This window comes from Equus asinus, chromosome 5 (genome assembly GCF_041296235.1).
Source record: "Equus asinus isolate D_3611 breed Donkey chromosome 5, EquAss-T2T_v2, whole genome shotgun sequence".
NCBI lineage: Eukaryota > Metazoa > Chordata > Mammalia > Perissodactyla > Equidae > Equus > Equus asinus.
In genome coordinates this window covers 66,286,011-66,430,189 of record NC_091794.1, presented here as the reverse complement: position 1 = coordinate 66,430,189, position 144,179 = coordinate 66,286,011, and the positions used below count along the sequence as shown (strand labels likewise).

Here is a 144,179-nt window from a genome sequence, read left to right as displayed (position 1 = left end):
TAATTCCTGTCACATAGCAGAATGGCAACACCAGCTTTTCTGGACTTCTTTCTTCCCCTCTAAAATGGAGATAATAGTGTCTCTCTATTTCATAAGTCATTCTAAGAATCAAATCTAAATAGATGAGTAGTAGGTGCCACAACTTTTTAAACTGTAAGACACTAAAAATGTCAGGCTGCATTTTTAGTTTTTAAGTATCCTATTTTGTCACATTTCCAGCTACTGACTAGGTAGCCACAACCCTCTACAAGTGGCAGAGGCAGCCGCTTGCTTTTCTAGTGGGTCCCGGGCTGGCAAGAGGACAGCTGCTGGGGAAAGGTTCTTGGGCCGAGGAGCGTGTGTGGCGGTGTCTGACGGCTCAGTGAGGACAGCCGCGAACGGCTGGGCCGTCCCTGGGCCAGTGCTCTGAAGTCTGCAAACGTCTGCCGCCCCGTCCATGTGACGTGTGGCAGGAAGGGGATCAAAGGAGCCAGTCCTCGGTATCCTCTGTGGAAGATGGGGAGAAGCAGAGATGACCCCCCACACCCTTCGATTCTGTGGTTCTGCCAGGCTTTCCCCAACGGGCACACAAACACCACGATGAGTTTTGAAGTGAGCACAACCCCCACTCTGATTCTCCCCCCTCCCTTGGTCCGTTTCCTGCCTAGGTCTGCAAAATATCACGTGTTAGCTTTATCTCTATATTTTTTTACTTTTAATCTTTAGATATTTACAAGAGCATTCCATGGACCCAGGCTTGTCAAGTGTACCTCAGGGGCAGGAGCCACCTGAGCACTGTAGCCCAGCACCATCCTGCACTCAGCAGGGTTTATCGGGGTCATTAACATGCGGCTGTGCCCAGAGTGTCACAGGATGAGTGCACTCTCTGAGTGTTCATGTCGATCCAGTACTTCTCTCCTAATCCACTTCCCATTACCTACCCCAGTGCTCACCTCTATCCCCACCCTACCACCTCCAAACACCCAGTTTCAAGGAAGACTGGCTAATGATACCCTGAGTGTGATTTTTGCTTTCATACATGATCCCTAACTTCTCTCAGCCCTACGGCTGTAGGGAGGAGAGATTTGGTCTGATGAGGCCAAGAGCCCATAGAGGCTCTGGAGACGAGCAGTGCTGGGTGGTTGAAAGAAAATGGACAGGGCCCTGCCCACGGCCAGTGGTTAAGTTCGCACGATCCGCTTCGGCAGCCCAGGGTTTCGCCAGTTCAGATCCTGGGCGCGGACGCGGCACCGCTCACCAAGCCACGCTGAGGCAGCGCCCACATGCCACAACTAGAAGGACCCACAACTAAAAATATACAACTATGAACCGGGAGGCTTTGGGGAGAAAAAGCAGAGAAAAAAAAAAAAGACTGGCAACAGTTGTTAGCTCAGGTGCCAATCTTAAAAAGAAAGAAAGAAAGAAAAAAGAAAGAAAATGGACTTGGGATCTAGTGAGACTTTGCCTCAAATTCTGGTTTTTCATCACTCACTCACCGTGTGGTTTTGAGCAAGTTACTTCATCACTCTGTGCCTCAATTTCTTTAATTATAAAATGAAGTAATAATGCCAACATTTCCCCAATGTCTGCAAAAAGGATGATTTCCCGCCTTGTTATTAAGAACGTGCTTTTCCCCCATTGAACTTTATATTTCGTCTATTCTTGTACTCTGTTTTCTAAGCTGGTGTTGATTATCTGCTTTTCCTTGGTATAAGACCAATACCAACACAGTGGTTTTATGTTTAAAGGTGTGATTTATAAAAACAAAACACAAAAATAAAACTGTGTTTCATTAATGAGAAAAAATACTTACCATCAATAATTATTTTAATAAATTCAAGATAAAGAATATAAAATACACAACACAGTGTTTGGCATACACGGAGAATTAATCTTCGCCGTTGTTACAGCTGTCTCAGGAATGTGCCGATGCTTTGAGACCATTGAAGACTTCTGCACAAAGCTAGTGAGCATGGGGATTGCTGAAGCTCAGGCCTAAGGAGATGGGCGGTGAGGCGGGGGGGCTGCCTTAGGCCCTTATCATCCTGCCCCCGGAGGCAGAATACGGAGATTATCTACAAACAGATAGTACTTCAGCATTTCCACGCCCCTCACCTGCAGGAATCCCTGCTCCACCCACGGGGAGCAGGCAGGGAAGATATCATCATCCCTACTTCACAGATGTGGAAACAGAGGCCTTGGGAGGAGAGCAGGACTCGCTCATGGTCACATGTTTACAGGTCACGAGGCCGGGGGGGAGAATCCAGGTCCGCTGACTGCAGATGTGCTTGCAGATTAGCAAAGATGGAAGAGGCCTGAAGGGGTGAAGAGGTTACATGCCCTCTCACCTTCCTAGGGGTTTCTTTTATTTTTCTTTCTTTCCCTTAATTGTACAAATGGAATAGACAAGGGGTATACAACTGTATCTTCAATATTTCATTTCTTTAAAAATGTGACCCAAGTATTGCAAAATATTAGAATTCGAAAGAGCCAGGGGGTAGGTATGCTCTCTGTATTTTCTTTTTTGCTGTTATTAAAATGTTTATAACAAAATTCTAAAACAAGTCAATCCCTCAAGTTTTGGAGGAAGTACTTGGGGTAAAGTTTCTGCTTTTGCTTCTACTTGTCTTTTGTTCCATTGGCCATAGTTTCTATTATTTATTTGAACTGTCATTTATATTGATCACTGACATATGTGCCATGCTCTTCATAAATAAATTCCCTATAATGCTCTCAGCAACCCTGCAAAACAATTCCTCTTGTCCCCATTCACCTGATGAGGAAACTGAGGCTTAAGGTCACACAGATAGAAATCAGTATAGAGGGAGTTGAGCCCAGGTCTGGTGACACGAACACCCACACTTTCCATGACACAGTTTAGTCTCTTGCTGGAGTCCTGAGTGAGCGAGAGTAGGTCACAGACGTGGGGTTGGTAAATGGGGTGGGGTTTGGGTCCCGGCTGCCTAGGGAATGGAATGTCTGATCTTTTCACTCTTCTGGAAAGACAATATGTTTCTCTGTTTGCTCTTGCTCATTTGGGTGGAGGCTAGGTACTTTAGGAGAGGTTGGCTGTGACGTCTGTGGTTCTGCTTGGTTTTTGTAGTTCATCAGGATTTGAAGTGACTGCCATTTCCCCTAAAGTGGGTCATGGTTTCATTTCAGGGTCTCCTGTCTGTGACCTTCTCTTCCTCATCTTCTTGGCCTGATCTCCTCATCACAAACTGCAGACCAAGACAGGCTCCTCATCTGCTCTCTTCCTCTACAGGTAGGTGGCTTCTTTTTTGGTTTTTTTTTTTTTTTTTTTTTTTGAGGAAGATTAGCCCTGAGCTAACAGCTGCCGCCAATCCTCCTCTTTTTGCTGAGGAAGACTGGCCCTGAGCTAACATCCATACCCATCTTCCTCTACTTTATATGTGGGACGCCTACCACAGCATGGCTTGCTGAGCGCTGCCATGTCCGCACCCGGGATCGGAACCGGCGATTCCTGGGCCACCGAAGCAGACCATGCAAACTTAACCACTGCGCCACTGGGCCGACCCCAGATGGCTTCTTTTAAGGGCTTTACGGTAAAGGAAAAGCCAATAACACCCCCAACAACTTCGTAGCTACTTTGTAGTTAATCTCACTGGCTCTTGGGCCCATCAGTGTCCAGAGAGATTTGGCCACAAATGAGGAGAGAGCGGGGAATCTTGTCACATTTCTGAGGCAGCCGCATTTCTCACCCTCTTTACGAGTCCCGTCCCGGTGCCTCCTCTCCCAGAGCTGGCCAGGCAGTGCGTGACACCCACCGGGTGGAGGGGCGTGAAGGTGTTTGCTGTTTCTAAACCCTTCCAGCTATTCCAGAGGTGAGGGCAGGTAGTGAGAGGTCTCAAGTCCCTGCTGCCACTCCCACAGTGGCCTACCTTTCTGCGCAGTCCTGGTCCAAGTGGTGCTTGCTGGAATGATCGAAAAGGATCTTAGAGGCCATTTATTCCAGTCTCCCACCCAAAGAGAGGAATCCCTTCTCCAAATCCTAAACAGGTGCTTATGCACTACCTGGGATGACCGAACATCCCTCCTGACCCACGAGACAACCCGTTCCAGTCCCAGCTAACTTTACGAGGATGTTCGTCGTCATATTTAGGGCAATCCTGTGCCTCTGTAAATGTTACAAACTTACCCGAATTTCCATCCTTGGAGAAGTAAGGAGTAGGTGCTTCTCTCCTGCCACTCAGTGGTCCCTCAGGCGTAGGTGGGAAGCCAGCTCGCCTGTCCCGGGGTCTCCTCCTCTCTCCCTGCCAGCTCTTTGCCTTTCTCCAGGGGAAGCATGCCTAGGCCCCATCCTTGCTCCTGTGCCAGCCTCACTCCTGAGCTGTGGCACTGTTTCTGCCAGTGGCCCCATTCAACAAATGACATCATGTGAGGGCGATCTCAGGAGATGCCAGGAGAGGGGCCCTGGGAAGCTGTGAAGGAGGGCTTGCTCCTGTCCCCTCGCCTCTCTAACCCTTTGCCTGGGAAGGTGTGCGTAACCCAAACTGTCCCTAACCTACTAATTCCTCTTTCCTAGAAAGAGATGGTTTCTGGGCAATACTTGTCTATAGCTTAGTGAGAGCTTATTATAGGCCACCTGCTCAATATGTGTTATCTCTGTCCTTGCAACATCTAAATGGGATAGCTTCTGCTATTCTCACTTTATAAATAAGGAAACTCAGGAAAAAGGCCACTTGCCCCAGACACATAGACAGCGAATGGCAGAGCTGGAATTCACATTCATTTTGTCTGCTCCTGAGATTATGCTCTTTCTGTTGCACCATGCTGCTACAGACATGTGAATTTCCTGACCGCAAATGTTTTAAACTCCACCACACTTTTGTACAAGTTCACTAGTGTACAAGCTCAAGCCACATCTCAATCTCTTTTTCTTCTCCAGCTGCCGAATCAAAGCATCAAAATAGTCTCTCAACAGAATCCAAGTAATGATAGAGATTCTATTTCATCCAACAACGTAGTCTTGGTTGAACTCACCCTTTTAGGGCAGCGGACAAGGCAGTATCAGCCCTGGGCAGGTGAAGGAAGTCCAGCCTAGTACAAGTTAGTGGCTGGTCCAAGCTGGAGAGGACAGAACCTGCCGCTCTTCCCAGCAGGAGATTCTCTCCCCAGCTCCGGTGCCGCCCTTCCCACGGGCACACATACCCCCGCACTGTCCTCCGCTGTGGTTGCCCTTCTGCTCTTCCCTGCCTCTGTGGCTGTTCATCTCCTGCTGCTCCCAGGCCCATCACTCTGGGATCGAACGAGCTCAGGATCTTGCACTCCACTCCCACTCTCAGCAGTTGAGTCACTAGCTGTCAGTGGGACGGAAGTCGAGGGGAGGAGGAGGGGGAGAGAGGAAAAGTTCAAGAGTCCAGGGAGAATGAGCAGGCATCAGAGAGGAGACTTCATTGTTCTCTAACGTAGGGAGGTTGGGGTCTGGACAAAGTGCCAGAAAACCCCCATTGTTCCTCTGGCCTAAGTGGGATGCAAGAAATTGGACTCATGTCTTTGGATTCATGTGGGAAGTCCTGGCTCTGTCAGCTGAACTTCAGCTATAACCTTTCACACCAGCACTGATGGGAAAATGAGGACGGCCCTCAAATCTCTAGGATCACGGGCCGGTGTCAATTGGGAGGCAACCAGGAGCCAATGGAACTCACCTGCTCAGCCCCCGGCGGCCCCATTCCCCACCCACACTGCTGATTTCTCATACGTCCATCTCTCCAGCCTGCCGGGCATCAGTGATGCATTTCAAACCCTTACTGAGTGCCCACCAAGGGCCAGGCCTGTGCCAGGCTGAGGGGGTAAAAGGCAAATAACGCCTAACCCCAACTCTGAGGAGCTCATGGTCTATGCAGCAAGGACCGCCTGGTGGGGGCTCAGTACAGATTTGTTGAATAAATAGCGTAGAATCCTATGAATAATTACAATAAGGGATTATAAAGCACAGTTCCTGTTCTTCTCACTAACATGGATTATTCACCCAGAATTGAAGAATACATCAATAGAAAAACCCAACTTGCTCTTAAGCATGCCTGTTTTTTCTCATTTTTCTCAATGATGAGTGTGTGGAACTTTGAGGGTGCAGAGCGGAACATAATAGATAACATTTACATAAAAAAGAAAACTGGAATAAATAACATTTGGGCACAACCTAGGGATAACATTGGAGAGACAAAAATGACAACCCAAATCAATAACATCAAGGAGTGTTAAAGCTGGAGCCGCCTTTCCAGAAAAGCTAGTGCAGTGGTTCTAATCTGTTTTGCGTCATGGAATCCATTTCTGAGGAAGATGATGGCTTCTCTCCTCAAATAAATGGAACTGTGCACAAACCCAGACCTTTGCACGGTCTGCAGAAAAGCCATCACAGGTTTCCTGCAGTCCGCTGATTTCAAAGCCCGCCTACCCCAAGTCAGAACTCTGACAGGGGTTGGTGCCTTTTTAACCTCATTTAACAGAGGCAGAGAAATGACTTCTTCAAGGTCACACAGCCAGTTAGTGAAAACAGCAAGCAGTTTGGTGTTAAGAAGGAACTCAGAAGCCAGCAGCCTGGGTTCAAGTCCTGACTTCGCCATTTACCAGCCATTTGACTTTCAATAAACCGCTTAACTTCTCTGTGCCTCTGTTTCCTCATCGGTAAAATGGGAGGAATAGTAACTTACTTATTCGTAAGGTTATTGTGAGGATTAGGAGTTCATCCATGTTAAAACTTTGAGCAGGGATTAGAAACTGTTTTTTTAAAAGGCTAGATAGTAAATATTTCAGACTTGTGGGCTGAGGAGCAAAATTCAAGGCTATTATGGAGGTATTTAAAGAATTATTTAAAATGGAGAATACATTCTTAGCTCACGGACCCTGCAAACAGGGGCTCATACAAACGTAGGACTCACCCCGGGTGTGTAGCCTGCCTGCCACGCCCTGGCTCAGAGCAGCACCTGGCACACGGGAAGACTCAGCAAGTGCCAGCTTTCCTGTCCAAACCAGGGCTCTTCCACGGCAGGATCACCTCCAAAGAGCACAAGTGACAACAGGAAGCAAGGTGCTGGCAGGCCACCTCAGCCAACCTGTTTGTCATGATAAGCTGAGGTTACCAAGAATAGGGAGCGTCCCTGCTGCTCCCCGCTGCCAGGCCTGTCCATCCGCGTCCAGTGCCAGGAGGCGAAGTGGGCAAAGCGCAAATCGTTTTCAGGGAAGCCTCAAGTCAGGTGCCAGCGTCATGGCACAGAGGCAGGTGGGAGGAGATGCAATGGGCCCACAGGCCCTGGTTTCTGGGCGGGGGTAGTGACACGGGAAGGACAAAGGACCTGTCCCACAACTACCAGTGTTCTGGACTCTGGAGCCCTCTGCCATCTGCCACTTATGGGGGTTGGGAACACCCTGACTCCTGTACCTATAGGAAGCCAGTTCCGCCAGGTCCGCCAACTTCTGCCCACACCTGTCCTACCTTACGGCAGCCCTGCCCGGGGCAGCTCCAGACACAGACTCAACCACAGTTTGTGAATTAGAGGGGCCCCGCCATCTATTCCCAACTGCTTCATTTTACCCACAGGGAGACTGAGGGGCAGGTTGGGGAGAGACTTGCCCAAGATCAGATAGCACATGCAGCTGCCCGGGGATCCGCGCCCTGCGCTCCCGCCGCCCAGGTGAGCGCCTTTTCCCTGATGGTCTTGTACTTGTTTCTGTCTTTGGCACATGATGGAAAATACTGGAGGAGGTGTCCAGTCCAGTTTTTTGATGCTCATCAGGGTGCAGCTGGATCTGACCTGAATACAGCCCTTTGCAGAGTGTGTTTATTTGTTTATAAACATTTCCTGAGCTCCTTCTATGGACCAGGCTCTGTGGTAGGTGCAAAAGATGAAAAAAGAGCCAATTTTTGCTTTCATGGATCTCAACACACAATTCGGTGTAATTATTGTTACTCATTAGATGGTTTGCATGTTTATTCATTCATTCAACAAACGTTATTGATTACGCACTTTGTGTCAGGGACCGCCCTACATGCTGGGAATACAGAATTAACAAATCTCTACCTTTATGGAAATTCTAATCTAGTGGAGGAGATCATCAATAAACAAACACATATACACAGGAGTATACAGGGAGGTGTTTAACAACTGGTTCTCCGGAAAAAATAGAGAATACCATAATTTGTAGCATTTGGTGCTTTTCTTTGTGTCAATACTCTCCCCATGGCTAATTTCAAGCTTCCAACTTGGCATCACTGAACACTGATTTGGGAGAGATGCAAGCAATTGGCTCTCGCAAGCTGGTGCGGGGCAGCTGCAGCACAGCATTGCGTAGACACTGAGACAGATGGCAGGCACCTTGAAAGGCAAGAAGCGAGTCAAGAGGATGGAGAGGGATGGAGGGTGTGCTATTTGGATAGGCGAGTCAGGGCAGGCTTTTCTGAGCAGGTGAGATCCGAGCAAGACCTGAATGAGTGAGGAAGCCAGTTATGTAGTGCACATTTAGGAAACAATCATCACAGGCAAAGGGAACAGCACATGCGAAGGCCCTGAGTCAGGAACATGCTTGACATGCTTGGGGAATGGCAAGAAGGCCAGTCTGCAGTGAGGACTGGATTTATGGGAGCACATAGAGGGGTACTTGAATCCAACAGGTATGTGGAGCAGTGGTGGAAAGGGAGAGTGGACGGTCTTCTCGGTGAAGACGTTTGAGGGGAATCTTAAAACATGAGTAAGGGTTACTAGAAAAGTGGGAGTTTGGGCAAAGGCAGAAGGAGACGGGAGTTGTGGGGAGAAAGAATGGTGTGAGCAAAGACACTGAAGGACTACCGGGTGGAACAGAATAATACGGTGAGGGTGTTGGGAGTATGTGGCCATCAAGGCTGCACAGGTGAGCGAGGCCACATCACAAAGGGCCTTGGCACTAATGCTGGTTTTCCATTAGAGGACACACGCACGTGCACTTTCAGTTTAGAAAGATCACTGAGGCAGGTATTTATGAAGGATACACTCAATGGGGTGACAGCGGAGTCAGAGAAACAACTCTGGAGGCCACTAGTACGGGAGAGAGAGGATGAGGGCCTGATTTAGGGAGAGAGGAAGGACGCATCTGGAACGCTAACCGCATGTCTCTTTAATGATCTCGCCAAGGACCTTCCCACGTCTTTCCTCACATTCACAGTAGCCCTGTGAGGGATGCGGGCTGTGTGGTGTAGCGCTTTAAAGGTGGCTGCAAATCCTGACCCTCCTCCCTTGAATCTGGGCTGGCTGAGTGTCACCTGTAACCAGAAGATTGCAGCGAAATGGACACAAAGACCTGCAAGGCTGAGTGAGAAGCTGCCCCGTGAGAAATCTGGCTGCCCTGAGCCCACATGTGTGCAGAAGCCCCAGGCAGCACATGGAGAGGCCACGCGGTGAGAGAGGTGCCCTGCCAGCGCTCCCAGTTCAACTGCTGGACAGGCGAGTGGAAAAGCCACCTTGGATGTCCAGCCCCGCTGAGCCTTCAGATGACTCCAGCCCCAGCCAGCCAACTGCAATGGCCTGAGACCACAAGCAGCAGCCCCCAGCCGAGCCCAGGCAGCACAGAACCCTGAGACGGGATCATTGTTGTCAGCCATTACATTTGGGGATGGTTTGTCTTACAACGATAGACACCAGAACACATGACAGTATCCCCATTTTGGGTGGGGAATCGAGGCTCAGAGAGATTAGGATTACTTGTCCAAAGTCACGTGGCTGATAAGTGGCAAAGCCAGAGCTAACCCCAGGTGTGCTGACCTTCACATCTGCTGTTTGAACTCTTTCCTGCTGTATCATTACCATCCCTTCTCAGGTCCTGGGCCCAGAAAGGTAGGGGATGGAGCCAGCTGGCATCTGAATCTTTTTGCCAGTCCAACGGGGAAGTCCACTCATGGTGTTAATAGCAGCCCACTTCTCAGGGAGTAAGAGAAGTGTGTCCCCTCCAGAATCCTCATGCCCTGGGGTCCCCTTCCTGGCATATCCCCATGTTTTCCCCCTCTCCATTCAAGCCCAGCTCTCAACCAGGGGCTCTCGTGGGAATAAAGCACATTAACTAAGCATCATCTGGCTAAGTGTTTTTACACAGTGTTCGCTTGTATAACCTGCACAGCAAGCCTACCAGACAGGAATTGCCACAACTGCTGGGGAACTGAGGCCCCAAGAGGGGAAGGGCATTGCCCTGACTTACATGGCAAGTGAGTTTCAGAACCTGGATTCCAATCCAGGTTTGTCGACTCTACTATCTACATCCCTTCCACTGGAAAACAGGGCTGATGTTCACTCAACAACACGCGGTTGTCATGTGGTTTGGGGGAGACAAGTCTTGCAGATATGTCAGTGCGGCACCTGGTACATCATAGGTGCTCAATATGTGCCAATTCCCCTCCCCCCTTTCTCCCTCCATCACTGCTCCATCCCAGAGAAATTCATGACCTGCCAAAGGGCAAGAGAAGTTCTTGAATAGAAAAGTAATGCTCAACATTTATGAAGCTCTCTCTGGTGTAGGCTCATGGATTATTTAATTTGATCCTCACAAATACGTTATGAATTAGGCCCTTTTGTTGGTTCCACTTTACAGATAATGAAGTCAAGGCTCAGAGAGATAAGAAACTTGCCCAAGACCACACCACTAGTGAGTGATGGATTCAGGCTCCAAACCCTGGTCTACTTAACTCCAAAGTCCACGCTCTTAAACAGTAAAGGCTGCCTTGGCCCTGAACTGGGACTCCTATGCCAAGTGCATGCCTGGCAGGCTGCCTGATGGAGCAGGATGGGCAGGCTGCTTAATGAGTGGACCCAGCGGGGGAAGGAATGAGGTCATATTCCAAGAGGTTGAGACAAGGCAGTCCATACTTCACTTCAGAAGATTCGCTCTCATGGAAAAAAACTAGCAGGGTTGGATACCTGTGCCAAAAGAGAAAACTGGATGCACGAAAGGGATATGAGGACTGAGCACAGGACTCAACCCCCTAGAGCCACAGGCTTAAAGGTCACCAATTACCCAGACTCCCATGAGCCCAGGGCCCCGAATCAGAAGCCACTGGCATCGCCCTCCAAGGACTCGTTCATGTCCTGCCCTCTTCCCATTCCCATTTCTAAACTCCAGTGAGGCAGCTGGCCTGTCCTTCAGGCTTTCCCTGCTCTGTGTCTATGCCACGAGCCCTTATCATATTATTAATTCATTTATTTCAGAAATTGTTCGAGCACCTACTTTGTGGCAGGCGCTGGGCTAGGAGTAGGGAACTGGGTGTGCTCATCGCCCCCTCGGAACTTACAGTCTACTGAGGAAGCCAGGCCTTAAACTAGAAATGAACATTATGAGTAGAAGCAGCACAGGGCGCTGTAGGAACTAACATCCTTCATTTCTCCCTTCCCTCCTCTGACTTTCTCTTCCTCCCACAAATACTTCTTAAGCACCTTCTGTGTGTCAGGTCTGGTCTCAGTGAGGGTGATAAAGCAATGAACAAGAGAGACAGCATTCCTGTCTCCTTGCAACTTATATTCCAGTAATAATCAGGGTATTTGATCCAGGACAAGAACAACTTATAAAAGAACTTGTAAGCCATACTCAAGAGTGAATTTTATCTGGTTGGTAAAAGAGAACCCCATAGTGACTTTAGACAAGGGAATGGTCTGAGCAGATTTGTTTCAGAAAAATCACACTGGAAAACATGTAGAGGATGAGTGGAAGGGGGTGAGACTGGTGGCCAGAGGGTCAGCTGGAGGCTACTGGGATAGCATGGGAGACGTGATGATGCCCTAGACCAAGCAGGGGTGATGGGAAGGAAAGATAACCCCACAGTCATACCATACAGGGTGAGCCAGCGACGCCGGCACCCTGGACAGTATGGCAAAGCAGCATCTCTTCAAACAGATATTTTTTAAATGGACACATCTATTTAGGGGGCATGGAGAAAAACAAAGCATCTATTATTAAAATTGAATGCCCGTTTCTTTTTGTTTATTATGGACAGTGGAGATGACATGTCAAATCATTGGGAATCATCTTGTATTTCACAATTTCTCTGTCACTTGCAGCTGTGTAGCAAACTGAGCCACCACGTGAGAAGTCCAGCTCCTCTGCTGGAGAGACCACATGGAGAGGGCCCACACAACGAGGGAGAGGCGCCCACCTGAGCCCAGCCCCCAGTATCGCCAGGGTGCCAATCATGTGAGTGATGACATCCTAGGACCCTCGGACCAGCCTGGCTGCCAGCCAAATACCGCTGAGTGACCCCAGCCCAAGCCATGTGATGCTGAAGCATCTCTCAGCTGGGTCCTGCCTGAATTCACGACCCGTAAATTGGGAGATATAATAAAATGACTGTATCTTCAAGCCACTAAGTTTGGGGTCATTTGTTGTATAGCAATAGACAAACAGAACAGCCCCATTAGTTGACACTCAAAGAACATGAAAGTGGGGAAGCCCCAGCACAGCTGAAACCTCTTCGTGTGATCCTAGAGGCTATATCCACTCCGCGCCAGCAGATGGGTCTTCGCAAGCCTGAGACCACCATCTCCTCTCTGGGAGGCCCCTGAGTCATGAGGAGAGGCTCCTGGGGACGCCAGGGAAGAATCTGTCATGGGTATCTAGCCTCTTCTTCTCCCTCCCTGGGTGGGAAAGAAAACACGTGTCCCGACTGCCATTGGCAGCCACCATTCGAACACAAGGGAACCAGACTTAGCATGAGGCGGTGCTATGGAGGACAGCGAGGAGAGACAGAATGGAACCGAGGAACAGAATGACGCCCTCAAGCCTCTGAATCCACCCACCCTGAAGCCCACCCTGCTGTTGACACCTTCTACGTGAACTAATTCGTTTGCTTCCAGCTTAAGCCAGTTTGTGCCCGATCTGTTTCTTACTGCCCAGGGCAACTGATCAATGGTAAAGTTCTTTTCTCTGAAATATGGACATTTGGTTTCTAATTTCGATTTCTTCCGTTCCAGTTCATCTTGAGATCAACCCATGCTCACTTGCTGTCTTTAAAGTCCTAGAATGGAGAAGGGGGGAGATAATTTTAATGCAGCTGTCATTTAAACCATAAATTTGACTAACTACATAAAATCCATGAAAGCGATGTCTCTAAACAGTAAAAGAATGCTACAAGTGAATATTAATAACAATAATTATAAGAAGGATAGTGAATACCATTGAGGAGTTATAATATGCCAAGCACAGTTTTAAATGCTATATGGATTACCTCCTTTAATTCCCACAGGAATTCCACATGGTTATATTTTAGTCTCCACTTTACAGAGTAGAAGCTGAGACAGGGAGAAATTAGGTCAATTTTCCTAGGTCACACAGCAGCATGTGGTGGATTTGGAATTTAAACTGAGAAAGTCTGACTCCAGAGCTCTATTCTGAATGATTTATCTAAACCAAGAAAGTAGTACCAAAGAAAGTAGCAGCACTGAGAGAAAAAATAAAAGGTTTCATAGATTTGTTAATTACTAAGGAGGATTCATGGGAGGGGTGAATTTGGGGGTGAATGGATCAATCATGAGATCAAGCAAGAATGAGATACAAGTGGACCTTTAGCATCTTACATGCCACAACCACTGTTTATTGATGTTTTATAAATAGCTATGTTACAGATTTACATATATATATATACACACATATATATGTACACATACATATTATGAATTTCTTATGAATACCTCTTTTCCATGTGACCTTGATCTTGACCACAGTAGTGTATCTTTTGGAGAAGTGTGACCCTAGACAACAGATGTTAAAACCAAGCTCTGTGGCAGGTGGCTCCCCCTTGACCAGCCCCAGTTTCTCCCCTGGGCTTTGATCCCCCGTCACTGACCTCACTGTTAACAACTTCAATGGTAAAGCCAGTTCTTTGGAGCCAGAGGCAGAGGGGCTGGAAATCCTGAAGTGGGCTCTACAGTCATTTGAGACAAGACTTTAGTCCATCCAGTGTCACTGGTCCATCTATCCAGAGGAAAGGAGCTTCTGACAGACTGATTTTGTGCCAGAGCCTTAGCATTACTGTGCCAAACATGTAGCTGCCTTTCAGTCCCTTTCTTCAGAAAAGTAAAACTTTTCAGTATTAGGGCTAGGCTTCCACACAGATCCAACCCTCACAGGCGAACAAGTTGTCAGGTCAAATCCTCGGAGAAGTAAGTCTGTTTTCAAAACACATCCATCCAAGAGCTGTAAGGGAAATGTTCCTTCTCTGAGATTCAGTCTGTTCTGAGAACTGGGCAGTGGGCAACCTCTGAACAAAGACCATTCCTGCATCTTTTAGGCTTCTGAGCATCTCATTCATCTCCAGCCTCCTCAAAGTCAAGTACCTGGGAATGATGCTCCTTATTGGAGTCAGTGAATGGGAAGTGTCATTCTCTCAGGAGAATTTGGTTCCATTAAAGGCTGCTGAAGAAAATGTGATGGACATTTCCAGAAGGTATGCAGGCCTGCCATACTTCAAACTTAACATTGTATCCACTCCTGCAAAACAAATCAGAGACTGTCACTCCCTCCCATGTCAGAGGAACTTTTCTCCAATTGATGTCTGTACTTGTCTTACTTCAAGCTGTTCTATAATACTCCCATCCTTTCCTGCATGCATTTATTTATTTATTCATTCAGCACACTCATTTATTTTATATAAAGAGACTATAATGTGCCGTGCGCTAGGCAAGCTATTGAGGATACAAAGAGTAATCAGGATAGATAAAATCTCTGCCGTCATGAAGCTTAGCAGGGAGACGGACACGTTCTCAGAGTAGGAGGATGGTGACTGTGTAATTTGTAATGGGAATCACAGAGTGGTATGGATATTTCCAGCAAGGAGTGGGATGAGATGGGGCATCTAAATAGACTGGGGGTCAGGGCATGCCTTCTTAAGCAGGTGAAGTCTGACTCCAGACCTGAAGGATGAGTAATACTCGGCCAGGGGAAGAACAGAGTGTTCCCGGCTACGGCAGACGTGGTCTTTTGGCACTCAATATCACCTCCAACCTCCTTCCAGCGTGTGTAGACTGGAAAGCTAAAAAACACATTCCCAGGTTTCCATGTAGGACAGGTTCTGGACGTGAATTCGCTCCATCAGTCAGAGGCACTCGTTCAGGATTCAGAAGACGGAAGTGATCAAGTGGCTTCGCCTCCCTCCTTCTGTGACTTTTACTGGTGAATAAACAGGAGATCTGCCTTTCCTGAGGCACCTCTTGACCGTGGTGACTTCCTGGTCATTTAGCTTCTAGATTGTGGCTGTTTGCCAATTTGAGTGGTTTCCGAATCCTGGAAGACAGCAGCTGCAGGGGCAGCTTCCCAGTTTGGCTGCCAGCGCCCTGATGGCAGAAGAGGCAAAAATTCCTCCGGTGGCCAAGCCGCCGCGGCTCTCGAGGTTCTCTTTAGTCTTCTTTTCCAGGCCTGACACTGCTTCCAGAGCTGTGCAATATCCTTAATAAGTCCCCTTCTGCTTAAGCTAACTGGAGCGAATTCTGATTCCTGCAGCTGAGCCCTAAACACCTCACAGACCATAGGAACCACATCCATGAATGTCTGCTAGGAGGAAAGCTGATGGCATTCTGAGGGTGGCCAGTGTGGCTGGGGTAAAGCCATTCAAGGGCAGGAGGACTAGAGGGGCAAGAAAATGCTAGATCATGGAATGCCCTATGAATTAGGCTGAAAATCTTTATCGAAGGGCAACTGAAATGTTTCAAGCAGTTTAACCCCCAGACCAGATTTGTAGTTTTCAAAGACACTGCCTACTAAGTGGAGAACTGACTGAGGGCCAGGAGTGAACACAGCAACAAGGGTTGGAATCCATTGCGTCAGTCCTGGATGTAAAATATACCTCACCTGTCAGTTCCATGCTGAAATACTGGCAGCTAAAATAAGAGATTCTTAAATTTATTTTTGTAAGAATTAAATCTTTCTTCCTCCCTTTTCTATTTTATTCCAAATAGAGTGTAACCATTATTCTGACCATCAGTGTACAATATTTCTTGGCTATGTTGTTGTGTCTTTCAACTGAAGGTCACAGTCCTTGTCATGAGACCGTCTTCACATAGTTTGTTCTCTCTGCCTCCTTCCCTTCCCTCTCTCTTGCTCTCTCCATGTACCCCTTTTACAGTATCTGCTCCCTTTCCTGTCCCTTCATCCACAGAGTGGTAATGTCTCTGGAGCTGTGATTAGCTCTGGGTCCCATGCTACCCCTTGTTCCCTCCTAGTTTCCCAACATCCTGCTGAAATCTTTGTAAATAGTCCTTTGATTAAGCTCTCTTCAAGTTACCTAATTTGAGTATGCCATCTGTTTCCTGCTGGGACCTGAATGAATACACCGGGTCATTTGTCTTGTAGAATTTTCCTACATTCTGGGTTCGGGTGATCATCTCTTTGTGATGTCATCCTCCACATTTCCTGTCACCTGGTAGACCTAGAGCCTTGATGAGATTCAGATTCAAGTTTTTTGGGGGGGTGGGCAACACAGTTTCGTAGGTGGCTGCTGAATACTTCCTATAGCATCACATTAGGAGCCACATAATGTCTGGTTATCCAAATTTTGCTGCAGTTAAGATTGACCTGTGAGTTCAGGTGTTTTCCATTGATCCATTATAAAGTTCCCCATCAATTTTTCACTTAATGATGTTTTGCAGCCATTGGTGATTGTTGACTAGATCCATTATTTTATTAGGGAGCTGCAAAATGGTGATTTTCCAATACTACCCTTCTTTCTGCAGTTATTAGCTGAGATTCTTCAATAAAGAAGAACTTTCCCTCATCAACCAAGGGATTACTTTCAAGAGGCTCTCTCTTCGGCTTTCTGCAGTTTCATTACCACGTGACTAGATACGACTGGATACAAGGACCTCAGAACGCTTTCACTCTATGGTCCACTCAAACATAGATGCTGTTGTCATCGGGTATTTTTATTCTCTATATTATTGTTTTCATTTCAACGTTCATTTAAATAGTTTGCGAAAGATATTACCTACAAACGTGTCTTTTTCTTTACTCTTCATCCTTCTCTACATCTCTGGCTTATAATCTAGGATTAGATCACCCTTTACAATTTCTAATCCTAAATTTCTTGGCTACAGTGTGGACAAATGCTATTTTCCCATGGAGGGCAAAAATATGTCTGATCAGGCTCCAAGACTCCATTGATTTTCCTCATTCTTTTATTTGCCTTTTAGTGGCTTTATCCAAGCCACCTTAAATGGGATTTCCTTCGTCTCCCTTCTGTAACAACCAGAGAATTCTGAAAACGCCCAGGCTGGCATTTTCAGAGCACTGTAGGTGTTCAGTAAGTACTTCCTGTTTATTTTGTTTACCATCCTTCCTCAGCGGACTGTCTCTGGGATCTTAGGCTCAGGTACAAGCCTGTGTGCCTTTGACCATTGTATCAGTTAAGACTTATGTTAACTGCAAAGAGCAAAAGAACTCAACCAAGTTTTACAATTAACAGACGAGAAGTAGAAGGAATAAAAAAAGAGGAAGTGGCAGCACCATTTCAGGAATGTCATCTTTGCTGAGAAATCACCGTTAGTCTTTGGTTTACATCTTATTCGCTGCAGCTGTCAAATGGCCGCCTCAATCTGAATGAGAGGCCGGCAAGTGTGCATCTATTTCTCAGTTGTGCACTTTGCTACTCTAAACAAATTGCAGTTCTGGTACCGTTGACTTTGGGTTGGCAACCTCTTCCATGTTTTTCCAGGTTATCTCAAAAGAAATTCTAATTCTTCAGTTTAATAAGCAATTTCTTGGATGCCTAGTAAAAACACTTCAAAATGGTAGAAGAGGCAAATTTTATCTTATATATATTTTGACACACACACACATACCAGACTCAGAAACCAAAAGTGTAAACACCGTGTGGCAAACGCAAAGACAGAAGGAGGGACAGGGTGTTGCGGTGCACAGAGAATCATCTACAGTGCCTAGGCATTGGATCCTGGCTCGGCCACCATCTCTGTTGGGGCTACTGGGAAGCAGACAATGAGACACAGTGAGGACCAAGAGGGTTTATGGAGGAAAGGAGTGAGCAGGACTGGGCAGAGGAAACTGCTAACTGTGAAACAGGTTGATGAAGTCTCTTAGCCCAAAGGGCAGCTGGAGGAGAGAGCCCATTGGAGGAGTCCCACTCTGGGTGGAGATGCCGAGGCCCTTGTGCCATCACCTTGCTAGGTCATTGTCTGGGACTGCACTGAGAAGGCTGAGGGCGCCTGAAAGAATGAACCGGAGGCTGTCAGCCCATCACCTCCACTCAGCTGGGCGAGGAGTCCTTTCAAGAGGGATAAATGCAGCACATCTCTGTGTCTGCCACAAGCACTGTTAGCTGTGTGATCTTGTGGATTTATAACTCCTGTGTTTCAGTTTTCTCATTTGCAAAATAAATATTATAACAATAATAGCAACCTGGTTGTTGGGACAATTATATGAGCCAATTAATGCGTAGTGCTTAGAAGAGGGGCCGGTTCATGGTAGGTGCTCATTAAGTGTTGGCTATTATCAGTTGCCATACTAACATGGAATGTGCATCATGAAATAAACACAAAAAATAAGTTACAAAGCCTATGCTACAATAAATATAAGTAGAAGGTCTGGTATTTTCTGGACCTCAACTGATTATCTTCTGCATTCCATTCTTAGACTGCTGGTTTGAGCAAGCAATGACAGTGACCGTGGCTAAGGTGATGGCAGGGGGTCTAGTAAGTTGTGAACAGATTCAAATGCATTTTAAAATGTTAGGACTTGCAATGGAGTGGTCACAGGATGGAAGGAATGGATGGAAGGAGGAGTCAAGGCCACTCCCAGGCATCTGGCTTGATGGGTTGTATGAACGGTACTGTCGCTAAGGTGGAAAGACAGGATGGGAGGGGGAGCTGGGGGCCAATCAAGACTTTTCTTTGAACCCGCAGGATATCTGTGAGGCAGTGGAGAAGCCAAGGAGGCGGCGGGCAGTGAGGCCTGAGGTGAGATTGGGCTGGAGATGTAAGTTTGGGAGTCACTATCATAAGGATGGTGTTCAAGTCCACAGGAATGGCACGGTCACTGGGAGGGAGAAGAGAACCAGCCTCCTCCTTCTCCCTCACCTCTCAAACCCAGCCAAGCTCCGGCTCTCCCTCACTGTCTTTTGCTTCCACTTCTCTTCTTCACCCTCAGCCTGGCTGCAACTACTCAGTCATCAGCTCTCACCTAGATGATGACTCCAGCCTCTTTGGTTGGTTTTCCATGCTCTTATTTTGTTTTCCAGCTTACCTCTCTGGCTCATTCCTTTATGATCTCTACTGTGTACTTTACAGTCTAATATCAAATTCTTTGTAAGTCCCCAAATGCTCCCTACCATCTCATGCCTTGAAACCTCAATGGCTTCTCTTCACATTCAGAACAAAATCCAGACTTCTAATCATGGCCTGCAAGGTTCTGTCTGATTTGGCCCTGGATACCTTTCCAACCTAATTTCCTGCCTTCCTTTCCCTCCCCTTCCAGCTCCGGCCACTTGGACTTCCTGGCTGCTCCTTGAACTTGTCAAGGAAACTCCAGACTGAGGACTTTTGCCCTTGCTCTTCCCTCTGCCTCAAATGTTGTTCCTCCAGATGGTCACATGATTAAGGCTCTCATTTCCAATGATCTCCATTCAAATCTCACCTCATCAGAGGCCTCCCCTCTCACCCTATTCCAAATAGCCTCTGGCCCCTTTCTCACCTCCCACTCTGGCCTCCCTCTATCTCCTTACTCAGCTTTATTTTTTCTTCATTGCCTTTATCACTATCTGATATTATATTACATATTTATCCTGCTGTATTTTTACCATCTCTTTTTCTCCTATTAGAATTTACATTCCATAAAGGCAGGGCTCTCATTCACTGCTGCATTTCCATTGCTTAGATCAGTTTTTGAATTTAGTAGGTACCCAAAAAGTATTAGTTAAACGAATGAATGAATAAATAAACACAGGAAGGAATGCCACAATTCCTGTCTGTCCTTTGCCACCTGGTCAGCTCCCACTCATCCTAAAGAGTCAGGTCAGGCACCAGTTCCTCTGGCAAATCTTCCCTGACTGTCTGCCCAGGCTGGGCAAGTGCCCTTTGCTCCTCCCCTGGGCTGGCCTCTGTCACAGCCCTGCTAACCTCACTCTGGGATCCGGGGCAGCACCTCCACCCCAATCTCTCGGCTTCTTGAGGGCAGGAAAATCTTCTTCATCTACCTCTCCAGGGCCTGACAGAAAGAAGGCATTCAGTAAATGTTTGTGGAATGAGTAAAAGAGTGAACAAACAAAAGAATAATAGCAGAAAATTAAAAATTTCCACACAACTCTGACATGGAAAATAACATAATTTTCTTTGGCAATAACTGATCTTGCTTTGCTCTTGCATCCGCATTCCTACTGATGGTGGAAAATAATCCTTAAACTTGCCACTTAAAGGCAACTCAGTTTGTTTTGGACTCATGCAGTCTTTTTCTGCCAAATTCAGTTGCCTCAGGGTTGATAATTTAAACCCAAGCCCTCTATCAATACTGTTTCTCTCTTCATTCAAAAGGCTCTCCCTTGCCGTCTTTCCCAAGATGGCGGCTGGGTGCAGGCATGAGTTTCATGCATCCACATGGTGATGGAGGTGGCAGGGAAAAGAGTACGAATGTGGATAGACCCTGGTCCAAGAGCTCCACAGTTCTCAGTGTACTCCAGCGGGCTGGCAGGTTTAGCTCGGTCGCTGGGTCCTCTGAGGATGTCTATGAGGCGTTCATAATACTTGTGGTCTTCCAGGTGTCATCCATCCATCCATGGTCCCTGATGCTAAAGGCTTTTTCCTCTAGTTGCGAGGTGCCTGTAACTTTTAGCTCTTGACCCCACAGCTGGGGCTTCCAGGAATGCTCTGTTTCTCGATCTAGCCCAAGCTGGTGTGCAGCCTTTGTGACATTGCCCTTATACCCCTCCTTAGCTATTACCACGCTGTGTTGGACATGGTGCCATAATGAACCTAGGACTTGAAATATCCCAGAGCCAGACCCTGAGAAACAAGAAGCAAACTATTATGACTGTTGTCCCCAAACCTCTCTCACAAAACAGCTCCTGCTACAGAGAGCGCAGCCCTCTGTGTCCACTGCCCCGCACTCTGAGGCCAGAAGAGCTTTCTATTACCCATTTCTGACTGGATAGATAGGCTTTTATTTCTTATCTTCTTTCTTTTGTATTCTATAGCTTTTTCCGTTCCAGGTGTTTTCCTCTCTTATCTTACTTGGGCAATAAGTAGCACAGCCCAAGCATACGGTGTAGGGATGGGGGAGACTCAGGAGAAAGGAAACAACACTGGAGATATTCTATTCAGATGTTGGATGGAGGGACGGGTAAACCTACAGTATGTGTACTAGATGACTTGTCGCATGTCATCAGGTCCCTAGACAGAGTTCAGGACTCCAAGCCCGAACTTCTGACCACTCTTCTTTCCATTATGTCTTCAAAATCCAGTTCCCCAACTTCCCAACTTTCCCAAATGCTATTCACTCTGAAAAGCTTTCTCAGAGGGTAATGTCGACGAAAGTAATCCATAACCAATCTATGAAGGAAAATTTGGGTGAGTTTATTCTGAGCTTAAATCTGAGGATTATAACCCGGGAGAGTCTTTCCACAAAGGAACAGAGCACTCCAAAGAAGTGGGGGTATAAGGGTGCTTATATACCCTCAAAGAGGATGTTTCACACATGATTGAAATGTCCCTTTTACAATAGTCACGAGGCTGCTCTGTCAGCACAGTGATTGATGGAAACAGCAGATAGGCCTGCTGTCTCAGTGAACCCCTCAGGCTGGCAGGTCTGTTGCCTTGAGCTGGGCTGTCACAGATGAGCGCTGCAATCAGTTCCCAGCCTAAAGAAAGATGCTTAATCTTTAAGGAGATGCCAATGTTGGGAGGGGGAGGGAAGTTGCACCTTTATCTCAAAATGTCTAAGCAGATATACAATGCATGCTCAATGGCCACAGTCAGCCCCTTTTGGAAAAACAAAGGCCGAATTAGGTTTATACCAAATGGCTTCCTCATATACTCCAATATATCCTATTGCTTGCCATTTTTATTTGTCAGTAACTATGTGCCTTGGAATCTGAGCTGTTCAGACGTCAGGATTCACTCTCCAAGGTGCACAAAGCCGTAATTTGTCCTGTGGGTTTCCCAGTGCCGAGGGGTCTGTAGACATGGCTAATTAAAAGCCATATTACAACCACAGAAAATGACAAGGCAGCAGCTTGATCAGATTCTCACTGTGAAATTCTACTTTTTTCCCTACGTTTTTGCCCAAGAGGTCTGTTTTTATACATAAGTCAATTCTCTCTTCTCTTAAATCTTTTTTTTGGTGAGGAAGATTGGCCCTAAGCTAACATCTGTTGCTATTCTTCCTCTTTTTGCTTGAGGAAGATTGTTGCTAAGCTAACATCTGTGCTAACATTTCTCTATTTTGTATGTGGGACGCCACCACAGCATGGCTTGATAAGAAGGTCTGCCCCCAGGATCCAAACCCATGAACCCCAGGACGCTGAAGTGGAGCACACGAACTTAACACTACACTACCAGACCGGTCCTGCTTCCCTTAAATCTTGACATCTGTATCCAAATGCTTAATCAACATTGGATGTCTACTCGGCATTTCAAACTTAACGTGTCCCCAAATGAAATCCTGATTTGCAACCTCAGGCACTCTCCTCCCCTAATCCTCTCCATCTGGCAAGAGATTCTTCCAAATCTTGGAATCGTCCACGACTCTACTCTTTTCCTAATACCTCACATTCACTCCATCAGCAAATATCATCACCTGTATCTTGGCCATATCTTCAGAACCGGAGCTTCTCATCACCTCCAAAGCTACCGCCTTCGCCCAAACCACCACCAGCTTTGCCTGGGCTATTTCGAAAGCTTCTAACCGGTCTCTCTGGTCCCACTCGTGCCCACTCTGTTACTGCATGTGTGTGAGGATATATACATATTCATTTACTCTAACAGAGACCCAAATAAACATTGCCTTAAACAAGACAGGGTTTGTTTCTCACTCATGTAGCCGCAGGGCGGAAGGAGCTCAGGACTTGTGGGGCAGTCCCATGGCATCAGGCTCCTTGTTTTCATGGCCCCACCCTCCCTAGGGTGTTTCCTTTGCTCGCATGACCCCATTGCTCACCGCTCAGTCTGCATTCTGTCCAGTTGGCAGGAAGAAATGGAGAAGGGGAAGGCATGCCCTCTTACTCCAACTGCACAGCCCACAAACTGTACCCACCATTCCATTTATACCCCCTGGTCAAAATACAGCCAAACAGCCACATCCAGCTACCTGGGGGATTGCGAAATGCAGGTTTGTTCTGTGCAGCCAGGTATCCAGCTGAAACTCAGGGCTCTGCTGCTACAGAGAAAGGACTAGGGTTTCTGTCATACACATGCTCCCATGGCCCGTTTCCCCGACAGCAAAACAGTGATCAGGTCCTGTCACTCAGTAAACAACTTCACGGCACTCAATAAATACTTGTTTAGTGTCTCAATGAATAAATCCCAAGACATGAAAATCAGGCCTGGATCACAGCCTGTCCTAACTGTAAGGACCGCAGAGATTATTCAGCACAAGGATTTTTGGAGACTATTCAGCATAAGGATTTTCAAAATTATTTTATATATATATATATACATTTACAGAAGGTCTCGTGAGGAAGCTTGTGTGTGCAATGGATAAAAGGTTGGCTGCTCTGTTGAAATCAGGGCAGCACAGGCATCGGTTTGCTTTCTCTTTCCTGTTGACTGGGGATACCTAAGGTTACTGTGAATATTCAACAGGATGACCTTTCCACCTGCTGTGAAAAGAAGTTAATCTTGTCAATTTGCTGTTTTCCTAACCTGAGGGGTAACTCAAGGGTCACTAGGATTTATGAGCCTATTTTACAGAAGAAAGAAAAGGCCTTCAGGACCACCAGGGAACCAGCCCCCGGCTGCCAGGGAGTGAGACTGCCCAGGGGCTTATTGGGAGTGACCCCTTTGTTTCTCTCAAACTCCTCCTGCCACACCCTATAGCTCTGTGAAACCCCGTGCCTTCTTCCCTTGTTAAGGCAGATTTGAGAGAACCCCTGCTCCGCCTTCTCATCTTGGCCAATTAAATAAACCTTTCTCCATCTCCAAGCATGGAGGTCTCGGTGTTTGGCCTGCTGTGCAGTGGGCACACGGACTCGAGCCTAGGAGGTTCGGTACCACCGTCTCAGCCCGAATCCAGCACAGACGCAGACTGACAGCCCCAAAACTCTTTGGACTGCACTGTGAAACAACTGATTCTAGCAGAACATCTTCACTTTCCAGAGGGGGAAACTGAGGCCCAGGGACAATAGGAATCGCCACTTACTGAGGGCCTCCTTTGTGTAGGGTGCTGAGGTAAGCGGTACTTCACACACACAAGCTAACCTTCCCAAAGTGGCACTGCAAGTGAGTCCAGCTGAGGCTGGAGGCCAAGGCTGCCGTCTCCGGCTCAGTGCCCTCCGCTGGAGTGCTGAGCTCCCGCCAGCAGAGGAAAGCCCCCTGGGCTGGCCGCTCGCCCCGGGGTGTGTACAGGCCAGCAGGGGCTCCAGATGACTGAGTCTTGTAACAGCCGCAAGCCCTCTTTAAAGAAAGTACTGTACCCGGGTCTCAGCACCTCCAGACTGGCAGTGAGGTTTTCAATTTGGGGGAAGAGGTGGAGAAAGAGAGCATTGCGAGGAGCCCTTCCCCTGAACTAAACTAGTTCTGAAAACTTGGGCAAGTCTCTCAGTTACGTGGGTAGTAATATCTACTTTGAGGGGTCGTGTGAAGATCAGAATGAGACAAGGTCTGCCGACTGCAGCAGAGGGAGGGGAGGGGGCTTTCTGAGTGGACAGCAGGCTGTGCCGCACTCTCGTACCCTAGGGACTCAGCAGCTGGGGTGGAGACAGGGCAAGAAGGAGCCGAGAATCCCAGGTGCTGGGCAAAGAACCGGAGGGGCGATGCAAGTTGTGCGTGCCCAGGAGGCCCCAGAGCTCAGGCAGCAGGAGAGGCCTCCCGCAGGAGGTCACAGTGACGCCCACCAGTGACGGAATCCAGAGAGGCTGGGTGTCCTTAGGAGGAACTCTGGGATAACCTAGACACAGTGAAGGACAGGGCTTCGCAGGTGTAAATGGGCATTTGAATCAGCTGGGGATCTTGCTGCGAGGCAGATTCTGGCCGGGAAGCCTGAGGCAGGGCCCGAGTGCTCCTTTTTAACACACTTCCAGGTGATGCTGAAGCTGCTGGTTCTGGTAACACTTTAAGTGACAAGTATATGGGAAAGAGAGGCCCCGCTGATGCAGGAGTCAGGCTGGCCTGAAGTCCAGCCTCTCCTCACCCCCTCCCCCAGCAGGGACCTCAGGCAGGACCTGCGCCCTTCATCAAGGGGCATAACATCGCCAACTTGGCACCCAGACCTCTGACATCCAGGATTCACCCCTGCCCCGGGACACAGTTGGTGTAGGATGGGGCGCCTCAGAGCAGGGGAAGGGACCCGCTTCTCTCTACTCCTCCACCTGTCCAGATCCCACTCACTTCCTCCTACTGCCTGTTTGTTCCGCTTCATTATCCTCGCTTCACGGCTCTGAAAACAGACGTAATGCTGCCTTTCAGGTTTGTTAAGGGGATTAAGCGAGATACCAGCGTTCTCAGAAGCGGTTAGACCCCGCCCCCAGCTGCCCTTTCGACCCGCCCCGCCCCCGCCTGGGGTTTGCTCTTTGCTCTCTCATGGGACCCCAGTGCCACCCACTAAGAGAGGGGCTCTAGGCATCCCTTCAGGGCTCGGACAGGGCAGGGCACCGGGCGCAGCCTCGCTGGGCACACCAGAGAGGACACGAAGCTCGGCTGGCGTCGCCCGGTCCTCACCCGCTGCAGGGCTTGGCCGCGGGCCGCAGCCCACTTCCCTCGGGTCTGTCCATCTCTGCGACCCGGGAGTCACCAGGGGCCAAGGCTCAGGATCACACGGCTGACAAGGGGCACGATTCAAACCCAGCCCCAGAGGTCGTCTCCGTGTTGCAGCAGTGAGCCCTCCGGCTCGGGGTAGGGGGGAGCCGTGGTCCTGTGGTTTGGGGGGGTCTGTCGATCCTCTCACTGGACTGACGGGCGAGCCTGGAGGCAAACCAGGCTGCGCAGGGCTGCCCCGGGCGTGGCCTGGGCCTCAGTGACCTCACCTAGGAAACGGCGTCTAAAGCTACCTGCCACACAGGGTTGTCGTGGGGAGAGGTGCCAACGCGCTTCTCCCGGGCCCAGCGCACAGGCGCCGGAAGAGACCTCGGTCTAATTACCCATCACAGTCGAACCCGCTCTCTCTCCCACCTCCTCGACGCGCAGCCTCCGAGGAGGGTCTTAGCTATGACGAACCTTGTCTTCCTCCTCTGTAGATGGGGGGACACCTCCATCGGCTTTTGTAAAGAGTGAACAAACATAGGAGAAAGGGTGGAGCTGGTCACAGGGAACATTTCTTGCTGACATCTGTCTGGTGTTTCCTTCCCGTAAAGGGCAAATTAGCGCGGCCTCTGTGTTCCGGACCTCTCTCCCCCATCAGCACCTTCGGCCCCTGGGAGCGGGGCCCTTTCTCTCAGGGTCGATCTGGGAGGCTGGCTGGACAAGCGAGGAACAACCCCTCCCCGCCCCCCCCCCCCAACCAGGGAGCACGCTACGCTGCGCTCCACCCACCCCCTCCCGGCCCCTAGGGCCCCTCACCTGGGTGGGCATCTGCCTACTGCTGTGGCTCCCTGGCAGCCCCATTTGGTCCTCAGCTAAGCTACATCCTCCAACAGAGCCTCCAGCGCTCCTAAAGGTCGTATTCGGCCTGTGTCTTTACTCCTGAATTATTTCTTAAATCGTTCAGAAGTGACATTTATTGGGACCCTCCTTGGAAAGACCCAATAAAGAAAATGTTTCTTCAGTCAGCCTTTTACTTCGCATTTATTGGACTCTATTATGTACCAGGAACTGAGCTAGGGATTAAGAAGGAAATGAGACAATCCTGGCGCCTCTGAAGCCCGCCATTTACTGCGGGGAAGGTGGAAGACAGCCTCATCTACAGTGGCAGCACAGTGTGTGAAATGCTAGGACAGAGACATTTATAGAATGCCAGCAGGGCACATAGGACGGTGTCTAATGCAACCAGGAGAATCTGGAGAGACTGCCTGGAGGAGATGATGTCTAAACTGAATTTAAAAGATGAGTATCCGTGTGTGTACAATGTATAATGCAGCATCACAGTTCAGCATCATTACGTACTTAGCACCTGTTTTCCCTGCTGGACTGTGAGCTCCATCATGGCAGAAACATGTCTGCTGTTCACCACTTCAAGCAAGGGGCTGACCCAAAGTAGGCACTCGATAAACGTTGTTGAGCAAATAAGTGAATAGATCAATAAATGAACAAGATATAATGCAATTAGAAATCCGAGGGGTACTAGAGGTTAAGTTGGGGGGAGATTGCTGCCCCCCAGCCCTCGTTCCGAGTCCCTGAGAGGTATGGAAGATGGGCTCAGAGATAATATTGGCGGGGGGCGGGGGGGGGGTTGGTGGTCTTTTCAGGCAGGAGAGAGTGGAGGATGAAGAGAGAATCTAGGCATCAGAGGAATGCGTGATGTCACCAATGACGGGAGGGGCAGAAGATGCGGTCCCAGCTCCAAAGGGAGCGCAAGTGCCCTGAAGATGCACTCAGGAGTGAGCCCCTTGACAGCAGGGCATCGTAGGTCCCCACGTGTCCCCCTCCGGCCTCTGGAGGAGAACTTTGAACCTGAGTGAAGATTGAGGTTTAAAATGAAGAGGATTTCTCTAGTTTTATACATGTTAGAAAATTTCCACTAAATTTTTTTTCAAATGAAAGGTATGCCTTTTGCAAAAACTTTGTTTTTAGATAAACAGAATTAAGTTTTTAAAAACAGATTTAGACTGTGCTGTTAGTCAAAAGTTGTTGAAAATTGAGTAACCTGGCAAAAATGCCATTAAGGGAGCCGGGACCCAGTGGGAGAAGGGACTCGACAGAGCACAGTGTGGAAGCAACGCTTGGAAAAAATGAAACCATTCTGTTTACACCCAACAATAAGAAAGACTTCCAAATACCTCAGTGTTCAAAGAAATAGAAGTTGATTTAAATCCTCTATTAAAAGAAGCAGCGTTGGATACAGTGACCATTTTCACTTTCTTAGAATGCTTTCTTTCCGTGGCTCCCACACCCCCTCCTGGTGTTCCTCCCACCTCGCTGGCTGCTCCTTCTCATCTCGTCTGGACGCTTCTCCTCCTCTAGTTCTGGCCTTGTTGTAGTTGCCCCATGGTTAATCCTCCCATCTCTTCTATCTCATCTGTACCCTGTCTAGTCCCCTGGCTTTAAATAACGTCTGCTAACTCCAGACTCACCTCTCCAGCCCATACCTCTCCCTTGAGCTTCAGACTTATTTACCCAGCATTTTACTTGATATGTGTACTTGGTTATCCAATAAGCCTGTCAAAACTGGTGGAAACAGCACTCTTGAAAATTTGCACCCATCCACGTTTTCCCCAAGTCCTCCTCATCGGGTAGATAGCACCGCCATTTTCTCAGCTGCTCAGGCAGAAGTCATGCAGTCAGCCTTGACGTCTCTCTTTTTCTCACGTGATTCTGACCCCTGCCTACCCTTTAAGTCCATCTTCTAGGAGTCCCCCCCTTACTCACCCCATTCCAGTCCCATCGGTCTCCGTTTGTTATTCCCAGAACCCACTACGCTTGTCTACACCTCAGGACGCTTGCACGAATTTCCTCCTCTACTTAGAATGGAATTCTGCCTGGTCTTCACATGGCCCACTGCTTCCCTCCACTCCCACATCAGATTCCTACTAAATACTTCCTCCCCAGATGGCTCTTGCCTGACTCCCCTAAATAAAATAGAGCTCTCCTTGCACGCTTTATTCCTTCACCCAACTTTAGTTCTCTTAATAACACTTTCCATTACTTCAAATGAGATTTCATATGTATTTGTTAACCAGTTTTTTGATCCTCTCCCCTGACTACAACGTAGGCTTCCTGAAGGCAGGGACTTGTGTTGTTCAACACCAGGTCCTCAGTCACTGGAACAATGCCTGCCACAGAGAAGATGCTTAATGTTTTTTAGATGAATGAATGAATGGATGGATGGATGAATAACTTAATGAATGGAAGGAGGCAGACCTGTTTAGGAGCCGGAGAAACATTCCAGGTGAGAAATAACGAGGGGCTGAAGCAGGCGGTGTGGTGGGGATGGGGGGTGGTGGGAAGATGGGGAATTAGGATGACCTGGAGGGATCACCAGATCAGGGTACAGTCAGGCGTCGCTTAACCACGGGGATGCGTGCTGAGAACTGCATCATTAGGCGATTTCAGTGTTGTGCAAACATCACAGAGCACACTCACGCAAACCTAGAAGATGTGGCCTGCTACACACTTAGGCTTTATGGTACTGATCTCATGGGGCCACCGTCGAATGTGTGGTCTGTCGTTGACCAAGACGTCGTGATGCGGTGCGTGACTGCATCTGGCTTGGGTGACTGGGTGTTTGTTCCAAGACAAAAACAGACGTGCCCAGCAGGGGTCTTGCACGCAGTTGGGTTCATTCCTTTATTCGTTTATACATTCATCTGGTCCAACATATGTGGTACCTGAGAGCCAAGGGGGCGGGAGGATTCTCCTAGATTCACACAGCAAGTCGGTTAAATTGGAGAGTTCACTTTTTTTCTTTACACGTCTGCTAGAGAATCCAGTTTTCTTGACTTTGCCGTTGCCACAATAGTTGATGTGTTCAAAGGATTCAGCATGTGACTGTGAGTTAAGAAGCTGCCCAGAAGTCGTCCAGTTCCTGCTTGTGGCCTTTCCTTGTGACTTTCTGGAGACTCAACCCTCGTCGCCCGTGGAGGCGAGGCCAGCTTTGTCCTCCTGCCTTCGCCGCCCGTGGAGGTGAGGCCAGCTTTGTCCTCCTGCCTTCGCCGCTGCTGCCTGGGCTCCGCTCTTCCCCAGCCGCTAATGGGCCGGTAAGGGCGGCTATGTGCGACGTGAATCTAAATACCGACGGCTGGAACTCTGGAGAAGCAAGGGCTCTGTGAATTGCTGTAATTAGTCCCTCTTCAGACGTGTGGGGAGGGCTCCTGGCTCACTGCGGAAGTGTGGGCTGCGCCAGGCAGGTCGTCCGAGGGGATGAGGCAAGTCCCGCACAGAACAGAGGGAAAGTCTAACATTTCTTTACTGTGCAGTTTGCAAAGTGTTTTAAAATAGATTGTGCACTGGAGCCCACAGCTACACTTTGAAGCAGATGTTTTTCTGACTCCAAATTTACAGAAAAAGAAACGGAAAATCAGAGATATTAAATGACTTCCCCAAGTGCCACACCCAATAATTGAGAGAGCAGAATTCTAACATGTCTTCTGATTTCTAATCTTGGGCACTTTTCTCTAGATCAGCAGGTCCAGACATCAGAGCTGGGCTGTCTTACATAGGAATCACTTGTGGAGTTTATTAAAAATAGAGATTTCTTGGCTCCACCCCCAAAAGGTTCTGATTCAATAGGTTTTTGAAGCCCTAAAATCAATGTTTGTAAAACACCTGTCTCAGTTAGCTTCAGCTGCTGCAACAAAATCCCACAGACTGGGCGGCTTACACAGCAGATGTTTATTTCTCACAGCTCAGGTGCTGGCAGATGGCGTTTCTGGAGAGGGACGCTCCCTGGCTCAGAGACGCGGCCCTTCTCTGTGTCTGTGCACCGAGAGAGAGCTCTTTGTTTGCCTCCTCTTAGGAGGGACCAATCCCTTTATGGAGAGCCTACCAGCACGACCTCCTCTAAACCCGATTGCTTCCCAGTGGCCGGACCTCCAAGTGCCATCACACTAGGGGTGAGGGCTTCAACAGGAATTTCAGGGGGACACATATTCAGCCCATAACGATACCCTGTGCAGCCAGGATGTTAACTAAGGCCTTTTACAAATGGCACCAATGAAACTTCCCTGGAAGGGTGTAGGTGGGCACAGGAAGCCACCCTGGATATAAGAGCTGTAGTAAGGGGACTAAATTATAGACAGCAATTTTTTTTCTTTTTTGGCCCATCTACGCCAGTGAGGTTTAGGCCTCAGAGCCCGCATCCTGTGGGAGAGGCCGTGAAGGGGCCTGGCTGCCTGTGCCCATCCTCAGAGCTGCTGGAGTGACTGTCCTCTAGGGGCAGAGAAGGTTGTGATACTCCAGGAGAGAAGGTGGCTTGGAGGCTGGGAAGGGGAGAGTCCTGCAAGATTCAGGATCAGGAGGCCGCAGCTGGGTGCCGCCCCCCCAACTCCCCTCCATCAGCAACAGTAGGAACACAACTGGCAGCTTCCGCTTTCAGGAAATCTGTAATCTCTCAAGTGAGATGAACGTATGCATTAATCACAAAAATAAACTGATATTTTAAAATTGATAAACGTAGGGAAGGAATAAAAGGAGATGATTAGAAATTTGAAATACCTGATTTAGATAGGGGCAAGAGGGACATTTTTTGTAAGAAAATGACATTTAAAAAGAGACACAAAAGGGTGAGATGGGTTAGCTAGGCCAAGGGGGAGGCAGGGATTGTTCAAGGCAGAGCGAAGGCATGTGCCCATGGCCTGAGATAGAAAGAAAGGTGTGTGTTGCAGAAATTGGAAGAAGGCCAGCGCTGCTGAAGCCTGATGAGCAGAGGCAATGAGACAAGGCAGGCGCAGTGGGTGGGGCCAGGTGATCCAGGGCCTGTGGACCACGGTAGAAGATGAGGGTTTTACATACGTACAAAGGGAAGCTAATTGAGGATTTCATGTAGAAAAATATCAACTGAATTTACATTTTCAAAAGATTTGGCTGAAGAATGAGCCAGGGAAGAAGGATAAGAGAGGTTTGGGGGGAGCTTGCTGGCAGTTACAGCAGAAGTCCAGGTGAGGGACCCTGATGGTTCAGACCAGTGTAGTTAAGGTGGAGGTGGAAGGAAGGGGATGGATTTAAGAAATATTTCAATGGGAGAATGAACACGGCTTGGGCAGTAAGTGAGGGGAGTTATCAAGGACAGCCCTGGGTTTTTTTTTTCCGGATTGGCACCTGAGCTAACAACTGTTGCCAATCTTTTTTTTTCTGCTTTATTTTCTTCCCAAATCCCCCCAGTACATAGTTGTATATTTTAGTTGTGGGTCCTTCTAGTTGTGGCATGTGGGACACCGCCTCAGCGTGGCCTGATGAGCAGTGCCATGTCCGCGCCCAGGATCCGAACTGGCGAAACCCTGGGCTGCTGCAGCAGAGCGCACGAACCTAACCACTTGGCCGACCCCAGCCCTGGGTTTTTGTCATGATTAACTGAGTGGGTTGAGGGCTATTTGTTGAGCTAGGCCAATGTGGAGAAAGAGTTTGTTTAGGGACATAGAAAAGTGAAGAGTGTAGTTTCTGTCACACTAAGTCTGAGATATCTTTTAGACATTTCAATGGATGTGTCGGGTGTTGGCTAGAGATAAAATTTCTGGAGTTGGCAGCACAGAGATGGCCTTCATGGCCATAGAAGTGGATGAGATCACTGAAAAAGAGTTCACGGCAAGAGCAGAGGAGCTTCGAGAGAGCCCTGAGGAATGGGACTAACAGAGGAGGCCAACATGCCGCTCCCCCAACTGTGTCCCATTGCTTCTTGGTCGGCAAGAGGCCAAAGCGAAAGGAACTGTGACAGCACTTGTCACCCTATACACAGTTAAGTGTCTGTTTATTTGCCTAAATTGCCTGATACACTATGTTCTTCAAGGGTGTAGGGTGGCATCATACCTCATTAATCCTGAAAACATCAACACCCAGCGAACTGGGCACCTAAGATAAACCATGCACTCTGCCTAGAGCTTTACATTCGCCATATCATTTAATGCTCCAAAATGACATTATCTTCATTCTACAGAAGAGGAAACTTGACCTCAGAGAAGATCATTTGTCCAAGCTCACATAACCAGTAAATGGCAAAGTCATGTCTAGAATCAAAATCTATTGGACTAACAAATACGACCTTCAAAGTCCAGTGGAAGAGGAATTCTCGACAATACCCTGGGATAAGTATCTTTTGGTGTCTCTTGTTGTGCAGAAATTTTGCATTTGATAGTGTCCATGTTATCAATCTTTACGTTGTGATTTATGCACTGTCCTAGTTAAGTAATCTTTCTCTGCTCTGATGTCGTAAAGATATTCTTTTGTACTGTCTTCAAAAAGTTTTAAAGATTTTTTGTCTTCAGTCCATCTGGAATTTATTTTTGTAAGTGAATTAAAGCAAGGAACTAATTTTATTATTTTCTCGTGTGTGTTAATAGTAAGCTGCCCAAGGTCATTTACTAAACGTTCTTTTGGAAGAACTCACTCCTTCCGCTGATTTATAATGCTGCTTCTGGCATTCATTCATTCAACAACCATGTATCGGGCACTATTTGAGTGCCTGGAAAAAAATGCTGAAACCCAGAAGCCCAGAGAGGTCTAGACATAGTTGTGGAAGGTGGAAGGACTTCAGTGGTAAGTATACCAGACAGTTATAAGCATTTTGTAAAATATCTTAGATCCATTTTTTAACGCTATACATTTATATACCATATAAATAAATAAACAGGAATTCTCATTTTTTAGGCTCAATTTAGGCAGTCCCAATTCTAGGAAGCCTTCTATGAGCTCCCCAAGCTAGGTCAAGTCCCTTTTCGGGGGGAGGGTGCACTCTTTTAGCACCTTATGAAGTTTCTACCGTAATATTGATCACACTATGTTATTGCCTGTTTACGTATTTTCCCCAATGAAATAGCATCTTGAGAGCGGGGTCTCTGCCTTGTTGATTTCAGATCCTTGGACAGGCCCTGGTTCCCGCCCATATTTGTTAAACAAATGCATTAGTGTGTAACGCTTTGATTACACCTGTTTAACTTCAGGGCTGTGAAGTTCCTTGCAGGAAGAAAACCGTCCTACTATTGGCCAACTGCAAATACATGGGGAATCCAGAGGATGATGTAAGGAGAAACCTTACACCGCTCCCCACCAAGTTTGTTTTTTAAGGATGTGCTCCAGCGAAACTAGGGAAAGAAGAAGATGTGAAACCCAGGCGACCCAGGATTCCACCCCAGACAACAACAAAGAGAGTCCCCGATGGCAGCTGTGCAGGAGACCTAGAGGCTGCCCATCTAGTCTGAGCAGGAGGACAGAGGCTCCTAGAGAAATGTCCCCACGTTGAAACAGAAAGAGGAGGTAATGAGATAAATAAAGTATCCAATATGAGGATGTTTGAAAACAATAATCAAAGAATAGGTAAATGGGTGATCTGATGAGGAGTTTGAAAAAAATTAAAGAGTTGTATTTACACAGTCATTATAATATAAACCCTGATTTTCAATTTAACTAAAACTATGGGGCAGATGGGGGATGAGAGAGTGGTATAAGAACGCTAAATGCTTGGATCATAATAGAAAGACAATAGATGATGTTTCAATTTGAAAAAACGGGAAACAGTAAAGTAAGCATGTTACTTAGAAATACAGAGGTAACTGATAAGCTCAATGAGTTAAATGAGCTCCAATTGCCTTTGGAATCTGAATCAAGGGTTGGAGAAGGACTTGCTGTGTTTCATTAGAAGGCTTATTGTACTCTTTTTTTGCTTTTTTAACCATGTGCACTATAGTTTGATGAAAAATTTTAAAACTAAGTGAACTGCTGATTTACAAGGAGAGGAATTTTAGATGAATCAGCTTTCCATCTAGCAAGGTGGAAGCACACAGCAGGAGAGTTCGCTCCTGGGAGAGCTGGTTCATCCCGGAGGGTTATCTTGCCTCTGGGGAAGCCGTCCTTCAGATCCTCGCTCCTCGTGCAGAAGTGGAGGGAATGTCAGGTGACCACTTTGTGCTGATGACAGTGGCCTCTGTGACTGAGTGTCTGAGGCAATCGTGTCTAATCTTGACAACAGCTCTTCGAGGTAGGTATTATTATCCCCATTTTACAGATAAAGAAACTGAGATTCAGGGACGTTGCTTTGCCCAAGATTAATCAGCTGGTTAGTGGTGGAGTCGGGACTTGAACTTAGGTTTGCTGACTTCAGAGCACAAGCAAGTCTGGACGGCAAGTTATCTCTAAAGTCCCATCCAAGTTTGTTTTCTGCACTGCCATACACCCCTCACATCTGCCTGCATCTCCTCTGTGCTGCCTCCTCCCATCTAAGTGCGGCCAGCTCCAGCCCGTCTCTGTTCCAGCTCTGCCTCGCCCCATCCCCATGGCTGACTCCTGCACTCAGTCAACGCTTTGATGGATAGCCTTCCATTTGTCTTTCTATATAGATACAAATAGATGTCTTTTGAAAATACATGGTATCATATGATACGTATTGTCATATTCCTTTTTGTTTTTCTCATGTCTTGTCTCTCCACATCGGCTTGTTTCCGGATCGTTTATTTTTCACACATCATCTGTGCTATTCCACAGTATAGATGACCTTAATTCATTTAATCTCTGTTATATTTCTATAGGGTCATTTATCACCATTTTATCATTCTAATCCCTATAGCAACTCTTTTGGCAGATGTGTTATTATTCTGGCCTGTAAAGATGAAGAACAGAGGCTTAGGTAGTTAATTCTTTGGCATCAGCCAACAACCTTACAAGAGAGGCTTGAGGGGCCAGCCTGGTGGCGCAGCAGTTAGATGGTTAAGTTCGCACATTCTGCTTCGGTGGCCTGGGGTTTGCCAGTTTGGATCTCGGGTACAGACATACAAACTGCTTACCTAAGCCAAGCCATGGCAGGCATCCCACATATAAAATACAGGAAGATGGGCACGGATGTTAGCTCAGGGCCAATCTTTGTTGGCAAAAGAGGAGGATTGGCGGCAGATGTTAGCTCAGGGCTAATCTTCCTCAAAAAAAAAAAAAAAAGAAAGAAAAAGAAAGAAGTTTGGGGCCGGCCCCGTGGCCAAGTGGTTAAGTTCGAGTGCTCCGCTTCGGCGGCCCAGGGTTTCACCTGTTCGGATCCTGGGCGTGGACAAGGCACCACTCGTCAGGCCACGCTGAGGTGGCATCCCACATGCCACAACTAGAAGGACCCACAACTAAAAATATACAACTATGTACTGGGGGGCTTTGGGGAGAAAAAGGAAAAATAAAATCTTAAAAAAAAAAAGAGAGAGAGTCTTGAGGGAAATACCCACTGTCCAGAAACAACACCCAAGACTCCAAAAAGTGCTCCTCACTAGCCCTTGTCCTCGGCTGCAGGAGAGGCTTCAGTCCCTCCCCACGATAGCCAGGAGACGATGCCTGCCCGATGGGGGACACAAAAGCCTGGCCCCCTTTGCATCGATTTAGACAACCCTGCAGAGTCCTCTCAATTGCGAGCTCACTGTAGTGTCAGCTGAGGGTTCGGATGCAGTCCCATCCTGGTTCAGCTTCTCCTCTGCCCAGTCCTGCTCCCCTCGTTTCCTTACAGGTGTATTTCCTGAGGGTGCTTCCCAATCAATCTGCGTGCATCTCAGGCTCAGAGTGTTCTCCAGAGAACTTAGCCGAAGATGCTGTTGTTTTGGAAGTTAGATGCATCTGTTCTTTTTTTTTTTTTTAAAGATTTTATTTTTTCCTTTTTCTCCCCAAAGCCCCCCAGTACATAGTTGTGTAATTTTCGTTGTGGGTCCTTCTAGTTGTGGCATGTGGGACGCTGCCTCAACATGGCCTGATGAGCGGTGCCACGTCCACGCCCGGGATCCGAACCAGCGAAATCCTGGGCTGCCGAAGCAGAGCGCGCAAACTTAACCACTCGGCCACGGGGCTGGCCCCTCATCTGTTCTTTAAGTAGCTCTCCCTACGCACTCTCTTTACCTTTGTTCATAGCGTCTACCATAGCCGACATAGGATAATTTATTCCATTGTTTGCCTCCTTCTGTCCCCAGAGCATATATTCCGTGCAAACAGAGACTTCTGTTTCCTATTGTATCTCCAGCACCTGAAACAGTGCCTAGCACTACTTAACAATAAAGAATTTCTAGGGGCCGGCCCCGTGGCCGAGTGTTAAGTTCTGGCATTCCGTTTCGGCGGGCCAGGGTTTTGCCAGTTTGGATTCTGGGCGCAGACATGGCACCGCTCATCAAGTCATGCTGAGGCGGAGTCCCACATGCCACAGCTAGAAGGACCCACAACTAAAATATACAACTATGTACCAGGGAGCTTTGGGGAGAAAAAGGAATGATAAAAAATCTTTGAAAAAAAAGAATTTCTAAATTAACTGAATAAGTGAATCCTTTGAGAATCATGGAGGCAGCGCAGGGAAGTGGGTAAGATCACTGTCTTTGATAGCAGACAGACTCTTCTAGTTCACCCTGTTGCCAGGACAACTTTGGGCAAGATTCTTAACCCATCTTAGCCTTAGTTTCCTCATCTGTAAAATAAGACAACTAGGACCTATCTCATAGGGTCTTCGAGATAACCAAATAAGATAACGCGGACAAAGCCCTTAGAAGAGTGCCTAAGCCAGAGTTAGCTCTCAACCCTGTTAGATGATAGTGACAATTCTGAAGAGTCCTCTCAAAAAAGGTAATTATAAAAGTCACAAGTCTAAATTATTTTTCTAGACCATTGGGTTAAAATACGGGGGGAAAATACAATTAGGCGGTAATTATCTCTCCAACCTGCCCCAGGAATATTTTCCCTAATTACAATGTAGATTTTATTAGCTGGTTCAGCAGCATTCAGTCCAGGACACAAAAAGCCCATTGGACAAATTACCACCTTGTACTCACTGGGCATGGAGCCCTTCATCTGAGCAACTGCAGCTCTCAGGGCGTAGCATCATCATTTGTAGCAGCCTGCAATGGGAGGTGTAATTTGGAGAACTGGTTTTAAAGATAGGTAGTACAAAAGTAAGAACATGGAAACAAGGTTTGGCTTTGAGTCCTTGTCTCTCCCTCTGCTGGCCATGCCATCTTGAACAGGATGCACCTATCCCTCCCTCCATCCATCCATCTACCCATTCAACGTTTACTGAGCACTTAGTATGTGACAGGCAATGTGCTAGACCCTGGAGATAGGAATGAGCAATTTCAGCCCTCGAGGAGTACGCCCTCTAGTGGAATAGAGAGAAAACAACCATGTCATATCCAAGCAGTGAGTATCAGAGTTAAGTCAGATGTGCCATGAGATTCAGTCCTGTGTTCGCACCAGGGAAGTCAGGTGAAACTTGCTGGAGACGTTGATCCTAAGTCAGTCAGGTGGAAAGAGCAGGAACAAAATGCAGGCAGAGAGAACCACATGTGAATAGGGGTGGAGTCTTGAGAGATGGGGCACATTAGTGAACTATGAACAGCTGAGTAAGATTGGGAGTAAGGAGTGATGAATCCAGAAAGGAAAGCTGAGTTGAAGACACAAGGGGCCAAATAAGTTAAGGAATTTGGAATCTGTCCTAATAATAATGGGACATTCAACTGTTTACAGGAGAACAAAGACTCCATCAAGTTGGTGTTTATAAAGACTGTGCTGTCAGCACCGGGACGTGTGGTCTAGAAGGGAGGGGAACTGGAGCTGCGGTGGGGTGAAAGTTGAGTTTGCAAGAAAGGAGTTTGAAACGGAACCCAGGCTAACACATTAGCCCAGGAGAGGTGATCAGGGCCTGAGCTAATACAGGAAAAGCGGTTTGGAGAAGAGGGGCTGAGACATAAGGCATTGAGAGGTAAACTTCACAGACTGAGGGCATGTGGGAAGGGAGGGAGAGGAGGAGAGAGGGCAGTTTCGCAAACTGCTGGCTGGGTGACTCGGTAGGTGGCGGTGCCATGAACTTACGTGGACAGTTCCGGAGCGTGAACAGGTTCTGGTCTGGGTCAGTGGGGAACGGGGGCTCAGTGAGTGCTTTTCTGGATACGTGTGTTTGCTGTGCACGTGGGCCAGTTGGGCGAGACATTCTATACCTATCTGGAATATGGTCTGGACTGCAGAAGAGCAGTTTGGACTGGAAATGTTTCCTCGTCTACAAAGAAGAAAAACAACACTTTCCTTTGGGTCACTGTGAGGATTAAATAGCACAATGGATGTGAAGGTACATTGTGAAGTTAAAAGCACTTTGCCATTGTGTGAGACTGGATGGTCACTCATGGGCAACTCAGTCTTAAGATTCCCAGCTTTATATTTATTGAAAAGACATTAACTGTGTGCCTGCCATGTACTAGGCACTGGGGGGTGGGGACCACAAAATATATATTTTTCTTGTACCTAGGACCTCTCATAGTCTAGAGGAAGTTATGAATAGAATCAACTGTAAGGTGAAATAGACGGAAAGCTGGTTACCAAGGAGGTGTAAGAGGGTGTGTTTACCAGTTCCAGGGGACTTTCCAGCAGGCTATCATTGCACACCAAAACACGAGTGCAAAGGCTCTCCTGCTCACCTCCTCCCTGATGAGTGTCTAGGATCCCACCCTAGGTCTTTGGAGCTTATATTTCTCCTCACAGGAAATCCTTGTGTGCCCACAAAAGATATACAATCAATCCTCATTATTCATGGATTCCATATTTATGAATTCACCTACTTGCTAAAATGTACTTGTAACCCCAAAAGCAATACTCAGGTACTTTCACGGTCATTTGCAGACATGCGCAGAGCAGCAAAAAATTTACGCCACCCAAACCTCACACTCTCCGCTGAAGCTCAACAAGGTGCTGTTCTGCCTTCTTGCTTCAGCTCCTACTGTAAACGTGTCCTTTTCATAGTCTACTTAGTGCCATGTTTTTCACTTTTTTCTGCTTTTTGTTGGTGATTTTGCTGTTTAACATGGCCCCAAGCATAGAGCTGAGGCGCCAAGTGCCTAAGTGCAAGAAGGCTCAGTGTGCTTCATGGAGAAAGCACATGTGCTAGATACGTGTAGACAGGTTCAAGCTCCAGTGCTGTAGGCTGTGAGTTCACAGTCAAAGACGCAATAGTATATATTCAATAAGGTGTCTTTAAACAGAAACGCACATCAGACAGCGTTATGTATTGATTGGTTGGTGAAGATTTTGTGACCAGAAGTTAGTAGGAACCTAACCCTGTATTTCCCCTAGGAGCACTGGTTCAGTTTTTGCTAATTCAGTGTTCTCAGACTTTCTAGATCATAACTACCACGAATAACAAGAGTCAGCTGTACTACTGATCCTCCACAAGGTGGAAACCCAGTCCCTGTCCCTAGTCTCTGTCCGGGGAGAGAAATGAGCACATGTGAAGCAGTATGTAACTGGGTGGTGACACTTTCTCAGGTGCTCTGAAAGTCCGAGTGAGCCAAGACGCATGGGTTTCTTGCTTTCTTTATCCAGTGTTGGTCTTTCCCTTCCCCAGGCCTCCCCCTAAGTTGCCTCCTTGTCTACCTCCTACCACTTGCGGTTTATAGGGTTACAAGTGGGTATTGAGACTACGACACTGGGGAGTTCTGCCTCTCAAGACTGCCATCTCCCACGTGCCCACTCTCACCCCCTGCTCTACTTCCCTCCGTGCTCCAAGTCAGTTAGAATGATGGTTCTCACCTTATGCTTGGCGATGTTCAGCTTTGTCAGGCACTATCTGCAGCCCATCACACGAGGGTCCTTTCACCTGCATGTTCTCCTATGGGCATTTGGCCATTTTTGGATCACCTCAGCTCCTCTTGCCCCACTGCCCTCCAAAGGCACGGACCCCAGTGTGGCCTCTCTCCCCCCTCATGTGAAGTGCGTGCTCAGCTATCAACCCCTCACCTGGTGGCCACCAGTTTTACATTGAGTGCTTTCCTTTCAAGGAGGCAATCTTGGCTTCCTCCTTTTCCCATTTCTTATTGAGCTTAAACAATGGAAATAAATTGGGCTTCTGTATGATTAAGCTTATATTAGAGGGTTTCACAAAGAGTAGCCATTGGCCACACCTGGTCCCAGAGGCACTCATTCTCATTTCCTGGGTCTTGCATCCTTGACCAGTGCTCTCTGTAGCAAGGATGCCAATAATCTCAATGTTTAATATCAGTTACCCTCAGTAGTTGGAGGGTACTGCTTATGGGAACCTTAGAGACGAGGTTCTCTTCCAGGCAGGTCAGGAAAACTTTCTGACTCTGACTACCACGTTTCCTACCACCCAGTTTGTCAGTCAAAGCTAGTCTAGATTTCTCCCCAGTTACCTGCATTACCAAGGTTGTGATGGATTCATAGAAAGCTTTCCTTTGTCCCATCTCCAGCTGCCTTAGGAACAATATCCTGACATACGTCACATATTTCTGTGTTTCTCTAAAGATTAAGACGGGAGGCCAGGAAAGTTTCAATAGCTGCAGAAAACAGATATTTAATCAAGTTCAACAGCCATTCATGACAAAAGAAAGAAATCTTATAAAGCCAGAAAGAGAAGGGAACTTTCTTAACTTGATAAAAATATCCATAAACAAACAAATCCCTACAATAAATATAATACTTTATAGCGGAACGTTAAGAACAAATCTTTTAATAAAATCAGTTCATCTATTACTCTTTTCCCCCCAGAATTTTATTGAAAGTCCTAGCCAGCATGGTAAGATAAATAAAACAAATATGAGGTATAAGGATTAGAAAGAAAGAGTCACTATTTCAAGATGATATTATTTTCTAAAACCTGAGAAAATCTATAAATTATTAGAATTTATAACTTATCAAGATTTATATGTATAAATCCATACATGAAAGTAAACTGCATTTCTATACACCAGCATCAAACAATTGACTATAAATTTCTTAAATGATATAATTTACAAAAATGTCAAAAATTAAGATACTGAAGAATAAATCTTTTTTTTTTTTTTTAAGATTGGCGCCTAAGCTAACAACTGTTGCCAATCTTCTTTTCTTTTTCCTGCGTTTTTCTCCCCAAATCCCCCCAGCACATAGTTGTGTACTTTTAGTTGTGGGTCCTTCTAGTTGTGGCGTGTGGGACGCTGCCTCAATGTGGCCTGACGAGCAGTGCCATATCCGTGCCCAGGATCCAAACCAGCGAAACCCTGGGCCGCCGCAGCGGAGCACGCGAACTTAACCACTCGGCCACGTGGCCAGCCCTGAAGAATAAATCTTAACACTTTAAGAATAAAATGTGTGTGTAAACAAAAGTATAAAGTTTAACTGCAAGATATTAACAAAGTTTACATTAAAGTTGATATAATACAGATAAGGACATATACTATCTTCATGGATAAGAATACTTAATATTTTAAAGATGTGAGTTCTCCTCAACATTCTCTGTAGACTCAATGCAATTCCAATCAAACTCCCAAAAGGTGGTTGTAGTTTTGGTGAAACTGTTGAGCTGATTCTAGAAGTCACATGGTTGATTAGAGGATTAAGTTTAGCCAAGACAATTCTGAAAAAAAAAAAAAAATGAGGATTTGCTGCATCAAACAAGGACTTATTATAATGCTCTAGAAATTAAAGTGGGAAGGAACTGTCACAAGGACAGACAGACTTGTGGAGCAGAATCGTGAGCCCCAAACAGCGCCCAGGGTAGATGAGAGTTTGCTACGTGAGCAAGGTGCATCATAAATCAGTGAGAGAAGAATGGCCTCTTCAATAAGTGGGTGAGACAATTAGCTATACACATAAGAAACCATACACAAAAATAACTTGTTGTAGAAAATATAAGAATATATTCTTATGGCCCTAGGAAATCATCTCTTTCACCTAAAATCATATAAGTCATAAAGTAAATAATAAAAAGATTTTCAACTATTTCAAAATTTAAGAGTTGTATGTGTAAAGAAGTCTAAGAAAATTAATGGAGAAACTAGAGGGGGTGGTAGTTTTGCCAAGCATGTAACCAACAGATGATCTCTGTTTGCCCAAATATAAAGAATTGCTACAAATTAATAAGAAAAGCCCAATGACCCAATATAAGAATGGGCAGAAGATATGAACAAGTAATTCCAAGAGGGGAATAGGCCACCGCCCTCCACAAAGACAAAAAGATCCTCAAGCTCACTAATCACCTGGGAAATTACAATGAAAACAGCAATGAAATGGTATTTCCCTTCCAGCTGACTGGCACCATTTAGAAGGCTGACAACACCTAGTCAGTGCGGAGAGGCAGGCTCTCTGACGCAAGGCGGGCAGGAGTGTCGATGGGTAACGCGACCTCCGAGAGGAATTTGGCCATCTCCACACTTGGAGCTGCAGATAGCTTTTGACTCTGCGGTGCCATTTCCAGGTGCGCGTCCCCGGGAAACTCCCATGTGTGCTCACAGAGATGCGTGAGAAGATAACAATGGAAGCACTGTTTATAGAAGAAAAAAAGTGGGAAATGACCTACATGTCCGTAACGAGGGAGGAATAACTAAATTGTGGTATGTTTGTACAATGAGAGGCTGTTAAGGTGGATGGACTAAATCAACAGATGTCACCATGGGAAAATCTATAAACCACCAACAGGAGAGTGTCACAGCTCAGATTCCCAGGAAAAGAGACTCCAGTACTCAGATTTGTGTGGGGGAGGGTTACTGGGTAGTGCTCTCTGGACCAACGCTTGAAAGGGGTGAGGGAGGCGGAGTTGGTTGGATATAGAAATCTGAACAGAGGCCCTGGCCAGTCCACGGGCATCTCTGGAGCTGGCTGCTGAACTGTCCTAATTGTCCAAGGGCTCTGGGCATTTGCACTCCTGTGTCCCCCAGTCTTGGATGCAGGCTGCCCCCAGGGAAGTGGTCTAACCTTGGGCAGGGTAGCTTCTTTCTGGAGTGGGAATCCCCTGAACAAGATTCAATTGTCCTGGTAGCTGGGAATACTGGTACCTCCATTCTGAAGGGCAATCTGGCCATGCACCATAACATCCACCACAGAGGCAGCGTCACTTAATGAGTCAGGGAGATTAGGATGGTATATGGCCTTCGGATATCAATAGGGGTTTTCCAGGTGGGGGAGGGAAAAGGCTCTTCTGACAGAGGATGGAGTACACACAGCCCCCAAGCTGTGAGGAGCATCAGGTGACCTGCTCCAGGGGAATGCTTCACTCCTCGTGTCTTAAAGGAGCTTCTGATATAGCATGGCTATTAACTGTTTGTATTAATTGCTTGTATTTTCATTTTAGAGTTTTTATCTAGTTAAATATGTCCATCTTTTTTCTCGTGGCTTCTGGTGTTGGTGCTTTGCCCGAAAGGCAAGCGTTATGAGAGTATTCTGTGTTTTCCTAGGTGATACATTTCTGCTCATGACATAGACTCAACTTCATGGCGAAGGCCAGGACAGTTAGATTGCCTCTCTGCTTGTGCCTGAGTCCCTTCTCTATGCTCGTCTCGTTTGCTGCAAGAAGTTGGGACGACCTGCTCCTCTAGGTGAGGTCTGCCCTCTAGACAGAGGGTGCTTCCTGCTCAGGAGGGCCTGCCCACGTGGCTGCCTGCGTCGGACTGTGCGCATTCTCTCTCTCCACCTCTCTTCCAGTTCCTTCCTAGTTGGAAAAACTGTAAAGCTAAAAACTTTGCTTCCCAGACTCTCAGAGTTCTGCATGCTAATTGGGTTCTGCCATTTAGATGTTCTTTCAGGAGACCTGGCAGGTGGAGGTGAGAGGAAAGCCGTCTTCCTGCTTCTTTTAGGATAGTTTTGCTGCAAGTGGGATGTGGAGATGAGTTTTCTGCGTATCTTTCTTCCAGTGTCCATCCATTGGTGACGAGGGCTCCTTCATTGGCTTCTCGATTCCCGAGTGGTCACTGCCCGGCTTCTCAGCATTCAGAGGCAGCAGCAGCAGCAGTGGTCACTGCAGCCATGGTGGGATCTCAATTCCAGCAGGCTCCAGTGTGGCCTCTAAGGTCCTAGCAACCTCGCCTGGGCAGTGGGAACCACCCAGTGACAGTTCCTGGAGGCCTTGACTGGAGCCCACAGCCTCACCCCTTTCCAGTGGTTTTGTAAGCATCTAATTTCTGGTGTTAAATCTCCTCCTGCATAAAACACCTATAGTGGCTTCTGTTTCCCACACTGAAGCTTCACTGAGCCTGTGTTTAAATAACAACGCTGACAACATCACTAATGACGGTAGTAAGAATGGTAAAAGCAACAGTGACGAGAGCTAACGTTTATTGAGTGCCTGCTTCGTTCTAGGCATTGTCCTAAGTGTGTTGCATGCATTAACTCATTTATTCCTTGCAACAACCTTATGATTTAGGCACTATTAGTAACCCCATTTTACATATGAAGAAACTGAGATGCAGAATGATTGCCCAAGGTCACACACCTACTGAGTGGTGGCAGTGGATTTAAAACGGGGCCGTGCCAGCATTAATACCACAAGGATAATAACAGCCAGGAAGATGTCTTTCTTAGCTGTCTGCTCTGTTTCTCTCACCTGACCCTAGGGCTCCCTGGCCCCTCACCGTCTTTAACCTTCTAAAAGCAGTTTATTAATTAATAGCAGAGAAGCAGTAAGATCTGATTATGGATAATGCAATCTCATTATTGCGGCTCATATCCAGTCTCTCCTCCAAATTTGTGTTGCAAAACTGGCTCAGCGAGCTCTAGAGTGGGCCTTTCCAAAGTCAGGTCTAAATGGGGCAACAGGGAAATTTGTCTACTGACATTGGGAAGAAATCATCAAGCTTTCAAGAGCCCCAGAAAGACAGGCCAGGCCTGGGCTTAACCTGGGGGGTGAGATCCATCTGAGGGCAGACCTGGGGCAGCTGCCTCAGGTGAGGCATGCTTGTCTCTGCTGCTCCTCACTCAGGACGCTGACCCGGGTGGGGCCATGGCATCGGCTGCTGTAACTGCCTCCTTGGTCGTGAACATGTGGGGTGAGAGCACTCCGGTTCTGGAGGGCGGGGGGAGGGGTGTCTTGAGAAACATCAAAGGGCATGCTGGGGACGGGTGGCAGCAGGCAACCGGGATCCAGCTACAAGGTGTGCGTTCTGGCTTGGATTTCAAGCCCTGGTGGAAGGCCCGACAACACGGGACTTAGAAGTGTGTCGGTGGGCTGGTGCTAGAACTGGAGTTGAAGGCAGGGCCTTTTCCACTGGGTTGTTATTAGGGTTGGGATGTGAGTCAGAGGGGAATTTGTGGCTGGACTTATTTGGATGCTAATCACTCCAGCGCCTGAGATGTCCTATACTCACCCCACCCTCACTAGAGTCACAACTGGTCCCAGAACAGAGAGAAGGGCTGAGTCTGGAGAGCAGGTGGAGGAGGGCGTCAAGTGGCTCCGGCTTCCAAGCTCAGGGGCACCCGGGGCCGTGGGCCAGGCCCCTGCTTACACTGCACACCCAAGTGGTCACTCTAGAAAGCTGGTCTTTCCGTGTGCCTACGATCAGAGCTTGCAGACAAATCCTCCCGCGAGAACGGAGCAACGTAAACTCTGGCTGAGCACCATCAGACCACTTCTGGTCTTTGATCCCGTCTCCCTGCCGGCAGCGCCCCCGCCCTCCCGCGACGTGCCAGGCTCCTGCCGAGCTCTCACACCTGTCTGCAGTTTCCAAGTTCTTTCAAATCGACCTCCAAAATGTCCACCTTTCTCCTTCTCGCTTTTTTCTGATTATAGAAACGTATGCTAATTGAAGGGAATCTAAGGAACATGGAAAAGCATGGTGGACTCCGGGTTAGAGAGGAAAGACTGAATATTCACGGTTAACCTCCGTGCCCCCCTGGAACCTCAGGAAAGCACACCAAGGTGGTGGTGGTTGATTTGTACTAACAGATGTGACGACAGAAGACAAACAGGAGAGGCCTGACTTAGCAGACCTGGGACCGTGCGGGGAGAAGACCCCCGCAGTGGGGGTCGGCAAGAAGGAACCTGTTTGCCCTGTGGAGCCTCTCCGATCCCTCAAGTTTACAGCACCAAGCACATCTGGATTGGGGATGAAGATGGGACTAAAAAGACGTGGACTGCCAGGAAGGATGTTTAAGAAGCAGGTCCCCCTCAGTGTCCTCCTGCTTCCTCAGCAGGCAGTGACCCTCCAAGCCCACCAGGTCGCTGCCCGTTCAGTCTCTGGGGAGGGCAAAGCACAGCTTTTCTGGATTGGGAGTGAACAGGGGAATTAAGTGAAAGTTTACATGCTCAGTTTTAAGACTCCCACTTTTTCTCCTACTCGGCTCCTTAGGGCTCTGGAAGCCCGGTGTAAAACCTCTGGCTGGGAGACTGGAAGGGACGCTGGAAATGATAGGGGCAGCTATGAGGGTGACGTTGCCCCAGCGTGCCGCCCTGCACTAGCCCTGTGCTGCTTTGTCTGTTTTGGCTTCTGGGGTTTTTTTTTTTGAAACAAAATTCCCAGACCATAAAAATCACCATTTTAAAGCATGGTTTTCAGTACATTCAGTGGTTCTTAGTATATTCACAAGGTCGTACAACCATCATCACCATCACTACCTAATTCCAGATCATTTTCATCTCTCCAAAAAGCAGCCCTGTCTGCATTAGCAGTCGCTCCTCATTCCTTCCTCCACACCCCGAGCGACCGCGACTCTACTTTCTGTCTCTGTGATTTGCCTGTTCTGGACATTTCAGATAAATGGAATCACACAATATGTGGTCCTTTGTGTCTGGCTTTTTTCACTGGGCATAACGTTTCAAGGTTCCTCCATGTTGCAGCATGTGTCAGTACCTCACCCCTTTTTATGGCTGAATAGTATTCCACTGCATGGATATGCTACACACTGTTATCCATTTTTCAGTTGATGGCCAATTGCTTGTTTCTACTTTTTGGCTATTATCTGTTCTATATGCATAGTTTTTATGCAAGTTCTTCTTTAAACAGAGATGTCTAGCTGAATAAAAGCCTGGATACTACTGGCTCAGGGGAGCCCTGCATTTTAGGATTCAAAGATGGTGGCTGTGGACTGCCTGAATCTCTTTTCATGAGGCTCATGAATATTCCCCTCTCTAAATGGCATCTGACACCCTTGAGCATCTGACCCATCGACACTTATGTCGTGACCCCTGACTTCCAGTCACACACAGTGCACACCAGTCCTGTGCAAATCTTCACTCCACACGGGCTCTGTTTGCTCTTGTCACTGTGCCACTGCTCGCCTGGTACCGTTTGCCCAGCATGCCTTTTCTCCCTTCTCTGACTGTCCAAATCTGGCTCTCCGTTTCGCAGAGAAATCTTTTGAGTGGAAGTCCACGGCTCCTACTGCGTGGCCCTGCCTCTGCGAAACCAGAAGAAACAGCTGCCCACGTGGAGCCTTGCAAGACGCACGGTTGGGTTTTGCGTCCCTGGTCGGGAGGAAGGACTGTCAGGTACTGAACCACGGGGCACGGCATAGTCCCCTTTTCTCCCTCTGCAGCGATGAGAAGAGCCCTCCAGTCCTGCGAAAGCCTGTTTTTCGTTTTGTTGTTCTAGTCTTTGTTGCTGTCTCTCCGAAGGAGGAGCGGGTGACTCCACTCTGGGTCCAGAGAGCCAGGCCTGCCCTCCTTCGGCCCTTGGCAGAGAAGCAGGGCTGTGTGACTCCCTGGGTGGAAAGGTCGCACAGCTCCCGGGCATCTTTCAAAGTGGCGAAGGGGCTTGGAGGTGAGGGGAGCTGCCCCTCCTGCTCCACTCTGTCAGGTCTGAGGATAATGCTCTCGTGGTCCCCACGTCCTGACAGAGAAACACCACCTGCCCAAAGATCGCAGAGCCCATTCCCCAGCCTGACCTCAAATTACCAAGGCACTCTTGTCGTCTGAAACTGGATGCCACCTCACTGCCTGCGTTTTCATTTCAAGTTGTTTTCACCACATGTACGGAAAAGAACACGAGCTGATGGATCAAAGTGGTCCAGCCCCCGCCCCCGGCTTTCAGTGATAAAAAGTCTCAGGAAGTGGAGTAGTAAAGCCACTGAGGCCTCATCATTATCCATGCTGTGTCGCACTTTTGATTAGAAAATGCAGTTATGTTTGCAGTGTTGCGATCTCACCTGTCCTTGCGTTTTGAGGCGACTGCAGGAGGACGCATCTTCTGGAGCAAGCCGTCCTTGCTAATCAGTTGATTCATGTCTCCAGAAGTCTCATCGCGCTTCAGCTAAGAGACGCTGCTCTGCCAGGCTGTCGGCTCCCACCAGGCGCTCCCACCCACCCATTTCGCAGAACAAACACTCCTGCCTCAGTTCTTTCTCCTCCTCGTAGTGGAAACAAGAACATCTGGCATCTGAGGGTGATAGAACTGATTTTCCCTGAAAGATTTGCCTTCTGTTCTCTTTCCTTCATTCAATCATTTACTCATTCGTCAACCTGTTATTAAGTACCTTTTTATTCTATGCTAGCTATTATATTAGCATTAGGGATACAAAGTTTAAAAAGGCAGGGTCCACGCTATTCAGAAGCTCACAGTTCAGTGAGGGGAGCAGAGAAGTAAAGAGGCAAGTAAAAGCCGGTGTGGCTGGGGCAGTGATGGGGGTAAGAACAGGGTATGGGGGAGCTCAGCGGAAGGGATCCCACCCAGTCTGGAGTGCAGAGTGAAGTGTCAAGGTGGGCTTCTGGGTGAAGTGCTGCCCCATACAAGTAAGACAATGGCGGGACGGGCGAGGCGCTCCATGTGAAGGGAGAGGCGTGCACAGGCCTGCAGGGGTGGAGCTGCACGCTTGGATTCGCCAAATAGTCCAGTATGACTAAGGTGAAGAGCATGTGTGAGTGTGTGTTGGAAGGAGAGGGGGCCTGGCAAGAGGTGAGACTAGAGCATGGATAGGGGCACATCACAAGGATCTTCTCAGCTTCCGTGTTGGACTTGGTGCAGAAAGCTCGGCAAGCTTTGGGAGAGTTTTAAGCAGTGCTGTGACATGCTCAGATCTGTGCTTTGTAAAACCCCTCTGGCTGCAGTGCAGAGGATGGAGAGGCAGAGAGATGACTGACTTTTGATACTGCAAGGGGTTCCTCTTATGAATTCTCTTCCCCTAAGCTTGGCGGTAATGGAGAAGAGAACCACGCTGGAGCAAAATCTCTATCCATAAGGCCCATTTCTTCTATTGTAGGTACCATACTAATAATCCCCATGGCTTCATCTAGCGTGTTGGGGCAAAGTGTGGTACATGATCTACGAGCACAGGATTTCTTTGGTTGTCGAGAGAAGGCAGAGATTCCCAGGAGGTGTGATCCAGGAGCTCCGGCAACGGGAAGACCTTGACTTCCCAATCTGGCCTTGACTGAGTCCATGACTCGGACAAGCCACTTTTCATCGCTGGGCATCGGTTCTCCGATCCCCCAAATGAGGAGATGGGACTAAGTTGTTCCTTAGGTTCCTTCCAGCCCTTAAACAAATAACGTGATAGTTTGGTGAGCTGGCTTTAGAATCATACAGATCTCAGTTTGAGTTCTGTCTCTGCCACTTCCGGTAGCATGACCTTGGCTAAGCTACTTAAACACTCTAAGGCTAAGTTTAAAATGGGGATAATAAAACACTTTTTAAAAATAGGGATAATAAAAAATGGCCATGACTAATATTCAGCAATGTTAATGGAGATCTTTCCCAAAGCAATAATCCAAAAAACATAAAATAAATGTGGAAAACTCTATAAAAGGATAAGATGTAACTGATGCTGATTTAGATTCTAAGGGTTTCTACCTAAATAAACTATAAAAATACACATGGCCAGAAGTAGGAAGAACACAGAAAATCAAGCTTTCCTATAGTGCAGTAATAACCAATTAGAAAATGCAATCAGAATCAAAAAAGGATCCCAGTCAGAGCACAGTGAAAACCATCAAACATGTCCAGTGAATTTAGGAGTAAACAGCAACCTCCTGGGTGCCTGTGGAGAGAGCTCACTGCAGAACAGCGTGGTAAGGGTGACGTGGCGGCGTCAGTGTTGGCAGTTTTCCAAAGTGGGGTACCAACTGGTACTCCCCCCAGGAAAAAAGAAAAGGCTGTTGTGGGGATTAAATCCAGTGATGTATGTCAAGCAGTTAGCACTGCATCTACAAATGGATGGATGCTACTATTATAAAACACCTCCCCAAATTAAAATGGCTAACCTGAAGAGACCAGCAAACAAGGAAACGCCTCGGGAGCACACAATTCAAGGAACCAGACAGTCGACGACTTAGGGTGTTTACAAGTTCGGCCCTGTCCCGTCTTTCTGACTCCTTAGGCCAATCACCCACAGAGGGCGGAGACCATCGCGTCATAACCTGTGCCAGAGCGCCCTCCAGTGGGCCTGGATACCAACACTTTCATTAAGATGACTCAAGAACAGACGCAGCTTTGTGGATTTATAAAGGCAAACAGCAAGGACTTCGGGGTTCGTTAATCCTAGATAAAGCTAATACAGCTAATCTTAGATAAAGCTAATAAAGTCTCATTAATTGTATCACTTCTAATAGTAAGTCCCTAGTCAACTTTTCCATAAAAGTCATGTTCTGGGCATTTATTAGACCTTGCAGTTCTAAATGACAAAATTACATTTTAAATTAAAACATAAATTATATCGCATGTCTGAATTGCACGTATAGACTTCAGAGTAGTTCTTTATGCCATGAAATTGAAAACAACTTGGAATCCTTCAGAAGGAAGGCGTGGTAGCAGAACTGGGGTCTTTCTAGAGGCAGCCTCGCTGCCCGCTCGTGCGTGGCTGCGCAAGTCTCTTCACTTCTGTGGACCTGCTACTTCCTACTGGAATCTGGGACTTTAAGCCTGAACATCCTTTCCAGCTCTAAGTCTTTGTCGAGGGGGCTACATTATCCATTTTCTTTTCATATTAGGGCTGTGGCTTCAAAGAAACCTGATGTCAACTTTTCTTTACGAACGTTGGGTCTCAAGTAGTTTAAAGCACATTCGAAGACGAGTTGATAACACTTTATAAAGCCAACCCTAGCCCCCTGTAAGAGACAGCTGGTCACTAACAGAGATGCACGTTCTTTCACAGAGCGGAATTCTGTGGAGAAGCAGCTGCCCACCCAGGACTCCCTTTCGCAGACCCTCTGCATCCAGGTGGGACCAGGTGACTAGTTCTTGCCAGAGAAATCTAAGCAAAAATGATGTGTGTACTTCCAAGCCACGGCAGTTAAATATCAAGAGTCCGATCCTCTATTCTTGTCCTCAGATGGGCTACTTGGAGCACAAGATGACAGAGCCACTGTGACCCGAATTACCTACTGAAGAGCTGCCTGGGGGGTCACTCCCTCAAAACAGCTGCAATGGATTTTGTGTGAGAAATAAATGTCTACTGTGTTAAGCCACTGAAAAGGAGGGCTGGTTTGTCCTAGCATCTAGCTTTCATTCTCCTAACGTTCTCTCCAACTCCATGATGCTGGAATCCGATGGAGGGACCGCCTCACAGCAAACTGACCTCATGAAAGCAAATTTTCATTCTCTCTCGGTGGGTGAGGATTAAATCCACTCATTGTTTATGTTTTGTCAGTAGGAAAATAGTTCTGTTCTGAAAAATGTCTTACCAAGCTATCTTTTAAACTATTAAATTTTGTTCAGCAAAGGGAGTCTGATGTAGACAATCTCCCATCAATGGGTAGAGAAGCCACAATTACGGCTCCGTCATCTATCAGAGGTTTTGGAACAAAGAACGTTCAATAAACACTGATCGAGATAAAATAAACAAAGCCGTTAACTTGCTTTCTGAAACTTCCCGATTCTTCTGCATTTCGAGGTGACCTTGTAAGTGGGACGATGTGGGCAAGTAATCACTGCCTACACCCAGCAGCAGGTGTCAGTCACTAACTGACAAGGCTTGTTTCTGACAGCGGGAAAAATATGGAAGACGAGAGCAGATTTTCTATTTAGCTACATCTCTCTGCAAATACCGAGTCTTCTATTTAAGCTAGCATCCTATAGGTGCAGAATTGAGAATCAGTGATGTAGACACATTACGAAAGGAAGAAAAACCACTACAGCACAAATAGGCTTGTGGCTGACGCTGGTCTGGAGCCACAGGCTGAGCAGGATACTGGCCACGATCAGAACATTACAGCAAATGGTCAGTGAGCAAGACTTGACAGCGTACAGAGGAAGGAACTTCCAATGAAATGGACGCCTCACAGAATCGGAACTCAAGACTTTATTGTATTTTGCCACCTATCATTTAGACACCAAATTGGTGCCGTAAATAAGATAAACGTGGCTGTACTATGAGGAAAATCAGCTTGTAGAAACCAAACATTTTTCTGCAGATGCTAACCAAATTTAAAAGGTACGTGGATCTTGACCTAGCAACTAAGCCTCTAGGAATCTATTCAGAGAAATATTAACAGTGTGCAAATAAAATTTATTTTTCATAAAAAAATGGGAAGCACCTAAAGTTCAACTGAAAATGGATCAAATCAATTACAGCAAATGTGTACTACAGAATGCTATGTGCCTCCTGCAAAGAACAGACAGCTGTTTCTGTGCTGACACAGAGACGTCCTCAGTGAAAGGACAGAAACCGAAGATACACAGTGTGACCTGTTGTCCTTGTTGTTTTTAAATGAATAGGTTTTATATATGCTAGTAAACAAGACTGGAAAATTACAGACCAGTTAACGAGTTAACTCTGATCTGAAGGTTAGATTTTCTCTTACTTCAGACCTTGCCGCCTCAGCCGACTGAACGTGAGCAGCCTTCATAAGTGACATCTGCATATCCCTGGCCGTCTGGCCAGACTCTCACCATTCTCTCATTTCTCCTTCCTTACCTGCATGCCTATGCTAAGGTCACTTCTCTCTGGAACACCTTCCCCCAAATGTCATTTAACCAAACCTTACTAGACTGTTTAAAGGTAGTCTCCTCCAAGACTCTGATCTCCCTGCTCACATTCTAGAGAATTCTTTCTCATTTGTCTCAACACCTATTACCCTTGACGTCTTTCACAGGCATTTATAACCAATCCCACTTGGTATCTTAGTGTCTTAGCTTTCTGCATCAAGTTTTATGTGTTTCCCACTTAGGCAACAGGCTTCTTGTGAGAAGAAACCAAGATGTACTCATCTTCGTGTCCCCTAAGATGCTCCACATAATAGATGCTCAACCAACGTTTGCTGAATTAACAGGGCATTTTTTGCAATTCAATGTGTATGCCATTAATAATTAGAAAGACACCAAATGATTTACCACTTTATTTTCAAAATTTTATTTATACAGAATCTTCAGAATGTTTTCCTTTAATTTTTACCACAAGATAAAATCCCAAAGCTTAAAATCAGATATTTTATATTATGTCACAGTTTAGGACAGGGAGGAGAGTTCAATCATTTTGAGGAAAAGCTTTCATGATTGTACACAAGTATTTACAATATTTTTTAATGTAGATATAGACAACATGGCATATTTAAATGTACAAAATAGTTTAAATCATTATATTTTATTACAGAACATTCCAAAGTTCAAATAAAAGAGATCCATAAACACTGATCTCATTTGGGGAGAACAAGAGCAAGAGCTTTATCAGTAAACACACTAAACTCACACACAGTTCACGTTAAATCAGCAAATTTAAAGACAGACGACCAATCTATTCAAACCATTCTAGAACCTAAATACTCTTTTATAATTCATACTTGAAACAAATGATCTGTGGTGACCTATGAAACAGGATACAAACCACGAAATTCTATTTAACATACTTCCTGACTCCTAAGAAACTCCTCTCGGAAACCTTAAAAATCGCAAAGCAGGCATTTTTCCCTGAAATTAAAGTTAGGAATACATTCATAAATATATCCAAAGGAAGAAAATAAAAACAACCCAGGCATTATGAGCTAGTTTCACCTTCTCAAATGTAGGTGGGCACACTGTACCCGGCCTACCCACAGCTTCTCTGGGATATTTTGATTTTCTCCTGATTTAGGGGGATAAACATATTTATTCTCTGCCTTGTTGCAGAAAAGATTTAAAGGGGCTTAAAAGATAGATTCAGAAAGTACAAATTACAGGTTAAATGAAAAAAAAAAAAGAGAAAACAGTTTGGGGGAACAGCACATATAAAAACCATTTAAGAAAAGATCAGCAATTAAGCTAAAGGGATCACATTATTCTCCACAGCGATTTTCTGGAAGTATTGCAAAATATGGTATTAATTAATTATGGTAAGGGAAATATTAAACTACGGGAAAACTGGAGATGCAGATCAAATTTGTTAAATTTTGTATTAATCCTGATGGAGCAGATGATGATAAAAACGATGTGCTTTTTCTCTTTGTGCTTGGATGAAATAAGTTTTCCTAAATGTCGTAATGTGTGACTCCAGATTTAGTCTCTAGCGATTGCTAGAGAAGACTGTAAGTGAAAAAAAATATAAAATTTGGGTACTTTGACTTAATTTCTACTGAGAAATCCATCAACTGAAGCCTGTTGCTGACTTGACGATAGGTAGCCGGTGTCACATGGCTCTTTGTAAGCACAGGACAAAGCATCGATCCTAGGGCATCCTGACTATCCGGTCCTCCGGGTCACCTCGTCAGGACCAGCAACAGAAGAGGTAACCGAAGAGCAGGAGGCCTGCTCGGGCGGCATGCTGAGGCCAGTCTCCTGGGCTGCCCAGCCAGCTGCGGAGGCTCTTGCCCTGCGCACAGGCCGCCCGTCAGACCTCCCCCAACTCGTGCAGGGGAGGAGTCATGCAGAGCAGGCTGGGGCAGCACTAATCAGCTCCCGGGAAATGCGAACGGGTCTGTCCATCTCTACTCTCCAGGCCCTGCTCTCAGCAAAGGACAGAATGAGCGCTCCTGTACCTACATGCTGAGAGGTGAGAAGTGGAGGGGTGGGGTGAAGAAAAGGTGGGAGATGTGGCATGAGTATCAAAACTATACATTAAGAATCAGATCAAAAATATCTACCTGAAAACTAAAACTAACCCGTCTCCTTTTTTTCTGAGGATGAATGGCCCTGAGCAATACTCCTGAGTCAGGTCTGAAAGGACGAAGTCTCTCGGCTGGGGAGGCAGGGCTCCGGAACTCGGGAGGCAGCTGCACAGGGCAGAGAGCAGTCTCCCCAACAACACCCCACAGAACAGAGTCAAGACCAGCTTAGCTAGAGGCACCACAGCTCAGGCCCACAACGGTTCTAGAGGCCCATGGAAAAGGTTTAATTTCTTTTAATTCAGAAGAAAAAATGAACTTTTAGATTGAAGGACTGTAGATTATATGTTACATATAATATTAATTTTATATAAATGCACTTGTAATGCATTAATTTTTAAATTTTTCATGGAAGAGGTCCAAGAAGGCAAAAACGCCTAAGGCCAGGACAACCCTACCAAAGCTGTGAATAGAGGGCCAGCATTTCAAGGCTGACACGACGGAGGGAAGGAGAGTCTGGTCTCGGTGATCGTACTCCACCGATTTTTCTTTTCTTGAATGTTACTTTGGGATCAGACTTTTAAAGAGAGCTAGTCTAATACTGGCAAAGTATTAGTGTCAATTTCCCCTAGCCAAGCTAGAAAAAGAACTACGTTCACTACTGTCTTCGTGCAACAGTAAGAACCACGTGAGGATGAAGAGACCCGGATGTTTTCCGGTCCTATCTCTACTCCTGTGAACATTCCTAGAGGTAGGTTTTCCTGAGACCTGCCTCCTGGACTTCCTGCAGCACCCTGCCGCTCCGTTCTCGACCCCTCTGTGCTTCTCCAAGGCCTGGCTCCCGCTGCTGTCAGCACCCCAAGGCGGGCAGTGACAGGAATGCGGGCACCTGTAGCTGCAAACATGTCTTAAGAATATGGTAAGATAAAAAAGGAAGCAGGGAGAATGAATGAGGAAGGAAAACACCGGCTTTCAATGTTCTAAATTACATGCTCCAAAAACAAGGGGGAAGGGTTTATACTAAAATGTTAACTGTGCTTTTCTAGATAGGCGGATTGAGATTGTTTTTTAATTTATGCTTCTCTATTTTTTAAAAAAAATTTTATAAGCTAAGTGTACTCTATAATCAGAAAAAAACACTCAGTAAATATTATTTTAAAAATGGGGCTTTCAAAACTCTAGACTTTGAGGGTTTCCATCTGAGTTCCTCACAGCACAGCTTAGGTTAGTAAACAGGGTACCCACCGGCACGCAGAGGATTTGAGAACAGAACTTTTAACAATTTCCACTATTTTCAATCACCCAAGTTCATCAATATGATAGGCAAACATCCATCAAGAAAGTAATTAATACCACTCTTTAGGATCTGTCCCTGATGTACAATGAGGAAACTATGTGAAAAGGCAGAGCACAAAGGAGTGAATTAGTACCCGTTACAGTGTCACAGGCTTTCTCACATGGAAGGAAACCCTAAGCCATCAAACTCAGACCTGCAAGTCACAGGCGAAGACCTGAGGCCCAGGCAGTGTAAGTGCTTTATCCCTGTCACACAGCAAGGCTGGCCAGAGAATCAGGGCCAGAACTCAGGTTTCCTGGCTTTTGGTCTACAGCCTCTTACATGCCTGGTCCCAAAAGTAATTGCTTTATAAGTTATGTTTCATTGTTTATCTTAAATGCATATAGAGAAATGGAAAATACTACCAGTTTTCTTTAAATATATTTGTTAATTTGAGAACTGTACCATCTCAAAATATAAAGTTCCAGGTGAGTTGTCTGACAATTAGAATGAACCATACGATTTTAGATCTGGAAGGATGCTAGGAAGATAATTCTGAGCTCAGTTACCAAAGAATTTAGGCCCAGAGAAGGTAAACTATCTCCCAAAATAACAAGGTTGCGTCAAGACCCAGGCCGCCTAACACTGGCTTGCTGCCCCTTCCAATGCTGCCATATTCTGCCTCGGCTATTGATGAGAACCAAAAAAGGGGAAAAACACAGAATTAAACCCAGAATAAATGTAATAAAACTGTTATTAATAAGAATGCTTGGAGAATGGGTATAAATCAATTCTACGGTTAATAGAAATAAACTAAAATCTATTAGAAAAAAATCAGGCAGCATGACTGCTAACTTCTATTTGAAAATGTACGTAAACGTAAATCACAATTTTGAATTTTGTTGTTATTTGAAGATGATGCAAGACCTTTCAGTGTCGAAGGCTCATGCATCTGAAAATAAATGCTCAATGTTCGCAATTCTTGAGAGCAGAGGTTGGAAGATAAGGACCAGCAACCTGTTTCTTGTGAGGCTCATGAGCTAAGAGTGGTTTTACACGTCTAACAGGTTGTGGTCTGACAGAGACAGTATGTGGCCTGCAAAGCCTAAATTACTGATTAACTGCCCTTTATATAAAAAGCTTGCTGACCTCTATTCTAGATTCACAAAGTACATGAAACTGGGCTGAATATGTAGTATGTCCTGGAAGGCTTTCTTGTTTTTAAAATTAAATCTCTGATATTTGAGTTTTGTTGCAGTTTGCCTCTTTCTCCTGATAGCAGGCAGTAGGAAAAAAATCTTGTTTGAGGGTTATGATTACCTGTCTTGCAGTTAAACGAGGTTTTATCACATACGCTTATGTAAGTGGACACACAGTCGGATCTAATTATTTTATGTATCTGAAATCCATACAGAATGTTTCAGATAGCTAAGAAAATGGCATGTCCTATCCTATTATTAAAAAGTAAAATGGAAGCAAAAATGTGTGTAATTAAAAAACTGGTAATGTGATTCTCTTCTTTGGGTCTCTTTTCTATTTTGAAGATTTTTCTCCGTACCCGTCCCCTGGCCTCCCGTAGCATACTGTCAGATTTTTAATTACCTCAGTGACCACCCATCCAGATCTCATTTGCGGCCATAAACCAATCTCACCAAACATGTAGAAAGCATGAGTGCTCCTAATGAAACAGGAGACACCAAAATGGAATGACTAGTTCGGGGAGAAGTCAAAGTCAGAGGCCCGTTCGGCTCACCCTGAGTACAACAGGAGAGCAGACGGCCTCAGAGCCGACCACGCTGCGCACAGGCCACGGTGGGACAGAGCGCCACAGGAGACCGGGTTCACACGCGCTCTCATCCTGACTGTAGGGAAACTAGTCCTTCTCTCTTTCTTGTCACATGATTTACATGGCAAAGTTGGGATTTTGTGAACTAGAGAAAAGATATCAAAGCTGTGCCACGGTTAACCACAATAATGTCAAGGTTATAACTTTGAAAGTAGGATCTTTTATGTCAAGATTAAAATGCCTTACTTTAAAATAATTACATCAATAATTCCTTTGGACCCACAGTAGAGTTCTCTTCAGCCACTCCATTCTCCTGCTTGCTTTTATAACTGGAAAGGAATAAAGTTTCTATTTGAGTCAAGAATTCTTCAGCAATGAAGCAATTGGTCACTTTGCTCAGAGTTTTCCTCAGACACTCCAAAAGCTAGTTGAAAAGAAAAGTTTTATATTTAAATACAGATAAAGTGTAAAAGAGGATTTGTACTACTATCATTATTTTATCCCTTTCCAAATCTCACAGTTTCTAACGGTCAAATGAGAAACATTCTCCTTAAATGTGATGAATGATAAACCTGTGTTCTGTAAGTCTGCAGCTGGAGTGGAGGACGTCACTGCCGAGGAATGCTGAAGTTAGTCCCTCTGTGATTTTATATAAGGAGACAAATCTTATACACATGTGATGCTTTCTATTTTGGACAAATTTGTGATTTTGCTTCTTTTTTAAGTAGTTACATGAACAAAGCAAAATAATCCTGTAAGATAAAAATATATGGACATACACAAGACTCTACCATTTCAAACTCAGGATGCTATCGGCTATTTCCTGGGAAATGTGCATGTTAATCTTCCAACAGAACAAGAGAAAGTGGCTATAACAGCAGGTCAAAAACATTAAAAAGAAACTTAATATGTTTAAATTTTCTATTCCCAAAGTGCTACCAAAAGAAAAAAGACAAGAAAAAGACACACAAATGTTGCCAGTCTACTGGTCTAAACTCATTATCATAGAAACAAAACTAGAATTGAAATAAAAGAATTCAGGACTCTTATTTCCTACCAGAAAGTTAAATAAAACGACCATTTAAATTTAATTGTTAGATTTATACTATCGTTCTTAAAAATCATCAACTGTTAAAGCTAAATGGAAACGTGGCACTTCTGAATTTTTTTTTCTTTTTGGTGAGGAAGATTGGTCCTGAAACAACATCTGTTGCCAATCCTCCTCTTCTTTTTCGCTTGAGGAAGACTGTCCCTGAGCTAACATCTGTGCCAATCTTCCTCTATTTTTTGTATGTGGGATACCGCCAGAGAATGGCTTGATGAGTGGTGTGTAGGTCTGTGCCCAGGATCCAAACCCACGAACCCCAGGCTGCTGAAGTGGAGTACGTGAACTTAACCAGTGTTCCACCGGGCCAGCCCCAGCACTTTTGAATTTCATAGAATGGGGAAAGTGTTCTCCATTGTGTACAATAATAATCTGCCAAAAAATTTATCAGCCAACACTGACAAATTTATTCTAAAATACTATTATCCCTATATGCAAGTGTGGGCAAAAAACACATTACTAATTATCTCTTAGAAATTAATTTTAGAAAGAAAAAACCAATAAAGCAAAGACGCAGAAAATGTATCCATAAAGCATTAGGCATCATGGGAAAACACATCGAGATGAACAGCTTTAGAATCTGTGAACAATGGAACCAATTAAAATGAAGGCAGCTTACTTTCTGCAAACAAGTCAGGTCAGAATCCCGGCGAAAGATTTTATCCATGGGGACACTGCTGCTGGAAGAAATACGAAAACAAACTGATGAAACAGATACTAGAGGCTAATCAGTTCTGTAATAAACCATCACTGATGCCATCCATCACAATTTTCTATTTAACTTGGGTTTTCTGTAAAACTAATTTAATAAGAAACACTGCAGATGGGCACCATCTCCACCCACAGCACATACCTATGGGATAGCCGGTATTTTTCTATTATCCATCTTGTCTTTTCAAACACTAATCCCCACCGAGGTTCTTCTAACATCTGTTGTATTTCAAATTTGTACGGTAAACCTAGAAAAACATGAAGAAGCACATTTTCATCAACTATTTCTTAAATTTCTAATCTCCTTTTAACTACTTAAAATTCCCTTCCGTGTTTTCATGACCACAGCTTGGCAGACCAGCTGAACATAGTGGGCGTTCATTAAATATTTATTGCCTGGCCAAACTTGTCCATCAAGCATATTAATGCCTAGCAACTAATAATAATAATAAAAAAGTAAAAGTGCCATTTGCATGACAATTCTATGCAAAGAATTGTGAGAGACAGGAAGATCACATAGTTTATGACAGAACCAAGAAACTTTTTGGGTGAAAGGGGCCACTATTCATAATTGTGCTAGAACCACAGGCTTAAACTGGGACTGACGTAAGCAAACCAAGACATATCCCATCCCAGTGATTTTTTTTGACATAGGTTATCAAGCTGACAACAATGCTATAAGGTAGGCAGCACAATTCCTATTTAAGAGACAAGAGAACTGAGGCTGAGACGGGTTAAGCAACCTGTTTAGGCTAGTAAAGTGGCAGAGCGTGGAGCTTAAACCCTAGGAGGTCTGCTTGACTTCTGAGCCCCACTCATTCCACCTCCCTAACACGTGCTAATCTAAGACGAGACACGGAAGAGGATTAATTCTGGAAAGGAAGCAACCGCACTGGAGTCACAGCTGTCCTGCTTAACTCTGGAGGAAAGGAGCCCAAGGGGTGGATATCATGGAGACAGCTAGAAAGGAAAAGGTATCAAAGGATGAGGCTACTTAGAAACTTCTCACATATCCTTCAAAATTCCCATGTAACTGTATTTTCAGTCTATTAAAAGCTCAGCTGGTTCATTACCAACGGCCACTACCATAATAATTCTAGTAACACTTATGTTTATCACGTGCCAGGTTTAAGGTGCTTTATATATACAAGGCCGCTTAAATGAACCAGCTACCAGTAAGTATTGTGCCCCCCGGCCCCCAATCTTTTTTTTGATGAGGACACTGAGCCACAGCGAAGTTAACTAACGTGTTCCTGGGCATAAGTAACTGCCTAGGAAGAGGCAGAGCCCGGCTTTGAACCCAGGCAGTCTGCCTCGAGTTCATGTTCTTAACCCTTAAATTATACTGCCTCTCAACCGGGTTTCAGCTGTCATAAGGCTTTTCAAGTAAATGAATGCCAACAAATCAAAACGCATGAAAAAAAATAAGAAAAAAAACCAGGACTATACTTCCTCCCCACAGGAATAGTTTGTCAATATGCTCTCAAAGCCTTTTGTTTTTCCCCCATTTTTTTTCAGGTGTATGGAAGGAGGGAAGTAAAGAGCAGGCCTGATGATAATTGATCTTTTCTTTTTTTTTGATTTCTCAATTCTCCACCATTTCATTTTCTCCCCTCCAAAACTGGAGTGGCACATTACAGTCTTCAAGCTATTAAGCAAACTTCTTTTGGTGATAACAATCATTTACTTGCTATGTTTTGATCACCTATGAAGCACAGACAACAGCTATAATCATAACTACCTATCAAAGACCTATTATTTGCTAAGGACTTTACATACATCACTGACAATCTTTACCCCTGTAAGCAAGGGAATAATTTTTTCTCATTTTACAGATGTGGCAAAGGAGAATAAGAGAGGTTAAGTAATCTGCCCAAGGTAAAATAACCAATAAATGTTAGAGCTGGGATCTGAATCCAGGTAAGCAACTACTTTTAACAAAAGTTGAAAACAGAATAAAGAGAGGTAAATTAATGCATTTTCGATCTGTGCTGATGGAAAACCATGAAAATTCACTAATGCACACAATATATGGCTCTATTTAGTATTAAGACTTTATTTTTCTAGGTTAAAAAAATGGCACTAAAACCAGTAAAAATGTCCTTTTGTACTGAATATTTTTATCCACTAAAACATCAGAAAACTAATCACCACATATATTTCCTGCCTATTACAAGCAAAGAAAGTGCTTAACCATTAGAGATATTTTAAAGACAGGATTTGTGTATATACCTAAAAGAAGAAAAAAAAAAGAAAGATAGGATCCAAGTTAAAAGTACTGTAACACAAGGTATCCCAAGGCTTTTAGAAAATCTTAATTCTTGAACCAGAGGGTTTCCAAGAAAAGCAAAGTGAAGGACCTAGGATTAAGGCCTAATAAGGAGTGCTAATAATGGTTAAGTCATTTAAGAGCAGCTCTGCCCAAAACAAGTTTCTGCACTGAGAATGTTGGATGCTTGTGCACTGTCCACGGTGGCTTGTGCGGGCATCCAGTACTGCGCCCTCCTTCCTTTCAAGCGGCTCTTGCCCGTCTGGGCAGTCTCCACCCAGGCACGCAGCGGTCTGCATCCTGCTCAGTATTAAGTCCGCACCCTTCTGGAGCCTGCACTCGATGCGGCTTCCCCTCTCTGGTACTCTGTCCTCCAAACTGAACTGCCTTTCTCATCTCCATCACCTCAAATCAAGGTCTGCCAGGCTCTGGGTGGGTTTCTCTTCCTTGCGCCATACCTGAAAACACTTAAGTCAGGAAGCTAGGGAAATTTTGGGCTCACTTCATTTGTTTCCGTCTCCCAGCAATCATCTCCCTTCACTGCCTGATGTTATATCCTAAACACCATTGCTTTAAATATTATGTCCAGTTCTTTGGTTGTTTCAGACAGGTCTTTGTTACTTCATTTTGGCCAGAAGTAGAATTCTAGAAACTGAATTTTAAGCTTCACTTAATCCTAATTAATTTAAAGTCCCATGTGGCTAGTAGCTACTGTGTTGGACAGCATCAGGGAAAAGGCTCACTTCCAAACCTAGCACACTGTGACATAAGGAAATGATTTAAACTGAGAATAAGGTAACTGTGATTCCCCCTTTCCTAACTTTTTGTAAACTTAGACTGGGCTAAAGAATGATGTATATATGTGCTATGCTCAAAATGGGCATTTTAGACTAAAGTTAATGTCAATACTATTCATTCAATAAAACCCTATGGAGCCCTGCCCACTTCCTAGGTGCAAGGCAACTGATTAGATAGTATTGGTGACACAAAGACAACGAAGACACAGCTCTTCTCTCTGGGGCTCGCAGTTTAGCAAGACATGTTCAACTGATGAATGACATTGCAAGACAACAGTGAGCAGAGAACCAAGCAGCTCTAAGAGTAAATAACACAGGGCCAGTGCTGGGGTTTTTGTCAAAGACAGGGCATCTGAGTGACATCATTAAGAATGAAGACATTAATTGTTAAGCAAACATTCATTTAGTACCTACGTTATGCCAGGCCTTGTGCTAGAAACTGAGGATAGGAAAATGAGTACAATATAATTCTACCCTAAACGAGCCAGCCCATGGGCTAATGGGGAAGAGTACAATGTGCAGTGACAGCGCCAGAGAGGACAGTGACCTAGAGCAGTGGTGGTAAGGACAGAGAAGAAAGAATCAATATCCTGGGGATGTCGACTGTTGCCTCCAATCTCTTCCTGTAGCTCTACCCACAATCCCTTCTTACCTTCCCCTACTTTCCCTAGTCTGCTACAATAATTCCCTATCCAGCCAGAGCTGACTGGGCCAGAAGTGGACATAAACCCCAAAGGAACCAAGTCATATGGCAGGCTAAACCAACCAAATTCTTCCTCGAGACAGAATGGAAACTACCAGATATAAAAATCGAGTTAGCCATTGTTAAGCCTAAACTGCGAGGCCATGGAGAGCTGGTGCTAGGGTGGTCATTTTTCTTTCATTTTTTTCATTTGAATGTCATTGCAGAGAAAGCCAGTCTGCATTTATCAAAAATTTTTCATGAGAACAGAGACTTTGTCTATTTTGCTTATTGCAGTGTCTCTGGTACCTAACAGGGACACTGCCTGGCCACACCTTTCCGCTACGTTGTAATCCTTTTGCCCAGTGGCCATGGTAACACAGGAGGGACTTGAATCTGGAAGGGTACCAGACAAGGGAAGGGGGTGTCTGTACTGCACACTGTGCTAACAGTGATTCCCTAGTTCAGGGCACACGCTTTTCCATCACAGAGTTTTGCACAGCTGTAAATTCTTTGAGCTGTAAGATTCAAACAAATGAAGGTGGAAATAGGATGATGATGTCGTTGTTGAAAACTTACGGTAGGAGCCATCTGGGCTAATTTCATCACTTATAACCAGGCAGGTGATCTGGGAATATGGTAAAGAATTGTTCCGATTATAAGGACTAACAATCATTCCAATGAACTTTGCACCGCCTCTGGAGAAGTAACTCTACAATGAAAGGAAAGACAATTAGTTTCAACTACATACCAACATTGTAAACATCTAATGGAGGAAAAGGGAACACAAAGGTATGTTAAAACCACATCCAAACAGCAGCTAAATGTAATGTCTTATATATTCATTTCACACACTAAATTTTTCAGGCCAAAATGTGTTCAATCCAACCTGAAATGGCCCTTAAAAAGATCATCTGCCCTACAAAATCTGTATTTGCCATAAATATTTTTTACAAATTATATTCATTACCCTTCAGCTATAATCTTTATCAATATGATAGTAATTTACAAACAGCTGCCTACAGCAAAAACATACACATATCAAACATAAAATTATCTGTATTAAACAAAATTGCTGATTTTCCAAATGTTTAAATAAACATGTATTACTTTTGTAATCAGAAAAGAATATAAGTTATTTCAAAACTCCAGATGTAAAGAATATTATAAATGCAGTATTTTGCTAGAAATGTTAAAAGTATATTTATTTAATAGAAAGCAATGAGGGGAGAGAATGTGTAATTATTTCAGACTACATACACACAAGCCGTATAAACACACCTGGTATTTGGCTTGAGTGTCAATATCTCGTAGAGAGGGATCAGGATCGAAAGCAGGGTGAGAATGATACCATCCAATGACGCTGCACCCTCGTAGAGCCAGGGCTTCGGAGGCCTGCGTTTGTGAGACTGGGTCCATCTCACACTGGAGGCCTGTACTCAGACTGTTACACGGTTCCGCTGCACACACCTGGAAGGGATTAAGCCTTATGATTACACTGAAATCCTGTTTTTCCTACTACTTTAATGTCTCAGTTCTTTCATACATAGATACAGAAACTTTTTAAAGTCAAGTCAAAAGACTGTATCTGACTGTATCACAGGCAGCCTTTACCTTGTGAATGAATTACACTCCAAAAGTGTGACTGTATGCCTGGAACTCAGAATCCATTTTTCTACTCAAATAAGGTCATGATAATTGCTAGTTTTCCAGGTCAGCCCATACAATATGTGCACACAGTCTTCAGTGCACCCTATTATTTATGATGATAATTTCCAGAGAATGATACATATCAAGTTTCAACTATAAGGTTAGCACACGTTTACTGGCCTCTTAGGAGTTGTAACTTTTGGCTGGTGAAGGCAATGAGGAGCCAAGGCCTGGCAGTATTCCTGTGCTCTCGGTCATAAAAGGAGACAGATGCTCACTGCAGTCATGCACCGCCTAACGACGGGGATATGTTCTGAGAAACATGCCATCAGGCGATGTTGTCGTGTGAATACCACAAGAGTGCACTTACACAAACCTAGATGGTATAGCCTACTACACACCATGCCTATATGATACCAATCTTTTTTTTGAGGAAGATCAGCCCTGAGCTAACTGCTGCCAATCCTCCTCTTTTTGCTGAGGAAGACTGGCCCTGAGCTAACATCCATGCCCATCTTCCTCCACTTTATAAGCAGGACGCCTGCCACAGCATAGCTTGCCAAGCGGTGCCATGTCTGCGCCCGGGATCCAAACCGGCGAACCCCAGGTCACAGAAGCAGAACATGTGAACTTAACTGCTGCGCCACTGGGCTGGCCCAATGATACCAATCTTATCAGACCATCATGGTATAAGTGGTCTGTCTTTGACCAAAATGTCATCACACAGCACACGACTGTACATGGAATGTTAAGTCACTTCTGGGAACACAGAACTTTCTATGTTTGCATATTCTCATTTATATCATAGGTAAAGTCCATATTTTAATTATACCCACTGAAATCTATAAAAACATTTTGTATGGTGGCAAGACTAAATAAAAAGTTTTTTAAAAAAGAGAACTTACTTCAACTATCTTATCAACTTCTGAGTATCTTCCTCCTAACAGACCAATCACTTCTGCGAGAGAAACATGAGCATGCTAAAAGAAATACAAGAGAGACTCAGCCCAAACAACAAACCCACCTGAGAAAGACTCAGAATAAAACTCACTTATCATAGCAGGCCGTTTACAAGTAAGGTAACCATGTTTCCTGAAGTGAAGTAGCCCAGGAGAGGAAGCAGACGCCAGGCTCAGCGCACAGACCTAAAATTCCGCACCTATCTTCCCTGCCGGCTGGGAGGCTTTGGACCCAACATTCCAACACTCCATGATGCCATGTTTCATTTACAAAATGAAGATATCGCTGCTCTCCCTATCCAGGAGAGGCATCATAAGGACACAAAGTAAAAATCACCCTGGACCCTCCTACAGAAAAATACCGCAAACAAACACAACAAGGTGGAGGGCTCAGTGACTCAGGGCCAACAAGGACCCTCCACGTTATATGAGCTGTGCTTTGTTGCACTGATCTAGAAGGCAGACAAAGGATACTAGGAAATGAAAACAGGGTTAATGATGATAAACAGTCTGCAAAAACTCACATTAAGTTATTTTCTCTAAAATATGGAAACATGCAATTGTTTGGCTTTTCTCCAAAAGAAAAGACTTATTTTTAGATTCTTTGTAAAAGAGGATAGTTAAGATCCAAAATACACGTCTTCCATACTCTCTTATGCCTGCAATAAAAATACACAAGAATAGAAATCAGAATAACTAAGTAAACACAATAGATGATCCTTACCAAATCCATTATTAAAAGTGCTTCTGAAGCCACTTTCACCTGAAATGGCTCCTGAAATATAAAAAAAAAAAAAATGGGGGAGCATAAAAATACAGATATCATTCTCCCTGTCTGGAGTGTCCCCCTTCTCTCCTCTACCTATCACACCACGTTCTCACCACCCATCAAGGCTCAGTAGACAAGACTGTAAAAAACATTAATCAAAACCCCAACATGGAGAAATCCTCTCTCATTTTCCATCTGTATCATTCATCTGACCCTTAATGTACCTTGCCCTGTCCAATCTTTCACATACAAATGCCTTGCACGGACAGAAAAAGAAGAAACATTTCATGTCTGACAGGAGCATTATTCATGGTCATTCAGTGACACATAAGTAGTACCTGCTTTTCTTCACTGAAAACATTACAAGGTATCAGTTGGAAGGGATCAAATGAGCTGAAAAAGAAAGAACATTTCATTTCTAGTATAATCTCAGTGACAAGATAAAAAAAAAAACCATTTATTTACAAATTTGAAAATGTATATCAACAATCTAAACCTAAATTCTGAGTGAGAAAAATGTTAAACTAGGAGAATTTCTTAGGACATTCTGTACAGCCCTTTTGAAAGCAGCGTTGGTCTTTTGGACTTGATAAAAAAATACGGGAAATGACAGGACCTTTGAGAGGAAGTAATTCTACAGTCTTAATTTCTTTTAACATTCAAAGAGAACATTACAAATTGGCAGACATGTATTCTATACTGAAAACAGGTTTCAAAAAGTTCACTGAAAATGTAACCAATTCCTTGACATTAATTGGGAAAGGGAAGTTCAAGAAAGATGGAAGTTTCTCAAAAACACTTGTCAGTACAATAACGTGCTCAGCACAGAGTGAGGACTCAATAAATATTTGTTGAATGAATAAATGACAAACATGTCCACTAAAGAAATTAACATATATAGAAAGTTCTGTGATAAACTCATATTTTAAAATGAAAAAGTAAAAAAAGATGGAAAGAGAAGCACCTAAGCAAGGCTAGATTCAAAAGCAGAAGAAAATATTAAGAACGATAAAAAGGTTTTTTTAGGCTACGTTCAGAGAAAGAAAAAAGTCAAACAAACAAGGAACATGCTCATGTCAACACAACTGGAAAAGAGCAGGACTATTTAGCTCCTATTACACCAGAAACAGTTAGCACGAGGAGATGAGACCCTTCGTTTTGCTGAAAACTGTATTCCAAGTGCCTAGAACAGTGCCTGACACACAGCAGGCATTCAAAAAGTATTTGTTGAATGAAGAAGAAAGCTCTTCAAGTTAGATAGTGCTTAATCAACACAAATAAAAAGAAACTAAAAGCCAAGATGGATGAGAAAACAGAAAGAGAGCATATGTGTCCCATAGCACTGAAGAACCGTAATGGGAAACCAGTCAACCTTCTCTGAGGAGCTGTAGAGAATGGGAAAATAATCGGGGGACTGAGGATAGGCAATTACTGGGCTTGTTTTCAAAACATAAAACAGCAGACTTTAGAAGCAGAAAATCAGATGTTGAACAACTGGAAGATTCTAGAAAAGTATTAAACAGCTGATTTCTGAACCTTTAGTAAGTGAAGAGGTGACTACTAAGAAAAATAATGGGTTCATGAAAATATAAGTTATCATAAGTAAAACCTAAATTTTATTTTCCATAGGAATGATCTGCTAGAAACCAGCAGACACACAAAGATTCAAATATATTTCCTCTGAATGTAAGCAAGACATCTGCTATGATGATTCTTCTGTATAAGACAAAGAAATATGTGTTAATTGTGGCAATGTATAGCTGATTGAACAACGATGTCAGAGGTTTGCATTTATCTCAGTTACACATTTTAATCAGTGATCAATGGGGCACAAGGCGAGCTTACTGAACTGTTGATGATTCAAAGCTACGAAGGCTAACGTGAGAAAAGTGGATCTGGATTCACGAGGATTCTGACAAACTGGAACAATGACGTGAAAATCACAATAAATGTGTCTCACTTTTAGATTCAGAAAATCAAACAGATACTAGATGAGGAGTCCCAGCTTATGCGTGACAATATTTTTACAGTCTATCTGATTTAATTTATTCTAACAACTGCACATTTTTATTTTTATTTTAGAGAGGTGATATATAATGTAATTGCTAGGAATATGGATTCTCAAGCCTTAATGCCTGGGTTTAAATCACAGCTCCACCACTAATAAGCATGGGTGAGTTACTCAACCTCTTTGTGCCTCTCAGTGTCCTCATCTATAAAATGGGAATAATATTAACTACTGCATAGTGTTGTTATGAGGATTAAATGAGTTAATATACACGAAGTGCTTAAAATGCAGGTAACAATGTTAGCTATTATAGTTATTATTTTACAAATGAGGACCCAAGGCTTATAAAGGCTTTAAGTAACCCACCCAAGGACATACTGGTTAAGTATCAGGGCATTTTCCACTGAAAAAGACCCAGTGGCATTCCTGGATGTCTTGTTTTAAAAGGGACACAAAACTATAGTCTATTCAATGGGGCATCTGCAGGAAGTGAGGGTCTAGAAAATCAAGGCATTTAACTTACTTGATGACCCTTAATGCTACAAGTTACAAATTTTAGATTAAAAAACAAAACCTTGCTAACATCAGCACCGACCAAAGAGAGAACTAGTCATTTCATGAGTTTACCTATTCATAAGGTCTAAGGAGCTGAAAGACCACCTGTCATAACCAGGTCCCCTTTACAACACATGTTGGATCCTATATTCACTGAACCTGAACAAATTAAACTTTTGCTCAAGGTCTCCTAAATTGCCTATCAGTGAAATAAAAAACTTCAAAAATTTCAGCAGTATTCTTAAACTTAATGTGAAGAATATAATGTTGCTATATTGGATATTTTTTCCGTATATCTTCTAATCATTTGTGATAAGTTAAAAAGAATCACCTTTTTGTTGGTCTTGGCCCTTTTGAAGATTTAACAGGCTTGCATTTTCCCTCTTCTCTTCTTCTCGCCAACTCCTCAGCAGAGAGATGCTAAAACAGACACCATGGTGATCAAAGAGTCCATCAACCACTGACAGGCAGAATTAACTTAAAAGAAATACTCCTTTAAGACCATATTCGAGGGCATGTGAGAACAAGACAAAGTGATGTCGATGTCGCTCCTTCTTGCTACTCACAAACAGAAATGCTGGATAATATATAAAAAAATTGTTCCAAAATACAGAGCCATACTAAACCTAAAATTTACTCCTTCTCTTGACTTGCCCGTTTCAATCGATGGTATCTGTCACCCAGGTTGAAAAGCCTCAGAATCACCTGAGCCTTTCCTCTCAGTCATTTCCCATTTCTAGTCACCAATCCTAGTGTGTTGAATTTTCTTTCCCAACCAAGAGACATGACAGCATAATGATAAACAGCACGATTCTGGAGGCAGAATCCTGGCTCTGCTACTTACTAGCTAGGTGACCCTGGCCAAGTTACTGAAGGCTTCTGTGCTTCAATTTCCTCATCTTTAAAATGAGAATAATAATGGCAGTGACAATGTCACAGTGCTATTGTGAAGACTAAATGAGTTAATGTTCGTGAAATACTGACAACAGTGTCTGACACACAGTAAGTCCTATATAAGTATAAAGTAAAATAAGTCTCTTTCATTCTATTTCTACCACCAAGCTTACACTCTAGTCCAGATTAACTACGCACCTTTTGCAGAATGCGTCTGCTATCTCCCCACATCTGTACGCCTGCTTATGCCGATCCCTCAGCCTGGAGTACCCTCACCTACTTTCCTACATTTGGAGATTCTACTGCTCACCCTTCATGTCACAGATGAAACACCACATCTTCTGTGAAACTCGCCCTCATCACACCCTTTGGGAGGACCTCATATTTCTTGGGACCAACCTTATGGAACTTACCACAGGTTTTCTCTTTCCTACCAGAAATTTAAGTTCCTTCTAGAAACCATGTATTACTAATTGTGGTGCCTAGAACAGTGCTCAGGTGTGAGGGTAGGGGCAGGGAGTAGGGAAGAGAGAAAGAAGAGAACTAACATTTACTGAGTCACACACATGCAACGCTTACTAAGTACCTAGTACTAAGACCTTCATATATTTTATTTCATTTATATCACTTAATTTTCACAACAATCTTTTGAGGGAGGTATTACTACTCACACTTTATAAATAACCACCTGAGATTCAGTGAGTTTAAGAAACTGTTCAAGGTAACAAAGCTGGTAAGTCCACATTCACATTCTTTCCATTCTACTGCACTGGTTCCCAGACAAATGATGTATGCACAGACTACGTGTGTGTATACATACACACATTCGTTGCCTATGTTTCTTTTTAGGCCTATAGTTTTTATTAGTAGAAATAACACTTTAATATTTGTAATTCAATTTATGTCTCACCTTTGGGACAATCTTTTAATTGGTGTATCAGAACATCACTCAATAAATATTTATTGAAATGAACTGGGCATACCAACTTCCTGGCACCCTAACAGATATTCTTGAGCTAGAGACCAGAATGTAAAGAGAGAGAAAGTTCTGAAGATGAGTCGAATTCCTAGTTAATTGCGCCACCAATGCTTTCTACTTTGTTTATTGGTGACTTCCAGACAAACAAATTAACGTGAGAAGGAGACCTATAGAAGTAGACATGTAAAACAAGTGTAATACATGTGAGTTGAGATACACTAATACAGAGCCAGCCCAGATGGCCAAGGAGTTAAAGCTCGGTGTGCTCTGCTTCAGCAGCCTGGGTTCAGTTCCTGGGTGCAGAACCACACCACTTGTCTGTCTGTCAGCAGCCATGCTGTGGTGGCAGCTCATATGGAAGAACTAGAAGGACTTACAACTAAAATATATAGCTGTGTAGGGAGGAAAAAGAAAAAAAAGAGAGAGGACGACTGGCAACAGATGTTAGCTCAAGGGAAATCTTTCCCAGCAAAAAAAAAAAAAAAGACAAGAAAAGGTCATAGTTACCTCAAATGTTTGTCCTTCTAAGTCTTTTGCATTACACCAATTTCCCCAGGGGTCTCGGACCCTACGTCTCCTTGTGCGCTGTGATGAGATTAAAATAAAGCAAAAGGTAACAAGATTAACTTGGCGAAATCACAGCACATTAATATATAAAACCAGAATGATAATTTTCTAAACACCAATTAACTTCTCCATTAAAATATTATGTCTGATTAGCAATGCCTGACTAAATTTTATTTTATTAATTTATGTTCAATAGTCAGCACTCTGCTCAGAAATAAATCAGTGATGATTTTCTGAATTTTTCTTAGATTTCTTAATTTTCATTTCCTTTCACCATTTGGGAGCTAAAACACCAGGATAAAAAATACTTTTAAGATCAGAAAGAACCACCAAGAAAATGACTTCCCTTTCAACCTTACTTGTGGGAGAAAACTTGCAAAAAAACACAGCAAGAGGTATAATATTGCAAACCAGAAGCAAAATAATTATATCTCAGCCTTAGAAAGGAAAAGATTGCCTAGTTAAATCAAATAGTAAAAACTACAAAGTTGGTTGACTGGATTACCAAGACCCAGTTTGGCAAACCTCAATACTGAAGCCTCTGAAACGGCCCAGCTGCTAGAAGCCAGTCTGTTACTAGCGCCATCTCCAGCGATACATTTGAAAACATCCTTTCTCAATGAAGGACGTCTAGGTAGAGATGGCTGCAGCCTAAATACTCTGAGAAAAATAGCCACTCTATCATGTATACTTTTTTCATTTCTCTCACCTATTACCAATTTAACAATTCTACCTTATTAGTAAAACCAATAAGATCAGAATATAACTCTGCCTTTTAGGAGACTTGCTGGTTGAATTGTTTTTAAAATAAGATTCATGAATTTTAAAATACTGTAAAACTCACTAACCTCAAGAATTAAAAATAAAGGCTAAAACATTTCTGATAGCTATTCCAACAACTTGAATCTTAAGAATTTTAAGCAAACAAAAAATAACTGAAATAGATAAAAAGAGCTTAACTGTATAGTTTGAAAAGATTTAGACTTAGAAATCAAAACCAAGCAGTCTAAGACCTCTTTAGCAAAATATTATGCTGTGTAAAGTTTGTCAGTGAATTCTGAGGTGTTTTTGGTTTGTTTTTGCCTCATAAACCAACACGAAACTGAACGGAAACCAGAAAAGTGTATGGCTAAGATGAAATACAAGAGAAAACCTGTTCTTCACCAAACGGCCGTCTGTCAAACAGCTGAAGAAAAGTAGAAGTGCGTGACTTCACCAGGAAAGGAGCAATTTGGAGAGGTCACTTAACGCAAGAGGTGGCCGCTCACCATGGACTGCAGACGCTGGGCGAGCTGGCGCGCTTCCACTGCCTCTTTCCTGTCCCGGATCCGAACTTTACCGACCGGCTGCGGCCTGCTATACACAGCCTGCTCTAATGGAAGTTGAGGACAACAGTCGATTACTTTAGCAAACTCACTGGCTAAACAGGAAGCCACATCTACACTGACTATCAACTATAAGCTGATTTCTATGATTTTTTATACACGAGCTTCTATTTGATTCCACAATCACGCCTTTGATGTGTTACTTGGTAGTTCTCACATAACAGTAATGCTATTATTATAAGAAAATCTCAATAAAATGGGATAGCTAGGAAATGGGTTATTTGTTTAATTTCTGATTAAATGAGTGCTAAGCCCATTTTACTAACTTTGGAAATCTAACACAAAAAACATGATTTCATTTTTCTTTTAGTGGCTGAGGAAGGTATGATACCTCAGCTTTCCTGAAAAGCCAGTCCCAACAGACAGTGCTTTGGGCAAACAAAGACACTGAAATGAAGTACAGGTCCTAGGGCACACTGTAAACTCCATCTCTCTCTCCATGAAACGAAATCGTCTCTGATGACAGGAAGTTTTCTGGTTAGTTGTCTTTTCATTGACACAGAATATAGAACATACTCTTCTCAAACCATGGGTACAAGGTTCTAATTACCTTGTCACTTTGCACCTATGGCTATTATCTTTCTTCAAAATGTTTCTGTCGTGTTAATTCAATAAAAGGGCACAACGTATATAAAAATATGCATATTGATTGACTTTAAATTTGAGAAAAACTAGGACGAAAGAAACTTTCTTCCATGAAAAATATTTTGACACTTTTATTAAAGTGTAGAGCCTCATAAACTATTTCCTTTATTTAAACAGTGCTAGACAGTATTTCTAACATTAATCCTGTATTTGCAAATTAAATGGGCTATTAGATTTTTCATAAAATTACTTTTACTTGACAAAGAACTGTATTCTTAAATTATTTCTACTACTTAGACTGAATATTTTTCCCTTAAAAATCACACCACCAATTTTCACTCTAGATTAAAGGGAAATACAGTATAATCAACAGAAATCTGTTTTACAACAAAATATCAGTAACACATTTATTCCATAATGTTAGATCATCTTTCTGAATTCTATATCTATACTAAATCTACTTGAATTCTAAGCATCGAAGAAATTAAGAGGTGCTATGAGGATGAAAAAGGTTGAGTAAAGGTGCTGTTGGGTTTTTATTTTTACCACATCCAAAATTGATTGCTCCTATCAACTCGAGGTATGTATGAATCCGTCCAATACAATTAACATCCCCACAGTTCTTCAGGCCAGGACGTACTGAGGTCTTATTTAAGTATTTCGGTTTGCATATCTCCCTAATTAAGAGATGGAAGTACAATTATTTTGGATAAACAAAAACATGAAAAAAAGATTTATGGAGAAAACTTTTAATATCTGAAACATCTTAAAAATTTACTCCCTCTAATATGTAAACGTGTAGTAAATACAATGTTAATATATAACACCCAAGTGTACTTTTTTCTAAAATACCTTTAAATAATACAATAACTTACAAGTATAGTGTGACTTTTACACGTTTCTTCCTCAATATTAAATTCAATAGATTCCAGTTATCCCACAACTTTGAAGTTCAGAAGCTTACTTATCTACAGATCCAAATTCAAGACGAATCTTTGAATAAAAAGGGCACTTTCATAATATATTGAAAGTATTTAGTATTAAACTTTTTGAATTTTTAATATATTACTTGTGTTCATCTACTTTTACTTTACTGGACAGTATCTTATAATTATAAGCTACCTTATAAATGCTTAAAAGTTTCATTAGTTTTTAACCATTATACCAATAAATATTAAGTGCTTACTCTCGGTAGAAAACAGAAATAGATAGTACAGAAGATTCCAAAGGAATCAAGAAATGTCCAGAGACTATGAAAGAAATAAGAGGTATATAATAAAACACGTTTACTGAATATACTTAATGTACCATGCCAGATAGTAGAATATAAAGTTTAAGAGTAACAGTGACCCTAATAATAGTAGCAACGATGACTGAGTGCTTATGCTAGCCTAAGTGTAGGTGCTGTACTAAGAGTTACATAACCTTAATCCTCACAACAACTCTACAGAGTAGATTTTCTTATTCTTATTTTAGAGATGAGGAAACAACAAGATGAGAAGGATTAAAGCACTTACTTAAGGAAGTGACAGTCAGGGCTGAAACACATATTATAAACCAAGTATTCAGATAGCTCGTATAACATAGGTATTTCTTATTCAATCTTTATTTTATTCTATAAATACTTATTTTGTGTCCTACGCACCAGGCATTGTTCTATGCACTAAGGATACAGAGATGAACACAAAGTTCCTGACCTTACATTCTAATGGCGGAGACAGTCAATACATTTATGAATTGTACGTATGATATTGTCAGGTAGCAGTAAGTGCTAGGAAGGAAAAGTAAGAAGGCTAAGGGGAGCGGGTGAGACAAACAGGCACAGAGATTTTACACAGGGTGTCTAGGGAAGGCCTCTAAGCAGAGACCAAGTTTAAAATCATAAATTCTACACACGTTCAGGGAGGGTAAAAAGTAATTTGTGATGTGGGAGGTATCAGAAGTTCCGCTGAAAAGCTGAGATTTCAGTGTCTTCCAAGAAAAGGAAACGAACCGCACAAACGGGAGCGGGGAAGCAGGAATGAGCACAGTATAAGAGGCTACCAAAGAACTGTCAGAATCCAGAAGTGAACTGATCTAATCAAGGATCAATCGAGTCAAAGGCTTCAAACAGAGCCCAGCGCTAGTCCAGCAGTGAACCAACAGCAAGGCCTCTAAAATCCCTGTTGAAGATCCACACTGACTCACTGGTTCCAGCTTCCCCGCACAGACAGCGCCTTCTGCGCCCCAAGCACTGTCCTAAGCACTAGGGATGAAACTGAACAAAACCAAGATCTGCCCTCGTGGAGCCTGCTTTATCTCAGGGGATGGCGAGGAAGAGGACACTACACACAAATACAAAGACAATATTTTCAGTGGTAGGAAGTTCTATGAAGATAAATTAAACACAAGGTATGGAATGAGACAGAGAAGGTATGTGAGCTACTTTACACAGGGCACTCAGGGAAGGCCGCTAATTTCCTCTGTGCACAAGCAAGATTCGTCAGGATCTGGGAGGCGGAATCATCCAGGCAGAGCAAGAAGTCTGGGTCGAGGGCCGAGCAGAAAGTGTGAAAATAATGAGTCAGGACTGCAGACTCTGGAATCACCTTCACCTACTGTGACCCAGAACAAGTTCCTTCTCCTCTCTGAACCTCACTTTTCTCATATCTCAAAATGAGGACAAGGTTGTCAAGAGGAATGGAGATGATTTAAATACAATGCACAGCATTTGACAGGCCTTCAATAATGGTATCAGCTACTATTTTAGTAAAGGTGTCCCCAAACAGGGAGTCAATTCCATGTGCTTTTATGAAAAGATCTTTAAGCCACAAGCAAATCAAGCAGGCCTCTGTTTCTTTTTAAAACTCTAACTCTTCCTTCTATTTTAACACCACCTCCAGTCCCTAATCACTCTGTTCTATTTCTGAAGAGCAGACATTTGAGTTCCTGTACAAAACCTTTCTTCTTGCTTTCACACTGTTCTGCTCAGTCACCATAGTGAAACAGCCACATTCAACCGGTTTCATGAACTAAGGCAAATGACATTAGGAAACTACTGCCATATAATTTATACTACCTATATAAATTATTCTGCCTCATTTAAAATCAAAACTTCAAAGTAACAAGTGGAATTTGATTAAAGTAACATTAAGTACTCACTGATGATTTATATAGACATTTTTGAGTTAGTTATGACTCTGAAGACCTTCAATTTTGGCCAGTCATACTCTTATTTTCAAAAACAAATTTGATACCAATAGAGAGCTAATTTAATTTGTCTTTTTTCATAGTGTGAATTAGGCAATGTGAAATAACGGGAAGAATGATCTACAGAAGGCTTTCTTCTGTCAGTAGCTGGCTGCATAATCAAAGGCGGGTCAACCTCAGAACTGCTCTTTCAAACACCCGCCGGTTCTACAGGATTGCTGTGAGGAAACAGCTGACACAAAAGAGCTCCCTGTAAACTGTAAAGCACTAGGCAAATGTCAGGAATTGCACCTCGTAAATATTCTTTACTCTGATACCACACTTATCTACAAGTTTTACTTTTAGCAATCTTAACCATTTACAAGATAACCACGAGTCAAGTACAAGACCAAAAATCTTTCTTTTAGAATAGGGCTATCTTTAAAACCCAAATTACTTAATATTGTGTGTACAAAATGAAGGTTTTAATAAGTCTGGTTGTTTTCCTCTGATAATCTTCCTAGGTTATAGCAGAAGCCCTCTGTAAAGATGGCCCTACACGATTCAGTAGCTCCTGAAGCAGTAACAACTATGAATGTTTGATGATGCCTTAATTTAACTATTATGAAAAATCCAAATTATTTTCAGAGCACTTAGACTAATAAGGCGGGAAGTTTTTTGGTTTGTTCCCCATCCTTCACTAAAATAATTCAAATAAAAGGTACTGACAATTTGGAGGGTAAACTTCATGTATCAGAAAATTCCTGTATCCTAATGAAGCTGGATGAAGGAATTATTAAAATATTATGCTACAAGGTCAAAGCTGAAAGCATTTAAGGCAGCTATTTAGAAGGGTTTCTGAAACCCAGCTACATTTAATGACACTATCCTTCTGTCACCAAAGTTTTCGTTCTTTGTACTTCAAAGTGCGTGACAGACTGGGAAAGGCACTCCCCATCTTCCAGTGCAGCAGTGTTTTCTGCGCCTTCCTAACACTGTCCTAAGAACTGGCTTCTTAAGGCGATCATCTATTCCCTTTTTTTCCCAGGACTAAACACTCTTAATGAATAGACTGATGGGTTAAAATAGCTATTGAAGACAGTATTGACCAAACTTTCAAAAAGTTTCACTCTGAGAAATTTTAAGTCTTACCTATTGAAGTATATTACCATGTTAAAGCTCTCTGGATCACTAGCAATGTACAATATTAAATTCTGCATAGGGCTAATTAAAACACTCTAGAGTTCGTTAAATCTTAAAATAGCATCTAAAATATAATTCTTCCTTACCACTGATCCAAAATGTAATTCCTAATTTTCAAATAGCGTTCTGGTGTTTTAGCTTGTCGCCCCTCAAAAAACTCAGGAATTGCTTGCTTTTCTTCTTCTTGAATGACATCTCTATCTATTTCTACTTCTTGTTCTGGTGGCTTCAGCTCTTCTTCCTCATGGCTCTCCTCCTCCACTTGGCAGGAAGAATGAAAAAGCATTTCATTATCACTCAAATCTTTCTGAGCCTCACAAGGCTCTGGAGAAGGCAAGTGCCTGGCATCATCTGTTACTCCATTTCCATCATGCTTATCACAGTTCTTCATCAGTTTATTACATTTCTGATCATTTAATTCAACTGATTTTTTGTCACTTGTGCTCTGTTTTTCAGTCCAAAATGAAATTCCTGAGCTTGAAAGTGTTTCCATCTCACCTTGCTTTATATTCTGAAGATATTCCTTAGAAGATTTAGAAATGGGATCTTCCTGGCTGTCAGAAGCACTGACCTCTACTTGACTGGTTTCATGATGTTTACTATTAGGAATGTCTAATAAAAAATCACTGCTAGGATTCTTTTGGGGAGCTTGAGCAGTCAACTCATCTGCCTCATCTGTGATGTTTACTTCCTCATCATCAGATAACTTTTCAATTTTGACAGCATTCAAGTTGGGATCGGCACGTCCCCTTAAACCTGATGGTGTCCACGCCTCTGTGCCTTTATCTTCATTTTTAATCTGAAGATCACTGCCGTTCTTCTGATCTGGTGTTTCCTTCTCTGGACCATCTAATTTTACCTTATTAAAAATCAAGATGAAATCCCCATAATATCAACATTTTAAAATTTAATCACTGGCACAAAAAAATAGGATAAATACAATGCTACTAAACTGAGTATATGTCAATGGTATATTAAATCTTTATTGTGCTTTTCTTCAAAGGGTTTACAACTGCATTTTAAATGTACAAGATAATCATTTAAAATTTCCATAAATATAGTTGACTCATTCATGGTCTGGTGATCTTTATTAATTAAATAATCATGACCTATAAAGAACTACTACTAATTTTTCAATATTAAGGTTGAAATAGGGATCTGGCTCAGATGAACCACAGAGAAACAAGTAACAACTACCAGACTAAGAGATCTTCTCTAAGATATTAAAATATCTTCAAAGCCTTATTTCTCAGAATGTCTGATACCTCAGCTGATCTTTTTCTTTTTTTTTTTTTTGAGGAAGATTAGCTCTGAGCTAACATCTGCTGCCAATCCTCCTCTTTTTGCTGAGGAACACTGGCTCTGAGATAACATCCATGCCCATCTTCCTCTACTTTATATGTGGGACGCCTACCACAGCATGGCTTGCCAAGCAGTGCCATGTCTGCATCTGGGATCTGAACCAGCAAACCCCGGGCCGCTGAAGTGGAATGTGCGCACTTAACCACTCCGGCACCAGGCCAGCCTCTGATCATTATTTATAAAGCTAAATAATCCTTTATTTAAAGGAATCTATCTCACATATCTCTACTTGGTAAATTAAAATCATCTTTCACTTAAATACAGAGACAATAGAAAAAAAACTTTTTCACAGGTTAACATAGTGCTAATATTATAGAGCTTATAATTTAAGGCATGAAATTATGTTCTATATCTGCCATAAATATCTGATAATGTAATAAGGAAAGGAAAATGAATGTCAATGAGCATATATGATTTTAAATAAAATCTTTACATACAGAGTTTTTGAAAAATCTTATAGGTGACCGACATACCCGAGGGATGACAGCCCCCCAAGAGATTATTTACAGACCCTGCAGCACAAGAGAAACCCAGAATCTTGTATTGGAGGTTAACTAGCTTCCTGTGTAGTGGAGAACAAAAGGGTAGCAGGAGGGAGAAGGACATTTGGACATAGAGCCTGAAACAGCTTTTAACAACCTTGCTATTTATTCAAAGTCTTCTGTTTTTATCTTAAAAATTCAGATAAAATTTTGCATTATATTTCACAATATATTAATGTCTCTTTTTATATTAAAATGTACCCTTTCGCCCCAAGTCTTTGAATAAAACTGACACTCCAAGATGTACTGCATGTTCTAGTCTAAGAAGCTTGGAAGTAGGAATAACCAAGTTAAGCTTTACTCTGTTGCATAATACCTCAACCTTGGAGAGCTGCCTTGGAAACGCTTTTGCTTTTGCTTGGTGAGAAGACCTAAGAGATGACTGACGCATGAGGAAGCCATTCCGCTACTTACTTCCTACGCGCAAATGACACGAAGTTAGACAAATCTTGTGTACAGGGTAAAACTCATTCTTTACATTAAAAGAAAACACCAATTTCACTTAAGATACTTCCAATTCTATGTCATTATGTTCCTAGAACTCAAGCAGAACATATTAAAAAATTCTAAATATCGAAACTACATGGTTGAATATAAGACAGATTACTTGAAAGATTAAGAAACTAGACCATAAGTATATCTTTCTGAAGACCGCAATTTATTAAAGTTTTCAGACAATTCTTCATAACAATTGTAAAAGTTTCACTGCTATTAAACAGATCTTAGAATAATGTTAGAATTTATGGCCCCTAAACTCTAATCATTCTTAAAAGTTTCTATAATGCAAATATTTAAAAAGAAAAGATATTTTCCAGGAAACAATGACCTTTAAGGTTTTCTTTGTGGAATACTACTTGCTTTATAGGATGTTTCTGAGCAATTAATATTTTGTCCTTCTAATTAACTGTATGAAATTAAGTGGAATAACATAATACCTATTTAATAGCAATACTCAAAACACTGAAGATAATGCTTTGACATTTTTGAAGATAAACGTTTGTAGAGTACTTTATGGGTATAAAATACTTTCACTATAAAAACTTTGAATATTAAGACTTCAATGCCTGAATTAAAGATCTATTTTTGCTTACTAAATTTATTTATTTTAAATATTATCATTATTAACTAGAATATTTATATTCTGCTTACCTTATTTTTAAAGTACTGTTTGGCATAACTCTTCACTTGTAAAACAGTGCGACTTCCAACTACCTTTGCAATTTTGGTCCACCTTCGGCCAAATTTAGCCTATGTTATCAGAATGGAAAAGAAATAGCTTTTGATTAACTTGCTTGCTAATATTCCAAGCAATTGTCACATTAAGAAAGAAACCCTAAAAAACCCCCCAATCTTTATTTCTTTCCTAAAACACACAGTGAAGCCTCATACATAGCTAAGACTCTGAAAATCAAAGCCCACATTCTTCTTTTGGAATCTGGACTTCTGAAAACTGACCAAAATTATTTAGAAATTGGTTTTCTTTTTATAGCTATCTAAACGAAGATCCATCATTTTTACGTATTCCTAACAGCACGTACTCATATTGTATATTATGATGTTCCAAATCTAAATTTTTTTTAAAAAAACAAGTGCCTGAAAGGGAGGCAGATTATATTTTCCATTTATAGAATCAATTGAATAATTAAAAAAATTTTTTTTTACCCAGATTCCACCTGTTACAATAGCCATTACATCCCATAGCAGATACTTTTACAGAAAACTGACTTCCAAGAGTGAATCACACGTGAAGCGACCTGCAACCAGTGCCTCCCTGGCCCTCTCCCGTCACAGGCTGTGCGCCTGCTAACACTGACACCGCGGTGGGAAACAGAACTGGTGGGAGCTCTGCTGTGTTCCAAAGCACAGAAAAGAATGCAATATAACTTTAAAGCTACAAGGATTTTTAGGTATCAAGTCTATCATTTGACACATAAATCTCCTTCACGATATCTCCAACATAAGATTCTCTCTACTTCCTAAAGTAGCTCAACAATTCCAAGTTTTTAGAATTCTTAAAACTATGGGAGAAAAAAAAAACCCCAGCCACAACTCAGGGAAGCTGATCCCAGGGCCAGATCGACAGGCCAAGCAGTCATGACCTACGGTAGTAAATACTCTTCAAAGACCAGGCCCAAATGATAAAGCTTAACGTATACACTTATTTCTGGTATTCATGAGGAAATCTGACATAGGGACAATTTCTTACAACTGAAAGTACTTCTGGGAAAATTATTAGTAAGTATAAACTCATTATTTAAGACTTTTCTTAACTAGCTGAGATCAACTTACTGAAGAATTAGTTATCTTTATTGTGGGATAAGGCAAATCGATAACTTAGTAGCATGGGGCAGTTTTGAAGACAGGAAAGATCTGGATAAAGTGTGACCAGTTGGGATTGTAGGGGCTTGGGCACTACAAATATTGGAGAGGGGACACTAACAAGAGAAGCAAAAAAAAAATTCATCAATTTCAAAACAGAGAAGGGGACAGCTTATACTCAACAAAGGGAAGGAAAAACCTCCCTTCATCATTCAGTACCACGTAACTCCCCTCCCTCAAGCCTGAGCGAGTTCAGTCGATGATCAAACTCTGTTAATAGATTAAGAAGGCTGGGACTGGGGCTGGCCCGGTGGCGCAGCGGTTAAGTGCGTACATTCCGCTTCGGCGGCCTGGGGTTCCCCGGTTCGGATCCCGGGTGCGAACATGGCACCGCTTGGCACACCATGCTGTGGGAGGCATCCCACGTATAAAGTAGAGGAAGATAAGCACGGATGCTAGCTCAGGGCCAGTCTTCTTAAAAAAAAAAAAAAAAAGGCTGAGACTACAGCCAACGGCAACGTGCATTTTTGTGGGAAAACATTGTAAATTTAAAATATCTGTTAATGTATATGTAGATATCTACATATGTATATAAATAAATGCATATTTGTTTATATAGGGACAAAATCTCTCTTGAAGGGTAGACAAAGAACAGATGACAATGGTCACATCAGGCAAAGAACTGAAGGCTGAGACAGGAGTGAGAGGGAGAGTTAACACCCCACAACTTCAGGCACCTTCTGAATTTTGAACCATGCAGACACAGTCCCTGCCAATGCCAAAAATAATTACCTAAAAATTCACAACCTGTTTGTGCATCTGTGTCTGTCTGTCTGTCTGTCTATCTATCTACGGTCTTTGGTAAGGGGCAAAACACCAAAACTGTCAGCAATCTTAAATCAATGATTGGTTCATTAAAGTCAGACTATATAAATGACAATCATGCAACAGACTAAATATCAATATAAGAAACATCGACAGTACTGAAGAAAAACCTCAGAAAGAGATAAAACCCTCAAGATAGTTTATGTATTCACATAAAAACATCAAAGAATATATAGATGTCACAGTGATGACTACCTATAAAAATACAAGCACATTTTGTTTCCATGATCTGTAGAAACATTAACAATGATATTTCAATTTGCATTCATGAATCCTACATAAATATTCTATATATGTAAATATACAATTTCAAAATTAATTAGCACAATACTAAGTAACAATTACATTAAAGGGAAAGATACAATCTACTCTCGATAGTTAAAAAAGAAAAATTCCTGAATATTTCGTTAAAGATTTCTTCATATTAAGGAGTATTTTTAGACTTAGAAATTGACGTACATATATTTTCCATTATGTAACTTGTAGACATTTAAATAAATCTCAATGTAACAGAAATGCAAAAGATGTTTCTGGTCTTTAATTAAATTTGCTAAAATATTTAGACCATGAGTACAATGCCAAATATCTGAATAAAAAAGAAAGCTAATTACCCAACAAGTTTTTTTCAAGAGAAAAAACATCAGATAACTGAATAATTTTGTCTTTTAATCCAGGTAGTTGGTGTCATGTATGTAGATATAGCTCAATTTCTTGGGTTTTTTTAATAACAAAAAAAAAACAGTGAAAATTATCTAAAATACTGATCCAAATCTATTTTAATATTTTAGTAATTTAGATATGAGTTAAAAGGAATTCTCTTGTACACTACAAACATTATCACTCTACAAAAAAAATATAGGTGTGATTACTGTATTTGAAAAGAAATTTCCAGTTTCTATAAATTAATTTCATCCTGTAATTCAATATTTGCTTCTAGAATTACTTTACTATAAATTAAAAATTGCTCTATTTACCAGCCCTTGTTCAAACAGCTCTTTTTCTTCTATCGTCCACTTTACTGAGTAACTGGCTGGTTTTGTAGGAGAGTGTACCCTGAGGGGAAAAAAAGGAATTGCAAAAAAAATTTCTGAAATGGAACATTCCATACTTATGCAGCTAAAGGTTATAGAGAGCCAAGGGCTAAAAACTCAATACTGTGAGTCTAAGAATTAAAAAGAAGAAGGCTGCAGCCTCCACCTGGGGCACAGATTCACCCTGCCTTCTCTAGCTCAGGAGGGTAACAGCCCCCAAACACAACCCTTGGGTCTGAGTGAAGACAACATTAGAAGACATCAAGGGAAGTCAATGTGATAAAAGACAAACAGGCTTCCTTAAAATGGACAAAAAGCAGTAGACATTAATGTTTCCAAATCCTGAACGTATGGAAGAGCTTACACAGGCTCCAGAAATATTCTCTCTTTCATTCTTCCATGTAAATCTATGTAAATATCAAGCCAGAAAAGAAGTGAAAAAACTATGGCATTATGTTTATTGCTTTTGAAATGCAGTACCTTAAGAAATTAAAAAATAGTGATGAAGCTCACTAATTTAATTCAAACAAACCATCAATCTTTTCATTCACTTCATTTTTTGTTGCTGCTGTTTATTCAGCAAAATGCAAAGGCCAAGGTCTGCTCAGCACTCAAGCTCCTGGCAAGTGCACATCTGTAAGTGTGCCCTTTAAGAGACCTAACCCTTAAGGTTAGGCAAGTTTACAAACACCAAATAACCGCAAATTTTCTTCAGTTATAGGGAAAGAATATTTATAAAATAGTTAATATTTAATTTCTCCAGATAATTTTTGAAAGCCACAAATTCACATTAAATTTTTGTTTGAAATGCCTGAAAATTAACTGACAGAGCAAGAGAAATCGGGTCAATTCCTAATAGATAGCAGCTTTAAAAAATTTCCCCCCAAATCCCTAGGAAACCGTCTTTTCTATAATCTAACGAAATTACCTATGCAGGGCCATAAAAGAAATTCTGGCAAATAAGTAACATCATAAAATTATCTTGGGGCATTCCAAAATCTGTACAAAAAAATTTTCGATTTCATATTTTTGCATAAGCCAAGGTCAAAAGGGCTTTTTCACAGGCCAACAATAATTTTTTAATTCTCCCATAATTTTTAACTTATCAGAAAGGTTTTAAAATATAAAACATAAGTACATACATGATTTTTGCTGTTTTCTGCACACTGCACCACATGAAAAAAGAAAATAAGGAAGCTTGTGAAGAATCTTTTAAAAATACAGTCCAGACTTTCAAAAGTATTATAAATAGATTTTACCTTTTCATATATTTTTTATGATCTTCCTTTTGATCAAGACAGAATTTTTCTGGAAGTGATTTTTTAGACAAATAATACCTGTGTAATTATTAAAGAAACTTTTAAAACAATAATAAAGTCATGTAATTTTTATGTGACTTTACTATAAAGCAGGCCCTCGCACACTCTTGACAGTCACATTTGAATCCCGGCTAAACCAGTCCCTCTGAAAATGCTGCCCAGGTCTAGAAAGATTCTGATAAAACGCTCATACCTCACAGGGTTGTCGTACGGATTAGCTACTTCTTGTGGAATCGCACAAACACAGTGCCTGCATCAAATGTGTGCTGCATAAATGCTAGTTCCTCTTAGCTTCCCTATTAGAAGTGGCTAAGAGAAGAAACGTCCTCAATGTTTTCTTGAAACCTTTTTTCCTAAAATATATGGAGAATGTAATAGATGAATTTGATTGGTTGTCCAGGGTAATCTAGGAGTATTTCTTTTCATATTTCTAAACGTAAGAGAAGAGGTCAGGGTTGTTCTCCACCCTAATAAACATAGCACACACTTAGGTCGAAGCTACCAGGGAGCCTCCCTCTCAAACTTCTCACAACGAGCTGACTGCGATACTCCTAGGTTAGTCTCACACACTCTTCACTTAATCGATGCTGACTGGACAGTGTGTATGGGAGGCACTACGCTACATACCAAGTGCTAAGGACAAAGATACAACTAAACATGACCCCCATCCTTCAAGATCTCACATAGCTCTTACTCTCAACTTTTCCGTTTCCAAATCTGGTTCCGTTTCCAAATCTGGAAGTGAACCAGTGACTGCTGAAGTATTCATGAATCTACAATTGCACTATTCAATACATTAGCCAACAGCCACACGTATAGCTGTTGACTACTTGAAATGTGGCTAGCACAAACTGAGATGTACTATAAGTATGAAATACACAATGGATTTCCAAGAGTATGAAACAAAGAATGCAAAATGTCTCAATAAAGTTTTCACATCGATTAAATGCTGAAATAACAATATTTTAAATACATTGGGTTAAATAAAATATATTCAAATTAATTTCACCTGCTCTTACTCTGGCTACTAGAAAATTTTAAATGATATATGTAACTCACACTATTTTTCTACTGAAAAGCAATGATCTCGGCTATAACTGCAATGTTTGGCGATAGAGAATAAGAAAGCCTAAAAGGAGTTAACCTATGATAATTAAAGGTAGACAGACACTCTGAAATCAACATAGCACTAATTGGAAATAAAGGGAACAGAGAAATTCTGGCTTAAAAAGGAAGTAGAAATCCATGAAATACAAATGAGAGAGTTAAAAATAAACCACTACTTATTAGACTATTAATAATCTTTATAAATCATAAAATCAGAAATCATTTTGTTCAATCCTTTCATTTGACATATAAGAAAACTGAGTCCCAAAGAAGTTAAGTTGCCAACATCACAAATAGATAAAAGAAACAAGGACAAGAAGTCAGTGGCTGAACTGTGGGTAAGGATATACAATTCCTGGGGGGGAAATTTTCATCCTATGGTATTTGTTTTGCGCCTTTTTACTTAGATTCCTCCCACATAACACCTATAAATTGGTAGAGTAAGAAGAGAGAAGAACTTTTTCATATTCTAATTCTGTGTCCTTGGACAAATTAATGTCTCTGGGGTTCAGCTTATATAACTGAAAATGGAGGCTTGGACTAAAGGTTCCAGCTGATTTAGAACATTCTATAATTTCTACTCAATATTCAGACAGTATAAAGAGTTGATTGACAACAGAAACTCAAAAATACTGAGTTAGATCTCAGCCTCAGTGATAAAATAGAACCATAGGAATAAAAGGCTCCTTTCTGCATAGGCAGGCAACATACCATATAAAAGCTATCTGGGGCCAAATAAAATCCATCTAGTAATCAACAGTGGTGTCTTTTGTAAGTTTTGCACTTACAGATTTTTAACACTGAAATCTTACTTTCCTCATAATCATTAAAGGATACTCTTCTTCCAACAACATTTTCTCAATGACAGCTCTGTTTTCTTCACTGATGGTGCTATCCAGAGTCCAAGGCTATTAAAAAAGAGAAGAATATATTTTTCTTTTTTATTTACTACTTTTTGAAATTAGCTTCTATGTTTTGTTAAATAAAAACATAAAATGATACAATGATTACAAATGATAAAGCCACCACTTACTGAGCACACAGACATATCTTTGATTCCCACAATAACGCTAGCAGGTGAGCATCAATACTTTTGATGCATCCACAGCACTGCTAGCATTTCAAGTAGAAGAGCAGAGATCTGACACACAAGTCTGTTGGATTCCAAGGCTCAGGCTCCTACCCATTATAAAGTAACTAAGGCTGTCACATACGAGGAACAATTTAGGTGTCAGGCATTTTGCCAATTTCCAAAACTCAACACATTGCTCTTTTTTCCCATAAGCCACAATCTCTCCTTAAATGATCATACTCAGCTGCAACTCTCACAACTCAAACATTTTCAGCTCAGGTCTCTTCTCCAAGCTCTGTCTAGACTGTTACATGCAACTGCCCATTCAAAACTTTCCCTTGGATATCTAGTAGGCTTCTCAAACTTAACATATTCAAAACAGAACTTGACATCACATACCCTCACTTGATCCTTGCCCTGTCTTCCCAACTCTATAAATAGCACCTCTAGTCCTCAAGTTATTCCCGCTAGAAACCCAGGAATCGTCCTGGATTCTGTCCTTTTTGCTCAATCCCCACAGCCAACCTACCAAGCAGTTCTGCCTCTAAACTATAATTTACATCTGTCCACTTCCGCCACAACCTCAAGCCAAGTCATCATGAAATCTTGCCTAGATTATGACAAATGTTTCCCAACTGGTCTCTTTGCGTCCTACAAGTATGACAGAGCTATCCTCTGCCTCTCCACCCTTGTCATAGCTCACTTCCCCTTGTCCCACTGTTTTAGACAGTGGCTTTCAACCAGAGCCTTTGTGCTGCTAGTCCTTCTGTCTAGAATGCTTTTCCTCAGCTCTTCACAAATCTACTCCTCACTGTCTATTACTTTTCAACTTAAATGTCACTTCCTCAGTTTCCTTCACTGACAACTTTATCTATAGCAGGTTCCCCAACCTGTTACTCAGTTAGCATCTTGCTCATGTTCTTCATGATCTATAATTAGTTTGTCTACTTGTTTATCACCTGACTCCCCTTTAGAATATAAGCTCCTTGAGAGCAGGACCATGTCTGTCTTGATTATAGCTGCATCCCCCAAGCCTGGCCCAATGTCTGGCACACAGTAAGTACTCAGCAAATAACTCCTAAATGAAGACATGAACCCTGCAATGATCCTCACTTTTTAGATGAGGAAACCGAGGCTCATAAATTTATAAGTGGTAGAGTAAGGATTTGTACCTAAATCTAGCTGGCTCCAAAGTTGTTTCCCAAAAGGCCATTTTTCAAAGTCAAAAGAAATAAGAATAAGTTTCTTCTATTTTTAAAGTAAGAAAAATATTTTAATATATTACTTCTGCGACTGCTGAGAACTAGCACCAAGTAAAAAAGTAGGGCAATTAGTAATAGCTTAATGCACCTGATATTTTCATAAAATACTTACAATAAAACCATTCTGAGTTCTCCACGATGAATCAAGGTAGTAATCTTGTTGTAAAGCAGATGCTGTATTTTCATCACTTCTGTAATAAAGAAAATGGGTACAAAAGTGATATTATACCAGTTAAGGGATATAAATTCACACAGCACAGTGACTGGCAGGTGGTAGATGTTAAGCAAATATCCAGTTCCCTTCTCCCCGTGACAGATTTAACACTGCAGAAACGCCTGCTTTACCTCTTTGGTCTGTGAAATTCAGAGAGGCTTTAAGCCACCCTATTTCAACTGCTACACATCACGTCTGTTCATTTCTTCTGTTTCATGAGGAAAAAAATACCCCAAAGCAGTAACCCCAACATGCTCTGTGGCTATGAACCAACACTGCAAATGTCTTTTGATGAGTATCCACGTACATACAGGAATTCAACTTCACTATTATTTTTTTTAGTTAAAGTATAAAAGACACTATCAACAGCACCACCCTCAAAATGAAGAAAAAATAAGAATAGATGGAAGAACCAAAATAGGAAATACTTGAAGGGCAGTAAGCGAAGATATAAGAAAACGCACTGTTGCAACAACAACTCATATAATAAAAAAAATTAACAAGCTATTTGGGGGCTTTTCTATGTCCATGGTAGTTTAAACTTTGTTAATTTACCCACTCCTTTCATTGAACTAATAAGAACTCTCTAAAGTCATACTGTTCACTTTAAGAAAAAATTCTGAATAGTTAGGTTTGGGGAGGCCCAATCTACGATATAATTAAATGTAATGTTTGCTTTTGTATGCCTTAAAGTTATCAAGTTTCGTAGTTAAGTTACTGACTTTTCCCAGACCCAGTCTAGCAGTAGGAATTTTGTACCTATTAGATTACAAAAACCTATCTACAGGTTTATACTCTTAAATCTTCAATTAGTGCTACAGTGGTTCTAATAAATTGCGGGACTAACAGCCTGTCCACAAAGAACTAAAAGCAGTAATTTCCCTCAACTGTTGATGGCAAAAAGGTTTGAACTTAAGGGCCAACTCTGCTTGGGCAGAGACTACCAGGAATGCTAAACAAAGGGTTCTCGGGCGGCCTCATGGCCGAGTGGTTAAGTTCGCGCGCTCCGCTTCAGTGGCCCAGGGTTTCACCGGTTCGGAGCCTGGGTGCAGACCTGGCACCACTAATCAGGCCACGCTGCAGCGTCCCACATGCCACACTAGAGGGACCCACAACTAAAAATATACACAACTATGTACTGGGGAGATTTGGGGAGAAAAAGCAAAAAAAAAAAAGACTGGCAACAGTTGTTTACTCAGGTGCTAATCTAAAAGGAAAAAAAAAAAGGGTTCTGAGACTTTATCAGCAGAAGGAAGCCTGTGCTTAACTAACTAGTCTGCTAAGGGTGCAGGAAGTGGGACTAGCATCACTTCAAGTTTACTGCAGCCATCTTCTTACCTAGTATTCCTCAACAAAGACTAGCAACATCCATACCTCTGGCACAAAGACTAGCAACATCCATACCTCTGGCATATGCATCCGGACACCTACCCGAACCTCCATAAGTACTACACATCAACATGTTTAAGCCTTAGCTCACCTCACCTAGCGAATCTGCTACACTTCCATTGTTCTCTATCTCAGCCAATGGCATCTCCATCCCTCTGGTTGCCCAAGTCAGAAATCTGAGTCTGCCCTTACTGCCTTACAATGCACACCCAATTTGTTGCCAATTCTGTTGCTTCCCCCCTTTTCAAATCCAGTCCCTCCACTAGATCCACATTGACCTCTGAGGTCCTGTAGTTTCAGACGTTAACATTTTCCAGACCTTTCCTGGTGCACACGAGAAAAAGCTGACAAGCCATCCACCTTCTCTTTTATCTTTTTCCACTTATCTCCATCTGGCATATATATGTTACTGTCTGTCTCATCCACTAAGAATGTTAGTTCTATGACAGCAAGCACTCAGTTCTGATAACTGCTATCTACCCAGGGCTTGGTATATAAAAGGTGCTCCATCTAACATTTGCTGAATGATTGAATGAACGAGGTAGGTGGGGCATTGAACACACAGATCTCTAGATGTTAAAGAACGATGATTTTACCATAAAGCCATGTGGGGATTGAAGGGAATAACATGATCAGAACTGGATGTGAGAAAGACTACTCCAACTTCAGGAAAGAACGGAAGGGGGCTTAAAAGAAAGGAGCAGTGAAGAGGGAGTGATTACACAAATACCAGAGAGAGGTGACAGTAACCCAGACCTAGTGAACACAGAGTGTAAATAGGAGATGAATACACCTGAGAGGATACTTAGAGTCAGCAGACCCTCAAGAACTGACAGGATAGGAGGAGTGGAAGAAGAGAGTAAGAAGGAGGGATAAAGTCTAGGTCTGTGCCGTGGGTGACTGGTGCCATTTATTGAACTGGGGAACCTGGAGAGGTGGGTTTGGTGGGGAAAGTTTATAAGCTGAGATCGAGATGCTTGTGGAACATCCAAGGACAGACAGATTTCAGAGAACTGGACAAATGGATCTGAAGCTGAGGAGAGAACTGGGTGACAGATTTGGGAAACATCAGCATGTATTAGGTGGAACTTATAAAACTGCCTTTTTTGTGTGTCTTTTGCTGAGGAAGATTCATCCTGAGCTAACATCTGTGCCAATCTTCCCCTATTTTGTATGTGGGTCACAACCACAGCATGGTTGCTGCCAAATGGTGTAGAATCTGAACCTGGGCTGCCAAAGCAGAGTGTGCCAAACTTAAGCACTAGACCAGGCCCTAAAACACCGATTTTTGTAGGTCAAAAATTGGCAGAATTTCATTTGGTCCAACCTAACAGAAATTTAAGTCTTCTGAGATGGTATCACCAGGGGCTACACAGTGAGAAGTCTCATAACAAAACCCCTTGAAACACTATGATTTAAAGGTCAAGCAGAAAACGAGGACTAGAAGGAATGGTCAGAGAAGCAGAAGGGAAACCAAAAAGTTTCAATGCCATCTTCTACCTCTGGTACCTAGCGCTTAGCAAGTACTTAAAAAAGTGTGTTTTCAATCAATCTTCAACGGTTCCACAGACATTATCATCAGCTGTAACTACACACTTCAGGGGGTATCATTCACCCTAGACTCCGTATGATCTGAGCCTCAACACCGGGGAGCACCGTTCACCAGAATATAATATTATGGGTGCTCCCTGGAGTTGTGTAAAGCAATGGCTCTGACCATCAGGAACCAACAACCTTTGTAATCCTGCTTGCATGAGAGCAGAATGATCACAGGTGCCACCAGTAAACCTAAGGCTCAATGAGGATACTAAGCGAAAAGAAGGAACAAGAGAAAAGGGAGAAAAATTACACACAATCAGAAAAATACAGAACCTATGAAAAGGGGTAGAGCCAACGCTCTCAGATGATCTTCAGCGTTTCCAAGGCCAGATCGTTTCTCTCTAGACTGCAGACAGACATCCGTGCCCACCCAGCTCACAGCCTTGTTGTGAAAAGTGAGTTAAATCACGCATGCAAAAGCACTTGGTCAAGATTGACTCCGTCTAAACATACGTGAACAGTGACTGTTATGTCTTACTCCTGACCAGGCTAGGCTTCTTCCGTTACTAAAAGGCGCTTCTGGAAACACATTTCCAAACGGTATCAATTTCTTACACGAAGAGCAAGCAAAGGGCTAGAGCCCTCAAGCTGGAGGCTGCCGCTTAAACCACAGAGGCCGGCTGCGCGGGAACCGCTATCAGGTGCCTGCGACCCCTGCCGGGTCCTCAGCGCCCGCTCTGAGCCGGGACGGCAGCGGGCGGCTACAGGGCACCTGTGCTCTGCGCATCCCAGCGCCGCGTCGCGGGGCCCTCCCGCGACCGCAGGAGGTGCTCATCCCGACTGTCAGTTTACACGTGGGCTGAGACTCGGACCGCCTACACCTCTGGGGCAAGGTCACACTGCGGGCGACGGCGGGGCCAGCCCATGCGGGAGGTCCCAGAGCTGCCCGGCTCCGCAGCCCGCCCCTTCCTTCCGGTGGGGCTGCCTCCAGGGGGTTTCCACAACCGCCCCCGGTGGAAGAGGAAAGTCGCGCCAGGCGGGATGGAACGGCACGCCCAAGGCCGCCGGCACGCAGGCGACGGCGCGAGGATGCGCGGGCTCAGGTCCTGGCCAGAGGCCGCCCTCGTCCGAGCTGCCGCCCGGCTGGGCGAGGGCCGGGTGCCGGAGTGGGGCAAGGGAGCAAGCCAGCGCTCCGCCGGCGGGCGGCGCCCCACAGCAGGCGGGAGGCGCGGCGCTCCCAGCCGCCGCAGACCGGCCCAGCGGGCGGCCCCGCGCCCCTCCTCGGCCGGGCCGAGGCCTCTCCAGGGCCTCTCATCGCATCCCCGCGCTCCCCGTCCCGGAGACACCCGGTCTCCACGCCTCACCCGGGCTGTGCCGCCGCGGGCACCACGTCCCCTTCCACATCCACATCCGCCTCTTCCGCCGCCATCACGGGCCCCGACCCCATCCGGCCTCTAGTCTCGAGAGATCGCGCGAGAGGTGGGGGCCGGGGGCGGGGCCGGGGGCGGGGCCTGCGCGTCACGGGGCGGAGTCGCGGCTCCTCCGGCCCCCGAGCCGGGAGGCGAGGCTTCCTGAGCCAGGCGCGGTCCTCGGTCCTCGGCCCTGGGCGGGGGCGGGGCGACCGGGCGGGGGCCGGGCCTGCGCTTTGGAGAGGCAGTGCTCCGGGACGGGTTCTCTGGCGCCTCCCCTCTTTCGTTTCTGAAGTGGGGACGACGGCAAATATCTTTCTGGAGTGCAGGAAAGGGCAAGGCAGACCTGCTTTGAGCTGTGAAGTTGGCGACAGTGAGGGACGCTTACCTGCTGGTATTCTTTTTTTTTTTTTTAAGAAAACGATCATTCAGCACGTACGTGAAGTGCTGAACAACGTTTAAAATTAAACACAGGAATATAACTTATGATTGCATGCTTTATTTTGTAGAAATCTTTACAGTTAACGAAAAAATTACTCTCGTGACCCTTGATTTTTGCAATAACCCAATGAGGTAGGCAGGACTGGTGTCATCAGTCACACTTTACAGATGAGGAAACTGAGGCTCAGAAAGCTGAAATGACTGTCGGGTTACTAAGCTATTTGAAGACAGAGCTGGAACCAGAATCCAGTTCTTTTGACTCTTTACTGAGGGCTCACCCTCTACAAACTGTGTTGTTTGTAACTGTGAAAGATAAACACCTTTTCTCTCAGGGAATTTGGACTCTTCAAGAAATTAGATATTGGCCTTATGTATTCTCCTACGTTAGCGTCTATCACTCACATTATTGTAACTGTTTGTTCACTTGTCTGCCTCCACCACTGGACTGTGAATTCTTTAAAGACAAAGGCAGTATCTGCTAGTCTTTATACTACCAGCATTCAGCATGGTGTCTGACACTTAGTAGGTGCTCAATAAATATTGAATTGATGAACGAATGAACCAATCAATGAAATGAGTTCACTTCCCACAGTATTTTCAATTTGTCCCATCTCACTTTTGTTTGTGCTCAGGGCATAAGATGAACTGTACTGTGAAGGTGATGGCAGAAGGTGGAGAGAAAGATTTGTAAAGAGGGAGATACAGTGCTCAGAAACTGCCTAGTGCCCCAGCCTTAGGGCACCCTAGGGGTGCTGTTCTTGTTGTCAAATGGCTTCTCCAATGACCTGGCCCAGAGCAGGCATTCTAAGATGATCGATTAATTAAATCTAGAGCAAGATTAGAAAGATGTACTTGGCCAGATAGTCAAAAGAAATGTAGAATAGACATGCTTTTAGTTGATCTTTATGTAGCAGGCTGGGATGGGAACCCTAGCAGGACGATCTGGATACACATGATATCAAATGCCTCCTAGACCGTCAAACAGAATACCATGTGAACAGCATCTTCTGCAACCCAGCACTGAAGGTCTTCAGGCCCAGTGCCAGGCATTGGTAGGCATTAAAATATATGCAGAAGGAAGGAAAGGCCTGCACAGAATTCAAATTGCCCCAAGGTCTTTAGACGAAGAGGCCTCCCTAAACAGGGAGACTAGTCTGAAGCCTTCCCATACATACCCCACCCCATGCTCCTGGCTAGTTGCCTTTAGGTGAAATAGGCTCATAAGGGTCTAAGCCCAACTATCTGCCGGGATAGGCCTATAACCTCACAGGGGGTGAGCTCCTGCCTGAGGCATGGCTACTATTTAAAATTCCCTGTTCCAGAGGTCTGCAACTCTGTGCCTTGTTTAAAGACCCATTTTCTCACCAAGTAGTTTGAAAGCAGAATGAAGAATTCAGAACGTGTATTTCACAAATACTTGTACTCCCACTGTGCTTGATACTGGGGCAATGACATTGGACAATACGGGCTCAGCCTCTGCCCTCATAAAGCCTATCGAACATGCAATTTCAAGATGATATCCTAAGTTCTATGATGGAGGAGCTGCAGGCTGCTGTGGGATCACAGAGGAGGGGCACTTATCTCAGAATGAACCCTCTCCTAATCACATTTTTGAGGAAGATATTGATCAGTCAAAATTTGAGAGTAATGCTCTAAGCTCTGGGGAATACAACATAGGAGACCCTGTTGCTAACTTGGAGAAAGAATCAATGGAAAAAGATTAGCAGGAATAGTCCCTGCTACTCACACAGAGCTAGGAATAGTGTCTGTTCCCGCTGACCAGGCTGGAAAACCTCATGATTCATTCGGCGCGGGGTAGATAACTCAGAAGGGTATTGCCTGAGTCACGGAGAATGATGGGTTCTAGGTAGAGCATGCTCTGGTCCTGCCTAACAAATCTTAAAGACAAGATCTGAAAGGATCAAACTGTTTCCAGGTAAATGCAACTGTGCCCTTCCCCAACCCCAAAAAGTTCAAGAATATTTGTAGGAATACAAAAATACCCAGCACCCAACAAAACGGATTTCAAAATGTCTGGCATCCAATCAGCAGGCACGCAAAGAAGTAGGAAAATGTGACCCATGATAAGGAAAAAAAATCAACCAATTGGAACCCACCCAGTACTGACACAGGTGTTAGAATTACCACACTAAGACATTAAGTTATTTTAATTGTGTTCTATATGTTTGGAAGGTTAAGTAGAGACATGGAAAATAGAAAAAGAATGAAATTGAATTTCTAAAGATAATAACTACAATGCCTGAATGAAAAATATACTGACTGAGATTAATGGCAAAAGAAAGGATTAGTGAACTAGAGCACATGATAAAAGAAACACACTGAAAAATAAAAGGGTTCAGAAGTGAACAGAAAATTGATGAGCACAACTTCCAGCTTCCTAATGTATGTGTTAAAGGAGTCTGTGAAAAGTGAAGGGCAGGAGATCAGGAAAAATATCTGAGGAAATAATGACTGAAAATTTTTTCAAACTTGAGGAAACCTATAAATTCACAGATCCAAGAAACTCAAGGAGCCCCAGGCAAAAGGAAACTACACTAAGCCCCACTATAATCAAATTGCTCAAAACCAGTGGTAAAGAGGAAAACTTTCCAGAGAACAAAGGCATGTTGCCTACAGAGGGAAGATAAGAATGACAACAAACTTCTTGATGGAAACAATGGAGGCTACATCCTTAAGTTACTGAAAGGAAAACATTCAGTCAACTTAGAGAATTGTATACCTAGTAAAAATATCTTTCGAAAATGAAAGCAAAGTTAAGCCTTTCTAAGACACAAAATCTGAAACAACTCATCATCAACCTGTCTTTTTTTTTTTAGAGATTGGCACCTGAGCTAACATCTGTTGCCAGTCTTCTCTCCTTTTTTTCTTCTTCTCCCCAAAGCCCCCCAGTACATAGTTGCATATTTTAGTTATAGGTCCTTCTGGCTCTGCTATGTGGGACGCCACCTCAGCACGGCCTGATGAGCGGTGCCAGGTCTGTGCTCAGGATCCAAACCAGCAAAACCGTGGGCCACTGAAGTGGAGCACATGAACTTAACCACTCGGCCACGGGGCCAGCCCCTCGACCTATCTTTACTACAAGAAATGTTAAAGGACATCCTTCAGTCAGAAAGGAATGATATCAGATGAAAATCTTGATCTACCTAAAAGAAGGAAGGGAATGGAAAGTAGTCACGTGCCACATAACTTTTTGGTCAAGGATGGACCACACATACGACAGTGGTACCATAGAGCCTAGGTGTGTGGTAGGCTGTACCATCTAGGTTTGTGTAAGTGCCCTCTGTCATGTTCACACAATGACGAAATTGCCTAGTGATGCATTTCTTAGAATGTATCCCCCTCATTAAGCAACCCATGACTTTAGATGGTAAATATACAGGATTTTTTTCTTAGATTTTGAATCTCTTTAAAAGAAAGTTGACTGTGTAAGCAGAAATAATAACAGTGTAGTATGAGATTCATAACACATGTATAAGTAAAGTATATAACAACAATAAAATAAAGTCTAGAAAGTAAGAAATGCAAGCATATTATTGTAAGGTTATTATATGAAGTGGTATGAATATGTTGAATATGTTATCACTGTGATATACTACAGATGTATAGTATAAACCCTAAAGTAATCAGTACAATAACAAAACAAAGTTTGAATGTTAACAATGGAAATTTATTCATATATTACTTGTACTTTTTGTTGTTGTTGTTGCTGAGGAAGATTCACCCTGAGCTAACATCTGCTGCCAATCCTTCTCTTTTCTGCTGATGAAGATTCTCCCTGAGCTAACATCCACTGCCAATCTTCCTCTTTTTGCATGTGAGGTGCCGCCACAACATGGCCACTGACAGACCACTGGTATAGGTCAGCACCTGGGAGCCGAACCCGGACCCCCAAAGCAGAGCACACAGAACTTAACCACTAGGCCCCTGGGCTAGCCCTACTATTTTTTTTTTTTTTTTAATGCAGCGAAAGGAGAGGGTTTCTAACTTGCTAAAGGAAGTAAAACTAGGAACTAGGAATTAGTGGAACAGGAATTCAAACCAAAGCCAGCTTCCAAACTAGTGTTACTTTTTCCACACCAGACTGTCTCTCCAGTTTATATGTTATCAAATATGAATGTCTTGAGCTCCTTGGGCTACAGAGAGTTGACCCTCAAGGACTTATAAGTAAAGAACATCAGATCGTCTTCAGAGTTAAATGGTGACATCACCTCATTAGAGCAGAGATATCCAAGTAAACTTAAAGAAACAGAAGGACATTCAGACCTGACTGAATTTACACATCTAAATTCACAGTGGTAAATACTGTCAATGCCTTTCTGAGCAAAGTCCAAGAAGAAGGAAGCTGGAGGATTACAGGTTTACAGTTCTAGTACGGATGGAGAAAGATTCCACTATGTTTCCATCCTATTAGCTGGACCACTCACACTGCAATAAAGCAAGTAGCAGCCATGAGAGGAGGGGCTTTGTTTTGTTTGTTGCTTTATTCCTATGGCCTGGAACAATGCTGGCTGCATAGCAGGCACTCAGTAAATATTTGTTGAATAAATGCTCACAGAAGGCCATGACTAATGGCATGGAGCCATTAAGTTGGAAACATACTTAACTCTCCTTGTTATGACTTCACACTCAGAAACTAACCTTCAGATTTCGTGAATTCTCTTCCCACAGAACAAGAGCTTGGACTGATCCTATTGATGTGAGATTTATTGACATGTGGCAGTCACAGTTCTCAATGTGAGTAGCCACATCAGTCTTCAAGCCTTTCAAGTACGGCAAGTCAGCTCTCAGAGTCCAACTACTGTGCACACTGAGAGGACAAGCCAGTTCACTCTCTGCACACTGAGAGGATGAGCCAGTTCACTCTCTACATGCTGAGAGGAGAGGAACCAGTTCATACTCTTCACACTGAGAGGACGAACTGGTCACACTCTGCACACTGAGAGGACAAGCCGGTTCACTCTGCATGCTGAGAAGACGAGCCAGTTCACACTCTACATGCTGAGAGGATGAGCTGGTTCACTCTCTGCACACTGAGAGGATGAGCCGGTTCACACCCTACACACTGAGAGGACGAGCTGGTTCACACTCTGCAAACTGAGAGGACGAGCCAGTTCACTCTCTGCATGCTGAGAAGATGAGCCGGTTCACACTCTGCATGCTAAGAGGACAAGCCACTTCACTGTGCACGCTGAGAGGATGAGCCAGTTCACACTGTTCACACTGAGAGGGCAAGCTGATTCACACTCTGCACGCTGGGAGGGCAAGCTGGTTCACAATCTGCATGCTGAGAGGACAAGCCATTCACACTCTGCATGCTGGGAGGACGGGCTGGTTCACACTCTGCATGCCGAGAGGAGACAAGCCAGTTCACAGTCTGCACGCAGAGAGGATGGGCCAGTTCACAAACATCCGGGTGTGCTCAAGACAGCCTTCTATCTGTCCCAAGCAGCCTTCCCACTGTCACACCTCCTCACGTCACTGTTTACTAATTGTGTACAAAAAACAGAGGAGAAAATGACCAAATTTAACTGCGATATCTCTACAATTTCATAGAATGTTAAAAGGAAAGTTTTCAGGTGATCATATCTTTGGCTTTTTCCCATCAAAATGAGCTTTTATATTTATTCCTAATCCCTTTGAAATTTAATTATTTATCTGAAAATATATAACACAAATATAGAAAAGAACACTTTAATTCATTATGGCGCTCTGCTTTCCTGGAAACTGAGTGAATGTGAGAGTACTTTTAGGTGGGAAGGGGAAGAGGACGAGCTGCAGGCAGAGAGGGGGATCAGGGTTAATATGATCACCTGTCATATCCCAGATATTATATAACGCAGGATCTCTTTTGGACCTCCCAGGAATCCTGCAAAAAGTATTATCACTTCCATTTTGGAGTGAAGAAACCAAGCTTTAGAGAGTTATAGTTTCATAGCTGAGTCCCAGAGCTGGGATTCCAACCCAAGTCCTTCTCGCTCCATACGTACTCTATCACACTTTCATTCAGAGCAGAGAGAATAGGGTATTTTGCAATACTATATGAACTGGGATTTCCTCATTTGGTTTAAGAATAAATCACAATCAGATAATTTTCTGACTTCTTTGAGGTGCTTAAGTCTAGAAATGAGTAGCAAATGTAGACAGCGTATTTTGAAGGTGGAAATTTGCCTTGGCTGTACAAGTTTCTTTTCTGTTTCCCATTAATTCACTCTTATTTCCTTTGTTGATCCTAAAAAGCATTCACCAGAGGTGCGTACCTGTAAATCTTCATGAATGTTGTTGGAGGAGCCTTTGGTCAACAAAGTGTCGGTCTCGTATTTCAACCACACAGTGTTTGAACCCATTGGAGAGGCAACTTATTCACTTTGTTTTTCCCCATTTATGGTAAAAAAAGATTGCTGCATTTTTATTGAAAGAGGAAAATATAATTGCAATATTAATCCATAAAAAGCTGGCATGTTAGCATTCATGCTAATTAGCTCAGATTTGTGCAGTGCTTTCAAAGCAGGAAGTGTCATACAGCTGCTCACTAATGTTGTTTTTATGTTATGATCCAAACTGTCAGCTAAATGACTGCCAGGGATTTCAAAGAGTTCCCATTTTACAATTAAAATGGCCAGTGAGTGGGGAGGAAAGCCGCTTTATCTACACAGAGGTGAGATGACAGACGAGTGCAGGCGTACAGTTACAGGCTGCACTTGGCAGGCCTTGGCCGTGGCTTGAATTGTTCCAGGAAAGCAAGCTGCATTTTGCTTCATTTTCCCTCCCCAATTCCCTGAAATCACATAAGGTAGCTACCGAAAAAGCTGTTCTCAATATGTCGTAAGGAACGTCTGCCAATGCACTTCCTACATTTTAATTACGGTAATGCTACATCCATCTGACATTATTTGGAAGGGAAAGAACAGATGCCAACATTAATGAGCTCCTACTGTGTGCCAGGCATTTTACATACCTTATTTCTTTATAGCCCTTTGAGGCAAGGAATTCTTGTTTCCATTTACAGATGTGGTAACCGAGGTTCAAAATAGTTAAGCAATTTACCCAAGGAAACGTATCTTCTCATCTTTTCATTATATCATGTTATCTTGGGTTCGTGCCAATAGCATCATCCAGAAGTGTGTCTTTTCTTGTAAGCAACCCCCAGTGGAAGGATTATGCCTCTTTCTCGATAGATCTAGGAGGAGGATGGGTGTGGTTGCCCAGACTCGAGTCACATGCCATCCCAGAAGCCAGGTGAACTCAGTTCCACCAGGACCACATGGCATAAGGAGGAATGGTGGCTCCCCAAGCAAAGTAAGGGTACTGTTTCCAGAGAGAGGAGGAATGGATGTAGGGTAGGTAAAACAACAGATGTCCACTGTGTTGTTCCATGTTGCAATTCCCCTCTGTTCCCTCAAGCCTTTAGCACCATCTGTTAACCACTACAGGCTCGTGTTAGCATTGTATCGGGCAAAGTACTCAACCTCTCTAGACTCCTGCTTCTTCATTTGTAAAATGACCTATGAAATAATCTCTTCCAGGGGTGAAAGTCTTGGATGATGTTCTTATTCATCTCGCAGACATTTATTGAACATTGTTACGGGCAAACAGGGGATGGGAGTGCTGGAGTTTGCATGGTTTGTATATGGTTGGCTGGTTAGTTAAGTGGGGACCACACACGAAATATTCCCTCTGCCTGGAATCCACTCCCCTTCCCCGTTCCCAGCCATCCACATTCTCAGGGCCACTCTGCCTCTCTCCCTCCCTCCGATGGGCTGGTTCTGCTCAGCTCTAGCCTATTGTTGCCATTTTGGAACTCTGGCTCAGAGTTGCCAGATCTTCTGATTTTTCTTTTCTTTTTTTTTTTTTTGAGGAAGATTAACCCTGAGCTAACTGCTGCCAATGCTCCTCTTTTTGCTGAGGAAGGCTGGCCCTGAGCTAACATCTGTGCCCATCTTCCTCTACTTTATATGTGGGACGCCTGCCACAGCATGGCTTGCCAAGCAGTGCCATGTCCACACACGGGATCTGAAACGGCCAACCCCCAGCTGCCAAAGCGGAACGTGCTCACTTAACCGCTGCACCACTGGGCCGGCCCCTGATTTTTCTTTTAAGAAAAGCCAGAAATCAAGATTAATTTGTGAAAATTAATTCAAAATATTAAAAGCCACTATTGAACCAAAGACTACATCTGACCTGCAGTTTGTGGCTGCTGCCCTGCCTCCTTCTCTCATACTACTGGAATGCTTCAGTGTTCTCAGGCTTTCATATATCTGCCTATCCCACTACTAAAAACTTCTTAAGGGGGGGGAACATGCTTCTGTCCTTTGTATCCATAGCATTTAGCACAATGCCTGGTACACAGTAAGCACTTACTAATTGTTTGTTGAATGAATGAGTGAATCAACTGGAAAGAATAAGGCCAGAGGTTTTTTTTATTGATAACAGAAAACTTATTTTATAAAAACATAATCAATGGATATTTTAAACAATATATATATATTTATTTATTTCAAAAGCAACTGAATTATGATCCTGACAAAAAAATACACAACGCAAAAAGAAGGAGAAATTATAAACCTAATTAGATTCCCAGAGTCCCTTCCCATTGTTGAGGGAGAGATGCATGAAGTTCTCCTGCCTGAGTATTTACTTAGAATTTATACTTTTGGGGAGAAGTGAAGAGAGGCAGAAAGCAAATAACTAAGCTGAGGAAAAAAGTTCATTCTGTGTTGATTCTAAAGGACTGTTGAGGTCAAATGTAAACCTGTTCTGACTCATTTCTATAGCTCATGTATGATAGAACATGTGAGCACAGAATCCAGTCCAATGACCTTCCCCTCACTGTCTAGGTAGCTCCCTTGCTACACAAAAAGTCAGCTGTACTGATGTCTGCTGACTTAGCACCTTCCTGAGCATCCAGACTCACAGCCTCCTCTGCCACCCTATGGCCACTGTGCATGCTTGTGTCAGAGTGTCCATTACTCCGGCCTGTAACTGTCTGTGGCCCTGCCCGCGTCCACACCAGCCTGGGGCCTCCTTGAGGACAGAATCATGTCTGAGTTATCCATGCCCAACACTTAGTAGGTCCCCGGTCAATGTTTGGAGAATGGATGAACGACATGTCCTTTACGTTATGAAACGTATTATCTCCAGAGCTTCAGGATATTCAGTTCAATTCAGTAAGTGTTTATTGAGCACCTACTCTGTGCCAAACACAGTTCTGAATACTTGGGATACGCCAATGAGTAAAAAAGACAAAGTCCTCTACCCTGGTGGAACTCACATCCTAGCAGAGGGGAGAGAAAATAAACCATAGACATCATAAATTAATTATATATTTATTAGAGGTGACTGAGTGCTATGGAAAAAGGAAAAATAGAGCCAGAAAGGAGCCCATGAGGTCAGAGTAGCGGAGGGCTGCAGGTTTTACATAGGGGGCTCTGGGTGGGCCTTACTGGAAAGGGGGCATTGGAGCAGTGTCTTGCAAAGCTGAGGGAGCTGCCAAGCTGACGTCAGGGCAGTGTGCCGGTGGAAGGAACAGCCGGTGCAAGGGCTCCAGGTGGGAGCATACCTGGTGGAGGCCAGTGCAGTGGAGCAAAGGGAGCAAAGGGGCGAGCAGAGGGAGAGGAGGCCAGACAGGTGACAGGGCCACATTTTGTGGAGCCCCAGGTGTCATCGTAAGGACATTAGTTTTTATTCAGAGTTAACTGGGGAGTCATTGTAGGGATCCAGAGAGATTAAAGATAGATTTTAGCAATATGAGTTCACTGACGTTTACTTAGGATTACATACCGAGTGCTTGCTAATATGATATGTGTGATGTTTCTTTTTTGTCAGATTTCTTAAGAAAAAAATCCTGCCAAAAATAACTGATACTTTTGTTAAAAACATTCTTTTCTCCAGGCTCATGGATGAGCACATCTTTGTCTATGCTGGCTTTGTTTTCGGTCCAACTGATTTATCTCTCCTTTTTTCGCACTGCATCGTAAGGTCTCATTTGAATAGTCATATCAACTACTGGAGAAATAGACTGGCTGCCATAACATTTCCCATTAGTTTAAAATGTATGTTTTTACCCCATTGAGGAATCCCAAGTCTCTATACTGTATCTGGTTACTCTGCGGGGTTCAGTAGCCACTGACGTGCACAAGATCTTGTCACCACCAAGTAGTTTGTTCCCAATACATAAACTGATCCTTACAAAGCAACAGGACAAATGCCATGAGGCAGAGGTCTGTGCCTGACGCCATGGAGGTCTGATGGGGCAAGGCTGATTGTGTGAGTGTTAGGAAAGCAGCCTCTTGTGCACTGCCTCTCATCCTTTCAGCCCCCCTTTTACTCCAGCTATCACCATCGCAACCAGCTTCACATGACTGTAAGCTGACAGCACCATGCATCTCTCACTTTCTGCACCAGGGCTTCTCTGACTCATGCACAACCTGGGAAAGCAAGGGTGTTAACACCCCATAAGGTAACTGATGACCAATGGGGAGCAGGAGCTGATGAATAAATGCCCCTCTCTCTATTCTACAGGAAACTATTCTGAACTGTGTCCTACCCAGATTCTCAAATGATCCCTGTGGGATGGAGCCCCAGTTGCCCACAGCAGGGAACAAAGGAATAACTTACTCATCTATTGACTTTCTCTCCTTCACTGTTACACTCTTTCCAGTCCACCTCCGTAATCCTTGAGACTACTTCCCAAAGAAATTCCTGTCTTCAAGCCCTGGTCTCAGGTCCTTCTTTCCTCGGGAAGCGCAAGCTAGGACAGCAAGGTTAGATCTGGGTTTTGAAAGTTGAGTATGGGTTTTCCAGGTGTAGAGATGGGGAAAATGCATTCCAAGCAAAGGAAAGAGCAGGAGCAAAGATAAGGAGGCACGAACAGGACAAGGCGGGTTTAGGGATTTGCAGTAACCTGTTGCAGCTGAAGCATGGAGTGTAGAGGGTATGAGGAGGAGAAAGTTACTAGTGAGGGGTTTGTTGATTGAGAAACTAAGCTGAGAATATTGAGGAAATGCTCCCCCAAAGTTTTGTCTGTTGTTGGTTTTTCATCATAAGCATCCACATTGCTCCTCATCTCTGGGAAATCAATAGCTCATGGCCTGGACAATAACTTTGAGCCATGCAATCAAGACAAAATGGAATATTTGGGAGAAAGACAAAATTCTGGAAAGTAAAACTGCTCTTATCTGCAGGCATGTAAAAGAAATTTACAACCATCTTATTGTGACCGAACAAGGGAGATCCTGAAAACTTTCAAGGAAGTAAATAAAAGTAAATGGAAATGAATTGTATAATTTCCATTATTACTAATTAAAGTTATATGAAATAGCAGCACATTTTCATTGTTTTATTACAAACAAAAAAAATTTTATAAGTGCTTTTGTGGAATCATTCCTATCATTTATCCTTATTTACTCATTAGGACTGAAGTTTTTCAATTACAAATATTCTTCCTGGGGGGTAGTACATTTAGATTTGAAAGAGAATTTTGGACCTCTTTATTTTAGCACTCACTGTGTTCTGTCTTATGCAATTATTAGCATAATTCATCAAATCTAGACTCCAGCATAATGGATAGTAAGTTATGCCATTATTTAATGTGCCGTTAAGGAAGAAAAAGCATTGCCAATATTTTAACTTGTCAGTTGTAAGATGCATCCTGATTTCAGAGATTCGAGAAAATATGCAACTTGAAATTGATGCCTGCAATTTCATTTCCCCACCTGACTGTGGGCCCTGAGGGCAGGAATTTGGCTTGTTCAACTTTGACTCTTTCTAACACTTTGTTCAATTCCTGGAACGTGTAAGCTTGGTATGTGTACAACAAACGTTTGTTGAATTAAACCCAGCAGATCTCTATCTATCTATACCCGCTTTGATCTACCTCAGACAGGACATTTCATAGGAAGAGAATTTCATCATCTCTCTCAGAAGGAAGCCTGCATAGTATAGTGAATCAGACTTCTATTCAGCATCAACAGAAATATCGTATTACCTTCTTTTTGTTTATACTGACTCCAGAACTTAAAGTGTGTGAAGATTTTCCACAATGTGTTGTATGTGTGTTTGTCTCCATGCCATGGATCATATTCTATCACATTTATAGGAAAACCAAGGACCTCTTTTGAAAAGACTCTTTGTTTAGGTAAACATGGTAGTAAAAATAATTTTGCAATTACATATATTGTGTTAATTATTTACACGTGAGGGTGTGTTTGGCAGGCCACATGCTGTCTCTAAGTCTTCTAACCCTTTGAAAGGAAAACATTGGACATCAAGGAATTATTCATATACGTTTTCTGTGGTTTTCATTTTAGACGAGAAGGGATTTTTCAAGGTTTTCCACGCTTTTACTTGATTTAATTTCATGCTCACTGAAGCCTGTTTCCATCACGGTCACCAACACCTTGAATGTGCTGTGATTTTCCCGTTAAGCAGTCCAGATTATATTCAGTAAGACTCTTGGCCTCTAAGCCTCACGTCTTGGAAACAGACCTCACCGCGTTAGTGAAGATTCCAGGGCATTCTTCTTACTGACCTAACCAAGCCTTTGAAAATATGTGATAACCACGAGGAGTTTTCAGCCTTGGTCCGGACCTGGCGCAAAAGGAGCCGGCACCTCGGAAGGCTCGGAGGCCTGGGACCCAGTGAGCGCTTCACTAGCCCCGAAGCAGCGGCTCCTTCCGCCTTCCCTGGGGCTGCATCTTCCCCTGCTGGCCTGAGGCCTGGGCTGCTTGGCCCTTGGGAAGGCAGCACCGTCACCTGAGCCGCCTCCCGGGAGTGAGACGGCCATGTCCTGCCCTGGCACTCCCGCCGCAGGGATTGCATCTCCGTCTCTGTCTGTCTGCTCTGGGCCGGTTAGGACTTAGGGGCTTCGCTGGTTCTGTCTGGCCGGCCGAGCGGTGAACGGTGGAGCAGAAAGTGAGCAGGAGGGAGGCTGGCTCTGCGTTGGCTGGCGGGCGCCTTTGGAAGGTGCTTGTCCTCACTGCTCTCCGCGTCACCGTCCCCAGCGGTGGGTAAGGAGCCCTCCGTCAGGGGGCAGTTGGAAGGATGAATGATAGGAAACAATGAAATAAGGAGCAGGTAGGCGGAGAGGGCTGGCCCAGGGGCTGGCCTTGGTAGGGGCTTTCCCGATGTCCCCTCCTCAGGCAACAGCGGCTCCTGGCTGCGCTGCCCTTGGTGCCCGCGGCGCCTGGTTTGGACCACAGCATCTGCTGTAGGGCTGGGCTCCAAACAGCCCCTCCTTCGAATGGGCACCTGCCTGCCTGTGAGGCGCGGCTAGGACCCCGGGCCCGGCCTCTGCTGCCCGCCGGGAGGAGAGCTCGTGACTTCTGGTCATCAAGGCCCTGGGTTGGCAGCAGCCTAGGCGAACGCCACGGTCTTGCCGCTCCCTTTATGGCCGAGATCGTGCGGGCCTGCTAGATGAGGTTAAAAAAATTCCTGTCTAATCATTCCACTTCAGGGTGTGCAAGCAGGGAGGTTTAAAATCACACAAGGGCGATTTAAGGGCAAAAACACACCCGTTCCTGTTCCTGTCAAACCCGGGCAGCGAATGCTTTGCTGGCCTGTTTTCTTTTTTTTTTTTTTAAAGATTTTATTTTTTTCCTTTTTCTCCCCAAAGCCCCCCCGGTACATAGTTGTGTATTCTTCGTTGTGGGTTCTTCTAGCTGTGGCATGTGGGACGCCGCCTCAGCGTGGTCTGATGAGCAGTGCCATGTCCGCGCCCAGGATTCGAACTAACGAAACACTGGGCCGCCTGCAGCGGAGCGCGCGAACTTAACCACTCGGCCACGGGGCCAGCCCCTGGCCTGTTTTCTTAAACGGTCCTTAGTCACAGGAGGATCCACTACCCAGAGAGAGTTTGTGTGTCCGGAATCGGCCAGCGGGACGGGGACGCGCGGTAGCTCTGCAGCCCCAGCAGCCGGAGCTCGGAGGCCCCGCTGCGCTGTCTGCGAAGGACAGGCCCCGGCTCCCGACCTTCGCGGCCTGGCGGCTCCGCGGAGCGCTCGGAGGGAGGAGATCCCTCCAGACAGCATGCCTCAGCAGAAGGGTGGGTCTCTGCGCGTTAGCCCTTGTCTGCACCACCCCAACCCCCCCTCCCCCGCCCCGCCCCGTCCCGTCCCGTCCCGCCCCGTCCGTCTGTCTTCCTCTTGCCTCCCTCTTCCTTTGGTGAAATCCGAAGCGAGGTGTCAACTCAGAGGGCGTAGCTTTGTCTTTCTCTCTTACGAACTATGGGACCTGGAGCGAGTCACTTAACAACTTTGAATCTTTTTTTTACATCTTGAAAATGAGGGAACCATGTTTTCATTTACCCAAGCATTTATAAATTCATTTATTAATCAGATATCTACTAACCACCTTTGGGTGCCAGGCCCTTGACTGGCGACACTGGGGATGTGGATACAAAGACGATTAAAATATGGTCCCTACCTGCTGATCACAGCGGAGTGGAGAATAATACTTGACTCATAGTGTTGTTGCAAGAATTAAGTAAAATAATGCAGTTAAAATATTTTGTGAACTAAATAGTACATCACAAAAAGGCAAGTATTAACACCCCCGACTTCCTTTTAGTGACTTCTGAAAAGCTTAATTTCTGCCTTCAAAATACTGCCCTTGGGCTGACCTAGACTTTCGGGTTGCATGATGAAGCCCTGCTGGAGCGTGTGAGATGAAGAACCCACATGGCCACCGTCTTAGGTGCGATAGACATTTGGTTTCTCCTGCAGAGACCTAGAGTAAAATGGCTTAAACACAGCAGAGTTGCCTTTTTTTCCCATGGAACAAGCCATGCATTGGCAGACCAGAGCTGGTGTGGCAGCTGCCCCCTGGGTCACCCAGTGGCTCCCTAAGGCATTACTTTCCTCAGGGTGATCCATGACAGCAACGTCCAAGATGGCTACCATTACAGCTGGAAGTCAGCCAGCAAGCCAGGGGTGCAGGAGGGGTGGAGGGCACCCCACGTCCCTTTGAGAAGTTGCCCACCTCCTCTGCGTATGTCCCACGGGCTAACGTTTAGAATTAGGGGACTCCACCTACCTTCTGAGGAGTCTGGGAAATCAAGTCCTTATCCTGGGCACTTGTCACCCCACATGCAGTCCGTCAGATGTGTCCAGAATCCAGCCCCTCTTCCTCATTGCCCTGCCTTCACCCTCAGTCTCCTCTGAATGACTGCGGTGGCACCTAACTGGGTTCTCTGCGTCTGCTCTCGCCCTCCCTGGATGTCTTTGCTCAACGCGCAGTGGTTCTTTCAGAAGGCCAGTTTTTGACTCCTCTGCTCAAAACCCTCCAATGGCCGGTGAGCCTCTCCAGGATGGGACTCCTGCACCCGGTAAGCTCCTCCCTTGCCCGCTCCAGCCACACTTGCTGGTCCCGAGGATGGTACACCCACTCTTGTGTGGGCTTTTTTACTGGCCATCCCCTCATCCTGGAAGGCCCTCCAGCTCACATATTCATGTGCCTCCCTCCCGTACCTCCTTCAAATCTTTGCTTACATGTCACCTTCTTATAGAGGTCTGTTATGACTATCCCATTTTAAATTGCAAGCCCCATTCCCCTCCCCTGTACTGCCAATTTGCCTTATCTTGTTCTATATTTTTCATATGAAATACATTTTCTAATATATGACGTTCTTTACTTGTGTCCTGTCTTTACTGCTCTTTGTGTATCTTCCTTTGCTAGAATGACAGTTCCATGAAGGCAAGGATTTTTATCTTTTTTCCTTAACTGATATATTCCAGCAACTAGAACAGTGCCTGGTACCTAATAGACACTTAATAAATATTTGTTGAATATAAGGTTCAATGAAGACATGGAGTCACACTCTGTTCTCATGATGTCATTTGAGTTCTGGATCCATTGTGCCTGAGGCAAGACCAATTCAAGACTGTTCAGTTCCACAGGTCAATACATTTCTTTTTGTTTATTTAAGAAAGACTGCTTATTTAATTAAATCAATTGTAGTTGGGTTTTTGTTATTTGCAAGAAAAAGCCCTGGTCTCCACAGGGAGCTAATATAGATTGGGAAATCAGGGAAGACCTCTCTGAGGGAGAGACATTTAAGCTGTTGCTTGAAGGATAAATAGGAACTGGCTAAACCAAGGTCAGGTAAGGGAATGGGCAGTGCAGGGAGGATATTCCAGGATGGTAGGTGGTGGGAGCCCTGGGGCAGGCAGGAATTGAAAGCCGTCTGTTGAGACTGAAATATGGTGAATGAAGTGGAGAATGGTGAGAGGTGAAGCCAAGCAGTGGGCTGAGGCCAAACCACAGGGGGCCTTGGAAGCATCACAGAGGGTTTGGGATGCTGTTCTGAGGGCAACGGAGGGCCATTTATGCATTTTAAGCAGGAAAGTGACATGATCTAGCATATTTTTCTGAAAGACCACTTGGGTATTGGATGATTAATGGATCGCGGGGTGCATGTCTGTGTTTTGAGGGAGTGTTGTGAAGGTGGGGGAGATCAGGGATCCAGATGGGAAATGATAGTTGTTTGGACATAAGTAGTGGCAATAGAGAGAAGTAGATGAAATTGAGATATACTTTGGAGGTGTAATCAACAGGATTTGGTGACAGATTGGCTGTGGGCGTGGGGAAGAGGGCGGCAACAAGAATAGCTCCTAGGGTTTTGGCTTGAGCAATGCAAGGGATGCAGGTGCTGTTTGCTGAGATGTGGAAGACTGGAGTGGGAGCAGATGAGGAGGAAGCCTGTGGTCAGAGGCAGCCTCGCCTGATGCAAGATGCTTCTGGGCTGAGTGCTGGTGATGTTTATTCCACCATAGTGAGTCTCTGATATATTTTGAATATGTCGGACCGTCAATTTCTTGCAGCACATCCAAATGCCTTTTCCATGAGGGGAAAGTCAGGACAGCACTGCACTTGCTCTGTTTTTCTCTGCAGGTAATATGGTTGTAGTAAATTCCCTCAAAGCGAGAACGCAGTCCCAGCCAAGAGCTGTGCCATGTTGGGGTCGTGGTGTTGACGGTAGCGATTGCCCCGGAGGTATATTCAAGGGATAGTTAGAGTACCCCTTGCTGGGGAGGTTAAAGAAGGCCTCCAGCATCACATGGCGGATTAGACTAGGTGGCCTTTGTGGTCCTTCCAACCCTGGGGTTCTGTGATTCAGGGGGTCAGGCAGTGAGGAGGATAACAGAAAGCAAATGCTGGAAAGGATGAAGTAGGCCCCCAGGATGAAAGAAGTTACTAAGTGGTCTCTAAGAATTCATCCCTTTCCTCAATGTAGGAAATTTACTCCCTCAGGGAATGATACACAAATGAAGGTTAAAATTTTGCAGTGTTGTAAACTTTTTGGAATCTAAATTTAGGGTGGGGGCAAGGAAGAACATAAAGTTTATTGCTTTTGGAACTTAAAAGCGGGAGTTGTAGAGCCAGACATACTGAAGTTTGAATACCTACTCTGTCATGTACCAGCTGTGTGAACTTTAATGAACGACTTAACCTCTCTGGGCTTCACTTTTCCCCTGTGTAAAATAGGGAAACTTAGAGTTCCTGCCCCAGAGGATTGTTATGAAGACCAACTGAAATCATGGATCCTGGCATGGAGTAAGTGCTCAGTCAGCGTTAGCCTGTGAGCACATGGAGCTCATAGGGGCTGTTTTATAAACATTTTAGAAAATAATAGAAACTTTTGAAAAATGTATTTTCATCACTTAGAGAGCAAAACTAACAGTGTGAGCCTTTTTTCTATGAACTTTTTTGTTCTGTACATTTGTATTGCATCGTTATGTTTGTACTGAATTTTGTCTTCTGCCGTCTTGGTCTGCTTGGACTGCTCTGACAAAATACCATAGACTGGGTGGTTGAAAGGACAGACACTTATTTCTCACAAGCCTGGAGGCTGGAAGTTCAAGATCAGGTGCTGGCAGCGTTGGTGCTGGTGAGAGCCACTTCCTGCCTTGTAGGCAACCACCAGGATGGGACTCCTGCTCCCTGTAACCTCCTCCCTTGCTCACTCCAGCCACACTTGCTGGTCCTGAGGATGGTAGACCCACTCTTGTGTGGGCTTTTTTATGGCCATCCCTCATCCTGGAAGGCCCTCCAGCTCACATATTCATGTGCCTCACTCCCGTACCTCCATCCCAGCACATAATTGCCATTTGTTTTTTGTGGTGAGAACATTTAAGATCTGCTCTCTTATCAACTTTCAAGTATATAATACAGTATTATTAGCTATAGTCACCATGCTGTTCATTAGATCGCCAGAACTTGTTAGTCTTATAACTGGAAGTTTGTACCATTGACCAGCATCTCCCCATTCCCCCCACCCCGCCACCCCCTGGTAACCACCACTCTATGCTCTGTTTCTCTGAGTTTAGCTTTTTTAGATTCCATATATAGGTGAGATCAGGCAGTACTTGTCTGTCTCTCTCTGAATTATTTCACTTAGCATAATACCTTCAGGGCTCATCCACGTTGTGGCAAACAGCAGGATTTCCTTCTTTCTCATGGCTGAATAATATTCCATTGTATATATATGTATATACCACATCTTCTTCATCCATTCGCCTGTTGACGGATGCTTAGTTTATTTCTATATCTTTGCTCTGCAAATTATGCTGCAATGATCATGAGGGTGCAGATCCTGTTTTCATTTCGTTTGAATAATATGCACTCAGCAGCGGGATTGCTGGATCATATGGTAGTTCTATTTTTCATTTGTTGAGGGACCTCTATACTGTTTTCCATAGTAGCAACACCAATTTACATTCCCACCAACAGTGCACGAGGGTTCCCTTTTCTCCACATCCTCACCAACACTTGTTAGCTCTTGTCTTTTTGATAACAGCCATTCTAACAGGCGTGGGGTGATATCTTATTGTGGTTTTGATTTGCATTTCCCCGATAATTAGTGAATTTTGTCTTTCAAGCGCCTGTTGGCCATCTGTGTGCTTTCCTTGGAAAAACGTCTGTTCAGCTCCTCTGCTCGTTTTTCAGACATGTTGATTGTCTTCATGCTGTTGAGTTTATGAGTTCTTTATATATTTTGGATTTAACTCTTTCCTCTTCAGTTTGCAAATGTTTTCTCCCATTCCATAGGATGTCTTTCCACATTGTTGATTGTTTCTTTCACTGTGTAGAAGCTTTTTTAGTTTGATGTTGTCTAACTTGTTTATTTCCTCTTTTGTTGCCTGTGCTTTTGGTGTCATATCCGGGAAGTTGCTGCCAAGACCAAGGTCAAGGAGCTTTTACCCTACGTTTTCTTCTAAAAGTTTTACAGTTTCAAGTCTTAGGTTCAAGTCTTTAATCCATTTGAGTTAATTTTTGTCAGTAGTGTAAGATAGAAGTCCAAATTTACTTAATTCTTCTTCTTCTGGTCGTATCACTATTTAATTTTAGAACATTTTCTTCACCTCAAAAAAGAAACCCCACGATCATTTCACAAGGCTGTGGTTCCCCCTTATCCTTGGGGGATATGTTCCAAGACCCCCAGTGGATGCCTGAAACCACAGATAGTACTGAAGCCTATATAATGCTATATTTTTTCCCATACATACATACTTTTGATTAAGTTTAATTTATAAATTAGCCACAGCAAGAGATTAACAATAGTAACTAATACTAAAATAGAACAATTATAGCAATATACTGTAATAAATGTTACTGCAGATCTTAGCAACCTCAGCATATGATTTTTTTTCTTTCCATATTAAGTCGAGAACTTTCACCTTTTAACCTAAAGGAAGCACTTTATGGCTTCTCTTTGGCATGTCTGAATTGCCAACATCACTACTCTTGACCTTTGGGGCCGTTATTAAGTAAAATAAGGGTGATTTGAGCACAAGCACTGCGATACCTCGACAGTACATCTGATAACCCAGATGGCTACTAAGTGACTAACGGGCAGGTAGCATCTACAGAGTGGATCCGCTCAACAAAGGGCAGGACATAGCAGGATGGCATGAGATTTCATCACGTTTCCCAGAACAGCGTGAAATTTAAAACTCATGAATTGTTTATTTCTGGAATTTTCCATTTAATATTTTCAGACCATGGTTGACTGCGGGTAACTGAAATCGCTGAATGCAAAACTGTAGATAAGGGAGGAATACTGTGTATGCAAATATTGAATCATTCTGTTGTACATCTGAAAGTAATATCACGTTGTATGTCAATTATACCTCAAAAAATTCTTAAAAAAGAAACGCCATACCCATCAGCATTCCCTCCCCACTCACCCTTCTTTGCAGCCCCTGACAACCACAGTCTACCTTTGGTCTCTTCAGATTTGCCTCTTCCAGGTATTTCATACATATGGACTCATACAGTAGGTGGTCCTTTGTGATTGATTTCTTTCACTTAGCATAATATTTTTAAGGTTCACTCACATTGTAGCATGAATCAGTACTTTATTACTTTTTATTGCTAAATAATGTTCCATTGTATTACAGTTTGTTTATTCGTTCTTCAGTTGATGAGCATTTGAGTTGTTTCTTTTTTTTGAAAAATGAAAAATGCCGCTATGAACATTTGTGTACAAATTTCTCCCTGTTATTCTAAACTCTGTGTAAACATATTTTTTCATGGTTGTGCTGTATCTATGGACAGTATAAACTAGAATTTACCTAATGGCTCCCATACTGTTGGACATTTAGGTTGTTTCCAGTGGTTTTTCCCCCCTATTCTGAATATTTAAATTCTACTTTAATGGTTGTGTCCTAGTGTTATATTTGTATATATGGTGCTCTCATGATTAATATAATTACATCCATTTATTTGCTCTGTCCTGGAACCCCATTTTGCTAATAACATTTTATTTTTCTGCTGTGCAATCATCTTAGTTTTTGATGACAGTTCCTAGAGCTCCTTACAAAAGGGATTTGCATCCTATAGACTAGACTTTCTTCTTGACCTGGTTCGTCAATGGTTACCCATCCACATCTGTGACCCAAGCAGAGCCAATCTTTGTACTCCATTTCCTTGGTCAGAGCAGCCCAAACTGGGTCAATGAGAGTCCTTCTCTGGAACTTTTTCAAATTTGCTCTGGGGAAGGAACTCCTCAACCTCTGGTCACGCAGCTGCCAGAATGAGAGTCCACACGTAGGATGCTGGTCAGAAACGAAGTCATTACACAGAGGTGAGGGACAGAGGGGAACAGCATTGATGGGGTTTGAATCTGTGCCTCCAGTTTTCCCTGGGGTCAGACGCATCCCTGTCCTTTCTGTGGTTTGGCCAATAATCCCCATCCCTAGCCTTTTGGTTTAATCCACATCAGATAGGATTTCTGAACAGAATCTTGACTTATAACTTACCTAAGTAGAGACAGCAGCCCTATTTCTCAGGAGCATTCAGATCAAATGCCAAATGAGCACATCCACAGTTAGCAGCTAAATGTTAAGGCTGGAGTTGCTTTTTCTACGTGTGCAATATGGTAGCAAGAGGATGGAACTGGACTCAGACAGACCTGCTTTCATATCTTGCTTCTGCCATTTACCGGCTGTGTGACCTTATGCAAGTTATTTAACCTGTAGAATCCTCAGCCTCCTCCTCTGTAAGAGAGAGATGAAAGACCCCCTCACAAGGCTGTTGTGGGGCTGAACTAAGATAACGCAGATTGCAGTCACTACCTTAATACATTTTATTGGAGGCTGATTTGCCATCTTCAGCAATTCTGTTGCCTAAGATTTTTGTAAATAAGGTGATTGAGGCACACCGGATGCAATGGTGAAATCACCCATCAGCTGAATCACAAAAAGTTTCAAAATTTGCTTAAACTCGAATGCCCAAAGGAGATGGATGTCAGAATATGATGTCCGTGGTGCATGTGCTGTCTCCCCCGAGAACCTGTGTATTTCCTTGTTGGAACACCTTTACACAGCATTGCCATTGCCTGCTCAGTTGTCTGTCCACCACTAGATGCATCCCCCGCAAGGAAAGGGCCCGAGAGGGTTCCATTTACGGTTCTATGTCCAGGACCCAGCGCAGGGCCTGGTTCAGAGAAGGCTACCAATAAATGCAGGCCAAATGAAGGACCGGATGGATGAGTGAATGAATGAATTAAAATCATCCTAGAGAGGAGGCAGAAAAACGCTGTATTTGTCATCTTAACAGAATTTCCGTTCTCTTTCCATGTCCTGAGCAGCAGCAGTGATTGGAAGCCATACAACAGTAACTAAAAACTGATAAAAGCCCAAGAGAATTCAATAAAACACATGCACACTGTTGGCTTCCCAGTGCCTGAGGACATTAGAGGTCGTGTTTGAGCCCCATCGGGATGTGACGGCAGGCTCCAGGGTTTCACATACCAGCCTGGCTGGGGTGTAAAGGTATTGTCTTGTTCTTTGGAAGAAGTAACATGAGCAAACCATCAAAAGTGTCAAGAGAAAACAAGCAAATTACCAACTGTTCTTATAATTGTTTTAGCTTGTTTGTAAGTTTGATGAAATTAAATATGTTATTAGTGACATGGGCAAGAATTCCATCAAGTAAGGGTAAAGGGCAAGTTAGAAACCTGCCTAATACTTAACCAGTTACTCTACTGAATGCCAGAGCAAGAAGAGAGCTTGGGGTCTCTCTGAGGTGCCATTCCCAACGCTCCCCACTATTGGCTCTGAACCAGTTGAGTCAAAGAGAAAGAGATCAAAATATAAGATCTGGACTGGAGAAAGTAGCTTCAAAATGAAGTCAAGTTGGCTTAACTTACTAACCTGCACAGTGACGGGCAAGATCAACGAGACAAGCAGCCCTCCCCCACAGGGAACAGCCACTCAGCTCCCAGAGGAGGAGGAGAATGCTCACAGGTCAGAAAATGGGAAAGAAGGGCAGGCCATGTGGGAATTGCAACCTTGAATACCTTAACCCTGACCAATACAGGATTGCAGCCTAATGGAGGTTAAACTATTACCAAACCACCAATCACTTACAACTTAGTAAAGGTAGAAAGACTTGAAATTTTGCTTAGCAGAATGTTCTGGCTATCTGCTGCTGCTTAACAAACCACCCCAAAATGTAGTGGCTAAAACAACAACATAGCATTTTCTCTCATGTTTTGCCTGTTGGCAGGCTTAGCTGGGGGGTCCTTGTCCAGAGTCTTTCACATGGTTATCGTCAGAGCTGGTGGCTGGCACTGCAGTCATCCGAAGACTTCTTCAGTCGTGTCTGGCACCTGGCCTGGGATGACTGGTCCAGCTGGAGCCAGGCCGGGCATCTCTCCTCTACTGCCTTCTTCGCTTTTCTAGCTTGGACTTCTTTATAGCATGGAGGACACAGAGGAATCAGATGCTTACACAACAGATGGCTTCCCCCACTGCAAATTTTCCAAGAGGCCCAGGTGAAAACTGCCAGGTTTTTATGACCTAGCTTTGCAAGTCCTGGAACGTGGCTTCTGCTACATTCTTTGGTCAAGGAAGTGACTAATCTGAGGCCAGCTCAGATTCCGGGCGAGGAGAATTAGACTCCACCTCTCAGCGAGAGGAAGAGCAAAAAATTTGTGGCCATCCTTAATTTACTTCACACAAGTTCCCTCATGGAAACACGAGGATAGGAGACAGCAGCTAACAATTACTGAAATACTCTGTGTCAGGGGCACACTTGAATATTACTGCTGATTCTCACAAAGACCTGCAGGTAAGTGTTATCCCCATTTCGCTGGTAAGGAATCTAAGACCCAGAGATTAAGTGATTTGCTAGTCAAGAGGTGGCAGAGTTAAAAAATCACACCCAGTTATGACTGATTCCAAAGATTTCGTTCTTCCCGCTACACTACCCTATCGTTCATCTGTTATGAATCTCTCGTTTTACGGAGGAGAAAATTGAGGCCCACTTAAATGCCTGTGAAAGTGTGAATTTTAAAATAATCACTTTTATGACAGCTTCACTGGCTCAATGCTTGCTCTTATCCAATATTTAATGAGTTGATGGTGAACAAAACCCATACTGTACCTTATGGATTGCCCTAAAAGGTGCGAGAGACTGCCTACAACCAAAAGCTCATCAAAAGGGCTTTTCCTACAGCAGAACCAAGGAGAAGGCCTCCCACGTACCCCATTGCTGGAGGAAGGAATTTTGTAGAAAGCCCCCAGGGTTTCCACTGAGTTCGCTTAGTTTCTCTCATCCATCCTGGAATCAAATGAAAAGTCCTATGTTCAATAAAGTCTGACTTCAGAGGTTCTTGACTTGACAACACCCACTTATAATAAACATTTTAAATACCTTTTGAAAAACCCTGAAATGCAAATCGTACTACCAACCCCTAAAGCTCAAAAACAACCATAAAAGAGAAAAGAAAGATTTTGTAGTAAAATGATATGTATTTCAATAAGTACAGGCTTGAACACATCTACGTTGTAAGATGTATGTTATTAGTGGTTCTCAAACTGTGTGGAAGGACCAGTTTTTAAAAGCATTTCGATCTACTACAGACTGATACTTTGATGAAACATAATGAAACTGTTGTTGTCATGCAGTTGCTGTAAAGGTTCCTGGAAGGTTATTCTTGCCTTTTGTGTATACCTGACAAAGGCCGGGTAACAATTTATAGAGGAGCTCTGATCCCTGGTTCCTGGTGTGAGTAGCGCCGCATTAGATCAATTGATGTTCACAATGACCTTATCAGGAACCCCATTTTATCGGTGAGGAAATTGAGGCACTGAGAGGTTAAGTAACTTGCCCACTGCACAGTGCTAGTGCAGGACTCCACAGACCAGCTGTTACAGATACAGAAAAAGATTTAGTACCCCTACGATGTGCCTAGTCTATTGGAAGAAACAGACACATAAATAATAGGTTGATTATTTTCTTATCTTGATTAAATTTTTATCATCAAGTAAAAATTTAGGGGCAAGACTATCATCCCACTGAAATTGCCTTCGGCTCCAAAATCCCTCTCGGGTCAGCTTTTCAGGAATTCTCTCTTTTTACCTCAATATGAATAGCACAAATCTTGGAACCATCCAAATCTCTAGTTCTGACTCTTAACCAGCCTTCATTTTGAAAAGGTCTGCAGGATGGGAGAAATGACACTCCTCATTCCCAAGTTCAGCATCTTTTTGAGCAACATTAGTGCCCCTCCTGAAGGAGTGTGGAGGGACGTGATAAGATATTAATTGGTGCATCTGTTCTCCTGTCTGCTCGTGAGCAGCCTGTGATACAAACAACTCATCTAGGGGCAGGTCAATCTCTCCCCAAGAGGTAGCACCCCCACACCATTTGCGGACTGCACACTCTGGTGTGTGAATCACCTCCCGGGATGAGTGACTGTTGACTCACGGCTTCGGAGAGCTTCCTATTGAAAAGCAGTGCCCTGAAGCCTTGGAAAGTGAGCAAAACAACTTTTAAAGGAAATGAGCACCATCCCTCTGTCAACCGGGAGGCTGTTACAGCCGGCGATGGGCCTTGCTTCCCATTAGCAACAGCATCCAAGTTTCTGCAGGCTCCTGAGGCCCAGACCTGCCCCAGCTCGGTGGACGGTCCCCTGAGTCCTTGGTGCTCAGGGGCTCGAGAGCTGACTCTTTAGGAGAGACATTTCTGGAGCACTCACCGTATGCCAGGCACTATACGAAATAATCAACATACACTATTCATTTTATTCTCAAGATAAACAATAATATTAGGTTAATGTTATTATGTTTTCCATTTCATGACTTAAACTGAGACACATGTGGTTAAGAATCTGTCAAAAGTCAGAGAGCTGGAAGATGCAAGAACCAAAGCAATGTAGCTCCAGGGTGCTTGCTCTCAAGTGAAACTTCAAGTGAAGTAAACACTCGTTCGGCGTGGGGCACGGGCCTCATCATCCATGGCAGCATCCTTCGCCATTTATTGAACATCTGCTTTGGCCTCAGTTATCCTACAGAGAGATGCAAAGAGTGGGGTGTCCCACCCAGTCTACGGTCCTCAACCTCTCACTGCATCTGTATTCTCATTGGGTGATGGGCATCCGACATCTCCTTACACAGTCTGGGGAAAGATCTGAGGAGACAACGTAGCAAAAGCACCTTATACGGGCCTGGCCCATGGTAGATACCCAACACATGTGATTTACCCATCCTCCCCCAAGACACCTGAAAAACTCAAAGAATGTAGAGTTTTGCGAACAAGATAGACACATAGTGAACACTTACAAAGTGATTAGAACGCTAATGGAAGCATGTTAGATTTTAGGATAATGCAAACGAGAATTGTGATGAGATTGAAAATTGTTTGTGATACCTAATTTAACCCTAACAATCCTAAATTTGGTATTATTTTGTCCACTTAATAGATGAGAACATTCTGTAGGTGTGGTACTAAGGAAGGAAGGACTCTGTGAAAGACAGAGGTTTTGGAGGCATAATAGACACTGTTTACTGAGCGTCTCCTGTGTGCCAGGTATGTTAATGTTGTCTATCGAGGTCTCACAATGGAAATTATTATTCACAATTTACAATGAAGAAACTGAAACAAAGGGAGTGCAGGAAACTTGCCTAAGAACTGAAAACTAGCGTGTCTCAAAAATTATTTTGTAGTAAAGGATGATCTTACAGATGCTCAGTTTTCAATGCAAAAGTCAAATTGTATATAATAAACAGGTTTGGTGTGACCTTGAAGTTTGTTTCCGGGTGCCCATAATTTCCTGCCCTTTAAGTACATTTTATTTTGTGTAGGCCTCCAGGTGTGTAATGTCCTACAAGACAGGCTTGAGAGTGAAGGTGGCAGCTGAAGACGTCTGTGAGCTCAAAGGCTAAGAGGTTTGTCATGACTGCCTCATGGGTCTCTGAACAACAGAATGTGAGTAATGAGAGTTTTCAAGGTTTCTGTGTCTCACTGCCCAGCTTTGGTCAACCCAAAGTATGGATCGCTTCAGCGTGTGACGCACAAGCTTAGTGAACGTGTTCAAGCCAGAATCCAGAAACTGGACGGAGTTAAAGTTCTGGCACATCCCATGTGAAGCTGAGGTCTCATGCCACCAGATGCGTGTGCTGTCCAGCCTACGGCCATGTTGCCCTATGGGCAGCGGTTTGAGACATTCAGCAAAGCCACGCACGAAGCCTGGTACTGTCACCAGGTTGGTTCACAGCCAAGGAAAATGATGGCTGGATTTGGTGAAATAATTTTTCTTTCTTGATTTCCTTATCATCTAATAAATCAAAAATTTATGAGAAAAGACCCTGAGACACTCACACACGGTGTGTCAGAGGCTGGATTTGAACCCGGGATACATGACTCTAAGCGCCCATCTTCTCTAACACAGCTATGCTCTTCTCTGACAATGCCGTATTGAAGCTGAGTTGTCACAAGTGGGTAGACATTTTCCAGATGGATTAGGAGGCAAAGGGCATGTAAGCAGAGGGAACAGCACATATATGAACAAGGCCCTGAACCGTGGGCTGAAGTGCGAAGATCCCGTAAGGTTACGCAGGTAATGTAAGGACGGTTTGCTGTAAGAAGTGTCTGAGTGCATTGAAATGTGTACCTTGTCATTTATTCATTCATTTGGTATTTCGACAGATGTTTGTTGAGTACCTCTTACATGCCAGGTAACACGCTGTCAAATTAGGATTGGAAATTACTAGAAACCTTTGTCAAAATATCACTGCTCCTTATATCTAGAACTTCCTCTTCTTCAAAACAAACAGGTCTACAAAAGGTTGTCTTATTGGCAAACTAGCAGCTAAAGTCCCCTTTAAGCGAAGCTGCTTTTGAGTGAAATAAACTATGAATATTTATAATAGATTAAGAGGCAACACGAGGTAAAGTCAAGACAAGCAGAAAGGAGTCGCGATACCTCTAGGCTGGAGGGGACCTGGCCGTCCTAGGCTCTGTCTGTTTACCTGCTGAAGTCCAGAGGTGGAGGTGACCTGTGCAGGCTCCTTGTTCCCTGTGGGGCTCCTTTCTCTGCATGCTTGCTGCCAGCGGCTTGCTTCAGTGCCTTATCGTTTCTCACCTGGATTATCACAGCAGCCTGCTAACAGATCTCCCTTTTGCACACTGGCCTTCTTTCACCCTCCACACAGCAGCACGGGAACCATTCAGAAAAGCAACCGCTTTATTTTACTTTGTTCCTCAAAACCATTCGGTGGTTCCATATTGCCTTGGGCTGTGCTTCTCAAACTGTGGTTTGTGACCGGTCTGGACAGTATACTCCAAACCAGAGGATAAACACAGCATCACTCTAGAATGTTATTTTACTTGATGGCTAGTAATTACAAATATTATTTAATGTTAAAACAAACGGTTATATTATAGATCAAGATGAAACATTTAGGTTAGTTTAAAAAGATTTCTAAGAATTTTCTCACTTGTCACAGTTGCTGTCAGAACGTGTGGGAGGACAAGTTTATTCTTTTGTGCCATTAGGGATGTTTTGGGGGGAAAAGTCGATAATGTCCAAGACCATAGGATAAATTCCAAGAATCCTATTCTCGATTTCTCCAGGACCGAGTCACGCCTGGCCTGCCGCCTTTTTCTCTTCAATGCTTCTCTTGAAACACTCCTCGCCAACCATTCCACACCCTTTAAAACAGTAGCTGCCGCAGCCTCCAGGATTCAGGCAAAACGCAAAAACCACTGTAGGTATCTCAAGCAGGAACGACTTTTATACAGGAAATTACATGCTCACAAAGCTGTTAGAAGATCCAGAAGAGCAAAGGCCAGGAAACCACTGCCCGTGTTAGGAAGGCGGCAAGTGCAGAGAGCCACGGGTCACCACAGGCTGTCCGTGGTGGTGGGGCCAGCTCCCGGAGGACGCGGGTCACCACAGGCTGTCCGCGGCAGCCCGTCCCGGAGGACATGGGGGCACAGACCCCTGGAAACCTTATGTCTGCCGCCTGCCAAAGACCAAGGCAATGGTGTCTGCTTCTCCTCTGCCTTTCAAATACTGCATGTTCGCCTCTAACCCAGACTCTGATATGGGCTGTACCGTGACCCTTTCAAAATTCCTAAGTTGAAGTCCTAACCCCCAGTAGCTCAGATTGTGACTGTGTTGGAGACAGAGTCTTTGAAGAGGTAATTTCGGTAAAATGAGGTCAAATGGGTGGGACTTAATCCAGTATAAGTGGTGTCCTTTTGTAAGAAGAGATTAGGACTCAGACACACCCCGACGGAAGACCACGTGAAGGCTCAGGGACAAGGTGGCCATCCACAAGCCAAGGGGAGAGGTCTCAGAAGAAATCAACTCTGCTGACACCTTGATCTCAGACTTCCAGCCTCCAGGACTGTGACACAATACATTTCTGTTGTTCAAGCCGCCAGCCTGTGGTACTTCTGTTACAGCAGCCCTAGGACACTACCACAGTCTGGGAACAGGGATTTTATAAGGCAGTTGCTAGGCTTCCTCTTGTTATAAAGGAGAACTTAGAAGGACCAAATGGCGCTGAGTTGCCAGGAGACCATCTGATGCAGCTGGCCTCTGTTGGGCACACACGAGAACCAGCCATGGAACTAAGCACCAGGCACACGTTATCTCACTTAATTTGATCTTCATAGCTACCAATTCAAAGTAATTCTCACAGACACACTATGCTATGAGTAGGAAAATGAGGCTTGGAGAAGTTCCTTTCCCAAGGTCACCTAGCTGGTCGCTGGTAGTGGGAACCAGGTCTGACTCTGCAGAGGACCTGTCACCACACTGCCTGGCTGCGTACTCATTTTTGTCACTGGTCCACCAGGGAACGTCAGTTGACCTTCACATCTATGTTGCTTCCTCTGTCCCTTTGTATCAGCTCTCCTACTCCCCACCCAATGCCAACCTCCTTCCTTCCCACAGAGCACACCATCTCCGCTTTTATTCTCTCAAACCCATATCCTGTCTGGACTTCTAGCGTGGTACCAAAATAGTACCTAAACTTGGAAATGACCAATGAAAGCAGAATGAATGATTAAACTATGGTGTATTTACTCAATGTAATAGTATATAATAATAAAATAATTCAATATATGATTATAATGAAGAACTTATAATAATTTTAAAGAAAGTTTTCTTTTGAATAATCCTACATAAAAAAGCAGGATTTGATGTGATCATATGTACTTAAAAAAATAAGATAAAATCCTAAACAGAAGGAAAAAATGGAAGGAAATACTCTTAGACGTGGTTATCTTTGGATGATTATTTTTTTCTCACCTTTATTGCTTATATTTTGCTTCAAAATTAGCTACGATGAAAATACATTTGTTTTATAATGGGCTTTTGAAAAATCTATGTCTTATACTAAAGATTTTTGCTGCCAATCCCCTTATGTTCCGCTGAGGAGACTATCAGAAGAATTCTCTGTGACTGGGACAGAAGGGCCACAGGATCACTGAGGCATCAAGAGAATGGAGGCTCAGGGAAGGAAGCCAAAGACCAAGGGGCTTTAGGTCTTTGTTTCTTTCCCCCCACTGCAGAGGACTGGTACGTGGCAGCTCCTGAGGGCCTTCCCGGAGCAGCCTGGGCAACGCCAGTGCGTCCATAGTGCCTACGCTTGGAGGAAGCTAAGGTGGCCAAACCCTGCCCCAACCCAACCTCATCTTGAATCCCCTCTAAAGCCTCCCAGTAGCTTTCTAGCCTCTTCTTGGATGCACCTGGCAGTAAGGAATTCACATGGTGGAGCCAGTCCTCCCCGACCAAGCCAGTTGAAGAGTTCTGCCCCAATCTGTTCCTCTGCTGCCCTGGTCCTGCTGTACAGGTTCACCCACAACAAGCTAATTCTTCACCTGACACCCTTCACTACTCTTTGACCGTATGAAGCCTCTCTTGATTCAGGTTCATGAGACCAGAAATTTGCCTGTTTTGCTCCGGGCTGTATCCTCGGCACGTGGCACAGAGAAAGCGCTCGGTAAATGTTGTAGAATGAATGAACAAGTGAATGAGGAGCTGGCCCTGTGGCCGAGTGGTTAAGATCATGCGCTCTGCTTTGGCGGCGCAGGGTTTCCCCGGTTCAGATCCTGGACACAGACCTAGAACCACTCACCACGCCACGCTGAGGCGGCGTCCCACACAGAGAAACAGAAGGACCTACAAACCAGAGTATACAACTATGTACTGGGGGGCTTCGGGGAGAAGAAGAAAACAAAATAAAACAAAAAAAGGTTGGCAACAGATGCCAATCTTTAAAAAAAAAAATCCAAAAAACCAGTGAATGAGTGAATGAATGCCTTGTCTTGCCCAGGCAGAATATTCCTGGCCCCTTCACCGAGTCTCCCTTGATGTGGTTCCTGGACACCTCCCGGCTTTCTTTTGGATATCATCCAAGATGGCGATGGCAATGTTCCTATTCAAATGTAGAGTTCAGGAATCTACACCACAGTCCTGGGATGGTGTGAGTGGTGTACGAGTCACAGGAACCAGAACTTCCCTCATTTAGAATAATCTATCTTTATGATGCAGTTTAGGATTTTAATCGCTGTTGACAAAGCCACTTACGTTAAAAAATTCTGGGGTATGCTTTCAGGGTTTGGGAGCCACTGTTATGAATCCCAGCAGCACTGCGGTCTCTATTTTGACATTCGGGGACATCCTGTGATGCAGTGGAACAGGCATAGGACCAGCAGTTAGAGATGTGGGCTCTGACCACTGCAGCAGCAGTAGACAACACTGGGTCTCGGGCTCACTCTGGGCCATGCACGGTGCTCAGTGCCTCGCACATGTATTCTCCTTTAATCTCTGTTGCAAACAGGTAGTATTTTTATCCCTGTTTTACAAATAGGAAAATTGAGGCTTAGAGAGGCTAAGCAACTAGCCTGTGCTTGGCTCTATCATTTAATTGCTGAGGAGTCTCAAGCAGGTCATTCAAACTCTCTGTGCTTCATTTTCCTTATCTGTCAAAGAGATAATAATTATACCTGCCTTGGAGGGTTATTGGGAGGGTTTATTAAAAGGGTACAGTGAAAGTAATTATTAAAATCTATAAATTTTCAATACATTATTATAAAGGCTCTGATTCTCCAGGACGCAGTCTGGAGCCCTAGACTCCGTTCCTCTCCTTGTCTGTGCGTTCCAGATTGCTGTCAGCTGATGTAACGAATGTTTTCTTCCTTTCCCTAATCCTGGACTCTTTTACAGATTAAGAGTAATTACTCCCAAATGGATATGTGAAAGCCCAATTTCTGTCTAACATACATCGAACCATCCATAAATATACCTTTAAATTTTATTTATTATTCTTCCTTAAATCCATTTCAAGTGAAAACAAACAAATCCACTCTTCAAGATCTTTCCAAATGATTTCGGCGCCAAAGCGTTTCCTGCACGACTCTTCCAGCAGAGGGCACTGTTTCCCTATAAAGCAGGGGAGTCCTTCTTCAAATAGGATCCTCAGATTTTGGAGAGAGTACGATTGCCCGGGCACCTCAGAAATAAATGTGTACTACGCACTAGGAATTAATAATAGGGAGGGTGCCATTTGGATTTACTTCCCAAAGAGAGCTCTGAGTTAGTGCAGAAATGCCAGTTTTTGTGTTTTGCAATATTGGGTCAGGTCCCAGTCATTTAGAAATCACAGAATGTGGCAGTTAGAGCCTTATAGCCCATTTAGCCCACAGGTGGCGAAGAAGCAGCCTGCTGGGCAAATCCAGTTCACATTCGTGTTTTGTTTCCCCTGCATAATTTGTTATTATTAGACTAACATTAGATTAAGCAGGAGATTGCACATAAAATAAAAATTTCTTAGCATTTCTTTAAAACAAATGAGAAGCTCTCACAACACTGCGTCCACGTGCCTTTGTGGTGACAGCTGCCTGCAGTTCAGTGAACTCCGACCCTTTTGAACAGGGCGTCTGCTTGCTATTTCCCCACGGTTCCCACGTAGCCCACTCTACTGGTGTAATCATCTACCTGGACCCCAAAGTATTTGAGTTTGTGACTCAGGGAATCTGGTCCAACTTCTTCATGTTACAGATGAGGAAAACAGAGCCCAGTAACAGGAGGGGACACCTCAAGGTCACACCACAAGTGAGGCTCTGAGACCAGGCCAGATTGGGGGCGTCTCCTGACCCAGAGCGGGCTGGGGTTCTCAAAGGCAGGCTGGTTCTGACTCCTGCCCAGGCCTTAGTCAGGAAGCTTCAGTCCTTTCCTCCTCCTCTCAGGAGGCTGATGTTCCCCCATAGGCGCGAGGGGCCCCTGGGAGGTGCCAGACAGAGAAAGAGGCAAGGAGAGGCTCTGGGGGCAGGGAGAGAGAGCAGAGGCCCAGCTTTGCTCCTTAGACTCCTGATTCCTTCTGTGGATGGACAGGGCTTGGAGAGCCCGGAGTCAGAGAAACTCAGTTCCTTAAAATTCTGGGCCTTTGCTTCCTCATCTGTGAAATGGAAGCATGGTTACTTTGGGGAGGTTGCATGAAAATTATTCATTCTATGAGTAAAGCATCTGTGGTCCATTCCGTTACTGCCTGCCTGCCAGATGTCCAGTGCTGAGGGTATAGCTACGCCTGGAACCCAAGGGGAGACCTCAGTAAACGGTAGCAATTAGTGAGGAGAAACAGGAGAGACAGGAGCTCTGTTCCCCAGTCCAGACTCCATGCCTTTGGCCTCGACCCTCCACGTTCTAGTTAAGCTCTCTTCCTAAACCTGTGGTTCTCACCTTAGCTGCAATTAAAGGATCCTAGGGTGCTTTTAGAATTCTTGATGCCCAGGCTGCCTCCAGACCAATGAACCAGAATCTCTAGAGGGGGTATCCGGTCATCAGTGCTGTTTAAAGTGATCCATGTCACTCCAATGTGCAGCACTGGTGAGAACCACTGTTCCAATTCCTCTCCCTACCCTGCCACCGCCCAAGCCTCTTCCTTACCTGAGCAGCACCTGGGTACCTCCCTTCCTGCAGCCCCACCCCTGCCTTTGGATTCTGGACAGATTAATTAACCCCACCCCCCTAGCCTTGGTTTTCTTATCAGGATACCAGAGGGCAGGGGACAGTTGGGAGCCTACCAGGATCCATTACCTCCCGTTCCTTTCCAAACAGAAGGCTGATTTTGGAAGCTGACCAACTCCAGAGGTGGGCCTGATTGGGCCAAGGGTCAGTCAATCAATCTCCTTTCACCAGTGATGGGTTTAAGAATGAGACTGTGGACCCAACTCTGCTAAATAAGATGTGAGAGGAGGCTTCTAGGAAAAGTTTTCTTGCTCCTGAGAAGGAAGGGCTCTGTGTGGTGTCTTGATTTGACACTGGACTGTGGCCACCACCTCGGGACCAGCCTGAGGATGAAGGCAACACAGCGACACAAAATTTGAAGATGAATTTTGGTGAACTAGAGTTTTTAGAAGATTAAGTCACAGGGATGATGAGTAGAAAACGAACATTTACTGAGTCCCTGTCACATTCCAGACCCTCTGTGAAGTCCAGGATGACGTGCGTCCACTCACGTAATTCTGACAGCCGTGGTCTGGCAGTATACAGGACTCAGCTGTGGAGCTGGTGCTGCTGATGTCAACTGTAGCTCTAACGTGTAGGCAAATGCTTTCAACCCTCTAAACCTCAGGCTTCTCCTCTGTGAAATGGGAATAATAGAACCTACACATCATGGGATTGTTGGAAGGATCAAATGAAATAACACATGTAAATAACCCAGCCCAACATGAGGACTTAATCCACTCTGTAGGGCAGGTTGTTAATATTCTTGTTTTATCATCATCCACTTTTTACATATGAAGAAAATGAAAGTCACAAAACCCATTGACTTGCCTAAGATCCCACAGAATATAAGTGGCAGAGCTGGGACTTAAACCCAGGCATTCTTCCCCCTCATCTGTTGCTTGCGCCTGTCCTCCCCTCTCCTGCTTGCTGCGCTTGGTTGAGGAAATCTCAGCATTCTCCTGCAGTGAGCACTGTGTGAGGTGTTCTCCCACAAACACAGGCTTTCAAGAAAACCACGTGAAAAGAAGCTGAGCCTGAGGCAGGGATGCAATTGAGTCTCTGTGAAAGGCGAGGAGCCCCTTTCAGCAGGACTCTTAGATTTGCAAATAACTAAGGATCATAGGACCACAGACTCTCAGAGTTCAAAGAATGCTTTAGAAATCATGTAACCCAACCCCGCTTCGTGCTGGAATTCCCACTGGCCTATCCCTTGAGATACGGGGCTTCCTGCTCTCCAGAGCGGGGCAGTTCTAATTCTTAAAACTTCTCCCATTTGTTGAGATGACATTTGCCTCCTTTGAGCTTCCACCCATTCGTTCTAAATGTGGTCCCCAGGGAGAGGACAGCTCTCATTCTTCACTACATGGCAGGCAGCTCCGTGGAAGCACAGTGACGACAGCTCGTTTCACTGAAGTCTCCTTCTCACCTCCAAGCTGCCCTTCCACCAGCTTCCTTAACTGATCCTCAGACGACACGGTTCCCAGTTCCACCGTCCTCCGACCCCTCTTTTGATTCAGGGCGACAGAAGTGGAATCAACACTTATGGAAGGATTTTCTAACAATCAGAGCTGTTCAGCCACGGAGCAGGGGTCAATTTGAAACATTATTGCTTGTATGTAAATGATACCTAAAAAAAATTTGATGGGGAGAAACTGTTACCAAACGTGGCAGGCATCTATTTCTTTTTGTCCAACATCCATTCCATCTCCTTTGGGACCAGGAGTAAAATTCACTTGGGTGAATGATCAAGGTGATGTGGGTGCAGTCTGGCCCAACTATCCTCCAGCCATGGCAGGATCACAGCCTCCGCTGGGCTGCCCGGACCTTCCCTTCCTGACTTGTGGCTGAGTGGTCTGAGCTCACCGGTTGTCACAGGGGCTCCTGGACGAGCCCACGGGCAATTCCTGCAAAGCCCTGGAGCAGCTTGCTTCTCTGCCTGTCTTTCTGGGCTGGATTCCCAGCTTTCCTTTTGAAATTTTGCATTCCTTTCTGGTATGTATTAGCCAGAAGCAGTTTCTGTTGCTGACGAGTAGAGACCTCTGGTTTACTTGGTAACAGAATAAAAGGACAAATAAATTATGGAATATTAATTAAGAAGTCTCAAAATATAGATAAAGAGAAAAATATAGAATTTACTCTATATTATTACACTTGTATATGCTATATTTATTCTAAATGTTATATATGTATGACAAATTTTTTTAATGTTTTCTTAAATTAAGTTTTTATTGTAAAATAACAGGTGCACATTGTAGAAAATTTGGAAAATACAGAAAATCATATATTACGTATATAAAATTATTGCTTGGCTGCCAAAAGTGTGAGTCTATGCCCCAGGGCAGAATTTATGCCATTCCACACTGGCCCCAGCTTCTTGGTTACCTTTTGGTCTGTTTTTATTTCACTGGGAATGTGGGCCAGTGCTTATTTTCACAGCCAAATTAATTAATGAGAAAATCTTCAGACTTTCCATCTATCACTTCCAAACACCCACTTCTGATGAGTCAGCTGCCATTTGAACAATATAGGATAATTTTCAAATTAATTAAAACAAGACAACAATGCGGCCCATTTCTTACTCAAGTATCTCATGGGATTCTGACTTCATTAATCTCCGGACCACCACTCTCCAACGGAGAAAAGGACATTAATCACGTCTCTCCAGTGGGGGAGGAAAAGGACTCGGAGAGCACGGGGGGGGGGGGGGGGGGGGGGGGGGGGGGGGGGGTTTGTCAGTCACAGAGAAGTGCTGGGGTCATTGGGCCTCTATCCAGCTTGGAGTCTTTCTCCTGTTTTTCCATCAGACCATCACTCAGCCACATTTATATATTTAGTGGACACCTATTATGGGCTGGTTGTTCTGTGAGTACTTAGGGGAATGTGAAAGAAAAACAGCTGTGGGATCTAGCTCCCACCCCTTACAGTCCAAGCAGCGAGGAGAGACAGATCCGTAAGGAAACAAGCCCAGGGATAACATTGTGATCTTCATTAAATGTGAAGCAGCTGCCATTTTGTTCCCTGAACACAGTATAAAATCCAGTTTCTTAGCATCTGTACCTTTTCTCTGCTTCTGTAAATATTTTTAGTATCTGCTATGCACAAGGCACTTTCACATCTATCTGCTCTCTTAATGCTCACAACCCAGAGAAAGAGCCACTCCCATTTTCCTCCTATGGATGAGGGTGTGGAGGTCACCAAGCCCTGAGCCCTCTCCTTTCTCTTTCTCCTTGCTCTTCTCGGTTCTTCTTGTGTACCACCATGGCCCAACCAGCACGGAGCTCATCTGTCTTCCGGCTCTCTCTTAGCCCAGCTGTCTCCCCACTGAACTCGAGAGTCACATCCAGTCACACCTAGACGTCCTGCAGGCCTGTACACTGGGTATGCCTCAGACCAAAGCCATCTCATTTCCTCTCCAACCTATTCTGCCTCATTTGTTTCTAATGCCAGGAAACAGCGCCATCCACTGACATCCGAGCCAGAATCCTGAGAGTCAGCCTAGATGATTCTCTCTCCTGCACACCCTTCTCCCATTCATCAGCCATCATTTCTACCTCCTACACTTATCTCAAAACCACCCCTTCGCTCCATATTCCCCACCATGGTCCCGGGCCGGGCTCTCGCCCTTTGTCTCTGCTTGCTGCACCAGCCTGTCTCTTCTCCAACACCCACCCTCTCCAATCCATCTTCCATACTACAGCCAACGGGATGTTTATAAATCGAAGGTGATCATGCTATTCACCTGGTTTAAAATCACTCTCTGGACCCCCAGTGCCCTGGGGACAAAAGCCAAACTTCTGTCCCTAACACAAGGTCCTTCAGGATCTGTTTTCGGCCCACCTCCCACCTTTTTGCTTTCACTTTGACTATTTTTTGTCTGCAGATTTTTTTCACTCCCTTCATCACCTAACAAACTCCCATTTATCTGTCAAGATCCAGCTCAGGTGCCATCTGCACTACAGGAAGCTTTCCCCGACCCCACGAGGGAGAAAATCTTGGGCTGGAGGAGAGTGAGATTAGGCCCCTGTTTCACTGCCACCTTCCCTGTGGGATCACCTTGGCCTGGCCGGGACCCTCAGCAGTCAGGGTGATCTTCTCGACACAATTCTTCCCTTCCAGCTTCCTGTAGCCGACTCCCTCCCTCATTCTTTTGGACCCAGAGTGGTCACAGTACCACTGCGCTGGCTCTGGGTTCCCGCACGGCGCCTGTGAGTACCCTGCATCCCACCCACAACCATGTAAACACAGGATCCCTTTGTAAGTAAACCCTCCTTGAATGATCCTAATTTGGGCACCCCATCTGTTTCCTAGGGGACCCCACCTGATCCACTGATATTCTGCAAGTAGAATCGCGTCTCCCTCTGTTACCCTCTCAAAGCTGACATTATCTTCACTTCTGATTGACCTTTCACCGACCTTGGTTTGTAACTCTCCAGCTTGAAGCTCAGGGCAAAACAGCTCTTCTATCCTATTGTCAAGAAAGTGAAAAACTCGAAAAATCCCCTACTTTTATTTCCAGCACATTCCTAACAAACTATTTATGTATCTCTTTCCGTTAGACTGTGAGCCCCTCGAGGGCATGAACTGGGTCTTCCTCACTGTGCTTCCCCAAAGCACAGCGCTGAGTCTGGACTATAGAGGACACTCCGTAAATATTAAATTGACGGATAAATCGTTAGTAAGCACTTAATAGATATTCACAGACTAAATGTTGGTGCCCCAAATTTGAAAGCCTTAGGGACTGTGGTTGTTAACAAATATACCCCTTTCTTTCTTCTGTCCTCAGGCGAGGATAGTGAACTGTTATTTTGCCAGACTTGGAAATTTCCTGAAAGAAGTTAAAAATATCTTTCCTACCCCAGCCCCCTTGGCCCAGGCTCAGAGAGAGCGCCTGCTGGAGCAGAAGCTCTGATGAAGCTCTGGGCCCACCCTTCCTCACCCCACTCCCCCCTCAGAGCTGCCAGCTCTGTAGGAAACCAGTTTGCTGTTAATCACAGGGGAGGTTTATTTACTCTGTTGAAAGAACCGAAAAGCAGTGATTTTTATTAGTGCCACAGCTGGTTCTTCCATTATGGAAGAAATACAATTATGCGTCTTCCTATGGCTGAATGCGGACAGCTACAACCTCATTACTCATTCTGGTAGGAAGCAGGCCTTATAATGAGCAGGGGAAAAATGCACCGACCCCTCGTTTGTGAAGGGAACAAATTTTAGTTTCTGGAATGACGTTGCCACCGCCACCACGGAAGAAAACGCTTCTTATTTTGTTGGTTATGTACAGGGTGTGACAACTTTAGCGGCCAGCCGAGGCGGTCACGGTGCTGCAGTGGACAGAGTCTGGCTCTGGCTTCGGGCCAGCCGGGCTTCAAACCCTGGCTCTGCTTCTTATCGGCTGTGGAAAGAGGGCCTGTTCAGTCCTCTGAGCCTCCACGTTCTCATCTGTAAATTGGAAATAGTGCTAGAACAGCTTTCCAGGGTGGCAGTAAGGATCAGAGGTTGAATTCCTCACGGGGTACACAGCACCCCTTATGACATGGTCTGGCCCTGTCTGCCTCTCCAGCTGCATCTCCCACCCTCCAAAGCTGGCATCTCTGTGGCAGCCATATTGAACTAGTAACAGTTCTCTGGAACTTGCCATACTTCTCCGTGCTTCCCTGACGTCGCATGTGTCCCCTCTGCCTGGGTCACATTCTTTTACTTCCCTTGTTCATCTGGCCCATTCTCTGAAGTGTGCAGGCTCCTCTGTGAAGCCTGCCCCTCCGTTCCTCCCCTAGACAGACACAGCATCCCCCTCTGTTTCCATCACCCTTTGTACATGCCCCACTATGGGATGTTGCCACACATGGAGATGGTCTTGTCTGTTTAGGCATTTGTTCCAAGTATCAGTCTGTAAGCTCCAGAAAGAGAAAAAACTGTGTACCTTCACTTTTGTATGCCTAGTGTTGGCACAGTGCTGGGCAGAATTGATGGTCAATAAATGATTTACTGAATGAATGAATGAATGAATGAATGTTTAGGTAAAGCATCTATTGCCCTGCAAGGATGTGACAGAAACTGCTGACTGATTAAAATCATACCATTCTCTGGATAAAGAAGATGTGGTATATACATACAATGGAATACTACTCAGCCATAAAAAAGACGAAATTGTGCCATTTGTGACAACATGGATGGACCTTGACGGCATTATGTCAAGCGAAATAAGTCAGAGAAAGACAATTACCATATGATTTCACTCACATGTGGAAGATAAACAAACAAACCCATAGATACGGAAAACAGATTGGTGGCTATCAGAGGGGCAGGGGTGGGGAAGGGTGAATGGTGTAAAGGGCACATGTGTACAGTTGTGGATGGCAACTAGACTTCTGGTGTGAACATGATGCAGTCTGGACAGAAAATGAAATATGATGCACACCTGAAATTCCTATAATGTTATAAACCAATATGATCTCAACAAAATAAACTTTAAAAATTATACCATTCTCAAACTTTCCCTGCTTGCCAGCTTCTACCATAGAGGCACGCCAGCTGTTAAGGAGTCTGGGAGAGCCCTGTCACCCAGTTTTGGCCAATGAGAAATTGGAGGAAGTCTGTTGGAGGTCCTTGTGTTCCTGTTGCCTGTCCTCAGACACGCTAACTAGGCCTTGGTGCAGGGTATTCAACTCTAAGGGCTGAGTCGCCTTCACTCAGGCTCATTCCTGGCTACAAGAGCAAAGTACACTCTTTGGAGTCAGAGAAATGAGGGTTTGAATTTAATCTGCACTGCCTTATTTCCCACAACAAGAGATGACGTGGTATGATGGTTAAGAGTACTGACTGAGGACTGGCCCTGTGGCATAGTGGTTAAGTTCAGCATGCTCCACTTTGGTGGCCCAGGTGGGTGGTTTTCGATCCCAGGCATGGACCTACAGCACTTGTCAGCAATGCTGTGGCAGAGACTCACATATAAAGTGGAGGAAAATTGTCACAGATGTTAGCTCAGGGTTAATCTTCCTCAGCAAAAAAGAAAAAAAATAAGAACACTGACTGGTGGGCGGATGGCCTGTATTCAAGTCCTGGCTCCATTTTTAAGTCATTTGACCTTGGGCAAATAACCTAATCTTGCAGTGCCTAGTTTCTTCATCCGTAAAATCAGGATAGTAATAATACCTTCCTCATGGGGTAAATAGGTTAACGAATGTAAAGTGCTTAGGATAGAGTCTGACACACACTTAGGACTGTATTAGTGTCAGCACCATTTCATTAATAATACTAGTTGTGCAACCTCAGGCAATTTCATATACTCTCTGAGTTTGGTGTGCACCTCTATAAAACGGGGGTTTTAAAAATGCCTACCTCGCAGATTGAGGCGAAGACGGCCATTCATGGATGTGGAGCACCAAGACAGCACCTGGCACGAGGTCACAGAAAGCCTGTGCTGAGCTCTGGGAGCTGCTGTGTCTGCGCAGATTGGGTGCTTGCGTGGCTCCCTGTTGCCCTCCTCCCTTCCTACTGGGGCAGAAGAGGCGCCGTCCTCCTGGTGAGGCTGGTGCGGCCCTGAGCGCTGGACCTCACTCCTCGTGCTTTCTCGGGGGCCTTGTGCTACAGTTCCAGCCGGTCCTTCCAGCCTTTTCCTCTCTGCTCGCTCTGCCCCAAAAGCTTTCAAATGGGCTCCAGTCTCTTCCACCTCAGAATAAACACCACTCCGTAAAAACACTGCTTTAATTCCAACTCTCTCTTAGTGTTGTTCTTTCTCTTGCCATCTTTTCACAGCCAAACGCCTTGCAGTATTTGTCTACACAACCTATCTCTACTTCCTCACCTCCCACTCACGCCTGACGGTGCAGCCTTCAACAAGCAGCTTGAATATTTGGAGTCTAGAAGGAGCAAAGTAAAAGACACAAAGGCAAGGGTTGTCTTCCTCCTGAGAAGGGGCCTGAAGGCAGGTGTAGAGGGAAGAGGAGGTGAGACGCTGCTGAACCAAGAACAGAAGGGCCCTGGCCCCTGCTGGCCTTCAGCGCCTCGTGCGGTCCCGGCCCGTGGCATGTTGGGTGGAACCCACAGTACTCTCAGCTCATGACACACATGCACACAGCTCCCCCCAAAATTATGAGCCTTTTACCTGGCAGCACCTGACTTGTACTCAAGCCTAGTTCAGCCAGTGCCAATCCTCTGTTACCTTCCAACTGATGGCCTTCCTTGCAAGAAAGGGGTGTGGGGGCTGCTTCAGTGAAGTCTAGGCGATGTTAGAAGACAGGAAGACAGAGTAAGTAAAACTTATATGCAGATGTAAGTTTTTACATTTTTCCCGTGTTTTTCCTTTTTCCTGTTTCATAATCATTCATAATTTTAAGAGGCCAGGGGCAGATGCTGTCGACTTTACTCTGATGTCGCCCACCTGGGAATCATGCAGGGACATCTAAAAGGCAGTTCCTGAGTGTTTGTGAAGCAAGCAAAGCTTTGCCACCTCCAAGAGCTCACTGGATTTTCTTAACAAATGCCTGAGTTGAGGACCTTGCCGACCGCATTCACAAAGACACGAGGTTCAGAGTGGGCGAGGGCCAGCAGCGGGTCTCGGCCGGGCCCTGAGCGGGCTGAGCACTTCGAAGACATGATCTCCTTTAGTCCTCACAGTCACGGCCTGGGGCACATGGGCTGCTGCCTCTTTTATAGGTGAAAAGCTCAGGATTTGGTAGCGGCAAGCCTGGCTCTGCTACTCACTGATTAAACGGGTGACCTTGGATGACCTTCGTAAACTCTCCGGGCTTCAGTTTATCATCTATAAAACATCAGCACTAGATTGACTGGGCTGAAAGGTCCATTCCAAACTGCACCTTCTTTGGCCCAAATGAGTGCAGGCATCTCCTCACAGCCCTCAACTGCTCGTGTCAGCTCCGCACACTGGAGCAACAAGAAACCAATTCTTTCGGTTTCAGGAGTGGAACTAAAGTGGGCGGAGAAAGAACTGGACGGTCTGTAATTGCCATTCTATTCACTTCTCATGAGCTTGCTCTTGTGGGCCTTCTAGAACACTTTCTAGGATCTTCTAAATCTTCTAAACCTTGGATTTAGAAGACCCAGATCCAGTATTAGTGGCAGCATTTACTAGTTGTGTGAGCTTGAGAATTTCATTGGCATTTCTGAGCCTCAGTTTTCTCATCTATAAAAGGGGGTGCACCCAGGACTTTTGGGAAGATCAAGCGAGGGAGAATATGTGAAGCTGCTAGACACTCAGGAGGCGCTCAGTAAACAGTGGTAATTATTACTCATTTTAAAAACTTTTGTTTAATCCATTGCACAAGAAAGTGGCATATGGAAGAGCCTAGAAATGTTTCAGATTTCTGAAGGTTTCAAATTTGGGATTTGCAAGTATGGCAAAGTGTCTGCCTCTCCGCCTGCGCCCTGCGCTCCTGTGACATGCGTGGCTCTGCGCCGGCGGGCTGCGGAAGGCGAGGACTCCAGGTGTGCTTTCCGCAACAGGTGAGGAGCGGCCCTAAGTGGGTGGCTTTGCGTGGGAGGCCGCGGAGGGACCACGGACGGGAGCGATGCCGGAGGCACTGTCAGAGCACAGGCGGTCCCCAGCTGCCAGGGCGCGTGGCTGAGTACCGCTCCGAACAGCCAGGTCTGTCACCGTTGCTAAGAGACGGGGAGGGGGCGGTATCCAGCCTCTAGTAAGAGGGCTGGGGACAGGAACGGAGACCAACTTTGGATTTTGGAAATGATTTTATGGACTCCGTCACTGAAGGCTGGTGACCCTGAAGACGTTCCGCATGTCAAAGAAGTATGTGTTGAGGGCCTGCTGTGTGCCATGTGTGGCTCCAGGCCCCGGAGAGCCAGCAGCGCAGAAGTCCCCAAGCTCGCCGAGCTACTATTGGGTTCAGTGTTCTTCTTCACAGTGAGGGGGCTGCCAGGGTCCCCAGGGGCAAGTCACCTGCCTAAGCTCTCAAGGTGACCAACTGGCAGAGCTGATCTTAGAAGCTGGGCCTCTTCAGTCCTAGACCCCGCCTGCTTCCAGCCGCTGCATCTTGTGAAGGAGATTCATCTGCAGCTGATTTTAACCTTAGCTGGGATTTCGGCACTTCAGCTAGATAAATAAGGTCCTCACTGGAGAGATTCCTGGAAATGAGTGCAAAAAATGATGTTTCTTTAACTTCAGATGTCCCACTGAGAGATTGTATGTTTCTTCAGAGGCCTGTCCTGCGTTATCACACCCAGTGGGATAAGACTATAGAGTGGGAATGGAGGCGGTAGGAGAAAATGAGGCGGAAGGTCTGGGGATTTGTAACCGCTGAAAATTTGCCAGACACGGAAGTCCAGAGGTCTGGGTCCAGAGCCACTTCCCGTCCCTTCCTACCGTGACTTTCACCTCTCTGAGCCTCAGTTTTCCCTCCTGTAAAATGAAAGATTGGGTTAGGATGACCTCAAAGTTCTTCTCCAGCTCTAAATTCTTTAATAAATCACCCGACTACGCCATGCAGGCCCACGGGACCCAAGAAGGGATTCTGGAAAGTGACCGTGGTCCCAGTGGCTTGGAGCACTGATCACCGTTCCTCTGTGCTCCCTCGGTCCCACCGTAGCACGTGTCCCTTCCCACCAAGGGAACAGCGGTTTTAGTGTGTGTACCTCCTGAAATGTGTGTGCTCCTGGAGCACAAGGATCGTGTGCCGCTCGCCTCTGCACCTCTCTGCAGTACCTGGCCACACACCCGCCCTGGGTCGGCGTTTCATCCATGTTTGTAGAAGTGCCTTTAATTGAGAAGAGACAGATTTGGGAAGGGATTTCAAAAGAGGCTGCTGAAAACGAGCAGCACTTCGAAAGGTTGCTGTGAGAGACGTGGACTGAGGTCACAGCTGGTAAGTGGCAGGTCTGAAGTGCAAGCCCAGGGCTGCCTGACTCCCAGGCCCATGTTGTCACTCCCTTCACTGTCCCGACCCGCTTTCACTCATTCATGGAAGGTGCTAGTGTCAGTGTCACAAGGTGAGGCGCGCATGCTCTGGAGGCAGACTGTCTGGGCTCGAATCCCAGCTCTGCCTCTTGAGAGCTGTGTGACCTTGAGCAGGTGTTTTAACCTTTTTGTTAAAAGGTTTGTGACCTGTGAAGCAGGCGTGATCGTGGCACCGCCCTCCAGGGACTGTTGAAGGAAAACAGGTGAGACGACACACATAAGGCACGGAGCACTGGGGCTGGCGGGGGCGGTGCGTCCCAAACGCTCAGTGCCACCTCGTGGATGCTGATGTTACTGTCATCACGATGATGAGGATTATTAGTGGTAGGGGTAGTAACAGTAGGACCTGCCATGCACTGGGCCGGGAGCTGGGGATATGCGGACACAGACTTTGTTCTCATGGAACCTCTGCCTAAGTCGCTGGAATTCAGTAGAGACCAGAGATGGGCCTCTAACCCAAAGACTAAAGAGATCAGAGGGGTCTCAGTGAAGGCGACTTTATATGTTAATCTGACTGGAAGAGAAACCACCCAGAACTTCATGAAATGTCCACAACAGCGGAGGGAGACACAGCTACACTGCCCCCTGTACTGGGTGCTAAGGGGCAATCTTTTTTTTTTTTTTTTGAGGAAGATTAGCCCTGAGCTAACTCTGCCAATCCTCTTCTTTTTGCTTAGGAAGATTGGCCCTGAGCTAATATCCATGTCCATCTTCCTTTACTTTATACGTGGGACGCCTACCACAGCATGGCTTTTGCCAAGTGGTGCCATGTCCGCACCCGGGATCTGAACTGGCGAACCCTGGGCTGCCGAGAAGCGGAATAGAATGTGTGAGCTTAACTGCTGCGCCACTGGGCCAGCCCCTGGGGCAATCTTTTATGTAGTATAAGATCTTCAGTCTATCTTCATATTTATGAAGAAAATCTGAGCTGATGGGGATTTTACAACAAAAATTAGATTTTTACAATACTCTAATTTCAACCTCTCAACCATAAAACAAAACCATGTCAGAGATGGAAGGGGTCCTTACTGATCCAGATGTCACTGTTTTACAGGCGAGTAACTGGAGGCCGGAGGGGCCTGGTGACCACCCAGATGTCTGACTGGTCGCTGGTGGAGTGAGATCTCGGTCATCTCGGGCCTCCCCGCGCAGTTCTGCGCATCGCAGGACGCGCAAGAGCAGAAGCACCGAGCTCCCTTACAGCACTCGGCGGATGAAACGCTCTGTCCATTTCAGAACCAGGGATGCGGAGGCGCAGCCTGCGCCACACAGGCCACGAGGCACACTCACGGCAGCCAAGTCCTGTTTGTTCTTCAAAGCCTGGCTCCACTGCCACCTCCTCTGAAACCTCCTGGTCGTTCGGACAGAGGTGGCTGTTCTGACTTCTGGATTCCTGCGGCTGTCACTTTTTCTCCTTGTGGCGCCCGACCACCTCACTACAGTGTGACCTTCCTTGGAGGCCTTTCTTTCCTGCCAGACCACGACTATCGTGATGGCAGGGACTGTGTCTTCTTTCTCCCCTCTGCCCCAATGCCCAGCACTGAATAGCCACTACATGTTTATAGAGGGAAGGAAAAAGTTAATAACGAATGAGTGAGAAAACTATACTTCTGTGGGGCCAATAAGGGAAAAAGCACCAACCTCATCAGGCTGGTCCCAGAGTCACGCATCGAAGCGAGGGCATCATTAGTGACCTGCTCAAGGTCACGCAGGTAGAAAGCCATAGAGCTGGGACTTCTTCCTCTCGCCCTTTCTCTCTCCCACTCGGCGCCTCACCAGCACGCCAGGCTCCAGGCCAGGGCACGGCCCACAGGTGGCTTTCAGTAAAACTCTATGAGAACAAAGTGAACTTTGAAGCAGCTAAGAGCATAGGAGTCTGACCAATGTGGGTTCAGATGCCCCTGGACCACTGACCAGTGGTGCAGTCTGTGTCAACTTAGCCTCTCTGCAGCTCAGTTTGTGTAAAGTGGAAGTAACAGCACCTCCAACACCCCCTCGCAGGCTGTTTCTGTGGGGTATTTGAAGGCTTTCTGACGAACCTAACTCAGAGGTAGGATGGCGGTTTCCAACACTGAATGTCTCACCGGCCGCCCTGATTTGCTGTTCAGAGCAACAGCTGCTTTTCCTTCCTTCTCTCTTGAAATGCCATGGCTGGCCTAGGTGACACATAGCCTTCAGCATGTAGAGCATGCATTTCACCTTCTCCACCAGACCTGTGGGATGTGTTTTCCTGCCTACTGAATAGACAGGCCCATTATTCACACAAATCAGTGCTGGTTTGTGTTGCTGCCCTTCGTACTGCTGCAGCCCGAGCTGAGGCTGGGTCCTGGGGGCTCTCCAGGGCACCGCTGCCGCCTGCCAGCACCACAGACCTTTCTCAGGGCCGGCACGCTCGTCTGCCAGCAGAGCCTGCAGAGGCACAGGGGGATGGCTTCCGGCGCTAGCCTGCGATGAGTCACAGACATCACTGAGGCCCTGGATGGAGCTGGCAGATGCTGGGAGCAGACGCCCCTCATAAGTTCCGGTTGTTTTGCCTCCTAGAGAAGAGCAGGGAGTTATGGGGCCCAAGAGGCAGCACCTCTGCTTTCTGAAAAGGAAGCTAGTGCCATGGGCTCCACCACGTGCACAGCGGCTGCCCCTCTCATTACTCACCGGAAATGAGTTTGAACACTTCACACAGGAAGATGACTCGCTCCTCCAAGATGCAGAAAACCTTTCCAAGGAAATGATTTGAAGTGTTCAAATATTCTGTTTCTTAGTCTGCTTTTCCTTTGTCGAATTCCTCATTTTGAGCGGGAGGCTTTAATCGCACGTTGATCTGGTTGGAGCATCCTGTGAACACCTCGGAGGGGTTTCAGTTCGTACTCACACAGTGACCGTCCTCCCTCTGCAGCTCCTGCCCCTTCGTTTACGCTTCTGCAGATTGCTATACAGAGGATGGGTTTGTCACCGCAGTGGGAAATAACACAGTGAACATGTTGCTTTTACAACTGGAAATGGACAAAGATAATAAAAACTAACAGCTCACAATTGTCATGAGTCAGGCTGGAGCACAAGGCATTGTGGGTCCCTGGCATGCCTGAATGACAGGAGGATGGAACAGGCAGGATAGGGGATCCACTGCCGAGCCCCACTCAAGTCATCTTAGAAACAGGGCAGCCTAGGAGACCCAACGTAGCAGCCAAGGGGGTGGGGTCGTTTGCTTCTCTCATTCTCAGAGGTAGATGTGTCTGGAGTGGGAACCGGAACCCATTCTCCAGAAGCAGGTAGGGACCTGTCACCTTTGGGGAGCATCTGTCCATGTACAGCGGGTGTCCCGTCAGCAAGGACAGGCCCTGGAACCCAGGCCCTGGGAAAGGAGCTGAGAAAAGTCAGGCATGGTTCCAGGCCACCAACCGAAGGGCTGGGATCACAGCAGGCTCCGGGTTCAGGGAAGAGACACAGGCAGAAGCTGGTTGACGGGATTGGGGAAGGCAGCACGGTACTGTGGGGAGGGCACGGCTCTGGAGTTGGAGAGCTGTGGATTGGAATCCACTTCTGGTACTTACTGGCTGTGTGATCTTAGGTAGGTTACTTCACTTCTTGGCGCCCATCTACAAATAATTCCTAGAGAAGCAGCGTAGCGACCAAGATCACAGTCAGTCAGGCTTGGGGTTGAGGCCCTGGTCCACCATTTGTGAACCGTGAGTGACCCCACTTCTGCACACCTCAGTCTCCCCATCTTTAGAAAGGAGATGAGAGCCCTTATCTCATAGACCTTGTGTGCGGATTAACTGAAACACTGCAGGTTTTTGCCAGTTTGGATTCTGGGCGCAGACATTGTACCGCTCGTCAGGCCATGCTGAGGCAGCATCCCACATGCCACAACTAGAAGGACCCACAACTAAAATATACAACTATGTGCTGGGGGGCTTTGGGAGAAAAAAGCTGAAAAAAAAAAAGAAGATTGGCAACAGTTGTTAGCTCAGGTGCCAATCTTTAAAAAAAAAGACTTGCTCTGGTGTGTGCAGGAGCCACCCTCACTGGGAGGAGGTTGGCATTGTCCTGGAGGGCATGCACCCTGGGATCAGACAGAACCACGTGGACTTGGAAAAGTTGCCTGCACTCTGTGTCTGTCTCCTCAGCTGTAAAAGGCGACACCAAGAGCTACTCGGAGGTTACAGCGGGGATTAAGTGTGGCTGTCCTGTGAAATCCTCAGCGTTCTGCCCAGCTCACAGGAAGATGTTCAAAAAAATGATATCTTCACAAGCATTGCGCCACCTCCAGCTGCCCCACCACAGCCGCCCTTCCTTGCCCTTACCAGTTTTGCTGCTTGACAACCAGGCAATGGGGCTGCTGAGGAGTCTTATGCTCAGCAGCCTCGCTACGCAAGCGCAAGCGGTAGTCCCAGGATGAGGGGCATTTGAGGCACCTGAGAATCTCAGAATCTCAGCATTTCAGGCCCTGCCCAAGACCTAATCAATCACACTCTGCATTTGAAAAAAGATCTGCCGGTGATCTGTATGCTCAGTAAAGTCAGAAAAGACACCGCTCTGGGTACCCAGGGAGCTGGTGGTGGTTGTGTGTGGGGGGTGGGGACACAGGAGCATATAGCATCTCTAGTCTGGAGTTTTCTAGTCTGGAGTTTGCATTCTTTTCACATCAGCCCCATCACTCTGTAGCAGCATACTCTTCACAAAGCTCCAATGACCTTAGCATCATGGCGTGTTGGGAGAA

General features: G+C 44.5%; 1 protein-coding gene across 12 annotated transcripts; it reads right to left on the bottom strand.

Annotated features, from left to right (window-relative positions):
* Nucleotides 1-53,841: 53,841 nt before the first annotated feature.
* Nucleotides 53,842-94,442, bottom strand: MYSM1 (Myb like, SWIRM and MPN domains 1). 12 transcript variants are annotated; one of them, XM_070509791.1, is made up of 21 exons: nt 94,287-94,442; nt 89,893-89,971; nt 88,284-88,354; nt 86,280-86,357; nt 86,163-86,186; nt 84,964-85,042; nt 81,935-82,033; nt 78,968-79,740; nt 75,057-75,187; nt 73,809-73,912; nt 72,481-72,558; nt 70,432-70,520; nt 67,876-67,930; nt 67,493-67,543; nt 66,715-66,789; nt 65,441-65,629; nt 64,739-64,871; nt 60,554-60,659; nt 60,320-60,380; nt 58,842-59,019; nt 53,842-55,474 (listed from the first exon to the last, which is right to left on the bottom strand). In XM_070509791.1, the coding sequence occupies exons 1-20, from the start codon at nt 94,367-94,369 to the stop codon at nt 58,852-58,854; spliced, it is 2,526 nt and encodes an 841-aa protein (XP_070365892.1). In that variant the 5' UTR covers nt 94,370-94,442; the 3' UTR covers nt 53,842-55,474; nt 58,842-58,851. The 12 variants fall into 12 exon arrangements, with proteins under 12 accessions (XP_070365892.1, XP_070365893.1, XP_070365900.1 ...); XM_070509792.1 differs by having other exon boundaries at nt 60,320-60,377; XM_070509799.1 differs by adding an exon at nt 81,102-81,202 and having other exon boundaries at nt 53,842-59,019; nt 94,287-94,425.
* Between the last annotated feature and the right edge of the window lie 49,737 nt (nt 94,443-144,179).

What these genes read in the sequence shown, in the direction of transcription:
- MYSM1 (XM_044770915.2), bottom strand. Translation starts at nt 94,369, where the DNA reads ATGGGGTCGGGGCCCGTGATGGCGGCGGAAGAGGCGGATGTGGATGTG. An exon ending in CCCGCGGCGGCACAGCCCGG is followed by an intron (nt 89,972 to 94,286) that starts GTGAGGCGTGGA and finishes TCTTTATTACAG; the next exon opens with AAGTGATGAAAATACAGCAT. An exon ending in CATAAAAAATATATGAAAAG is followed by an intron (nt 86,187 to 86,279) that starts GTAAAATCTATT and finishes CATGTGGTGCAG; the next exon opens with TGTGCAGAAAACAGCAAAAA.